The sequence below is a fragment of the Capricornis sumatraensis genome, chromosome 1 (assembly GCF_032405125.1).
Source record: "Capricornis sumatraensis isolate serow.1 chromosome 1, serow.2, whole genome shotgun sequence".
Classification (NCBI taxonomy): domain Eukaryota; kingdom Metazoa; phylum Chordata; class Mammalia; order Artiodactyla; family Bovidae; genus Capricornis; species Capricornis sumatraensis.
In genome coordinates, this window is record NC_091069.1 from 24,745,698 (window position 1) to 24,889,876 (window position 144,179).

The window sequence follows — 144,179 nt, forward strand, 5'->3', positions numbered from 1 at the left end:
CCTGATGCAAAGAGCCAACTCACTGGAAAAGACCCTGATGCTGGGAAAGAGTGAGGGTAGGAGGAGAAGGAGATGATAGAAGATGAGATGGTTGGCTGGCATCACTGACCCAATGGGCATAAATTTGAGCAAACTCTAGGAGATGGTGAAGGACAGGGAAGCCTGACATATTGCAGATCATGGGGTTGCAGAGTTTGACACGACTCAGCGACTGAACAACTGATAACTGATAACTCAAAGTACAAAATCAGGTATAGACTGGGTCTATTCACTAGGTTTCAGGAATGGATCAGCTGAGCTCTCCTTTACCATCCTTCTAGGAGAACTTTGATTAACAACCAAATTTCTGGTTGGTATGAAGCATGCGCAATTCCTTACCAGTTGTGTTCCTTTTGACAATCACACATATGCTTACTCATTTTTTTCATGTATTTTGACTCTCAGCATTTATTTAATTAGGGTCTCTCTCTCCATTTCTTCTCTCTCAAAGGCCCCTTTCTTTTTCCTTCTTTCCAGTTTTTGTCCATTATAACTTGTCTGTGTGTCAATTTACAGAAAAATTATTCTTATTCATTTCCCTTTGTGTTTTGTATATAGACTCATAGAAAGTCTCTCCTGGGGACTCTGACCCATTGAAAACACATACAATTAGGTCTTAGGTGATCAGCCTAAGAGGTTCAGGGATTAAAAGTAGTGCTCTAGAAAAGTTTCAGTGTTTAATCATTAGGAGAGTTGCTTTAGAGTTTAAATTGCCTGAAAAATGTGCTTTTATGGAATAGGTTGTTAATTTTGCCAAACACAGAAAGTGCTACTACACTGAAGAGAAAAAATAAAAGAGCAAATAAATGCTCTTTTACTTCTTAGCATCCTTGAATAAGTAGGTCTCATGCATCTCTAAATATGTCATGCATCTCTGTAGTTTATGCCTTTTTAAATAATGGGAGTCTTTGTTGAAGTGCATGGAGCTGTACCAAGAGGAGTTCATTTTGGATGTTTCAGACGTTGGGTATATGAAGAAATGGAGGCTTAGAGAGGTGAAGGCAATTGGTGTGGTTTCCTGATCCCCAGAGCAGACATTTAGCAAATATTTATGTGCAGCAAGCATCTAGAGCTTCCCTGGTGTCTCATATTGTAAAGAATCTACCTGCAATGCAGGAGACCTGGGTTTGCTACCCACTCCAGTATTCTTGCCTGGAGAATTCCATGGACAGAGGAGCCTGGTGGTCTATAGTCCATGGGTTGCAAAGAGTCAGCCACAACTGAGCGACTAACACTTAGCACAGCAAGTATTTATGACTGTGCTTATTACCCACTCAACCTTGAACATCATATGAAAGAAGTGTATTTTTAAATATATGTACCAAACTTTAATTTTCATTTCACACTCAAAACTTCTGTACAAAAAGAGGCAAAGCAGGCAAAAAAATTACAATGACTTCAGCAAACAACATACGACAATTTTTAAACAGCGTTGTGTATGCAACAGCCTTTATAGATGTAGTGGGAAAATTGGGCTCCAAAGTTTTTGTTTCTTTAAGACAAAATTCCAATGTTTATTATTAACATCTACAAAAATTTGTAGCTGTCTGGGATACAAGATTGAATGAGAAGTCTCTGATGTCTACTGCACAGTTAGATCCCAAGACTGAGTAAGCTTCATTTTTCTTTTGAAGAAGCATGAAATTATTGTTACTTAAATGTGATGATGTATTAAAAACCTCAGTTTACCATTAATATCTTGATACAATGGTGATGACTAGGAGCAAACACCGATGAAGCATGATATTAACTAATAGTTAAAGGATAGTATCCAGGAGTTTCTTTCTGGTTCTTAATTAAAACTCCAGCTCCAATGGGTCACCACAATTCAAAACATTGTCACTTTCTTTTTAAACTAATGCCTAGTGGCACATAAAATGTTTCCGAGAACACAATTATAATGCCAAAGTAGCAGTGCATCTAAGGAATGTAATTTTCACCTTGTCACTTGCCCAAAAATAAATATCTGAGTAATGGAGTACACTTTCATTTGAAAACTATGAGACCTCAAATATGAAATATAGCTAACATTGACATGGATACCGTGGCTAGCGCTTTCCCCTGAGCAGCTCGTGGGTCCTGGACACACGTGCATGCGGCACACAAAAATGTGATTGTTCAAGGACACCTGAAGGACAGTCTGTTAAAGGAATCTGTCTCCCACTACAGCTCTGGAGTGGACCCAAGGCCACCACCTGTTAGTGATCACAGACATTCAGTTAACCTGTCCCGCTGCTAACCAGAGGCAATAGTTCAGGCCCTGGGCTTTTGAGAATCCATGTACTGGTGAATCTTGGCTTTGAAACAAGGTGGCCTGGCTAAACTGGGGCAGGCCGCCAGCTCCTCCCCCCATATGTTTAGTCCCACTTGTGAGAAAGTCGAATTAAAAATTATAAATGTGCTCAACCATATACTCTGCAAGTCCTTTCTCTGATATGGGCGGAAAATAGACCCCATGACAATAAATGTTGAGTACTTCTACATTTCTAGTCTTGACAGTTGTTGCCCAAAGACAACATGTGGCTTCCAAGTATAAGAAGCTGAGTATCTAATGAATTTGTTCACCCAGTGTTATCCCAGCTTCTGGCTTCTTCTAGGGTTTTTAGAATCCCTAGGTTTGGAAAGGTCTTTGAAAGCCATTTAGTGCATTTCTGTTATTGTGACAGAACCCTCATCCAACCAGCTGTACTTGTTCAGCTTGAAAAGCTCCAAGGAAAAGGGCTTTTCCTCTCTTTGTTGACTGACCGTCATTTAGATATAGACCAGGGAATCCATTCTGCCACTGAATGGATTTGTTAAAAATAAAACCTAAGTATGTCTCTCCTATTCTTAGAGGACTCAAGGGACTGCCACCTGGCTACCAAAATCCAGAAAGTAATGGGTGTGACAGCTCATTCCTTGGGACAATGTCATCAAACCCTGATATACCCAAACCCAACTTCTGGAATTATCATTCCCTGGGCAACTCTCTGCTTCCATCAGAAGTAGGCAAGCAATTGTACAGGCCAGGTTGAAGGTTTATTTAAAAGTGTCCAATATCACCCTATAGTATGTATGCATAGGCCACGTGGTGAAAAGAAAAGGACATGGAATCAGGAATGAGGCATCCTGGGTTCTAGTCCTACACAGGGGTGATGCTGTTTGACTTCATCCTCACTGGAGACCAGAATAGAAGATTTCCAAGATTCCACTCTAAACTCTGATCTGCAGACAGAATAACCCTTGTCATATCGTTAATCATCAAGGCAAGGTGGGCTGATGCTTACCAGATTCTATTTACAAAGGAAGGATGTGAGAGTCAGTCTTCTTATTGGCTCATGGTCTTATAGGAGTATTGGAGGTTATCTATTTTATTTGCCCATTTTATAGATGGGGAAAGTGAGACACAGAGAATTTAAGTGAATTTTCCAAGTTCACTCTGAATCAACAAGTCTAGGATTTAATCCCAGTACTCAGGCCAGAGCTTATACATTGTAACAAGCTGACAGTTAGGTCCTGGAGGAGCTGTCTTTTAAATATCAGATAATCAGAAAATAAAAATCTCCCCTCTAAATTTCCCAAGCTTTCTGATAACTAGTTAAGTTCTAGCTAGATCTTTGCTGCCACATGAATGATCCCCAGAGGCCATGGCTCCTATTAGGAGGAGTTGTGTGCCCAGCACTCCACAGACAACTGGAATATTAGCAACTTCACCCACAATTTTAGCCAGAGCTCCACTTCCCTGATCCTGGAGACAGAGGGTTGAAGCAGAGAGATGACTGTCATTGTTGCTTGGATGTCCTTCTTCCCCACCTGTCCCCACTTCCACGACAGTCACCAGCCCAGCCACAAGAGCACGTCTTTCTATTCTCCGTTCTCCTCCACAAACTGATGCAAACATGCTGATTTTTTTCCTCTTGAAAAATGGAAAGGGAACGTTACAGGGTATAAATCAAAATAGGAAGAGAGAATGCTGATAAATAAAATAGGTGCAAACAGAAAAGTTGTGTGGGTGCTGGGCCTTCTGAGGAAAGAGGGTGGTATGCTGAATTCCAGACACTGGGGTTTGTATCTCTGCGGGCATTTTCTTTTCTGGGATTCCCCCTCACTCTCTCTCAGTATAACGGTTGTGTTTCTTGTAGCTGGGCTGACCCAGGAAACCAAACTCTTCATGTTTCTCTAACTATACTTCCCAGAGAGATCACACATCTAGAATTAAAACCTGACCACAAACTGTTGGGAAGTTCTGATTGTTACAGGTATAAGGAACTCCAGAAGCAAAGATCAACGTCTCCAAATTCTGCCTTTTGGAGAAGGGGTTTTTGTTTTAGACATTGAAGGTAAGGCTCTCCAGTCAATTTATGATCTCTGGGTTGAGTCAGTCAGGATACAAATTAAGGTCCATATATTTCAGTGACAAGAAGGAAACGGTTATGTAAATACACAAGTATTAACATCAATCTGTATTAAATTATGTAAACATATACATCTTCTGAGGTCAGTTCAAAGATCCTCTTCACTGAGCAAGGCTTTACTGAAGCATCGCTCGAATCTGTTTGGAAGTCGATTCATCATTCAAGTGCTTTGTAGTGAACCTGGATGGAGAGAAAATGACAGCAGTCAGTGTGCAAACAGTGTGCTCTGAGAAAGCTTTGATCAGAGTTGTCAGCTCATCTTTGGCTTGGGAGGCACAGCTGATATTTAGAAATCAAACTTGGGATCCGTTCTTTACACAAAGAGCCACACTTCAGTGCCCAGCTTAGTCTCAGATTTAATATTCGATCCTTCCTTCCAAAGAAGTTTATATTTTGGTTATTAAACAAATAGATCTTCTCCCTAATCAAATAATTACATGAAGGAGATACAAGCAATCTTGTTTTCCAGGGAGACAGATTTCACGTGCTTGAGTGCAGGCTCTTGGCCACCTAGGGCACACCTCCTGAGTTACCGATTGTACAAGGTTGGTTTGCATATAGCAACACTGTTTTTGTTTGGTTGCTAAGTCGTGTGTGACTCTTTTGCCACGCTATGGACTATAGCTCACAGGCTTCGCTGTCTATGGGATTCCACAGGCAAGGATACTGGAATGGGTTGCCATTTCCTCCACCAGGGATCGAACCCACAGCTCCTGCACTGGCAGGAGGATTCTTTACCACCCAGTCACCATGACAACATTATCCAACTCTCTAGTTGCTGTTTCCTCAGTTTGTGAGAGTGCTTATCCTCATTACCACCGCAAGGAGGCACTAAGGCAGACCCATATAGGAAAGAAGTGGTTTAAAGTGTATCCTCACATTTACTGGTCATGAAAAAGAAGGAAAGGAGAATTAACATGTAATAAAATCTTGACCATGTTCTAAGCAGTCTGTGGGAGTTTTTATTTCACTCACACTCACACTAACTCTTTGCAGGACAGGTTATTACTTCCATTTTACAGATAAGCAAACTGAGATTTACAGATGTTAAATGACCCATTCCAGATGACAAATACAACAATGCATGATTTATGAGCAATTTGTGGTTTCTGATGTGGATCCAGGTCTGGCTGCCTCAAAAGTCTGTACCCTCTGACTTCATCACAGTGCCCAGAGGAGACACAAAATGCCAAGAACCCAATGGAATTTGCAGTCTGCCACAGTGTCCTGGTCTCCAAGCCTTGCTTAACTGAATGACATTGGACTTCCCTGATGGTCCAGTGGTTAACCTTTCAATGCAAGGGGCGCAGGTTCAATCCCTGGTCGGGGAGCCAAGATTCCCACACACCTCGTGGCCAAAAAACCAAAACATAAAACGGAAGCAATACTGTCATGAATTTAACAAAAACTTAAAATGGTCAGCATCGAAAAAATCTTAAAAAAAAAAAAAATCAGAAGCCAAAAGTTTTCTTAGTGAGTGTGGAAAGTCTGCTTTCTATGAAATGGGAACCAATGGAGAAAAACCTTGGTTTACCCACAGAATTTGAAAGACTCTTAGGTTAATGCTACATCTGTTCTGAAGAATGGTGACTTAGCAGCTGCACCAAAAAGGATCAGCCTCAGTGTATAATTTATTCATGTCATGTGCATCTGAGTTTCTTCCTTTATTAGATGGGGATAATAGATCTTACCATTCTGACTTGTGATGATTAAATGAGAGCATGAAACATACATGTTGTACATCGTAGAGCATCATTGCTCCATTTCACTTGTTGAACATTCACTACATGAATGGTATTGAGAGGAACAGAGGGAAATCAACAAAGAGTAAGACAGCAGGGGCCATAAGCTTTTCCAGATGGCAATCCAATCGGCACGATGCAACAAACTATATAGATGTGTCACAGCTAAACAAATGAGAATCCTGCCCCTGCAGTGGATTAAGTGCACGTGTCCTTGGGAAGAGCAGGTGCTTCAGCATGGCTCGGGAGCAGTGAGGAGCTGTCAGGAGCACTGGCCAGATACAAGGGCATCCAGACAGGGGAGCAGGGTTCTCAGTGTTGGCAACTGCCCAGATGCCTCATGCAGGGACCTTCAGAACAAACCCACAAACCTAAAATGGATGCCTGAGCCCCTATCCTAGCGATTACAATTCCTCTGGTCTGGGTTGGACCCAAGCATCAGTGTTGGCAAAAGCTACCCACCTAATTCTCATATGCAGCCAGGTCTGGGGAGCAGGGGTGGAGGGGGAAGTGAGACCCAGGAGGCTTCTTCTCCTGACAGGTCCCCACCAACCACAGAGCAGTGTGGCCAGGATCTGGTCTTTGATCTGCAGGGTCACCCAGACCAGGGTTTAATCTTGGCTCAGCATCTGTTGTGAGAACTTTTGCCAAGTGAGTTGACTTCTCTAAATTTCAGTTTCTTCCATCTGTGAAAAGGGGATGATAAAAACGGGGCTGACCTCAACATGTGTTAACAGACGTAAGAGGTTAAGCTTGGTGTTTTTAGCCCTTGGACCCTAGCAGCATCTAAATTAGCAGTGGATCTGAAGGGTTGCTACCCCACAGGGCTGAAGCTCACCTGAGGGCATTCAGTAGCCCCTCCACACTGTCTGGGGCCTGTTCCTTCAAAACCTTTATGCAGCCTTTCATCTAGGAAGAGAAAGTACAAGATTTGGTTAATAGCTTAGCAATTCTGCCCATCATAGTATCTGTCCATAACAATATCTGCCTGTAATAATACCACATTGTTTGTGTTCATAGAAACCATACATTGAAATGACCAATAAACCTTCCTCCTCCATCGGGCCGGTGAGTTGCTTCTGTGGGTTTCTAGAAGCTTCTGTATCAGTTTTCATATTATACCACAATAGAATATCTTCTGTGTCTGGTGTTTGGGGACAAAGACTTGAGATTGATTTTCTTGTCTTGGACACCAGAGCCAAGAGCAGAGCTTCTCTAGTCTGTGCTCAGGGGAGGCCGACCAAATGAACTGCAAACCTGATCATTTTACACCACTCTTCTGCCCAGAATGCATTTCCTCCTTTAGTTGTTTGACTGGTAATCTCCTTAAAAAATTTTTAGGACTCAGCTGGAGCTCACCAACACCAGGAAGCCTCTTCTGATCTCATTACCTTCACCAGGTAGAAGTAACCACCACATATTTGTATCCCTGATAGTACACTGGCATTTCTCAGAGAACATTAGAGATTTTAGTGCTCAGGTTAATTTGTCTCCCTCCCTAGGCCAGGGGAGGTCCAGTAAAGGACAACAGTTAGGAATATGAAGCACATGGAGGCAGAATGCCTGGGTTTCATCCATCCTTCTTTATTTAGAATCTTTATAAACCTGGGTAAGTTTCCTAGCTTTTTGAGTCCTTGCAATGTAATTTATTCATCATTTGGGAAATACATGAAAGGTAAATCTACATCTTAATAGATCACATTATATTACTCATATATGGGAATTTTTTTGGCAAAGAATAAAAATTCTGGAAAGAATACAGTCATTTTAAACTCATAGATATTCATGTACTGACTGGGTAAACAATACTAAGGACCTCTCTTACAATGGTCACTTAGAAAGTGTTTTTGTAGGTTGAAAGCTTTTTCCCAAAGACTTGATAAAGCTTATTGGATTGATGGGGGCAGCCAGAAGCACAGGGCTGAGAATCATTTGCGGGTATGTTTAGCCCCATCCCAAAAGAATGTCGTGGTCAATCAGAGATGCCTGTCACAGGTGCAGGATGGGGGCAAGCACAGGATGAAGGGATTCAGTCCCTCTCCCAAGAGAGCTCAGAGCCCAGTGGGAGAAGAGAGACAAACAGCTCCTTGTCATCCTTTGATATGTGGTCTTGTAAAAAGCGCCCAGGGAGAAATGGGGACACAGATTAGAAAAGAGGCAGAAGTGTGGTGGATACTCTATGGGAATTTCTAGTTCGATCTCAGGCTGATAAAAGCCTGGGGTGTGAATAACAACACACAGAGATGCATTCGAGATCAGATTCAACGTGCGTTTAACAACATGTTCAGGACTTGAGGCCTTGACCTGTGGAATGTGGTTAATACTGAAAGGGATCTGAGGAAGCAGAGCTGGAGACGGGAGGGCCAGTGGGAGCCCCTGCGAGTGAGGGTGTGAGTGATGGTGTGAGGGAGGGCGTGCATGAGCGTGTGAGAGCGGCTGTAGGCACAGAGGGGCGAGATGAGCGGATGTGCTGAGGTCCAGGCCACAGGACTTGGTGGCTGAGGAGGTGTGAAGGTGAAGAGCAAAGAAGACTGGTCCTAGGTTCTGTGGAAAACCCCCAGGTTTGGCTTTGACCCCGAGTTGAAAGGAGGTGAAATACCTGAGACAGGAGCCCAAGAGGAGGAGCAGGTGTGTGTGAAAGTGAGAACCTTTGATCTGAGGCCGGCCATAGCTCAGGTGTCCAGAGGAGGTGGGGGTCTGGGATTCTGGGTGAGGTGTGAGCTGGGGACCGGGTTTAAAGAGTGATTCCGTATTGGATCGCTCCATGTAGTTTTAAGCAAATCAGTTGAAAATGCCACCTCACTCCAGCCTGCATCCCTCACACCCACGAACAGGATCTGTTCTCTCACTGATGAACATCCCTCTGGGCCGCCATGACTATGCTGGGATGAATCCTCTGCCCGGAGTACTCTTCCTTCTCTCCGTCCAGATCCACCTGAAACATCGCCCTGTTTCTCTGCCTCTCTACAGAAGGAATTTCTCCCTCATCTGCGTGTCTAGAGCTCAGAACTTCCATTTTGGGCTCCAGAACACGTTCTCTGTAAGGGCACATTCTCTGTAAGGGACAGAATCTAATTCATTATCTGCTTCTTCGTAGCTGATGCTGATACCCTGAGGGTTTATAAACCCCATGCCTGTAACTGCTGACTTCGAAGCAGGCTGGTATCTGGAAGGAGAGCCTTTATGTCACCAGAGAAGAATGGCTCACTATATAGTCTACATACTGTGCTCTATAAACCTGAAACTTTCTTAGAGACATGGGTGAGCTTCAATACAAGCAAGCCGTTCTTAGTGAGACCGATATGAACAGACTTCACCAGGAATGGGGAGGGTTAGAACTAACATCATATAATGTTTACAGCCTCCACAGAAAGAGTCAGTGAATGACAAGCAAGGACGAGCTTTTTTTTAAAGGTTAAGGCTACAAGACATAATGGTACGCAGTGTATTTTTAATTATTGACTCTCTGACAAGTTAACAAATGGCTGTGGTAAATGAGAACGTCCTATGAGTACTAGGTAATAAATTCAATCCATATTCAAATGATATTCATGGGTTATTAATAGAGCTATTTATGCTCAATCTATAGCATAAAAATGGTAAAGCCTCACGAAGAATACAGTAAAATATTTATTGGTATGGAAAAAACTCTGTAATATAGTTATGCAAATTAAATATGTTTTTAAATAACAATTATAGCAGGGTGCTAATCTGTTAAGTATTAATACATACACACAGACACCCAAACATCTATGTAAAATGAAGGGACAAACATATGTGACATAGTGATGATACATGACGTCCATGGTGAGGTTACCACAGACGTGTTTAATTTTCTGTATATTAATTTCCTTTATTTTTCCCAAATTTTTATATGAATATTTATTTTCTTGAGAAATAAAAAGAATTATATTAAAAATAAGGAAGACTCTATGGAGAACTTTGGCTAGCTATGCTAGGAAGCCAGAACCTCAAAATGAGTAAACTGAACTGCATTATGAACTGGTAAGTTTTCTTACACTCTTTAGACTCACGGCCCCTGTGGGCATCTGCACAGAATCAGAGCCTCAAAGATGCTGCTGTCTATGCATGAATGAGCCTAGATTGTGCATGCCCTTACTTAGCTGTGTCAGAATAAGTTAGTACCAAAAGGTCCTATTCTGTACTTAAAGGGTTTTAAATTAATACAGGGATATACTGCTGGGTGCTGCTGCAGGCAAACACTGGGCTGAGAGGAGTGTCTTTATCTCAAAATCAACAGGAAATCACTTGCACACCACCATCATTTGTTTTCCAATCCTATTCATTCACTCAGCAAAAATTTTAGGAGCACTATGCTCTATAGACCAAAGACACTGTTAGGCAATGGAGTGGGCATCAGGTGTATAGATCCTGGTCTCTGCTCTTCTCAACAAACTCAGAATCTGTGTTTGTTGTTTAGTCGCCAAGTCATGTCCAACTCTTTGTGACACCATGGGCTACAGCCCGCCAGGCTCCTCTGCCCATGGGATATCCCAGGCAAGAATACTGGAGTGGGTTGCCATTTCCATCTCCAGGGGATCTTCCCTACCCAGAGATCAATGTGTGTCTCCTGCACTGCAGGCAGATGCTTTATTGTGGAGCCACCAGGGAAGCCCCAGAGTCTGTGAGGGAGTCAGAAAATCCAAAATGGCGAGCGCTCTGGGGCCAGAGCAGAAGCAAGGCTCTGCTCCGTGCACGGTGCGGGAGACCTGCTCCACATAAGGGGACATGTGAGGAGTGTCTTAAAGGAATCCCCCTACCAGAGAAGAGAGTGGGCTCTCTGTGCAGGGCTCAAGCATAGTCCAAGGACAAGAAAAGCCATGAGAATCAGGTAGTGTTCTCTGCCGGGCAATGGGACAGGAAGTTGGAACGTTGTTTGGGATTTGACTATGGTGTCTTGTAATCCAGTTATCTCCTAATGCTTTTCACATTGAGACACACATATACAAATAAATATGTATATGGCACATGGATAAACTGAAGGGGCAGCTAGCAGCTAAGTGACTGTTCACCTCTCAGCCCCTCTGCAGGCTGAGGGGATCAGCGTCTCCACCTCTCCTTCTGTGCCTTTGAGGCTGGATGTGTTTGTTGTATGCCTGTGAACAGGACTGGCTTTTTGCTATGAGGAGAGATGCCCTGATGGATTTGAAACAGGGAGAGCTCACTCATGGGCAGTTGGTGGGGGGTGGATGGAGGGGAGGGAGAGAGAGAAGCAAGGTCTGTTTGGCGACATTCACGAGCCCCTTGGGAAATCACCTATCATAACTGTTCTTACATCGATCTTGGATGTCTTGCAGAAAGCTCCCACAGGGTGCACGTGGTCGTAGAGGATGATGACCCCCACCATGACCCTCATGCAGAACATCAGCGTTTCTTCACTGGTAAACCTACTCCTGTATTCCCTGGAAGAGAGGAGAAAGGGCAGAGGTGTCACTTCTGTGACAGAGTCCGTTTGTTTTTGGCTCCACAACTCGCTAGTTTAGCCTCCTCCAATCCTCTCTTGAGAACAATCCTAGACCTGCAAGAACCAGGTTAATAAGCTCTTAAAGAAACTGGCGATGATAATTCTCCTTGAATCTATCCAACCAATGTGAAAACAAGGTAAATTGGAGGGCAGTAAATTCTCTTCTCTTCTGCCCTCAGCGAGCCAGCTCATCACGTACATAACTCCCCCACCCATCAATCATGAATATTTTATAGCAGGTCTCTCTGGCTGCCCTAGATTATAGAGAATAATGGCTTCATTATGGAGAAAACGAATCAAGCTCATTTCTATAGAGCAGCTACTGCGTCGCCAGTCAGGGTAACTTCCTTTGTTAAGATACAGGCTGCAGATTGAATTAGATTGGCAAAGATACCTAAAAGAGATTACATACCGTCCTCTGGGTTGAGAGTATTTGTGGAGCTTGAATTCTGTTCCCTTACCTTGACAGGGTCATTGATGATTCAGATAATTCAGGTCAATTCTAGAGGCTTTCTTAATATCAACTTCATTCTGACTTGGCTCCACAATGATGATGATTACTATTTCCATCTTGGAATAAATATTAACTTAAATACAAATGAAATATCTGAAAGGAATGCCATCTTACATTTGAACAGAGCATCACATTTTAGAAGGCACTCTTGACGCCTTTGGCACTCCCAAACTTTCTGCCCTGTAGATGGCATTATGGGGATCTCATCAGGTGAGGAAACCAAGGTCAGACCACTTGTCAGTGGACACAGAAGGGGCTACAAAATAAACAGAATAAGGGGAAACCTGACACTGGAGTGAAGATTTCCTCATTACCATACTGCCTCACCTCAACAACTCAAGCATTTTTTAAGTCTAGCAACTAATTTAAGTACAAAGAAACTGCCACATGCCTGAGAGAGAGGTTTTCATTATCATTTTCACAATAGTCTTACCACTTCTACTCTTGGTTTTAAATATTCTCTCAAATCTTTTCTCCAGTATACTCATAACAATACCCATTTAACTCAATCCACCATTTGATGTGCATACCACTTCTCCTGCATCTTTGATTCAAGTTTTGATTCTGCCATCTAACAAACCATGCGATCTTTGGAGCGATGTCAGTTAACCAATTTCAGCCTTGTCTTCCTTAGCTTTAAGATGGGGATAACTACACCTATTGCCAGAGATCTTTATGAAATTAATTCAGGTAATATATAAGGAAATGTTGACGTGCTAACCCAAATGTTAGAAGCTGTCATCACCATCATCATCATTGTTAGAGATACGTGAATTCTTGACATGGATACACTTCTGATTTAACTTACGGAGTTTCCAGCATGACTTTACAAACACTTGTCATTGTACTGAGGCAGTCTGTGGTGTTCTCTATCGGCAGGGTTTTGTTCTAAATAGAAGACACAAAGGGCGTTAGCCTGTTAGCAGCTTTTACGGGCAACTGGGCAGAAGGCACTTTGTTGCTCAATATCACTTACTTCGGAGACAAAGTGCATAGTGGCATTGCTGAGGGTTTTCAGCATCGGTGTGGCTTCTGCATAGAACAGGGACATTCGATTGGCCATCTCATTGTTGACTTCATTCTCAATGTCTAGCTGATGAAAAGAAGATGAGAAGATGCGATTGATAAAGAGATGGTCAACATTTCAAATTGTGTCTTCTGGAAAATAAATCACAAAGGCTCTGTCTTCTCCCTGTGCCCCTCCTGATGCAGAATTTAAAAGAGATCTGGAACCTGGGGCTGTCGACCCAGGAGATCCAGGGACTCACATGCATGTTGTTGATGCGATTGCGACTGATGGTCCTTCTATAGTAGCTGAAGTCATTCTGAATAGCTGGGTTCCTCATCTGAAGTTCAGAAAAGAGGAAAGAAGGTCATTTCTCAGCATCAGAGGGGGGTTACGCACCCAAAGTCCAGGCACTATATTTTGCACAGATACCAGGACTTCTCTTTGTTACCCAAGAATCAAAACAACTTTGGGTTAAAAATAGACTCAGAGCTTCATTATTTAAGAATACGCCCTATTTTTACCCTAGGCTAGATTTTAGGGAAAGCATACTTCCAAAGAGGAACAGACACTTGAGATATTTTCTCTGGTTGCATTTGGCAGATTTTGAATTTCCACATACAAACCACCATCGTAAATCACTTTGACCACAAGGAGTGTGAATTCTTACCATATCACACGTCTCTTGAGGAAAGGAGCTACTTCCCTCATCTTTTTTCCCCACCCCACAGCCCTGCAAAGCACCTGGCCATGCAGGTGCTCAGTATGAATCTGTTAAATTGTCCAAGCACACATGGCCTAACCTTCAGCTCATCAAATCGAAGGGTGAAATGCAGAATTTCCGCAAATTCCTTGGCCAGGGCCTGCTCCCGCTCCAGGTGCTGGGTTGGTGTGTAGGGTGGACAGGTCAGAGATTCCAATAAACTCTGAAGAGCTTTTTCTAAAAGTCAAAGGGATACATACATATTTGAGGTGGATCACAGAGATTTTTCAAAAGCCCAATTTGCAGCCCCAGTTGACATTTTCAGAGATAACCTGTGTGAGCCTTTCCTCTCCACCTTCCCCCATCCCCCCGAACAGTGTGAAATGTGATGTATGTGGATAAGGAGGAAAAGGAACCCCCTGCCGTCCATGCCTGAGAAGGCTGCCTCTACTGCAGAACTGACCCGTGGTCCCAAAGCTCAGCTGGACCCTCCCATGTTCTGTTGTCCCAAATCCCAACACTGTAGAAAACCACAAATAGGATCATGTGCATGGACAGCCATCTATGACCCCAGGATGAGATGAGGCGGACCTGAATGCATGGGTTAAATTGCTTGCTTTGCAGGGAGAGACTTCTAGTCCACACCAGCCCTTCTCTGCAATGACACTATTAGCAAATCGCAGGAATATTTTTCTACAAACCTGCTGCCATATCTACCTCCCTTACTATCCTGAAAACAGTCTCATTACTCTCACTTGTCTGTTTCTAAACCTTCCTTCCTGCTTTTTCTTCATTATATTTTTCTTGGCATCAAGTCATTTTATCAATCCTCTAGAGAAGAGGTAGGCAAACTATGGTCCACAGGCTAAATCTGGTCCACAGTCACTTTTTTTTGCAAATAAAGTTTTATTAAAACACAGCCATGCTTCATTAATATTTTCATTCTGTACCACAATGGCAGGGCTGAGTGGCTGTAACAATGATAGGATAGCCCACAAGCCTAAAATGTTTATTATCTGGCTCTTTACAAGGGTTCGCTGGTGCTGACTTTATCATCCCTAGAGGCCTTTTACAGTCTCTTTCTGACGACATCTACTAGCATTTTCTATCTATAGAAACACACTGTCTTCTGAGGCATCCCACTTGACCTTGGTGGATCTTTTTCCATCTGCTGAGCTGACACTTGGCTCCTTATCATTTCAGTTCAAGGGGTCTAGACACAAACTTTGAGGAAACTGAGAAGTCAATTCCTCTTCAACCTGAGAGTCTTCAGGAGCTCTTCTTGAAAAACTGGTTTAGTTCATTGAACTATTCCCTTGGAGTCTCAGTTTCAAGTTCTCTCAACATCATAGCTATTATTCCCTCAGGGTACTTCACTTTCTCTGTTTAATTCTTAAAATGTGGCACTCACTTATGGCAGAAGTAGAATAAACATAACCACACACTTCCTAAAGGAAATCAACCCTGAATACTCATTGGAAGGACTGATGCTGAAGCTGAAGTTCCAATACTTTGGCCATCTGATGCAAAGAGCCGACTCTTTGGAAAATACCCTGATACTGGGAAAGGTTGAAGGCAGGAGGAGAAGGGGACGACAGAGGATGAGATAGGTGAATGGCATCACCAACTCAATGGACACGAGTTTGAGCAAACTGCAGGAGACAGTGAAGGACAGGGAAGCCTTGCGTGCTGCAGTCCATGGGGTCACAGAGACTCGGACATGACTGAGCGACTGAACAACAATAAAACCCCCTTCCTCATTCTAGACATTTCATATGTTTTAACCAGTGAAACCTCAGATAGCTTTACTGTTGGGGGAGGGGTTATATCATATTGGTGGTCACATGGAGCCTACTGTCAACCAGACTTGATTTTACTCTGACCTCTGCAAAGCCATCCTGCACCTGCACAGGGTTGTATTTTTTGTTCTTTTTTTAAGCTTAAGAACAGAACATTATATTTGTCTTTCTTGTATTTTGCTATATTATTAAGTTGGCCGAAAAGCTCGTTTGGGTTTTTCTGTGCTGTCATCTGGAAAATCCGAATTAACTTTTTCTGGCCAACCAAATAAATTTAACACATGATTCCAGCCAACCAACTTCTCTTTGGGTTAGCAGGTAACATGGATTTTCCAACTTCTCTGTCCTTTGGAAATGTGATCAGACAGGGTAATACTGTCAAGAATAGAACTTAGCTGAGAACAAAACCAAAGGGAGACCCATTAGTAAAGACACTCAAAACATGCCAATAAATGCAGGGGAAGAAACTCTGAGGCATGTTGTCAGAAATGGACATGACTGCTGTTTTTGTATCTGAGTGGCCTCTGATGATGCACAAGAGTGGATGTGGGGCAGTTTCCAATCTCTGAGCTTTTCCTGCTACTTTCTCAAACACCATCACAGAGTTTCACAAGAGGGACCTGAAAATCATGCATACATACTCACCTAGCCTGATGGAAAACTCATAAAATCTCTTCAGCCTCACGACCAAAGGACACACTGCATTCCAAGCTTTTTCCTGAAGCTGAATGTCATTGGGATTTTGGATGGCCTGCCAAAACATGATGGAATTGTCTGCTTAAAAAGAAGCGGTAGGCTCCACGTCAAAATGACTTAAGATTGAGAAAGAATTTGAGTTTTTTTTTAAATCCTTGCTGTCTTTTGCTATTGTGTACTGCCTCAATCAGTTCATGGAAGTGTTGTCCAAGATGCTCAATTAGGATGGTGATTTTAGCACTTGGACATAAGGCAAATGGCTCAACAATTAGACACCATGTCATTTGACTCGCTTCTCATATCTTCAGTGCAAAAAAAAAAAAAATGCATGTCTAATTGGAAGCAATTCAGATCTCCTCCATGACCATTTGATTCTTCTAAAGTAGAGCTACTGCTCATTATGAAGTACAGATTCTGTAGATGTTTTCCTTTCTCTATAATATGTATTACATTCCTGACAGTCTGAGATGGTACCTAAATTACCTAAATTAAATGGTGACACTTAAGTAGAAAAATAACCTCTTAATAGGCTGCTACTTTCTTTGAAACGCTGTTTTGCCTGGGTTTCAGCAGTTTGAGGATTATGATGCTAGCGGCATTTTATTGTTGTTGCTATGTCTTGGTTTTTTTTTTTTTTTTTTTCAGAAAATGGTGATGGCAATGTGTGTGTGTGCCGATACTTCCACAAAACTAATTATTTCAAACAAAAGGAGTGTGAAGTTTCTTGCCTTGAAGGCATGACAAACTCTCAAAAGCCACACTGCCAATTTTTTTTTTTGTTTTGGTCACTGTTTTCATTTTCCTGCACTTATTATTTTGATCTTACACGTCATTTCAGGATGACAGACGAGCAGGCTCCTTAAGGGAGGTTGTTTATGTCTCTTGATTGTGATAGTCATGAAACCTGCCAAAAATCATTACAAAATGCTGGAAAGTTCACATACACCCAGACCTCATGACTCCTATTTCAACTACCGTTCACAGATTTCATATGTATGTTTCTCTTATACGAAGCAACATATTGACAAATTATTGTTTAAATGTGAGTTCCACAATTTCAAACGTATGTCAGAGGAGAGAATGGCTTACACTTTACATGGTGCACAGCACTATGTGCTCAGATCAGTGGACTCGAATAAAAGGGACCATTCATACATTTTTAAGGACACATTACCCTCCTTGTTCTTCCCGGTATGCTAGGAAAAACTAGGGCTATTACTTAATCTTGCTGTGTGTGTGCGTGTGTGGGTTTCCCTTCTCCACCAAGGGCGTTGTCAGCTTAGTGTTATTATTGGCATACATCTCGGATCTCTGGCCCTGCGCCCTTGTACGCCTGCAGGTCTGCGAGGATGCTCTCGGAATCCTGGAGCACGGCGCTGATCTGGTTCCATACTTCCCTCTCTCCTTCTGTGGGCTGGGCATCTAGGCAGACAGGAAACCAAGAGACACAGAGGCTTGTGTTTATAAAAAGCCTGGGAAGAGGCTCGGCATTCAATTCTACCCGCTAGACAATACTATGTGACTCCTGCAGGCATGGTATTTCCTCTTTAACATAATAAGGTGCTAAGAAATGAAAACTAACAGAAGATCTGGCCACTACTCATTTCAAAATAGTTACAAATATTTCACTCACATCTAACAAAGCTTGTTGGAATCATTGTGCATGCGCTGTCGCTCAGCTGTATCTGATTCTTTGAGACCTCATGGACTGTAGCCCACCCGGCTCCTCTGTCCATTTGATTTCCCAGGCAAGCATACTGGAGTGGGTTGCCATTTCCTTCTCCAGGCGATCTTCCTGACCCAGAGATCAAGCCCATGTCTCCTGCAGTGCAGGCAGATTCTTTACCACTGAGCCACCTAAAAAGTCTATGGAATCATTGTAGGCACCCCTTTATTTGTATAGATCAGTTTTTTTTTTGCACATATACTATGTGTCACATGGTACACTGGGTGATAGGAAGAATAAGCATTACCTTTTGGGATCCAATTCTAATATTTAATAGAAGCTATTGTGACTGAAAGTCTGTGAATCTGAGTCTAGATGGGAAAGTAGTCCCTCTTATATTCCCATACTAAAAAACACCTAAGATTCTCTGTAATTAATCCTTCAGAGCTATGGCATAGATGTATCTTTGCAGAACACAATGATGTAGAAAGCAATGGAGTTCCTTTTTGAACATGAGCTCAAGAAGAGAGTTCATTTTAAAGACTCCTGTCCTGTTCATCTTCGGTCGTAACCATGAAACTTCTCCACAAAAATAAGTAATGCATTTAAACTTAAATACTGAAGAACAAATTCTAACAGTCACAGAGACATCCACTTAGTTCCTCAATGAATTCCAACTTGTTTACATTACTGGAGCCAATGTATGTTCTTGCCTGCAGGAATATTTTGTGAGGGCTGGTGGGTGGAAGTTGAATGGTGATAAAGATAGGGTCTTATTTATCTCACAATGCCTATAAAATGGGTTTCTTGCCCGGGCTAGTTAGGAAATTAATCTCCATCTAAAACAAAGGCATTGCTAATACAGGAAGAGGACAGATGTCATCTCCTAAAATCTGTTTTCAAAAATCCAAGTCCTAAGGGACTGACTTCTTCCAGCAGACTTCACTAATGAAAGGGTACCTGCATGTGTGCTCATCCCTTCAGTCGTGCCCTACTCTTTGCAACCCTATGGACTGTAGCCCGCCAGGCTCCTCTGTCTACAGGACTCTCCAGGCAAGAATCCTGGAGTGGGCTGCCATGCCCTCCTCCAGGGGAATCTTCCAAAGCAAGATTCAAACTCGCGTCTCCTGAATTACAGGCTCATTTTCTTCCATAATTGGTTAGGCTAATTGTAAGTCCTAGGCTTTGCTGCTTTTCTCTGTCAGGGAACAGAATCACCTTTTCTTCCAGCTATTAATTAAGCCCTAGGTGTTGACTGCACAGTCCCTGGCTTCTGGGCCAGGCTGCTGTAAGAGTCTAGAGGACTCAAATCACAAGTAGCATAAACTTCTGAGATAGAAAGTACCAGCTGGGAGAAGCCCTAATCTGTCTGTCTTGGTTTTCAAATGAGAAAAGGACCATGTAACCCTAAGTGACATGTGGTTTTGGCCCATATCCCTAAGTTCATAATTCACCCCACTTTGATCCCCTAGCTAAAAGAACAGATAGGACTAATAAGTGAGAATCTGATCCACAAGACTGTAAGATTCAGACCTTATTTGTCTCATTTGACACTGTATCTCCAGGATCTAACACAGTGCCTGGCACACAGTAATGGCAGTAGAAAAATGGGCTGAATAATTGAAACATAGTCAAAGCTACAACTTTTCCAGTAGTCATGTATGGATGTGAGAGTTGGACCGTAAAGCAGGTTGAGTGTCAAAGAATTGAGGCTTTCAAATTGTGGTGTGGAGAAGACTCTTGAGAGCCCCTGGACTGCAAGAAGACCAAATCAGTTAATCCTAAAGAAAAATCAAACCTAAATATTCATTGGAAGGACCGACACTAAAGCTGAAGCACCAATACTTCAGCTATTTGATGCAAAGATCCTGATGATGGGAAAGATTGAAGGCAAAAGAGAGGAGGTGACAGAGGATGAGATGGTTAGATAGCATCACTGACTCAGTGGACATGACTTTGAGCACATTCTGGAAGATAGTGAAGGACACGGAGGCCTGGCTTGCTGCAGTCCATGGAGTCGCAAAGAATCAGACACAACTTAGCAACTGAACAGCAATTCACATTGTTTTGTGATGGTTTTTCTGCTCGTCTTTGAATACCAAGCTATCTGAAGATAGGGCCTGGATGCTTGTCCTCAGGGCTCTCATATGCCCTGAGGAGAAACTTACTAAACGTGTCATGTCTGTCTCAATGGACAAATGATGAAATTGATCATGTGAAGAGAACGTGAGTGTTGAGAAGTGGTGAAAAAAATAAAGACCTTACTGCCTCCAGATCCTCTCCTCCGTCTTGTCTCCTGAAATGGCTTTACCACTGTTGCATGTCTCACTGTCGCCGTGAAGATAATATGCATTTACCTATAATCAGACTGACTATTCACACTTTAGTTAATGTGCTTTTAAATCCTCCATCATTTATCTATGGCCTCAATGTTTTCTCAGTGTGGTTAACACATTAGTAGAATATTGGATGAGTGCAAAACTGCATTACTGTTACTCTCCTAATTCTAAAGCTGTTATTTCACTTTCTGGAATAGTCCTTTGAGAGACTTTGGGGTCTACACTTTTGGCATTCTCCAAATTGAGATTCAGTTGGTCACCATGCTTTTAAAATGTATTGTGTCTTCAGATGTCAAGGAGAGACATCTTGAAAAAGACCCAGAAGAATTCATGATTGGAAAGGTTACTATTTAACCTATCAGCAACCTCCTAGAGCATTTGCTGAGTGAACAGGAACTCTGAATTAAGGCTTCTTTTTTCTATTTTTAACACAAAGATTGATCTTAAGTCAAAGGTATATACACACACTAATAATAATGATGATGATGGAAATGGGTCCCTGATTCCAGTTGTAGCCAGTGAATTATTTAGTGACGTTTCTTCTAAGAATCACATTCTAAATTCCTAATCATCACCAGTTATTTCATCGAAATTGAGCAGAATGGTTACAGAAAGCTGGACTGTTCCTGTCTAACAATGAAGCTGTTAAAAGTGCCTGTGATTTACACAGGCAATTTCAGAAACGAACACTTCTAGGAGCCCTGGAACAAGCCTCTCCAGGCCTTTCTCCAGGCAGTGATTTAAACCCCTATTCTAGCTGTTGTGGAAAGAATGAAAATGTATCATGTGCCCTGTGACCTTGAATACATACATTTATTGTCAAGAATTTGCTGAATTCCAAGTGCCTGGAATTTTTAATGGAAAAAGCACCATCTTATCAATTAAGAAAGTTCAACAGTATTCATTTTGTTTATAGGGGACCTATTTATCCTCCTTTGACTCAATTTCCCAGTGACAGTGGATATTAACTGTCAGCATTTTAGAGTCACAGGGGTCAGGGGGAGGTTTCGTGCTGAAGGACTGTGATATTTACTGAAAGCAGAATTCTTGGCATTCCACTGTGCCTGTGCCGATGCAAAGCAAGGTGGCCACCAGCTTTGTTTGTCAGAAAGGAACATCTTCGGTGAACATACCCCAGGGCACAGGCGGCAGGGCTCAACCCTGAGCAAGGCTGTCAAATCAAAGAGTTCTTATCTTTGTAAATCAGCCAAGGATGCACTCTTGTCTCCACAAGCCCCGGGAACACACACACCTACCCCTAAAGACCTATTCAAGACTGTGTGGAAAAGCTGACAGAGAATCAAACAAATTAACTGAAGAAAATGTGAATGGAAGACAATTTATTTGGAGATGTCTTTGGCTTTGAAGGAAGCCCTGGCATTTCATCAGTAGGATACATCCCTTTCTCTGCACCCACCAGCTGTTGTATAAGCACCAGAGAAAGGCAAACCATAAATTAAATCTATAGCTCTCCTTCTCCACCCACTTCCTCATTTCACCCTTCACCCCTTCAGGATAAACTAGGAAGCGTAATAACTATCTAATGTTAACATTATGTGTGTGTGTGTGTGTGTGTGTGTGTGTGTGTGTGTGTGTGTGTGTGTGTGTGTGTTTGTGTGTGTGTGAGTCTTTCAGTCAGGTCAATGCTTTAAGACCCCGTGGACTGTAACCCACCAGGCTCCTCTGTCCGTGGGATTCTCCAGGTAAGAACACTGATGTGATGTGGGTTGCCATTCCCTTCTCCAGGGGATTTTTCTGACCCAGGGATCAAACCTGGGCCTCCTGCATTGCAGGCAGATTCTTTACCATCTGAGCCACCAGGGAAGCCCTGATATGAACACTGGGGGATGTAAAAATGGAAACGATTTATAGCACGATACTAACTGCTTACAAAAAAACAACCTAAAATTGCAAAGGTCTGTCAGAAGGGGTAAGCGTGACGGGACTGACATATTTATTTATACAGGAACATCAGTCATCCTATGCCAGAGCCCTTTGCCAAGGGACAGTCAGATGAGGGACTGCAAAAAGCATGGAGGTTTAAGACACTTGAAGGCTTGTTTATTTCATTCACATGCTGAGGCATCCCTGTGATGTCATGGGGGGGAAGAGAGAGCTCCAGGGATGTAATTTTTGAAGAACCAGATCCTATCATAAGTTTTCACTCACTAAATATGAGACCTCAGGGCAAGCCAATTAATCTCTCTTGGTCTCAGATGAATTCTTGGTAGAGGGAGGGGAGCTAGCAAGAGCCTCGTCTCCTACCTATAAGGTCCTGTGGGGGTCTGTGACGTGTAGGACAATAAACAGGATGTTGACAGCTGAAAAGCACTTAAAAAGCGCAAGTGCTAGAAACTGAAAGAATCTCTGAATGAATCCCTGCCTTGGCATAAACAAATTGCTTCCCAGGTCTGTTTCGTTCCTTTGCTTTCTGTTTGTTTTGGTTTCATTTCTAAAGTGACCAAAAACATCTTTTATTTTCCTCCTTTCCCTTTCCAAGATTATCTAGCCTCCTATGCACAACCACAGCAGATGTGAGAGTACCAGAGAGCAGGAGATGAAAGAAGAGATCAGTAGCAGTAGGAAGTATTCTGCATCCCCCAAAGAAATTCCAGCCGATTGCATAAGCTGACATGCACCCACACCCTTGCTTTAAAGAGTAGGCAACTGTAGTTGTTTCAAGTCAAAATACGCAGAGCCTTTCTGGAAGTACCATGGCTTGGGAGCTTTAGAATTTCCCTCTTGACTAACCCCATCAACCACCATTATGGTTTTTGGCATTCCTATTATGCTCATAAAGGTGGATTTCTCTTGTAAGAAAATCACTTTTCGGTTACTATAGCCTAAGAAACGTATCTTCATCCCAGCCTAGAACCTGTACTTCTTTTGGCTAGTCCATCACTTTCTCTTTGTTCTAGCTAGTACAGATTTTTTCTCTGCTACCTGTACTATTGTCTCTTCGTTGTGCTTGCATCTGATCTCCCCAATGGTTACATACTCCTTGAAAAAGAGTCTGTGCTCTTCTAATGTTCCTGTTCTTATGTACCTTATGTCATTCCTCCTCATGACCTTCTGCTCCTCTAAGACCCGACCCCCACTTTTGCTGGTCCTGCCTGAAGCTAGGATACAGAAGACACTCTGCAGATAGTTACTGAATTAGCATCAGTGAAGAAGCCAAGGTTCCTAAGCTTATGCTTCGTGCCCAGGTCTATGTCAGATACTGAATAGGTCACACATGACATAAGCATAAGACGCCATCTAAATCTTTTCCACAGAGAAGTTCTTTAGGCTAAAGTGAAATAATACCAAAGAGACCTAGCTATATCAGAAGGAATGGAGAACACTGAAAAATATGTCAGTAAATATAAAAGATCTATTAAGATTACAAATATAAATACACAGAGACTATTTGAGAGCTTAAAGTTTAAAATAAAGACATTGCAATGAGTTTATAACATATGTACACAGAAGTGAAACAGTAACAGTAGCACAGAGTGAGTGGAAGGGTGGTGACTGGAAGTCTGTGACAAGTTTCTTAAATTCTTCATGAAGTAAACAATGCATTTTGACGGCAGATGGCAGTAAGTTAAAGATGTATATAATAATCTCTAAAGTAAGGACCAAGAAGCACAACTAAAAAGTCAGCAGAAAGGACACAAAAGAGTACTAAAAGTTTTTTGGTTTACTTAAAAGACAGAAAGACACTGAGAAACAAAGAGGAGAAAACGAATGGAAACAACACCAAGATACACAAATACAAACATTAATTAAATGCACATACAATAATGAAAAGTAAATGGACTAGACATACCAATTAAAGGTTGATATTTTCAGCTTGGATGAAAAAGCTTGAGGCAACTACATATCGTTTATAAGAAACACGCTATAAAGAAAGGCAGACAAAATAGGGAAATACATACTGCTTCAAATACTAAGGGTAAGAAAACTGTTACGGTCAAAATATGACATGATTAAAGGTAGATTTAACAAAAGATATGCCAGATTTCTATAAACTATAAAATATTTCTGAGTGAAATTAAAGAATATCTCAACAAACGGAAAGACTATATGCATAGGTAGGACAAATTAATATTGCCTAGAAGTCAATTACCTCCAAACTGATTTATTGATTTATATAATTACAATCAGTATCCAAGCAAGATTTTTTGTGGACATAAAAGCTAGTTTTGAAGGATACATAAACTTATATAGAAAAATAAAGGTGTTAGAATAGTCAGAACATCTTGAGAAAGAACAAAGTTGAAGCACTTGCTTTTCCTGACTTCATAACTTATTAGTTGCTATGTTTTGGCATTAATTGGTGAAATGGATCAAGAAGCAATGAAAGAGAATAAAAGGTCCCTAAGTAGCCCCACACATATTATAAATAGTTAACAAATTTATGATAAGGGCATTAAAGCAATGCTGCCTGTGTTAGAATAATTTTGTATCACATGAAAAAAGAAATAAATCCAATACCTCTTTCATAACATATGCAAAAACTTGCTAAGATTGATTATTGACTTAAATGTAAAGCTTAAAATTCTAAAGCATTCCTAGGGAAATGTAGTTGAATATGTTTATGACCATGGAGTAGGCATGATTTCTTAAAGAAAACAGAATGCACTTACTGAAAAAGGAAGAAAATGATGAATCACACTTCATCAAAATATAACATTTTTGTTCATGGAAGAAAATAGTCATGGGATGAAAAAACAATAAAAAGACGGTAAGTGACTGTGTAGAAATATGAGCATAGACTGTAGAACCCACTACAAAGGTCAATCAGATCTACACAACTGGAATACCTAAGGACAGATGTGTCTAATTTTGTGTTAAATTTTGACCCAGCTTAATTATATCCATTTGACCCAGTTCAATTATATTCCATCACTGACTTCAAAAAGAATATTCAACACTCAAAGCAGAGGTGCCACATGCATTTAAGCTATTGTTACACCCTGTTCAGCCTGTCTTCCTCCCTTTACTGCTGACTTCCTCCTTAACTCTCTGCAATCCAACCTCTGTATTTAAAGCAATAAATCCTGAATCTGTTAGGCAGCTAACTGCCAACTCATCATCCCCTTTTCAAGCCTTCTTGACTACTCTCAGAATCTGAATCTATTTTCATTCCCTCCTTCTTGAAAGTCTGTGTCTTCTGGCTGTGCTATCTGGCCTGTTCTATTCTGTTTCTTCACATGGCCAGCATCTGTCACTTGGGCTCATTCGGTCTCTTAGCTCAACACAAGCTGATGGCTGGGTCACCAAACTGGGTGGGGCCCAAGCCCTGCCATCAGGAATCTCAATTAAGTTGCCCTGCTTCTCCCTCAATGTAGCCTCTCTCCTACTCAAGCTCCCTTTAAACACAAGCATGCCTGAAATTCTCATCCACTCAGCTCTTATCTTCTGTAGTTTTCCTTCAGGGATTTCAACTATTCTTTTTGGAAAACTCTTCTGAAAGTGAAGGTGTTAGTCGCTCAGTTGTGTCTGATCTTTGCAACCCCATGGACTGTATGTAGCCCACCAGGCACCTCTGTCCATGGAACTCCCCAGGCAAGAATGCTGGCGTGGGTAGCCTTTCCCTTCTGCAGGGGACCTTCCCAATCCAGAGAATGAACCCAGGTCTTCTAGGTCTTTGGAAAAAAATACACATTGTTTTAAGTCCATTCCAAATTCCACCTTTGCAAGAAAACTTCTCTAATTCCTCCTGAGGTCATCCATTCCTTGAAACTAGAAGTTTCTCCCTCTATTCTCAGGCCGCACCATGCCTCTTCTAAGCCCCTTATTTTATTTTGTCTTTGAACCGTCTGCCTATATCGTCCTCCACACCAGCCTGGGGCTTCGTTAGGCAATAGCTGCTCTTGTTTAGTTCTGTCTCCCTGATGTCACCAGGCTTACACGGATGCTTATGACCATACTCAACATACTATTGCCATAATGAGCTGAAATCTACACACTCAAGGAAAAATCATGACCTCAGCCCATCTTCCCCACCCTTCCAGTCTGTCATCCTTCTTTCTTGAAAGCCAGCTTTAGGAAATAAGATTTGAAGAATCAAGAAATGAAAACAATTTTTTTTTCATGAGACATCTCATCTCCCTCTCTAATTAGGCAGAAGATGATGGCTGTATTACTTCCTGGAAGCTGCCTATGATGAGCACTTAAGGGAATCAAAGCAAAGGGAGGAAGAAGGCCAAAGACATCTGTACTCCCACCTCAGTTCCCCAGTCATTCCCTGTGTGACTTCAGCCCAGTGACTCATCTTCCCAGACTCAGTGAAATAATGTTAATCTTCTCTTTGGTAGTAAGGGGGATATAAACAGGATTTTATACATGTCTATAAATTTATAGTTTTATATTTTCCTTAAATACTCTAGTTCTAGTCCTAATAATAGGCCACCAGACATGGAAATCCAGTTTATACTTCCCCTTCCTGAAGAAATTAGAGCATATCTATAAATGGAGTTTTGATACTATAAGTCATTATCAAAATTGAAAATATTGAAATGTTTTCTTTGGCCACCATGATCTTTCTTTAAATAACATATTAAGAAAATGGCCAAACTACAAGACTGCGTAGGTCAGAGTCCTTGGGTTGTAGGAGAGAGGAAGAGAGGCCCCTTTGCAATGTTGCTGGGGAAGGGGATGCCCTGAGATCTTGCCTCAGAATTATGGTGCTTCAGAGAACACCAGCTGAAAACTAGTGCTTTAAATTCCTGTAGATTTTACTTTTATCACTTTAAAGGGTTTTCATATTAGACTTGACAAAGAACTCAATATTATTCTTTGTGGAAGCATGGGAAGGCCAAAGTTCAAGAACAGCTACATAAGCAAACAGGGCCACTGAATTCTGGGTGACACTGTGAGAAGCATGCACTCATGCATGTGGAGTTTAGATCTTCCAAAAAAGTGAAGCATGAAGCTCCCTTAGCTGTTTATATGCCCCTGAAGTTGTGAGTGAACGCTGTTTTACCACTGTTTTGGCCTTTGTGCTTGCTGAATGAAACGGTGTAAAATACACATGACAAGAAGTGGAAAGGACCAATCAAAGATGCAAGTAGTAAAATTGGGGTGTTGGAATAAGAGGTAGTTCATTCTACAACAATTTTAAAAATTATTAATAAATCTTCCTGTAATAACAAAGATAGGCATATTATAGAAGAGTAGCAAAAGTCACACCAGTTTAAAAAAAAAATTCTTTTTGAAGTATCATATCAATCTGGCTCTTGAGTTCCCAGGTGTCCTCCTTACTAAACTGAACCAACCCAGCATAGCCCAACCAAACCCAACCAAACCCAGCCAAAACCAACTAAATCCAACCAAATTCAACCAAGCTGAAACAAATCTAGCCAAACCAAATTAAGTCCAGCCAAACCCAATCAAATCCTAGCAAACCCAACCAAGCCTAACCAAACCCAATCAAACTCAGCCAAACCCAGACAAGCTCAGCCAAACACAACCAAACCCAGCCAAACTCAGCTAAACTCAACCAAAACCAACCACACCCAATCAAATCCAGCCAAACTTAGCAAAATAACCAGAAAAATAGCAAACTGAGTTAAATCACAAGTGAGATCTCTTTAATTGAATATAATTTGCATTAAAAATTTTTTTCAGAATGTATGAGTTTTGGGAATACTTTTCCTTTTTAAGTAGGTATTTAGGCATAACAAAGGTTTTAAAAAGATACCTCCAGAGAGCTTTCATAGTTTGGTTTGCTGTATCTTAGAAAGTTATTCAAGCATTTACTTAGAAAATCTCTGTTAGAAGGTTTAATATATATGCAAGGAAGTTTCAACTTATTTTTAATATGAATCAAATACTTGAAACTATAATTTAAAGTAGATTAAGGTTTGCAACAGATGATGGCTACTGGGACAAAGGACATTTAACTGTGCTTGGTATAGTGGAATTGCAATTCAAAAGGAGGAGAACACAAGAATAAGTATAGACACATGAGATCACTTGCTTAAAATGAATGTGTCACTCATTAATAAAAATATTCAAACAAGGAACAATATAAGAAAGAATCTCTGTATGTATTCAGTCATGATTCATAAGCCATTTTCCCTGAAGTTTTTGATTAAGAAAAATCTTTCAAATGAAAGCTGCATCTCAAAATTCTGAAACTGTTCTGTATTATCGAATAATATACAAAGAACAGACAGAGATTACTCAAAACTACAAAATCTCTAAGTCTCATTTCTGCTATCTATCACTTTTTCTTTTACATCTAGTGATATTTGTTTTATATTAATCTGTGTAAATTACTATGCATACTATTTTTCTTTGGATTATGACATAATAATTCATGAAAATTATTAGGAAAATATAAGATGATATTGATGTTAGGCTTACAATAACTGATTGCTTCTAAAATCAAAGAAAAGCATGAGCATATTAAAAAGATGGTTTTTGTGTTTTTTTTTTTAAATAATATAGGAGGAAATGGTCTTTGAAGACTCAGAGAAATGCAGAGAGACATTTGGATATGGTTTAAATATTACATAACAATCTTTATAACTCCCCTATCAACAAACTATAAAGAAAGTGAAGCTTTTTCATCATAATCTTTTAATTTTTGGAACTTACTTTCAAAATCCAGGAAAAAATGTGGGTAGTTTTCAATTTCCCTGGTAAGGACTTTGAGCAGGTTTCCCATCCCAGCAAGCCTAGGAGAGGGAACACAAAACCAAACACCATTAGCAGTATAAAAAACATCTTAAAAGGTTAAATGTTTTTGAATGATTTGCATAAATACCACTGAACCCCTATAACTACATCAGAAGACCTAATAGAAAGTATTTTTATGCCAGGTGACAAGTGATAACTTAGCAATTAGTTATTGTTCAAAGAATTGGGTAATGGTCATAGATAGAAGGCAGAGTTCAGGTGTTTTCTAGAACTGTTTTTTTCCCCTTTCCCTTTCACTAATCCCCAGAATCCTGACAGTTAATATTTCATCCTTGCTTGATTTCTGTTCCATTGGTGTGGGAACATACCATGTCAATGGACAAGCAGAACAGTGAGGGCATTATTAAATTACCTATCCAGAAAGGCAAATTTCTCAAAGTTCCCAAGGAAAAGAGTTTAGAAACAGATTTACACTCCCAGGAATCCCTTTTAGCCTGTACAATAGGTCCTGTTTCCCAGGTAAGTCAGAGGTTCCTGCGATTCGACATTTCAATAGTTATGAGATCAGTACTTTATAAAGTGTAAAAATGAAAAGGTATAACATCCAAAAAGTTATTCTCAATGAAACTGCAGCCTGAGGCATTGGCAACGGTGAATCCAACCTACAGAGAAATACAAATCTGTGACATATCTGCAACCCCAACCTGAAAGGATAGGGAAAATGTAGTTATTATTGATGACAGAGGATGAGAAGTTTGGACGGCATCATTGACTCAATGGACATGAGTTTGAGCAAACTCCGGGAGATGGTGAAGGACAGGGAAGCCTGGCATGCTGCAGTCCACGGGGTCTCAGTCAGACACAACTTAGCGACTGAACTGAACTGATTTAAATAAATAGCAACATGTCTACTCCTCTCAGCTCTAGACATTAAACCTTCTTCTTCTTCAGGAGGCCACTGTGCCTTCATTCATTCTACGCATATCTATGGAGCTGCGATCTGATGCTGAGTGCTGAAGGCATTCCTCTAACTCGTGACTCAGACACCTCAGCTTGTGAGGGATAATGGAGCTCAGAGCTGTAATTTTCTATGCACATGGCTCCTGATAGTGTTTATGTTGCTGTAGGAATTAACAACAACAACAACAACAAAAAAGCCACTGTAAGAAAATGTGGTGAGAGAAGAATAAACCAAAAGGATGCTATGCATAAAAATACATAACAAGCAGTTCCCTTGGGTGCAGCATAATCCTCCCTCTGAGAGAATACTCACATTCACTTACAGATATCACCCAAGGTCACCCATGTCACTCATGTGAAGCTAGAAGGACTCAGGAAGGACTGCTTGCAATCTGTCCTCTGTTTCCTGTTAGCTCTGTTTTCCAAGGCAAGGCACTGACTTTCTAAGCTTGTTTTCTCATCTATAAAAAGTTTTTCAAATGTATCTATTTCATCAATTCATGGATATTAATGAGGTTAAAGATATAAAATGCAAAGCACAGTGCTTCTAAGAAGTGCTCAAGAAACAATATGTAATAATGACCACTGCCATCATTATGATGATTATCCTAACGCCTTCAAATACTTACTCAGAATTCTCCTATGGAAGACAGATGAGAGAGGCGTCATGTGGCTCTAGGGAAGAGAACTAGAGCCAGTGAGGGAATAACGAGGAAGACTTTCATTCAATGTCGTGAAAACATTTCTCACCATTAGGGCTGTCAGACAATTGGGTGATCTGCCCTGTGAAATAGTGAGTTTCCTGTCACTGGTGGTGGTGTAGTAGAAATTTAAAATATTGTGAAAATGAGTTGGGCAGAAGATTGGGATATATACTTCTTCGACCTTGCTGATCTTGAAGTATATGAATATCTGGGCATGCGTGTGTGTGTGTGTGTGTGTGTGCTAAGTCGCTTCAGTTATGTCCGTCTCTGTGCGACCCTGTGGACTGTAGCCCGCCAGGCTCCTCTGTCCATCGGATTCTCCAGGCAAGAATACTGGAGTGGGTTGCCATGCCCTCCTTCAGGGGATCTTCCCAACCCAGGGATCAAACTTGTATCTCTTGCATTGACAGGCAGGTTCTTTATCACTAGAGTCACCTGGGCATGTGTGCACAAGTACACAGACACACAGTAGGAGGCAAACACCATGCTCCTCTTGCCCAAAAGAATCTTCCCTCTTTTATGTTCTTTCTGTCACTGTTTATTTTTTCCTCCCTTGTCTTGATTCGTGTTTCGTTTTAACATATTTTTGAGCAAAGCCCTGTGTGAGACAGGTTCTGCCAAATTAAAACTCACAACTAGTGTAGTCCATTCTTGCCACTGGGTAATATTCACAAACCCTCCTGGGTCTCTAGGAAACAATGTGTTTCCAATTTAATGAACAATTCCAATTCAGACCCCAAGGCAAATCTTGCAGGAAGATGATTCTACTGTTTAGTAGCAGACCCGACTTTCATATAAAAGGCCTTAATGGAAGTTAAATATTCTTAATTTCCCTAGTTTTGTGCTATTGACATGTCACAGAGACCTGAATGAGTTTAGCTTCCTCCTAAAAGTCTGCCTTGTGTAGGATTTTACTGTCAGAGTTCCTGGGTGGGAAATACGTTAAGCCTTTAAAATTAGTAACAGGCTGAAACACACATGGAAATGCATCCAAATATTAGCCGGCTATAGAGTGCTATCTGTTCAGAAGGTTACTTAGGCTGGTTGGCTAATGTGGTCAAATATCTTGAGATGTGATTCTAACAACAGCCAAGGTCAGTTAACTGGAACTATTCTAGATTTTTAGATGCTGACATCTCAAACAGGAACTGTCTGGAATGATAAAATTGTGGGAACTTATGTAGTGTTATGAAACCTAGAAGACATGCATTTCAATACAAGCTTCTTGAGCAGATACAGAAACAGTTCATCTCCTTCGTGGCAAAAAAAAAAAAAAAAAAAAGTTCCCCTCCAAGGGGACAAGAACACGTACATTTTATTGAATGCCCATGGTGTGCCTGGCTCTGTGCTTGGAGCTTTCACACTTAAATTCACTAAAACCTTACACCCACTCTTTGGGTAGCTACAACTGTCTTCATTTATTGGAAGAAAAAGAGGTTCAGACGGTTAAGTATATTTCTAAAGATGACAGGAGAATAAAAGATGGAGTCACATTTGAACTTGAGGGTCTGGGAACCCAATGTCCACATTCTTTTCCCCACAAGAAGGAACCTGGGGCTTCAGACCCCTAGCAGGTCCCTGGCTGAGAACGCTGAGAGTCCATGGTCTGCAGAAAGTATCTGCAGGATAATACAGTACTGTAGGTCTATGCTCCTTTTTCTGGGGACAGAGTCTACAGTTTCTGTTAAGATTCCAAAGCAGCCTGTTTCTCACTAGTCTTGCTCCACGTACAGGGAAAAACATACTTCTTGAGGAATTCATGCTTTCTGTAGGAAACCATGTCGGGGTGGAGTCTTCCAGAAAAGTTGGCTTCATAGAAGAAGTGAACTCCACCCAGGCATGAAGGACCCTGAGAATCTGTAATGGCAGAGAGGAGGCCCCCAGCGGGGGGATGAGGGGTGAGAAGGGAACAGCAGACACAAATTGGGTGACTTCCCCAAACAGAAGGCTTATTCCTCAAGGTTTATTTACTTAATACAATTTTGAAATGGATCCTTTCACTTTTTTTTTTTTTTTTTTTTTTGCAAATTGAAGGAGGGTGTCTCTCTAGTCCCGGTAGGAGTGTTAACAGTGTCTGTAAAGACAGCCCGCGTGTCTCTGCCAAGGGAGGCACTCATGTCTTAGTGGTGATGATTTGGGATGTATACTGGTGTTTTCTATGACTACTTTCTTGGCTCTCAGCTTAAAACCACTTCCATGGGAGTTGGCTCATAGGCTGCTCAGTAGAAAATGATGACTTTCCTAAAGAAGTCGTTTTCTGCTAACACTCCAGTTCCAAAAATGAGAAGAGAAGCAAAACACGCACACAGACACCACACACACACACACACACACACACACACACGCAATTATTTTTTGGTCCTAGTTATAACTCTGCTCTTGTTTGGAAGAAAAAAAATAAATAAACAATAGGATTAGCTGTATTTCCAGAGTGTAAAAGCAAACAAAATCAACCGGAGGTGATTTTTAACAAATGGGGCCATCTCTGGTGAAGAAATTTGTTTACTAGAAGTAAGACATAGCAAAACTCAAGTGCAGGGCATGGGCATTGCGAATTCTGACCTTTGCCTGTGCACACCAACATTTCAATGCCCGATTTTCATGATTAGAAAACAAGCACTCGGAAAATTTCTTTTGCAGCTACAACTATTGCAAAGGAGAATTTCTAAGCCAATACCACCTTTCATCAATACAGAACAGAAAGTGAGGAAAAACAGAAAAACAGCCCTACATGGTTTTATTTGCTAGTATTTTTCTTAAGGTCTAAGATGGTAAAGGCTCAATGTCCCTACTAGAGAGATGGGTTTTCTTAGCATTTTGAGTGAGCCAACACCTTCCAGCATCTACAAATTTTTTAGCATCCCTGGTACAAAAATTTAAGAAATTAAAGACTTAGATTCTTTTATCTATAACTCCATAGTTTGGAGATTAAGAAGTTCTGTTGAGGTTAATATTTTTCTGTAACATAGTTATTAACATAAAGTGAAAATGAGATTGTCAGTTGCTCAGTCATGTCTCTTTGCGACCCCATGACCTGTAGGCCACCATGTGCCTCAGTCCATGGGATTCTTCAGGTGAGAATATTGGAGTGAGTTGCCATGTCCTCCTTCAGGGGATCTTCCCAACCCGGGGATAGAACCCAAGTCTCCTGCATTATAGGCAGATTCTTTACCAGTCTGAACCACCATAAGCCCCAGACAAATCACGAACACACAATTACATATATTTATATAACATCATATCTTTGTCAAAGATGTTTCTGGACTCATTTATCCTCAACATGAGCATGTATCAAAGGCAGGGAAGGTGATATTGGACCCATTTTACAGATGAGAACTTGTGGATCAGGTACAATAAATGTCCTTTTCAAAGTCATCCCAATGGAAGTCCCAAATGTCATCAGAACACATTACACATTAGAACTGGAGCCATCTTTTTAAAGCTCTTGTTTTAAGAAACAGCACTTGCCCCAGGACATTAGTTCAAAGAAGGGTTCAGAAGAGAGGTGTCCTGACTGTCAATCTCTTGCTCTGTCCACTAATGCAAAAAGTAAATGGGACATCAAGTTCATTTTTTTAACGACATTAAAATATAAGGTGCAGCGTGTCGCTGCCCCTGGAGAGTTTCTGCTCCATGCCAGTAGGGTCTCCCCAGAACATGCTAAACAGCTACTAAACAAGGACATCCCCACTAATGATTCATTGCATTGGACACACTTCTCTCCTTCCTTGTTTAGATTATCCTAATTCAGACCCCAGCAGAGCTTGTCTGCACCCTACAGAGAGCCCCCAGACTGATCCTCCTAATTCCAGTCTTCAGTTCAGTTCAGTCGCTCAGTTGTATCCGACTCTTTGCGACCCCATGAATTGCAGCACGCCAGGCCTTCCTGTCCATCCCCATCTCCCGGAGTTCACTCAGACTCACGTCCATCGAGTCCGTGATGCCATCCAGGCATCTCATCCTCTGTCGTCCCCCTCTCCTCCTGCCCCAATCCCTCCCAGCATCAGAGTCTTTTCCAATGAGTCAACTCTTCGCATGAGGTGGCCAAAGTACTGGAGCTTCAGCTTTAGCATCATTCCTTCCAAAGAAATCCCAGGGCTGATCTCCTTCAGAATGGACTGGTTAGATCTCCTTGCAGTCCAAGGGACTCTCAACAGTCCTCTCCAACACCACAGTTCAAAAGCATCAATTCTTTGGTGCTCAGCCATCTTCACAGTCCAACTCTCACATCCATACATAACCACAGGAAAAACCACCGCCTTGACAAGACGGACCTTAGTCGGCAAAGTAATGTCTCTGCTTTTGAATATACTATCTAGGTTGGTCATAACTTTTCTTCCAAGGAGTAAGCGTCTTTTAATTTCATGGCTGCAGTCACCATCTGCAGTGATTTTGGAGCCCCCCAAAATAAAGTCTAACACTGTTTCCACTGTTTCCCCATCTATTTCCCATGAAGTGATGGGACCGGATGCCATGATCTTCGTTTTCTGAATGTTGAGCTTTAAGCCAACTTTTTCGCTCTCCTCCTCCAGTCTTATCTCTCACCCATTTATTTCCAGCTTTCTAAACACAAATCTGACAGTGTTCCTTCCTTGCTTAATATACTTCCAAGACTCTGCAGGACCCGCGGGATACAAGGCATGCGAATGGGTGCATTGGGTCCAGAAAATCTGGCCCGCAGCCTCTGCCGGTTCCTCTGTCTCCTCTCTTCCTCTGGGCCAGTGGGCCCAGCACTCGTTACACCCTGCACTTCTCAAAAGCAGCCTGCCTTTGTTGCCTCAGGGCCCTTGCCCACATTGCTCCTTCTGTTTACAATTAGAATGACAGCTAACATTTTAAAATGATCTGTAGGCCATAGCAATGAGAGCTTTTAGCAGTGAGAGCTTTTCATGTATTATCATATTTTAATTTTCACAACCACCATATGAGGAAGCAACTGTTACTATCCTGACTTTAGAGATACAGAAATAATCTTGGAGATTTAAAAAGTTTCTCAAGCCCCAAAGTCATAGAGCTGAGTCTGGACTCCAATTTCATCTGACCTCTAAGCACTGCCTCGACCACTGCCTCCCCGGAATTTCCTTTCAGTTATGAGTTTGGAAATAAGGGCCTTCAGAAGGAACTGCCTAAATCTTCCCTCCTCTTCGACTCCAGCTCAAAGAAAACAAAACCCACTCCCTTGGGTGAGCTCTGCTTCTCTTTGCTCACCTAACATGCTGTTTTTACTATGTCACACGGCCTCCAGTGTGGACGGTAATTACACACTTTCTCCCCAGCTCTGAATGTAAGGGCTTCTTGGACAGGGCTGGTTTTACGCCTCTTCGTATGCTCAGCACTTAGCACCAGGAATCAACACACGGTTATCACTGGCAAAGAAATCCTTAAGATTGTCCTGTCCAGTGATTCCAAAGCAAAATGAGGAAAAAAGGCTACAGCATGTATCTTGCAGAAAGCTGAAGTTATGCAAACAACTCTAGGCTACAGTGTTTTAATCTACTTTATAAAATGATAGAGATAGTTACATCCTAAATCCCCAAAGTTTATTTTGAAATTTTACAGGTTTATGAAATTCTAAAGACTAGAGGTCATTAACCTGGTCAATTACTTGGCCCAGCTGGGGAGCTGAGCTGCTGGTCTCTGCTCTGAGGCTGGTACCTCCAGGGGCATCCTAGGACCTGCCTTACTTAGTTTTACCAGAAGTCTGACCTAATTCCAATGGAGCCTCGAGATTTCCCCACCTGAGTGGTGGAAAGAAGTCCAGTTCTGGCTTTCAGAGTGTTTCTGGTGACTGGATGTGATTTTAGGAGGGCTATTAAGACAATCTGCTCTTCAACCTGATCAGTGAGGTTCACAGTTGGCGAAATCTTGACAGCAGCCAGGGTGCAGCTGATGCCAGTGACAGAGGAGGTCTGCAGCTCCCCACACCACCCCTCAACAGTGAGTGACCCCTCTGGCTTGTCTCCCATGAACCATCCAGGTTGCAATCTGGGAGGGGAGAGTACAACCCCGATACATCAACTATTCACACAACTCGGGGATACTTTCTTCTAGTGATCACACAACCCCATCATACACCAGGTATACTCCCTGACTGTTTAGAATGATAAGCAAAACTGGTTGACTATCAGCCTATAATATATCAGGTACAAAACAGGTGGCTTAAAAAACTACTTCTCAACCAAGGGAAAGGTACATTTCTTAAATGTTAGAAGCACCTGTTGTTCTGGGAGGGAAAAATGTACCAATGGAATGCATGGAAGTAGTTCAGCCTATAAATTCCAGGAGCCTGAATCTGCTAAACCAGGTTAGCGATTTTAGATAGCTGGGCTGGGCTGGAATTCCCCGCCCCAGCTGCCACTTCTGCAATGAATTCGTGACGTTCTCTGTTCCATTGCCGAGTGTGGTGCCAAGAATCCAACAGATGATTTCATTCCAAGACGAAGGAGGGAAACTAGAGTGAGTCTATTAAGCACTTTCATCTGACAATAAAAATGAGTTAATGGCTAAAACGTGTTTTTGAAACGTTTTAACACCACAAGTAATGGCACTCAAATGGGAAAATGCCTTGAATATTCTCATCCATCATTAATACCACGGTGTCCCTCAAAAGGGCTGGGCGTTCCCAGCGGAATATAAGCTGCTAGAGTCGAGTTGTAAGGCAATCCATGGGAATTCTCCAAAAAAATACCCAGAGACCATTACGGAGCAGAACGATTAAGCGCAGGTTTAAAATAGTCCTTTCAATATCTGAGTTCAGTTTTCTAAAATAGACTATTACCTCATCAGAGCTAATTTCCCCATAAACATCAATATTACAGCAGCAAAGTCTCCAAGAAATGAGGGCAAAATTAGATTCTTTTTTAGGGAATGAAAGTCAATGTGTTCCCCTCTGCCCCAATTTCCACTACTAGTGAATATGGAAACAATCAACCTGCTTCATTATGGACCGGCCCACCACTGGGGCATAGTTAGTGAATTTGTTCCCTTCCACTTGTGAAATCAAGAACCTGGTGATGGGGAGCCTGCTTAATGAGCTTTCCCTTTTCCTAGAAAGAAGGCTGACAGTCGTAGCCCACTCAGCAGTAGTAGTGTTAGTTGTTTGGTCGTGTGGGACTCTTTACAACCCCAAAGACTGTAGCCCATCAGGCTTCTCCGCCACTGAAATCTCCAGGCAAGAATACTGGAGTGGGTTGCCATTTCCTTCTCTAGGGGATCTTCCTGATCCAGGGATTGAACCTGGGTCTCCTGGACTGCAGGCAGATTCTTTACCGTCTGAATCACCAGGGAAGGCCACCCAGGTCACTTTCCAATTTCAAAGGGAGAGTGACCCCTGCAGCAGCCCAGGGCCCTGAGCGCTAGTCTTGGAAATGCCTTCCACGGACTCAGTGGTGTTGGGAAAGGTATGTATTCCCTTTCTCAGATGGCTTCGCTTCAGTTCTAGAATCCAAAAGGGAACTCGGGGAAGTAGCCCAAAGTTTGGGCTGCTCTAACGGGCAAATGATTTACATTAAACAGACTTGAGTTTCTCTTGGATTACAGATCTCCTTTTCCCAGAACTGCTTCTCGTGTACTTAAACCTACAGAAGCCAGGCTCCTGCTACTCAGAGCTGGGGCTGAGGACAAGTCTTGCCCTGCGCACTGCTGGCCAAGCCCTCCTCCCTGAGATGCTGGAGGACCTCCGTGCACCCCCTCATCTCTGAGTGGTCCGCCTTCAGTCTCCGCTTGCTCCATCTAACCTTTCAGTGTCTGTCTCCAATGATTGTCCTTTACACCTTTTCTCCTGCTCCTAGGTGAGACCCCCTGGACTATGATTTTCATTCATACGCAGAAGACTTCTCAACCTTTAGCCCTAAACTGGACCTGCCTCCTCAACTCCAGGCCAGTAACTCTAAGGGAATTTCCTGCAAGCATAACAATTTGGGAAGGGCCCTGATATCCTTAAGTTCTGCTCTTCCCAAATGTCCTCCTCCTTCCTTGTTCAAAGAAATACCTCATTGCCTAATGAATTATGAGCCAACAACCCGAGTGTCCCCAAGATTTCTGCATCTGCTGCCCGCCTTAAACCCAGTCTCTCACCAAACTCTATCCAGGTACTTTCCACAGTGACTCAAGCCCTGACACTTCTCTAAGCCCTTCTCCTGGTGCAATCTCTCTCCATCATCTTTGGTCACTATCTCAGGCTCTTTCTTGTCTTCTGCCAACCCAACACCAGATACCCCAAGCACCTCGGATTACACAGCAGACTCTGTGCCCATTCCAGGAAATGTCCTCTGTAAAATGCACACTGGTGAACTAAATTGCTTCTATTTCTGCAATCTCACAATCCAGCCTAAAAAAAAAAAAAAAAAAGGCTTTCCCCCAGTCCCAGTGCCTGTCTGGCTGGCTCTCATTCCATAGGCAGCTGGTCCACACATCTGTGCCTGAGGTCTCTTTGCCTCCATACTTCACTGCTAAGTCACTTCAGTCATGTCTGACTCTGTGCGACCCCACAGATGGCAGCCCACCAGGCTCCCCCGTCCCTGGGATTCTCCAGGCAAGAACACTGGAATGGGTTGCCATTTCCTTCTCCAATGCAGAGTGAAAAGTGAAAGTGAAGTCGCTCAGTCGTGTCCGACTCTTCATGACCCCATGGACTGCAGCCTACCAGGCTCCTCCATCCATGGGATTTTCCAGGCAAGAGCACTGGAGTGGGGTGCCATTGCCTTCTCCGCCATACTTCACTATCAGGGGGTAAAACATGACCTCTCAAATGAGGGCACCATCAGGCATGGGGCTCATAGATGGGGGTCTTTCTGGGAAGTGAAAGCCCCCTGAAGAGTCCCACCCCTCCCAGAGTCAGGGACTGACCTGATTCGTAAGTTTAGGGTTTCAGACCCTGAACTTTCTTAAACGGAGGTTGACCTGCACACCAAAGCAGACTTTGGAATTGACTCGAATGTCAAAGCATTAGGGGTATTACCTCCCAGTTCAAATTTATTGGGGGGGTTTATAGTTTATAGTGTTGCTGAGTCGTGTCCAACTCTTTGCCACCTTAGGGACTATAGCCCACCAGGCTCCTCTGTCCATGGGATTTTCCAGGCAAGAATATTAGGGTGGGTTGCCATTTCCTTCTCCAGGGGATCTCCCCAGAGACTGAACCTGGGTCTCCCGTGTTTCCTGCATTGCAGGCAGACTATTCACTGAGCCATCAGGGAAGCCCAGGGTTGTGGGGAGAGAATGTCAAAAATTACAGAAGTACCAACAAGTCAACAAAATCCACTTCATATACTGAAAACCTGAAGAATCGGAAGCCAAGGAAGGGCTGGTGGGATCCATCACATCTCAAGGTCATCCTAAGGGCCGAAACCTCCTTCAAAATCTCAGAGGCTGGAGGGGCTCTGCTTTGGTCTCCAGTTTCTGAAAGAAGCAGGTGCCTTGATTTCATAGTACCCTTCATTGCAAACCAAAGTAAAGTTTTAAAATAAAATCCTTCGTTTGAAACCCAAGCAAGGGGTGAAGACCATCACTGTAAGCTGGGACAGGAAAGGTGGGGTGGGGTAGGGGTGGGGTGTGCTGAGTTCCTGGAGACAGATCCTCCCCTACAGGGAGCTGCTTCTCAAGGTGACACCCTGGCCTGGAGGGACACTGGGTAGCCGGGTGAAAGGAGAAAAGCACTTTCAGTGTAAGCACTTCCCAAGTGGACTGTCAGAGTTAGATGGGTGCAGTTTTTCGCCTGGTATGGAAACCTGATCTGAATCGCTCTTCCAAGTTTCAGCTCCTCGGAACATCCTACTTTTGTCACATCAGAACACAGATGGTGCCCAGAGCTCTGGCCTTGTTTTTGCTTCTGTTTTTTTGGCTCACATTGCTTCCTCTGCTTGTTAAGTCTTCCCCTCCCCTCGGCCTGTGGAGGTCCTATCTTTCAAGGCCCAAATCAAACATTTCCTCCCAGAAACCTCCTCCCTGACCTCCTGGCCTTGCTGTGAATTCTTTCAAGGGCTATGTCTTCTTCATCTTCAGAATGTTACCCCACTCCTCCCAGTCCACTCCTCTCCCCCTTCACCCCTCCCCACCCAAACTCCAAGCAGGGGTCGGGCACACAGCCTCTGCACTGATGGCTACTGAAACAGAATGGGGGTTTCCGTAAGGAGTCACTGGATATCTACAACCATATGATTGTCAGCTGCACACAAGACCAACAGAGGAATTGTTGTTTAGTCGCTCAGCCATGTCTGACTCCTTGTGACCCCGCGGACTGCAGCAGCACGCCAGGCTTCCCCGTCCTTCAATTTCCTGGAGCTTGCTCAAACTCAGGCCCATTGAGTCGATGGTGCCATCCAACCATCTCGCCCTCTGTCATCCCCTTCTCAAACAGTAAAGAATCTGTCTACAGTGCAGGAGACCGGGGTCAGGAAGATCCCCTGGAGAAGGAAATGGCAACACACTCCAGTATTCTTGCCTGCAGAACCCCATGGACAGAGAAGCCTGGTAGGCTTCAGTCCATAAGGTTCATGGGGTTGCAAAGGGTCAGACACGACTAGGTGACTAACAGAGGAATAGGTGGAAGAAAATAAGCATTTCCCCAAACAGAGATATTGTGGGGGGCTCGACTCTGTTGTCTTACGATCACAGATGACTTGGAGAATCTGATGAAAAGCAGCCTTCTTAGAAAAAGGCACCTATGCTCAGACCTACATGTTTCTTCACATGATTCCAGGAAGTACAACACACATGCTGACACTCAAGAGTAGGAATCTCTCATTTATTTTAAAATCGCCGATTCCATCCTATGGGCGGCCAGGCCGGGAGACAGTTCCAAGTGCGTGGACAGTGGACGACGCTGAAAAAGAAAAGGAGTCCTTCAGTGGCAACCGCACAGACTGTGGAGACTTTGGGCAAGTCCTGTACTCTTCTGTTTTTGGGGAATCTCTTTTGTTTGCTTATTTTTAAAATATGTATTTATTTAGGCTGCACCAGGTCTTCAGTGCTGCATGAGGGCTCTAGTTCCCTGACCAAGGGATTGAACCTGGGCCCCCCTCCATTGGGAGTGCAGTCTTGGCCACTGGACCACCAAGGAAGTCCTAAGTTTTCGACTCTTTTGAATCTGAGCTTTTCTCATCTTTAAAATGCACATCATAATAGTTCCCAGTGTCGTTATTGAGTGAGATAATGTACAGAAAGCAACGAGGAAAGCATCCGGCATGCCGCTAGCCTCTAGCAACAAATGGTCGTTTTCTGCACCTCCTGTCTAGCATATGAAAAAAACTGCAACCACAATGCAAACAAGTCATTTCCCTTTTAGCCATAAATTCTGCACGGCTGCTTTGGAGCGAGGGAAGAAAGCGCCTGAGACCACCGCCTCGGCAAGGAGGTGAGGCGGGCGCTGCACGGCGGCTGCGGGCGCGCTCGCGTGGCGATTAATCATACAAGAGCCCATTTATGACAAACACAGGTCACTCCCTTTGCATGACAAGGCCTATGGGTCCACAGAGGCCCATTATCCAAAAAAAAAAAAAAACCAGAGCATTGTGGGCGACGCGGGCGAAGCCGAGTGCACACACACAAGCGGACATTGTGAGGCTGTTTGCACAACCCCGCGGTGCTCCTCGCGGATTTCCTGCCAAGGAGACATTTCCATCTCGCGGAGGCGGCTGCAGACGTTTGCTCATTCAATATGGCTTCAGGCCGCCGGCTGCGAGAGCCGAGGGCGTGGCGCCCTCTGCCGGCCCTCCTCGGAACGTCAGCCTGGGAGGGGCGGAGGATAACGCAAGCCATTCTCAGCATTCCATCCAGCCTCTTCTCTCCCTTCTGAAGGACAACGGTGGAACGGGGCATGAACCTTGGGGTCTGGAAAGCCTATAACATGCGCTGCCTGTAGGTTCTTGGACGAGCCCTGTCACCCCTCAGGTCTTACTTTCCTAGGTGGAAAATGCAGCTCTTATTTGGCTACGCGTGCTCAGCCACTCAGTCGTGTCTGCATCTCTGTGACTCCATGGACCGTAGCCCGCCAAGCTCCTCTGTCCATGGGATTTTCCAAGCAAGAATACTGGAGTGGGTTGCCCTTTCCTCCCCCAGGGAATCAAACCTGTGTCTTCTGCATCTCCTGCATTAGCAGGCGGATTCTTTACCACTAGGGACACCTGGGAAGCCCCATTTGGCTGTGGCAAGCTTGAAAGGCTATGACAGATACACTCAGCCAGTGTGAAAGAAATACCTGTATTCCCCTTCTCCACCTGTCTCCAGTAGGGTGGGCGCTGTCATCTGATCTCTGGAACTAGGAAAGGAAATCAAGGGTAACATCTTGGCTTAAACTGTGGCCAGTGTTCAGATGTGTTAAGAGCATGTGACTTATCTTCCTCATGTATCGTCTCTTTTTTCAAATTGTTCTCTTTTCCTTGCTTTACAGTGCATGTTCCATGTTGGCGAGGACAACCTAGACATGCAGTATTTTACCCAGCATCTGAAAGGCCCCATCTTCCGGACAAGTTCCTCAAAGGTGGGGGACAAGCTGACAGAAATACTGAGCTAAGTTGTCTTTCTCAAAGATAAAAGACTTATTAAACTGAGCTGTGATGTTGAGCATAGCAACAAAAATACGAACTTGAGTTTGAATCCCAGCTCAACTATTTATTGGCTGGGTGGTCTTAATCAATGTATTTAACAACATTGACTTACCCTCCCAGAATCGGAGCTTCAATATGAGTAAAACAGAGATGATTTCAACCTCTTCAAGGCTGGTTTTTAGAAATAATGACACGACATATATAAATGGCCAGATGCATTAATAGTAGTTGCCATAATTCCTCGGGTGGCTCAGTGCTAAAGATTGCACCTGCGATGCAGAAGCCATAGGAAACTCAGGTTTGATGCCTGGGTCGGGAAGATCCCCTGGAGAAGGAAATAGGAACCCACTCCAATATTCTTGCCTGAGAAATCCCATGTACAGAGGAGCCTGGTGGGCTACAGTCTATGGGGTCTCAAAGAGTCGGACACAACTGAAGCGACTGAGAGCATAATACTATTCAGTTCAGTTCTGTTCAGTCACTCAGTCGTGTCCGACTCTTCGCGACCCCATGAATCGCAGCACTCCAGGCCTCCCTGTCCATCACCAACTCCCGGAGTTCATTCAGATTCATGTGCATCAAGTCAGTGATGCCATCCAGTCATCTCATCCTCTGTCGTCCCCTTTTCCTCCTGCCCCCAATCCCTCCCAGCATCAGAGTCTTTTCCAATGATTCAACTCTTTGCATGAGGTGGCCAGAGTATTGGAGTTTCATCTTTAGCATCCTTCCTTCCAAAGATCACCCAGGGCTGATCTCCTTCAGAATGGACTGGTTGGATCTCCTTGCAGTCCAATTGACTCTCAAGAGTCTTCTCCAACACCACAGCTCAAAAGCAGCAATTCTTCAGCACTCAGCTTTCTTCACAGTCCAACTCTCACATCCATACATGACCACTGGAGAAACCACAGTCTTGATTAGATGGTTACTATCATTATTTTTCTTGTTTTAGTCACTGGTCTAAGTGCTGCCCTTCTGGCCATGAAGAATTTCCCTTTCTGACACAACTATTAATATCTGATGGCTTAAAATACCATGTTAGAAGATGTATGCTGATGACTTCCAAATTTATAACTGTCACCTTGACCTTGATCCCCTTGCCTGAACTCCAGACTCATTTATCTGATTAACTGCTTGACTTCTAACAGACACCTCACATGTCACACATCCAAAATTAAAGTTGTTATTTTTCTGCTAGGAATCTGCCCCCTCTCCAGTCCTTTTTCTCTCAGTAAATGGCATTTCTATGTCTTCAGACACTCATTCTAAAAACATCTGTGTCATCCTTGACTTTTCTTTCTCTTACACCCCGTATCTAAGCTAACAAATCCCATCAGCTTTCCTTTTAAGATACAGCTTGAATCTGAACATCTCTCGGACATAAGGGTGTTATCAGAGTCCTAGACCAGACCACAAGCCATCCCATCTCTTGCCAGGAGTATCATACTCACTTCTTAAAAGATTTCCCAGCTTCTAATCACTCATAAAATAGATAGCAAGTGGGAATTTGCTGTGTGATAAAGGGAGCTTTACCCAGTGGTCTGTAAAAACCTAGAGGGTGGGATGGGGTGGGAGGTGGGGGGTTTGCTAGGGGGGTTCAGGATGGAGGGGACAAATGTATACTTGTGGCTGAGTCATGTTGATGTACGACAAAGGCTAATACAATATTGTAAAGCAATTATCCTCCCATTAAAAAAATTGAAAATAATATATATATTTTTAAGTTTCATCATGTCATTCCTCTAAGTAAAGTCCCTTCACTTAGAATAAAATACACAATTCTCATCATAGTCACCAAGGCCTGAGGTGACATTTCCACAAGGTAGCTCATTGCCTGCAGTTCCTCATTCCATCGCTGGCTACTCACTGCGTCTGGCCTTTTCCCTTTTCACTCTTGAACTTATCACATGAGTTTCTGACACAGGAGCTTTGCTAATCTTTAGGCCTAGGATGCTTTCCCCCAATATGTCTGCATGGTTTTTCTTTAGGCCTCTGTTCAGGGCTTACTTTTCGGTGGAGCTCAATCTAACCAACCTCTCCAACATCATACTTCACCCGACTCGCCACTCACTGTTTTTATTTTTCTTTTTAGTCGCTATCGCCACTGATATATACCCTCCGGCTCCTAGACGAGGGCCTGACACACAATAGGAACTCCATACCTAGAGTGAATGAATGAAGTCGTCGGTTCAGAAACACAACTCCCATGACCCCTTGGAGCTTCTTCTCCCATAGAACATACGTTTCTTCTGCTAGACTCATGGAAGGAGAGGCTCTCAGGTCATCTGTTATTTCGGTCAGACAGTCTTTTCATTTGTTTGTTTTTTGAACTTTTTAGTTTGTGTTTGAACCCCAATTAGGGCTTCCCTGATAGCTCAGTTGGTAAAGAATCTGCCTGTAATGTAGAAGATCCTGGTTAGATTCCTGGGTCAGGAAGATCCGCTGGAGAAGGGAGAGGCTACCCACTCCTGTATTCTTCGGCTTTCCTTGTGGCTCAGCTGGTAAAGAATCCACCTGCAATGTGGGAGACCTGGGTTCAACCCCTGGGTTGGGAAGATCCCCTGGAGAAGGGGAAAGCTACCCAACTAACAGTGTTGTGATAGTCTCAACAGGTGAACGGCGAAGGGAGTCAGCCATACATATGCAGGTGTCCGTTCTCCCCCAAACTCCCTTCCCGTCCAGGCTGCCACACCTAACATTGAGCAGAGTTCCCTGTGCTGTGCAGTAAGCCCTTGTCGTTTTCCATTTTAACTACAGGAGTATGTACGTTAGGTCAGATACTCTTATTTGGATAACAGAAAGGGAGAAGTAGTCATTCCGGGGGATGGGAAAGTGCGTGGTCAGTGAGCCTGGTCCCAGTGAGGAACAGCATGAACCTCTAAAACAGAAACTGTGTTTTGGGGGAAAAGTAGAGGAAGAGACAGGAGAATCTGCTGAGGACTGATTACATAGGAACTCTGAATCCAGAAAGCAGAAGCAAGGACACTCCTGGGAAGAAATGCAGCTTGGTGCTTGAGTGGGTTAGACGGTCCCTGTGTAACCCAGGGCCTGAAGGTCATGGGAGCTACCGTGACTGTGAAAGTGAAAGGCACTCATTCATGTCCGATGCTCCGTGACCCCTTGAATTATACCGTCCATGGAATTCTCCAGGCCAGAATACTGGAGTGGGTAGCCCAGCCACTGGAGTGGTACAGGAAATCACTGCCTCTCATCCTAATCTCTTTTCAGCCACGTGTTCACCACGAGACCCTAGGGAGGGTCATCATCCCCTTCCCACTGCCCCCAACCCCCAGCTCTAGCTCTGAGTCTCATCCTCATGGTCTATAGCCCTCTAGGACTGGCTAGATGACCTGGAAAACTCCTTGCTCCAGCATCCTGAGGTTTTAATGCAATGAGAATGTCCAACTATTTCTAAAAATGTATTCAGGCAACCTAAAGTCACACCAGGAGCTAAGTTAATTAGAAACGGGATGAGACTTCCATTTAAGAAACAGAACTGTGTGCTGACTGTTCTTCCACAGAGCCTCCCTGGTCTTGGTCCATGGAGCCCTTTGGATTTCCAGCTATTTGGGAAGGATGGTGGGGACAGCTTCCCAACACTGGAGAATGCAACATGCTATCCGGAAATTGGCCACTGCTGCAGACAGAGAGTGCTTCTAGAGTTTACCTCTGAGAAAAAGCAGTAATTCAGAAATCAGGTAGAATGCCTAAATGACCCAAGAGAAATTATTCTCAAGTCTTTGTATATTTCTGAAGCATCAAACATCATGATGTATGCAAATGCACTAGCTACAACTAGGGCCTTCCCTAGTAGCTCAGTGGTAAAGAATTCGCCTGCCAATGCAGGAGATGCAAGTTTGATCCCTGGGTTGGGAAGATGCCCTGGAGAAGGAAATGGCAACCCACTCCAGTATCATTGCCTGGGAAATCACATGGACAGAGGAGTCTGCTGGGCTACAGTCCCTGGGGTCACAAAAGAGTCTTGTACATGACTTAGGGACTAAACAACAACTAATTTTCATACATAGATAAAATGGCTCCCAAAGTACCTAATAAGGTAATGTTTAGGCAGCTGGGTTTCACCTATCACGTGTATTCAAAGGTCTTATGTGATCTTTAATTCAAACTTTTTTCCTTTGGAATTCCAGAAGCAACTGACGACCTACCAGCCCTTGAAGCCCAAATCAGGTCTCACTGCAATGATGATAATAGTAAAATTGTAACATGAAGGGAGTAGGTAGGGGATAATTTGAAAACACCAAAGCTATGTCTGCTGACTTTCAAAAAAATTCCAAGAGATGGTGAAATGATGCTGTTAACTGCTGAGACTTTGGAAATCTACTTACTTTGCCCAGGAAATGGCAGTTGAAACAAGTAATGAATTCTTTCAACATGTCTAGAATTTACCAGTAACACTGAAGATTCTGGGTAGTTGGCAAAACTGTTGGTTCTGCTGAGTGACCTATCCACCTACTTTTCACTTCACATGTGACTTGATTCAGCCAATGCCCACCTCCGCCCAGTCCAACATCCCTCTTCTTCTTTGTCACAAGCTCCCAAGTTAGACCTGACCTCTTCCTTGTTCTGGTCCTAATATATACACTCTGTGTACCCTGTAAATATTTCTATCAAAATATAACATTCTTATGTGTCTCCTGAGCTTCCTGAAGGCAGGTATTAATCAGTGGTCCAGCCTCCATACCCAGCACAGCCCTTAACAGAGGACAGGAACGTGGGCGCATAGTCAGAGAAGTAAAGGCGCAAACATCTGCTCTTCTTAGAGACCAGAGCTACATGAGCCATGGCCCCTGCAGTGACCTGGCAGCAGAGAGAAGCCATGTTTAAACGTGGCTATCAAGGGCTTTCCCTGGCAGTCCAGGGGTTAAGAATTCACCTTCCGATGTGGGGGGTGCACGTTCAATCCCTGGTTGAGAAGCCAAGATCCCACATGCAGCAAGGCAGTTGGAGAGCCTGGGCATTCTGGAACCCGTGCTCCACAACAGGAGAAGCCCATGCGTGCAATGAAGACCCAGTGCAGCCAAATACAGAGAGGTGGCTACAAAGGCTGGAAGGTTCTAGTGATGACCGGTATCCGGAAAGAGGGTGGAAGAGGGGAGAGGACTCCTCTGGCTGGAAGGACCTGGGAGGGCTTCCTGCAGGAGGGGGCTGTGGAGTGGGAGGACAGTTGCTTACTCAATTGACAGTGGGGCTTTGGTGGCTGTGGAGATCTGGGGTTGGAAGGATGGGAAGCCCCAAGTCCCCCGTGGCTGAAATGACATTCTCCGTGGATAGAGAAGAGAGGCCTTTGGAGTGACAGCTGCACAGAGGCCTGGCTGTGAGACCTGTTGGCACATCCATCTTTGGGTTATGATGAAGTGGTGGGACCAGTCTTCCTAGGTGGCATTTAAAACTGCTACAAAGATGGTTCTCTGCCGGTGCCACTGCTGGTGCCAGCCTGGGGCTTGTCCGGGGCAGGGGCCTGCCCTCTGCTCCTCCGCCCCTCTGGGAGCCCTCTTCCAGCACCTTCCCTCAGTCTTGCCGTTCTTGTTCACCTGTCTGCCTCTCATCCTAAAGGATGAATCCATACAACACAGGGACCGGAACTGACTCACGTTTGAATACAAAATAGGCCGTTCAGGGAATGCATATTTCCGAATACATGGAAAAGTGAGTGGACAGAAGAATGTGTGGGTGCCAAAGTCTTTATCCAAGGACCTCTCACTGGAGTGCTGGGCATCACCTTAGAGCAAGAGGGAAGGAAAGAGGGAGGGCCAGTGGGAGAGGAGGAAAATGTGAGCGAGGAGGAGGAATGAATGAAAGGAAGAAAGGGAAGAAGGAAGAAAAGAAAGAAGGAAGGGGAGAGGGAAGGAAAATTGTACCCCCCACTTTCACATCTAGTCGAATAAAGATGTAACTGGATTCAGACTCCTAGGGGTCACATCTTAGGTCTGTCAATTAAAAGAAAGAAAACTTGAGTCATCAGAAGAGCAAAATACAGCCTCGGTGATGCCCAAATTAACTTCTGAAAAAGACATCTCCTCCCGCAGCTAGGAGGAGTTGGCCAGTGAGTCACTTTCACAAAAGGAGACTTGTGGAGCTGTCTCAGCATCACTGGGAAGCTGAGCTGGGAGAAGTCCAAGGTCAAGGACAGAGGTGGCAAAGGAATAGTGTCTCCTCACCCAGTGGGGGTGGAATTGCACTGTGGGATGCTCTGTGAAACAAAAGCTCTGGAAAGGCAAGAAGGCCTGCATTCTGAAGTGGTCCTCACTGCTCTTGGCCTTGGAGCAGGTGGGCTGGCAGTGGGTCTCGTCCCAGGTAAGCCCTGGCCACTACTCTTCATTCATCTTTCCTGGTAGGGACCAGTGTGGGCACAGAGGGCCCTGAAGACTCCCAAATGACGTCACTCAGCCCCCTGCTTCCCAAATCCTCATTCTCAGAGAAACGCGATTAATTAGCAGCTCCTGCTGCTGCTAAGTTGCTTCAGTCGTGTCCGACTCTGTGCCACCCCACAGACAGCAGCCCACCAGCCTCCCCCGTCCCTGGGATTCTCCAGGCAAGAACACTGGAGTGGGTTGCCATTTCCTTCTCCAATGCATGAAAGTGAAAAGTGAAAGGGAAGTCGCTCAGTCGTATCCAACTCTTCGTGACCCCATGGACTGCAGCCTACCAGGCTCCTCCGTCCATGGGGTTTTCCAGGCAAGAGTACTGGAGTGGGGTGCCATCGCCTTCTCCGAATTAGCAGCTGCTGACCCTCAGTCCTGCACTCAATGCCATTTTAAGCGCTGTCCACAAATAATCTCATTTAACTGTCACGATAACTTTCCAATGTAGATAAGCAGTTGGCTTTCAGGGACACAACCAAGAGCTTTTCTTTGGGCAAATGTAAGAGCTTGCAGTTAAGTACTTTCTCCACTAAGGGGAGTGCTCATCTCCTGTTAAAAGTGCGGGTCAGGCTTCCCTGGTGGTTCAGATGGTAAAGAATCTGCCTGCCAATGCAGGAGACATGAGACTCAGGTTCTATCCCTGGGTTTAGAAGATCCCCTAGAGAAGGGAATGGCTATCTACTCCAGTATTCTTGCCTGGAGAATTTTGTGGACAGAGGAGCCTGGCAGGCTACAGTCCATGGTGTCGCAGAGTCACTGCTGAGACTAACACTTTTCACAAAAGAAGTTTGTCCTTTTCACAAAAAAGACAAAGCAGAGGGATCACTTTCAACGCCCTGAATATATTCTAAACGTTGTTCCTCTTGGTAGTAAAACGGGCTCACACTCACAGTTGTGGCACCCAGTGCTCACTGAACACTTTAACTGACTTCATTCCTGTTCACGGTCATGTCAAAAGCACTGGTCTTGACTACTTTGCTGGAAATGGAGCTGTGACATTTGGTGGGAAAGAAAAATGAATAGATTCACCCGTTTGGCTTAGCAAGCATCCTCCTTCCCAGCCTCTTCCCCTAAATTTCTCAAATTACCTTTTCCACCCAGGGAAACATGTCTGGTGGCTGAATCAACTTGACTCCAGTTGCAAAGGGGAAAGAGAGAGAGAAAGAAGGGAAGAAAGGAAGGAAGGAAGGGCTGAAATCCTATCCAAGCTGATCAGAATGAATTCTGATGGCTCATTTTCATGCAACATCCGCTTAGAATTATATTGCGGATCTGGAAAAATCTCTGGAAGCGTAAACCAGGAGAGCAGGAGATCCTCCGTTAGCGATCGGTTACCCCACCCTGTACGGATAAACAGAGGCAGGAGGTGTGCAGAAGTAGAGTGTTGTTTTTACAAAGGATGCTCCGGCAGGAAACTCGACATACACAGAGGAGTTAGCAGAGGGACTGTGGAACTTCCCTGTTTGGGCTGATCCAGCAAGACCACAATTAAACCAAACAAACAAGCTCACCAAGTTTATCTCCAGATTTCTGTTTAAGCCCAGCCCTGCTCTTGATGACTCAACCATGCGCTATCCTGGTTTAAACTTGACCCTGCAGCCAGAGTTCCCAGGCTGGTGTCTGTGGCCACAAATGACTCAATTTAAAAGCTGTGCCCTGCATATGCTCCAGGGTTGCCAGCTCTCACAGGCAGATCAAGTATTGTTTAGGCTATTCCTAAATTCCACTTGAAGACAGCAAATTGTTAACTCAAGCACCAGGTCAGGGGCTGCTCTGCAGTTCCTAGCAGCTGAGAAGCCAGCTCAACAAAGTAATCCCAGGTCATTTGGTGGAGTGGAGGGCGGAATGTGGGAAACACACTGAAGAGACTGTGGAGACACTGGCTCCCCTTGTACTTACTAGCCTGTGGCCTTGGCCATGAATCTGACCCAGGTGGTAAAGAACCCATCTCCCAATGTAGGAGACATGAGAGACACAGCTTCAATCCCTAGGTCGAGAAGATCCCCTGGAGGAGGGCATGGCAAGCCACTCTAGTATTCTTGTCTGGGGAATCCCATGGACGGAGGCGCCTGGAGGGCTAGTCCATGGGGTCGCACAGAGTTGGACACAGCTGAAGGGACAGCACGCGTGCATGCACGCACTGGATTAAAGATGTGAAGTTCCAGTGTCAAATCTCCCTTTCATCCTGTACATCACAAGTAAACGGTTGTTTTGGGATTGACTGTCTGAAGATAAATGAAACCAGGGGTTCCCCTTGTACTAGTTTTATATTCACTTTGTTTTAAGGGTAAGTTTATTTATTGACAGCCCCCTTCCTGCCCCCACCACCCGCCGCCTGGCACAAATCACAGCACAAAAAGTAAGCAGGGATGGCATTCAGTAATCCCTCACCTCGGACCAGGTCTTAGGCTGAGGGCTTGTCACACAGGGTCTGCATCCTGGAGCCTGGGACAAGAAGGCTATGCAATCTTTACTGCTGCCACTTTCCACAATGCCTCCCATTCTCCTGGCCTCAGTTTACTCATCTGAAAAAAGGGTCAGACAGAAGCAAGATCGAGTGACCTCACAGAACTCTCTAAAGACAACTTTTATGAAATTTCCAAGGCAGAGCTCTTTCAATAAATCTTCGTTAAAATAACAAAGAGAAAACCAGGTGTTTAAATGCAACACTTACTTAAGATAAAACACACACACACACCAACAGAAAACAAGCAACCCACTGTATGCAGCAGTTAGTCAACGTGACTCACTAATATTTTGTCTGTCACTGACCAGGCCACTAGCATCTCTCAGAACCAACACCAGCAGCTCCTGTTCATCTCCAACTAGGCTGTCAGCAGCTCAGGGCCGTCCTTGCCAAGGTGTGACCCAAAAGATGCCCAGGGCGCACACGGCTGGCGCCCCCTTCCTACCCTCTGCCTGGGGAGCCGGTTGGCATGGTGACGCCTGAGACATTCTTCACTCCCTTCCCTTTCACTCTATTATCACTGTGTGAGATCTTGCCCCAGGAGAACAGAGAAATCCTGAGGGTGAGGTCTGATGTCAGGGGATAACAAGCGAGTCTTTGTCAGGCCATTCAAGGAGGAGGCCCAGCCCGGGCTCTCCAGCCGCACACAGAGGGGCTTGTGCTTCCTCTGCCCAGAGCCGGGGGGCCCTTCACTGGGGCATCCTGAGCCCTCTTCCTCGCCTGACATCGGAGCTGAGCATAGTAAATGGATTTCCACTTGGCGAGCAGGTATTTCACATCCAAAGGGCTTAAAGCAGAGCTTCCACCCATAGCCACACCAGAAAACTACCCATAAGAAATCCACCCTCTAAGCTGTTCCTGCCACTCAGCACGGTAGCCCCTTCCCTATTTATCCTTAGTCAGCTCCTCCATCCTTCTCTCCGCCTACTTTCCACTCCCCCAGCCCAGGCTCCCGCCTTCATCTCCTCCTTGCTACTCCCTCCTCTCCAGACTCCCAGCTCCTCTGAGAAGCCACTTGGTTCAAGGAACTCTCCAGCCTCTGGTCTCCTACGAGGCTTCACTTGTTCCATTAGACCGAAGGAGGTGTCGCACACTCATGACGTCTCACTGTGTTTATTGTGTTGCTGACTTAGCTTTGAAATGCCATCATCTAGGAAAAGTTCTGCTTGGGGGTGGAGGGGAGTGGATTTCTCCTGGTGGCTCAGACATTGCAAGAATCTGCCTGCAATGCAGGAGACCACAGTTAAATTCCTGGGTGGGGAAGATCCCTTGGAGAAGGGAATGACAACCCACTCCAGTATTCTTGCCTGGAGAATTCCATGGACAGAGGAGCCTGGCAGGCTATAGAATCCATGGGATCACAAAGAGTCGGACATGACTGAGTGACTTTCATTTTCACTTTTTCACAGGACAAGTTCTGCACGCAGGAGATGCCTAATAAACAGCCATTAAATTATTGAACCCACAGCTCATCCCAGAAACGGAATTGAATATTGAAGTGAGGTTTTAGCAAGGAGATCAAACCAGTCAGTCCTAAGGGAAATCAACCCTGAATATTCATTTGGAAGGACGGATGCTGAAGCTGAAGCTCCAATATTTTGGCCACCTGATGCGAAGAGCCGGCCACCTGATGTGAAGAGCCAATTCCCTGGAAAAGACCCTGATGCTAGGAAAGATTGAGGGCAGGAGGAGGAGGGGACGACAGAGGATGAGATGGTTGGATGGCATCATTGACTCAACGGACATGCATTTGAGCAAATTCCAGGAAATGGTGAAGCACAAGAAAGCCTGCGTGCTGCAATCCATGGGGTCGAAAAGAGTTGGATATGACTGAGCGACTGAATAGCAGCAGGGTCAGGGCAGAGAGAGCGGCCTGGCAGGAAGGGGAACCCGCAGGGCGCTGATGGCCAAAGCTGTGCCCACATGGACGACTCCGCAGGACCCCTCTGTCCACCAGTTTGCAGCCTGCTCCCGCCCCTGGCTTCCTTCCTGCTTTCCAGGTCAGTTGCAGACTCCCTCCTGGCACTTCTGGGCTGGCAGCTTACAAGTCCCCGGGGAAGAAAGGAAGCTTACCGTCAGGGCCAAGCCCAGCAACTTGAACTTCTCCGGGCTGGACGACTGAGCTGCAAGGAGGATGGGGGGATGGAACGGGGTACAGAACATGGGAGCAGCTACACTGAGGCTCCTGGCAGAAGGCTGGGATGATGGGGTGCAGCTGAGCCCTCTGTGTACTCCGTACTGGCTCAGCTGTTCTGGTTCCAGGGCTGGGGGAGCCCCTCGAAGAGGAAGTGGGGACTCTCGTTTCTCACCTTCTGAAGCTTTCTGGTGGTGATGATGCGAATTCGAGTCCTACACAGGGGTCCTATGGGACTACCGGGGAATTCAAGGACCCTGCTTGGGGACAAGTTCAGAAACAGGAGTTGGACAATCAAGCCCAATACCCTCCTAGTGATGATGGAGGAGGGCAGGGGTGTCCAGGGTCAAAGGTATGTCCATGCCAGGCCTGGACTAGAACCCAAGTTCACCCTGATGTCTTCCTTCATCCTATCCCTCCTTCCCTTCCTCCCTCCTCCTCCTCCTCCCTCCCTCCCTCCCTTCCTTCCTTCCCTCCTTCCTTCTTCCTCCCCCTGCACAGCAAGGTATAGTGTGTTGCCAGCACCAGAGGGATCTACAGAGGATTTCCGGGCACACGTATCTCTGACTCCACGATGAGTTTCTGCTGCAGTCTGAAGCCCTATTTATAGGCTTCCCCGGTGGCGCAGTGGTAAAGAACTCGCCTGCCAATGCAGGAGATGCAGGAGACGTGGGTTTGATCCCTGGGTTTCGAAGATCCAGGAAATGCCAAACCCCTCCAGTATTTCTTGCCTGGGAAATCCCACGGACAGAGGAGCCTGGTGGGCAACAGTCCACGGTGTCACAAAGAGTCGGACATGACTGAGCGCACGTGCACACTTTCCCCTATTCATAGACAGGGTGACACACAGCATGGGGCTGCAGGAGAGGCAGTCAGAAGAGGGCCTGAATCCTGACCAGCTGATAGTTGTGGGCCTCGGGCGAGATGCTTCCTGAGCTGCGGGCTCCTCTGCCGTGGCCAGCCAGGCTCCCTCCTGCTGTGCTTCTGAACGTACAATACTATGACCCTCAGGGACCTTGGCACATCGGGGATGTGTGCACGTCAGCAAGGTCAATTCTCACCCGCATCCATCTCCAGACAGCAAGCATGCCTGAAGGTCATGGGCACCAGGCTCTGTGTTCAGTTAAAACAAATTCTATATAATATGAATGTGTGCATACTTGTATGCTGGCTTCCCAGGTGGCATGGTGGTAAAGACTCTGCCTGCCAGTGTAGCACCCAAGAGATGCAGGTCTGAACCCTGGGCTGGGAAGATCCCCTGGAGTAGGAAATGGCAGCCCACTCCTGTGTTCTTACTGCAAAATTCCTTGGACAGAGGAGCTTGGCAGGCTACAGTTCATGGGGCTGCAGGGAGTTGGACACAACTGAGGGACTATGCATGCATACACATACACGTATATACATGCACTTTCATATATATCAGACCCACCTACACAGGAGAATGGGCATGTACATAACATCTATATCTAGATTTTTTTTTCGAAGAGGAACATAGGACAGATACAGTTTCAAAAACCTCCTGCCTCCTACTTTCTACTTCTTTTCTTGGTCCCCTTTATCCAATTCTGATCACTAACAATCTCCATGCAGTCAGAGAAGGGATGAACTCGAATTAGTCAATGGTTATTTTTAGTTTCTGTCGGGAATGAGGTGGGAGGATGAGGAGGTAGCCACTAATGCTTTTCTGCAAAGCAGAGCTGAGGCATTATCTGTGCTACTTCCTCCCCAGCGTCATCACGGAGGACTGAGTGCTCACCCTTATTTATAAGAGTGCTGCTCTGTACTTTCTCCCAGCCCCCAACTCCTACTCATCCTTCAAAACCTAGCTCACATGGCCCCTCTTGGAAGAATTCCCTGACTTGCCTGAGCAGAGGGCAGCCTCCCTCTCTGCACCCACATCACTTTGTTTATGCTGAGGCTCTTGCCCACCATCTGCTCCTGTTACTGCAGGTTCCTCTGTCTTTGTCACGAGCTATGAATTACTTGGGGGGCTGACCGGTCTTGATTTGTCTGCATGCTCCCAGGCCTAGCATGGTGCATCGTGAGGGTTCAGGTATTGTCTGTTTAATGCATGTGTACAATTCCATTCACCTGCTGGGCAAGACTGGAGGCAGGAGTCGATAGAGGATGAGATGGCTGGATGGTACCACTGATTCAATAAACATGAGTTTGAGCAAGTTCCGGGAATCGATGAAAGACAGGGAAGGCTGGCGTGCTGTAGTCCATGGGATCGGAAAGAGTCGGACAGAACTGAGCGATTGAACAACAATGACAACAATGATTCTAAAGAGAACTCTCTTATTTTAGTGCTCAACAGAGAGCGAGGGTTCAGAAATGGGTATCACCACTTGCTTACTGACTGGAAAAAACAGATTGAGACCTCAATTCCGTTATTTCTACTAGAACAGCATGGCCTGTTGCCAGCCACTCTCTCCCATCAGAGACAAGACTCGTGTTCTAGCCATTTCCCAGGAATCTGTGCACCAAGACGCAGGTGCAGAGCCATCAGCACTCACCATCCCCAAGGACCTCATGGTGGAAAGGCTGGGCACCCTCACAAGCATCTCACTCAGTTGATCTGTATGAATTTGTTTTACAGCTGAGGTATGATCATATACTATTACAAGGAATAGACGTAAAATCAGCACTTTACAGAACAGGGAGTCAAATAAAAGTTGACCCTTTGTTTTGTAAAACTTCCTCATCATGTCCATCCGTCTTCACTTAAGGTTCTGTTACCAGCTCTGAGCTGTCCTCAGGATTCACCCGACCCTCTCGGCCTGACATTCAAGGCCCCTGGTTAGTCCTCCCACCTTCTGTCTCTGAATGAGTCTTTCTCGCTCAGACTCACCTCACCTTCACAGCCACAGGTCCTCCAAGAGGCAGCCCTTGTATACGCCTCTCTTCTGCCTGGAAATGCCCAACCTTTCCCTGAAGTTTCTCACTCTCCCTGCTATTCACCTGGCAGACTACTCCTCTCACTTCCAGGACACAGTGGAGATAGTGTGTCCCTAGGAAGCTTCCTCAGCTATGCCCCTCATTCTGCTTACATTCTCCCAGGAACGGGGAGCTCACTACCTCAAATGCTCCATCTCTTGGCTCCCTCACACCCACTCTCATCTGATAAGTGGTGTGCTGTATAATTACTAGCAGGCTTCTCAGGAAAACCATAAACCACCCAAGGGCAGGGACTGGATCTCAGCATCTTTTCCCCAGGTGTCTAGCACTGGTACCAACACAGAATAGGCACTCACAGGTTTGCTGAATGGATTGGTCCTCCCTCAACCCAAAAGGCCAGGCTTGGCAACAGTCTAGGTGAATGAATTCCAAGAGAACTGGTACCAGCGACTTGCGGGAGGTACCAGCAGAAAATTCCTACTCTGGCAAATTGCTTCCAAAGTAACCAAATTTGGATAACTGCTCACTTGGACTGATTTATCCATGCATATTCTGCAAGCAGCCTTGAACAAGTGCCTGGCCACAGGCTCCTAGAACGGGGCCAAGTCTCATTTATCTCCAGAGTCTCACTATCGAGTGCCCAATGCAGGTTTGGGAATGAATGGTGAGTACTCTATTGAGCAAGAATATCCATCTTTATTTCTATTGCAGGATGTTTCAGGGATGAGGCCCTTGAGATATTCTGGGGAAGAAGGAGGAAGGGTAGAGGAGGCTCTGGAAAAGTCAACCAGAACATAAAAGCCCAAGTCTTCACAGTGGCTCACAAGGTCCGCTCTGCCTGCCCACGCCTCCTGTCCTCACCTCCCTCCTCTGTCCCTCGTTCCTTCTGCTCCAATCCTATTGGCCACTTGCAGTTCCCTGGAGCCCAAGCACATCCCTACTTCACAGCCTTTGTTCCCACTTTCCTTCAAGCCTCTGTCCCCAGCTTTGTTCAGATCCTGCTCCAGTGACACCTAGTCAGGGGGGCTTCCCTGGTATCCTGCTGAAAACAGGAGGCTGGGGGCTGCAGGCATACAGGCACTGCTATCACTCTGAATTGGCTTTATATGGTCATTATTTTTTGCTTTATTTTTCCCATAACACTTAATACTGCCTGGGATAATATACGCTTGTTTATTTACTGACACGCCCTTGATCCCATCAGAGTGCAAGCTCAAAGGGAACAGGAATTTTGCTTTGTTTTGTACAGATCTCTAACCCCAAGGATGCCCTTGCTGTGTAGACATGCCCCTTTCATATCTGTGGAATGCATGGATGGCTGGATAAATGAATGCCCCATAAGAGCTAACAGTTGAGGGAAAAAAACCAATGCTGTGGGCCTGGACAAACACGTGCTTCAAACCTAACTGTCTCGCTGAGGGGCCAGGAAATCTCCCCCAAATCAGCTGATCCCAGCTGTAAGGACCTTTGTCTGGATCTTGGAAGTACGCTGGTCTGAGGTGGGAAAGCTGCTGGTGGTGAATTAGTTTTCAGCTGCTATCTGATGGGACAAAGGATGTACTCAAGAGGCTGGGAGGGTGGTGAAATGTAACAGAGCAAACCTTCAAATGGTTGAACCGCAGAAGGTTTCAGTCAAAGCTAGGAGAGGGAAGGCTGCTACTGAAGAGGAACACTGAAATCGAGAGCTGTTAACAGTTCTCTTCTTTACTTGTGTGTGTAGACTAACCTGCCCCTAGGGTTTTGGCCACAGGAAAGGGAGCCCAATGGGGGCTCAAAGCTGTATTGAAATACCTCTGAATAAGGTTGACCAGGGAAAGTAGCTGACATTTTTTGGGGGTTTACCATCAGCAAGAACCCACGCCAATGCATTATCGTCTCCTTGGAGCCTAAGTACAAGCCTTCAACACAGCAGGGACTGTCCCCATCTTACAGTGGGGAAACAAGCTCAGGAATTTACGATGACCTAAGCAAAAATCACTCAACCAATAAATAGCAGAACTGAGATGTGAAATCAAGTCTGTCTAATTTCAAAAGCTCTTCTCCTTCCCCTGAATTATGCTACAATTCAGGGACCCCTCGGGGGAAAGAAATCATAAGAGGAAGAAAGGCAAGGAGCACAAGATAAATCAATTCCCCTAAGAATGAGAATCTGGTATAAGGAACGAGTCTAGGACAAAATAACCCCAGGACTTCAGAACCGGAAAATACCTGAGAAATCACCTGGCCTTACCTTCTGTACTGTCAAGCTTTACAAAATGCTTCTGATTTTGCTTTTCAGGGAAAAATCAAAATATGTAAGTGAAAAAGAGGAGATTTAGGAGAAGACAGCAGAAGGTAACAGCGGCAACCACGGGTGTGAGGTCATCACGGCGTATTGTCACCTCCTTCATGACTGCTGACCTTGGATGTGTGGGTGCCCTGGGCCAGCTTAAAGGAGACGCACTGATACCCCACAGTCCCAGCGGACAAAATCAGCAGATCTTAAGTCACCTGGGAAGAATGTCAGCTTGTGTCAGGCCCATGTTCAAAGAAGACGTTCAAGTAGGTGTGACCCTCTCCCCTTCCAGGTAAGAAGAAAAGTATCCAAAACTGTCTGGGAGGCGGTGGGAGAGAAAAAAACCACCGTGCTGGCAATGAGGGAAGAGTCAAGGGGACCAGTACTCTGTAGTGGTGCACAGCAGTGCCAAATTTACCTTGAAATTCAGGTAGTTTTACCTCCCGAAATGTTATACCAAGAGAGACACCAGCCGGGCCTCTGGCATGAGACTTAAATTCATGCCAGGTCAGCTACTTCTCTCCTTGCTGGTCTTACTCTGGATGGCCAGGATGGGCAGAAAGAAACCCTCAGATGGATTCTGTAGGGACAGAGAAACCTACAACAAGAGCTCCGAGCTGCTCCCTCTCCATGTTTCAAGCTCCTCTCTTTCTTGCCTAAACACTCAGAAGACTCATGTAGCAAATGCCCCCACTCAAAATGCAGTTATAGAACCTGGGGACAGTTCACCACTTCAGAATGACAGCTACTTTGAAATACACATCAGTTCTTCATTATATCCTTGTTTTTTTCTTTTTTCTCCTTGTACATGTATGTGATGTAAGGAAGCATGACTTCCAATCAGAGATGAGAAATCTGGCAGAAGGACCATCCTTGAGACTTCTGGGTATTCCGGAAGCCCGAATATCACAGATTCTCTACACTAAAAATGCTGGTCATCACCATGCTGTCGGCTAAAAGCAAAGACAATTGTTTCTTACCTGGAGATCTCTCCCGTGACTCGGAGTCACCAATCCAGGCTGACGGAACGAACCAGATGAGCAGGTGTTTGGCTAAGACAAGTCTGGCTCCCCAGATCAGGGCTGTGGCCCCTGAGAGTCCTGTGGTTTCTCTGTCCCTGGTGAGTGATAATCTGAAGAAAGGGAACACAAGTCATGTTACAAGGAGAGGCCATTCCCCTTCTACTCTGGCCATAACACATTCATTTATGCAGAGTGGAGAGAGCCCCAGAATCACCGATTACCAGGGATGGAAGAAACGCAACAACCTTGTCACATGTAGTTGGGGAAACTGAGGCTCAGAGAAGAAAAGAGCCTCCCTCTTTCCTTGCCACTTGGAGAAGACTCCAGATCAGAATGTGTCTCTGACTCTTTGGCCTCTGGAATTTTAAAACAAATTTTTAAAAAGCAGCCACATGACCCATCTGACTTCTCAAACAAGTGGTCATTGACCCTGAATGGAACTCTCTGTTTTTCTTTTTCTTTTTTAAAACAGATTTTCCAAAAGAGAGGTGGCACTTTTTCCAGAATGCTGTTTTTGTAGTTTTTTGTAGTATTACCCCCTGGGAGCGGAATAAGTAAAACAGTCCACCTCAGGCATGTGGTTGGGATGGTTCTCCATGTTTCCCATTAGAAAAATACTGTTATGGAAGAGAAGGACCCATGAGCACAGTGGTGGGTGGACTTGTTTTTTTAATGAGAGTCGTCTGTTTACCCAGCCCCTAGGCCTGCTGATCTGTCTCTGTCTCTCTCTTTTTGTCTATCTGTCACTACGTATTTCAGGAAAACACAGAAATACACATGGACTCTCCTCCCATGAATATCATCCATTATGTGATTTTCCCTTTTTTTTAAAATTAAACTGTAATTGATTTACAATATTGTGCTGGTTTCCGGTTCACAGCAAAGTTATTCAGTTATGGTGGTGGTTTAGTCACTCAGTTGTGTTCAACTCTTGCGACCCCATGGACTATGGCCTGCCAGGTTCCTCTGTCCATGGGATTTCCCAGACAAGAATACTGGAATGGGTGCCATTTCCTCCTCTAGGGGATTTTCCTGACCCAGGGATCAAACCCACATCTCCTGCATTGTAGGTAGATTCTTTACCAACTGAGCTACCAGAGAAGCTGATTCAGTTACACATATATACATATATGTGAGTGTATCCTTTATGGTTTATTACTGGATATTGAACATAGATCCCTGTGCTACACAGTTCACTTCAGTTCAGTTGCTCAGTCATGTCTGACTCTTTGTGACCCCAAGAACTGCAGCACACCAGGCCTCCCAGTCCATCACCAACTCCCGGAGCTTGCTCAAACTCATGTCCATCGAGTCGGTGATGCCATCTAACAATCTCATCCTCTGTCATCCCCTTCTCCTCCTGCCATCAATCTTTCCCAGCATCAGGGTCTTTTCCAATGAGTCAGCTCTCCTCATCAGGTGGCCAAAGTATTGGAGTTTCAGCTTCAACATCAGTCCTTCCAATGAATATTCAGGACTGACTTCCTTCAGGATGCACTGGTTGGATCTCCCTGCAGTCTAAGGCACTCTCAAGAGTCTTCTCCAACACCACAGTTCAAAAGCCTCAGTTCTTCGGTGCTCAGCTTTCTTTTTAGTCCAACTTTCATATCCATATATGACCACTGAAAAAACCATAGCTTTGACCAGACAGACTTTTGTCAGCAAAGTAATGTCTCTGCTACACAGTAGGACCTTGTTGTTTTATTATGTGATTTTTCTGAACACTGTACATTTGAACAGCCACTCCTCTATGCAAAACATCAAAACCAAAGAAGGGATCCCACATTTATGAAGCAAAGCATTCACATCATGTGACTCTTATAGATATAGTTTCCTAATTTATCCTCAAAAACTTCCCCTAAAGGTACCATGAGCTCCATTTCCCCAAAAGGTTAGACCTAGAGCTGAGTTGGAGAGAACTAGAATGCCCTACAGAGTCATAAGGAAAATTTGGTGCAGAATTAGGCACAGACCCATCTCTGACTCTGAAATCCGTATTTTGTTCATCTAAACTGGACTACAGTTATTAGGCCAAAAAACACTAGGAGCTGTCTTATTTTCCAGTGTGTTAGCCTGAAGGCAGGCAAAAGTTCTCCGGCAGCTGTTAATGCTGTCAGGACATGAAGGGTTATTCTCGTTAGATTCTCATGCAGACAAGAGGCTCGAAGGGCCCTGGCTTCCTGTGTGTTGCCAACCAAGGCTCACGTGCCCCAGAGACGCTGGGCTGGCCCTGGCCCCGAGCAGCCGGAGGGCCTGTCAGGAAATCATGATTATTAACGGCCAGCCTCTGTTCCTGGTCTTCGACAACAAGGGACAGGCTGGAGAGATGGTGGGGGTGGAGAAAGGGGAAGAAAAAACAGGAAGTGGTGGGGGAAGGGGAGGAAATGATAGAGAAAACACAGCAACTCCTGCCTGATCAGAAAAGGGTTTCTGAGCCCTGCATTTTGGGAAACCAGGTCATGGTGGTAGCGGGGTGGGGAGTGGGGGGATCGGGGACGGGCCGGGGAGAGAAGTTAGTTTCCTCCACATTTGGGGTCGTGCCCGTGAATTCCCAGCAGAGCACAGGCCAAGAAGAAGGGTGCCCGCCACGGGTGCTGTGTCCCGGGGCACCTGACTGTAGGCCTGGAGAAGGTGGCTTTCTAAAGAAGAATCCGGGGAGACCACCTCTCTCACCTCTTGGTTGTGGCTGAGGCCAGATGTGCCACAAAAGGACCTGGGAACTTTCGAGGCAATCAGTGTCAGGGGGTGTGATCCTGTCCCCACCCTGTCCTGCTCAAATGCTCTCAAAATTAGAACCATTTTCATATGTTTGATTAGGCCTCGATCTCCCCCAGTGGGGTCCGGCAAGAATCCCACTTTCTTCTATCACAATACTAAGAGAGTCAAGGCCAGCAGAATGCTGGGTCTCCTCCAGACCATGACTCTAAGTACTTCCAGAGTCTTTTCCTACCATTTTGTTCACTTTACTTAATTACAGACACAACTAAAGTCCTCCAACTCCCAATGGGCACCACTGAGGCTGGCAGTCACCTGGTAAGCTGAACAACCACACAAATAGAAAGCGAAACTAATAACCTGATCACTCTGTAATATCAATACTAATAATACTTTACAGGATCTGAATGGGTTCTAGAGAGCAGGCAGGGAACACAGAGGCCCCCCAAAGGAAAGTCCTAGATACCAGTCCAACCCACTCCAGTGGTTCCCCAAACCGGTTGTGCATCTAGAGAAGCTAAAAAAAAAAAATGTACAGCCCAACCTGGAGTAGGGGCCAAGCTTCTGGAGAGATCTATGTCATCACTGGCTCTGGCCCACAGACCAGCATTTAGCTAGCTTGGATCCTCACCCAGCCCTCACAGGGACCCACCTCCTTCCATCTTGTCCATTCCATCATGGAGACCCTCCCAAGGAGAAGCCTGCTCCAGGGTTCCGGCCTTGATTCTGTAAACTACTCCCCCACCATCCAAATAAACACAGAGCAATAAAAAGCAAGCGTATCTTTGAGAGGAGTCCAAGCTTTTTGAAGCGATGGCTGGTGGTTTCCTGTCTGAGTCACCCACAGGCCAGAGATCCGTCAGGGAGCACAGAGTCAAGTGAAGAAAGACACTGACAACTTCTGCCTCTGATCCCCACCAGCAGCCCAACCTCACACATCAGCACGGGTCTGCTCCTGTTGCCATGGTTACGAATGACCGGAGCCACAGCCACTGTCCCTTTGCCCCAGGGAGGAAACCAGCACCACCCGAGACCACCAGTAGACGGCGCTGTGGCAGCACCTGAGTGCTCCTGCTCAGTCGTGTCTGATTCTGCGACCCCATGACCTGTGGCCCACCAGGCTCCTCTATCCATGGGATTCTCCAGGCAAGAACACTGGAGTGGGTTGCCATGCCCTCCTCCAGGGGATCTTCCTGACCCAGGGATAAAACCCGTGTCTCCTGCATTGCAGGCAGCTTCTTTATCACCTGAGCCGCCAGGGAAGCCTCTCTTGTCAATATCTTGTCTTCTTTAGTCATTTTAACAGCTTTTTGACCAGAGACGTATTAATACATCTTTTGTTATCCAAACGTTATTGACCGGAGTGTTCCGATATCCACTTACATTACAAATCACTGGTCACAGGCGTCAGTTTCTGCAAAAAACTCCCGGATCAATAATGTGTTAAGAGAGGGACAAAGCATGGTGTTATTAGCCCATGTTAAAAATGGGGAAGCTAAAACCCAGAGACATAAAATGACTTCTCCAGGTTCACATGACAGAACCGAAATGAGAACGGGCATCTCCTCACCTTCTCCAGTCTAGTGACCTGGGACCTTTTCCCTGCCTCCTGTTCCCCCCGGCACCCTACCTCCCCCGTTCAGGGGAGGGGCTGATAAATAGCTTAGGATGTCTGTGTGTCTGCCATTGTTGAATGGTTCTGAAAGTGGAATCACTGGACAGAGAGAAGGTGATACCTACAGACGGTGAGGGAACTGGAGAGCCTGGAAGACCACCTGCCTGCCCTCCAAGCCGAGGGGACTCAGAATCCAGAGCAGGGCAGAAGCCTACTTGTTCCAGCCACAAGTTAAGCAGCGGCAGGGCCTACACCCTGAGTCAGGGAACCTCAGAACGCTCTCTCCCACAGCAGCAGGAGCCTCGGTCAGTGTGAAGAATGACAAACAGGTAAGCATGTAGATAATAGAGATGACTCCTGCTCATCAGGTTCCTACAGTGCATCAGGCGTCACTGAACACTGGAGACCTGGTGACTCCCTGACACACTGGACAGATAGGTGTTCTTCCAGCTGCTTTTACAGACGAGGAAACTGAGGACTTGTCCAAGGGACTTGGCTTCTGAGCGGTAGAGACAAGATCTGAATTCCTGCAGTCTGGCTCCATTCCTGCGCTTAACTACTATGTTGTTAATATTCCATCTCCCCGGGTGGCGCTAGTGGGAAAGAACCTGTCTGCCAATACAGGAGACTTAAGAGATGTGGGTTCGACCCCTGAGTCGGGAAGATCCCCTGGAGAAGGGCATGGCAGCCCACTCCAGTATTCTTGCCTGGAGAATCCCATGGACAGAGGAGTCTAGTGGGCTACAGTCCATAGGGTCTCAAAGAGTCCAACACAAATGAAGTGACTTAGCATGCACATACTCCATCTCCAAGCAGTTACATTTAAAAAAAAAAAGAAAGAAAAAGGGAAAGAAAGGGAGAGACACACAGAACAGTCACTTAGTGGAAAGAAACAGGGAACAAAGGAGGAGCACTAGAAGCAGACACCACCTTCATGCCAAAGGTGGAGGAGAGGGGGAAACTCTCCAGAGCGGGAAATAGTGATTGAAAGGTGCTGGGCAGGCAGGACCAGGATTCTGGTCCCCAGCCCTTCCTGGGTGGCAGCCCTGCCCCCACCCCCAGCACCAGTGAAGGACTTCCTGGCTTCAGTATGGACCCAGCACCACTCGTGGGAAGAGGGAGTGAGGTGGGCTGCGGAGGGTCTGAGGCAGGACCCAAGATGGGAGAGTCATCAGGGTGGACGGAAGGGATGGCGTTCTTGAGAACTCGGTGCCCATGTCACAGAGGGAGGGACCCACTGGGCAGCTGGCGAGCGAGACTCTGCCGAAAGTTCCCACCCAGAGCAGTGAGTGCACACACTACCAGGGAGCCTGGGTTCCAAGGGTGCTGGGTGAACTCAGACTCAGGAAAAAACGGGGAGCAGGGCAGGACAGAGAACATCCCTCATCATTTCACAGATGGGGAGACTAGAGCCAGAATAGCAACAGTCATGATGTCATCGTCATCATCATGGCAGCGACCATTTATTGACACCTGTCATTTATCAGAAACGAACTAGATGCTGTATACAGGTTACACGGTAATAACATAAACTCTAAGAAGGCTGTATGATTGTTCTTAATTTATAGTTGAGATGAGCTAAATCATATCCTAAAGGTCAAGTAGCTAGTTGGTTTGGAGCAAGGATCTGACATTTGATCCACGGTCTTACCTCTAAGCTACGTGTGTCATGAAATGGTGACAGGCTCCGCCCATGACTGATGGTGCTAACCCACAACCAACTTTTGAACTGTTAAAGCACAAAGGTACAGGTCTTTAAACTTAGACATATTATCCACACTTTATCCATACTATGTATCCACTTATGTCTCCATGCTACGTATCCACTTATGTCTCCATGCTACATATCCACCTATGTACCTATGTGGTTACGATTAAGGTAGTCAAGCAGCTTATGATCCAAACCTGGGTTCTTGCCAGAGTGAAAAGGGCCTATTAATAATGCTGCTGGGGAACTTCCCTGGTGGTCCAGCAGTTAAGACCCCACTCTTCTAACTCAGGGGGCGTGAGTTCGATCCCTGGTCAGGGAACTAAGATCCCACGTGCTGCATGGTGCAGCCAAAAGCATAAATAAGAAATAAACTGAGGGACTGCAACAGAAATCAATGAATCAGAAAACAGGAAAAAATTAAAATAATAATAGTGCCGCTGGGACAACAGGCATTAACCAGTCCTGCCCCAGGCACACAAAGACGTTTTTGGCACCCTGCTATAACCACAGTCCCTGGAGTGTGTTCTTTTAAGCCTCACTGATTCAGTGGAGAATGCTACTGCATGATCTCCTGCTTTCTAACTTACCCAAACACTCCTTTGCAACAATCCATTCTCCCTTTGCTCACCAGAAAGCCTTCTACACCTGTTGGCCTCATGGGCCTTACGTATAAAACAGGCAAGCTGATGATAAAGCGGATACCCTATGATCTGGGAAGCAAGGGTGTGACATGTTCAGCAATAGATTTTGAAAGAACTGCTGGGCGCCTGGTGCCCTCACATCCAGAACCTCAACGGGCAGGTGTTCTGATAACCAGCCAGTCCCCCAGACCTGAGGGCTCGGCGTCTCTCTCATCTCTGGCGGCCCAAGGCAACAGGACAGGAAGCACAGCGCAAACCGAAGCTGCTGCGTCCTGCTGGAGAAACCGGCACCCACCGACAGGACCCAAGGCCCTGCTTCCTTGGAAGGGGGTGCAAGGCTGGGACAGGCGCCCTGTCTCCATTGCTAGCAGGCACTGATCCCCCAGCCCCTGGAGGGTGTGCGGTTATACCCACCTATCCAGGGATCTCTCCTCGGACTCTATGAGCCTGGGGAGGAGGGAGGCAGCACTTAAAGCTTGTTTTTTGTTTCTTAAGCTTTTTGTTTCTTTTCTGCCTTCTTAAGAATCTCTGATCAAGAGGAAAAAAGAATCTGACGTTCTTTTGAAACCAGGAAATCAGTCTTAAATCAATCTCACACATCAATACAAGTGAAACCCTAACAAGAAAGGAACAGGCACTATTAGTTCTTTCTCTTAAGAGCCGTTTCCTGCAGTTATTTAATCAGGGGCATTCCAGTACCTCTGGTCCAGTGATTCTCTGACAGCTCAGGAAAGCTCAGTGGTGCTGGGGAACCGAGAGACCCCTGGAGGGACTGGTGAAGACACAGGCCGCAGGGCCCTGCAATAATACACACAGCCAGCCTGTTTTGCATAGAAGGGTCTGCCAGTGATGATTTTTGATTAAGAGGAAGACCTTTTTTTTTCCCAAGTTAGGTCACATTCATATGCCATTGGGGTTTAGGGCATGGACTTATCTTTTGTGTCCCACTGATCTTATTCAACTCTCTGGGATTCCCTGGTGGCCGGGGTTCCCTGCCTGCCAAAGCAGGAGACGCCGAGATGTGGGTTCAATTCCTGGGTGGGGAAGATACCCTGGAGTAGGAAATGGCAACCCACTCCATTATTCTTGGCTGTAAAATCTGACGAACAGAGGAGCCTGGCAGGCCACAGTCCACGGGGTTGCACAGAGTTGGACACGACTGAGAGACTACACCACAATTCAACCCACTACTGCTATCAGGTTACTGCTATTACTATTATTAATATTATTGGTTGTGCCATTTAGGGGATGCCTGAAACCTCAGGGAGGGAAGAGACTTAGTTAACAGCACCCAGCAAGTAGGTGGCAAAACCAAGACCAGAACACAGTTCTCCTGACTGACTCCTGATTCTTCTATCTCAGCATGTGACCCCTTGAGCTAGGGTCTAAGGGCAAGGAGCCCAGAGTGGAGCAGGAAAGAGCCCGTAGACAGACAGTGACAGAGCCTGGGCTCTGTCCATCCTAGACTGTCAGAGAGTAACGGGGGACAAAGGTGATACAACCATCACTCCTCTTCACTCGATGCTGGACATCGGGTGCACATCACATGACTGCCTCATGTGTGACAATCACGAGGTTGGTTCCATCAGGTCATCCCCTGGGGTCCGAGACTGGGAGACACCTTAGAGATCCAATGAGATCAGCCTCCTCTCCCTGACAAGCCTGAGCACCAGCACAGTCAAATCGCAGATCTCTGGGGCTCCTTCATGTTCCTGCCTCCCTTCCCAAGGCTACAACTCCAGGAACGTCCCTTTCTGGAAGGACGAGGGCACAATGTAACAGGCTTGCATGCGTGGCTATCAGTGGTGGTGCAAGCCTAGACACCTTGAATGCTTCGTGGTGGAGCCAGGAAACCTTGGTGTACCCTGAACTTGGGTCTTGCTTGGGCTCCATGACCTTTGGTCCCTCACTGCCTCTCTCTGATCTTCAGATGCAAAGTCCGCTCAGCGCAGCCTTACAGCCACATACACGAGCAAGCCTCTCCGGGCTACTCTGAAGATCAAATAAGCCTCAAAAGCACCACAGCTATTTATGTTCATACGCTCTCTCTGCCACTGATGGAAAGTGCCTTGAGAGGAGGGGCCCACGTCTTCCTGATTTTCACAAGCTATCACAATGAGCTCAAAGTCCTGCACAAATGACAAACACTGATGGTCGAGTTTGTAAAATCCAGCCTCCCTGGGGGCACTGAATGGCCCAGGGAGGCTAGAGAGGGAGAAAGAGGCAGCAGAGACACAGTGGAAAGAGGCTGGCTTCAGGCTGTGGAGGGGGCTACACCTGCCCATGCTTTCTGTGTGGCCAAGTGGTGAGCTTGTCTATCAGATGTTTTTGTGCTAGTGGGAGGATGGAGCTGTGGAAGGAGCCTGGGGTCTCGTGCCCAACAGTCATGAGCTGTAATTTTTGGACACCTGGACACCTGGCTGCCCTGTCTGTTCAATGGGAATGATCTCTCTCTTTTAGGATTCTGGGTGACCCAACATAAAAAGTGGCCAGTCCAAAAAGAAAAAAGAAAAAGTTGCCAGTGCAGTGCGTGTGTGCCCAGTCATGTTCAACTTCTTGTGACCCCACAGGCTGCAGCCCACCAGGCTCCTCTGTCCACGGGATTTCCCATGCAAGGATACTGGAGTGGGTTGCCATTTCCTTCTCCAGGGGATCTTCCCAACCCAGGAATCGAACCCAGATCTCCCGCATTGCAGGCAGATTCTTGACCATCTGAGCCACAAGGGAAGCCCTCAAATTCAGCAAATACAACTGCCCCCTAGATAAGTGGAGCAAAAACTGACCTGGGCTATTAGAGTCAATGACTGTTATGGAAGTTCGAAGTCAGTGCTGCCTGGAGGTAACTAAGAAATGGTACCACGGCCAGATTGGACTGAGCACAGCCTGAGAGCCAGTCTGGCTGGAAGCATTTGTTGTCCAAGTTCCCAACGACCCTGTTGCACTCCAGCACCTCGTGCAAAGCCTGGCCACACTCCTGCACCCAAAAGCAACAAGGGTCTCACAGGGCAAGTACCACCCAAGGACCACAAACCACCTGTGAACTCCCAGCAGCCCCTTTGAAGTGGTTTGGGTTGGGTGTTCTACAGAGGCCCTGCTTATGCCATGAGGCTAGGTAGGGTGGGGTTGGAGGTGGGGGGCGGCAAAGCACAGGGGGTTGGGAAGCGAGAGATCCGGGCTCCAGTTTCTGCTCTGACCCTAAATCTCTCTCAGAGCCCAAGCACATCATTCAGCACTATCTGCATCACGAATGGAGAGGTCTTTGGAACTTAGGGCTCTCAAGGTCTAAGACAGCCCTTCAGTAGAGTGTTTCTAAAAGAGCTTAGCCTGGGATATATATTATATACTGCCCTTGGAGAGAGTAGTTTTCTGACAAGCCAGGCCTCTGCTGAAAACACTGTGAAAGCGGAGGTCCTCCCGCAGACACCTCAGGCCAAATCCAACAGGTTCTAGTTCTCACCCCACTGACTCTTGCTGTGCAACCCTGGGTGAGTTGCTTTACCCCTCTGAGCCTCAGTTTTCCTCATGTGAGACTCAGCGGTAATGACATTCTGCTCATGTCATTTCCCAGCAAACTCTGTTTTCTAAAACTTCATAGAAAGTACAAATCTCCTCTCTCTCGGACATGACAAGGCTAGTCAGACTCCACCCTCCCAGACAGAGCCAGACACACCTTCACAAAGCAGGGATGGGAGAAATGAGGGGCCGTCCATTACACTCAGGAAGAGGAGAGGGTCCCCACCAACAGCGGCAACAGTGATGAGAACGGCCTGCAGTGACAGCTGGGAGCCGGCTTATCTGAGCTGATGACAAGATGCCGGTCACCCTGGCCCAGGCAGACAAATACTGGGGACCCTCAGACAATAGCACAGCTGCTCCAGTTCCTGGACCCCCCTCTGTTGCGAGGCAAATTAGGAATCGTTAAATCAGCATTCATTCTCAAGATGCACAGGGCTTCTGCCTTTCTCAATAGCACAGGGATGTAGGGGGCAAATGCACACACCTCCCCATCAGGGTCCCAGACACCCTACACCTGCCCCTGGGGAAGAGAGAAGGGGGAACCGTGGACATAAAAAATGCCTGGGATAAGATCAGACTGACTACAGAAAAATGCATCGCCCTTCTGAGACCCACTAATTTCTAACGAAACCCATATTCCTAAGACTAGTGTTCAAATCTCTACATGATCAGGTCCATATTTGAAAGAGAACCACCCTTATATAAGTTCTCACTTTAAGCCCAGTGTTCTTCCGCCCTGTTCTGCAGCCTAGACTTACCTCTCCAGACACCTCCCTCCTTTTTATCATCCATCCAGGCCAGCAGCAGTCTCACCTCCTCCAAGAAGTCTTCTCTGACACTTTTCTGATATCCAGTGCACCTGGACCTCTGTTTTGTCTGAACTCTCACAGCACGTTCAGCCTGCACCAGTCAGCATTTTTGCTTCATGGCTTTTTGACTGTTCTCTTATACCAGCCTCCCAACTGGTTTCATCCTGCCTGGACTCAGACTCATGTTCTGCAGAAAGAGCTTTCTAAAGCATATCAGATGATGTGTGTTCCCTGTTTAAAACTCTGCTAGTACTTCCTACCACTTCTAAGGTCAAACTCAAATACCACCGCATACTCCTGCCCCTCCCCTGAGGCTGCCCACGCTCCAGTGACACCAAAGCACTCCTGAGTTTATATATTGAGGTGGTACCAAGAGTGGGATAAGAACTCAGTTGAGGATTCCTCCCACAGTTTCAAGGTCCCCTCCGCAGGTCAAATGCTGGACCACAGAGATGATGGCTACGAGCAGATGGCATTGAACCGTGGCCAAGATAAAAAGAGTCAAGACCAACTAAGTGCTCAGTCATGTCTGACTCTTTGCAATCCCATACACTGTAGCCCACCAGGCTCTTGATCTTAATAAGTTTAACAGCATTATAGTCTTCAGCCAATCCATTGACCAACCAAGTGGGAGAGTAGGCATCTGAGACTGGGACATAAGACAATTCATCTGTTCTTTACAACCACAGTGATAAGGCAACGTTCACAGCCATGGAAACGGAGGCTTACAGAAGCTGAGCTCACGCCTGAACTAAAATTCCAGCCAAGATCCTACCTAGATATTCTGGAATGGTATATGGAACCCTGCAGCCCAGTGGCCATCACCACCTTGTACTTCTAACTGCCTCCCTTTCAACTTGTCTGATGCTGAGCAAAACACTTCATTCCTGCCTCAGAGTTCATTCTGTCCAGGAGACCCTCCCGATGAGCTCCTGTAACTCCTTAGATGGAAAGATTGTGAAACTGGATGTTCATCTAAAAGAAAAGGGAGAAAGTTCCTAACGGTCCTATAGTTATCCAGAGGTGATCAGAAACCCTGACTAGCCTAATCGTACCCCCAATCATACCTCACAATCATAAGGGTGTGTGTTTAAGGTAGAAAGCGTAGAAGAACAAGGTTCGGAAGGCAGAAAGACCACTGTGTGGACAGAAGCACACACAGCACCAGCCCACCAGAGCCAATTATACCTGTGTCTTCCCAACTTCACATTCAGTGAGGTCTTATAATTAGCAACCGGCCATGTGGGAATACTTACACTGTGGAAATTGGCAAACACTCCTAGTCAGGTTTGTTTATGTTTTTCCCTAGACTGTCAGTTATTAACCAGGCACCACTCAATGGATTCATCAGAAGTCACTGAGTTAGGATGATGGGAGATTTAAACTGTAGCTACAGCTGTGCCCCCAACTCACTGTTTGACCTGAGCACGTTTCTCTCCTTCTTGATCCTCAATGAGTTTAACTGTAGACTGGCAGCAAAGAATCCTTGCCTTCCTGACACACGACTGTGTAAGGTAGGACAGTGGACCTAAGTGCATCGAGTAAATGGAAAGATAGCTTGGTTGGTAAAGAATCCGCCTACAACGCTGGAGACCTCAGTTCGATTCCTGGGTTGGGAAGATCCCCTGAAGAAGGGAAAGGCTACCCACTCCAGTATTCTGGCCTGGAGAATTCCATGGCCTGGAGAAGTCATGGGGCTGCAAAGAGTCGGACACGACTGAGAGACTTTCACCTTCACTTTCAAAGTTGTGAGGATGTATTTGGCAATGTCTGCAGGCATTTCTGGTTGTCACAGCTGGAGTGTGTGCAGTGCTACTGGCATCTCAGGCCAGAGGCCACGAGATAGAGGCCAGAGTAGAAGCCAGAGATACTGCTAAACACCCTACAATGCCCAGGACATTTCCCACAACAAAGGCTTAATTTGCCCCAAATGTCAGTAGTGCCAAAGTTGAGAAGCCCTGAACTAAAGATACTTAAACATGTGGCCTGTTGAAGTTCCCTGAACACATCAGCATCCAAGAGGAAAATAAAGGCAACTCGGGCTAGTTCGAGCAACCCTGGAGGGTCAGTGGGTACAGAACCACAGCCCAAGGATACAACAGTTTCTGCACCAGCACAGTGCCTGGCATACAGTAGGTACTCAGTAATTATCTGTGGGAAAAGCAATGAGTCTAGCTGGGACCCACAGTGCAGTCTCTCTAGTAGACTCGCACTTGTGTGTGCACACCCTCCATCACAGGGGCACCAGCTAGAGGAAACTGACAAGAGGGATTTCACCTCCTCTGGGAGTGAGATGGGAGGAAACGGTGTGACAGCCCAGCCCCGGGGACTTGGCTTCGACAAATAATCGCCAGCCTGACAGTCACAGCAGCCAGCCGTGGTCAGAAAAGCAACCTTATTTAAGTCACTTTCTAATAGGAGTTGAAGCATCTTGAAAGGTGAGGTTTTTGAACCCTCTCTGGGGAGGTGATTGTTAAAAACACACAGCAGGCGGTCTTGCTTTCCACACATTCACAAACCACTTTTTTTTTTTTTTAAAGACAATCCTTTTATCCCTTGTACCACTTGGGACTGCAAATGCATTTAGCACAAACCACCCGAAGCAGAAATGGCATTGGTTAAGAAACCCTGCAAGCACAAGGGAAGTGGGCTGGCATGGCCCAGATGCTCATAAGAGAAAAGCGATGACATGCCACATACCAGCTGCCCAACTCCTCTGGGGCCTGAAGTCAGCAGGGCTGTGGGGAGAAGCTTTGCCACAAGTCTTTCCTGGAAGACCCCCGGCAAGCCTCTTGGTTCCCTGTCCCTGGGCTGGACTGGGAGAGGCGGCCCATTTCTCAGGGAGCAGATGACAGGACGGGACCCCCCTCGGCGTCTCCCTGACCATGAGCCATCTGACTCACAAAGCCCTTTAATTAAAATCCCAAGGGTTCAGAGCTAGTTCTAGATGTAGCTGGACCCAGCGGCTTCTCAGGCACCAGAGCTGCCAGCAGAATGACGAGGGTCAGTTGGTGTCTCCTGGTCTACCGATGACAGCTCACTCAGCGGCCAATTCGGCTCGCAGGATGCCAGGGCTGGAAGCCGCCTGAGTACCTCCTCCCCTCCCCCACTCCCCTTTGAGAATGAGGGGCCCCTGGCCCAGGGGAGGGGTGCACTGCCCCAGGCCTGCTGTGGGGTTTTCTATTGACTCTTAGGTGAGGGCACGTTTGTGACTGATCAGTGAGTCTTTTTGTTCAGGTCTCTGAACTCTAAACTGTGAATCCTACTTGGAACATTCAGTTCAGTTCAGTCGCTCAGTCATGTCCAACTCTTTACAACCCCATGGACAGCACACACAGCACGCCAGGCTTCCCTGTCCATCACCAACGCCCGGAGCTTACTCAAACTCATGTCTATCGCGTCGGTGATGACATCCAACAATCTCATCCTCTGTCATCCCCTTCTCCTCCCACCGTCAATCTTCCCCAGCATCAGGGTCTTTTCCAATGAGTCAGATCTTCTTCACATCAGGTGGCCAAAGTACTGGAGTTTCAGCTTCAGCATCAGTCCTTCCAATGAATATTCAGGACTGATTTCCTTTAGGATGGACTGGTTGGATCTCCTTGCAGTCCAAGAGATTCTCAAGAGTCTTCTTGGAGCATAGGCATAAGCTAATTGTGGTCCAGGTAGGACTTGGGGCCACAGGATGGAAGCAGGGAGGTTTCAGGGAAAGAAATTTACAAAGTAACCACCACTTGGTGAAAACTTGGCTCCATCCTTGGCTGAACTTGGCCCCTTCCATCCTCATCTCTCATTCATTTCTCATGTCCATGACCCAGAAACAGGTCATGACTCAGGCTAAGTGAAGTAAAGAAAGGCACTAAAGCCCAAAGGAAGGCACTGAAACTAGTGAATCCCTTTGATTTGATGCTCTTGCCTTAAACAAATTATTTTCTTTTTCATTTAGAGTCCTAATATTGAAAGAAACAGTGCAATAATGTCTTCAGTAATGCCTGAATTTTATTTTACAAAATAAAAAAATCATTTTGCTTCATTATTAATAATCTTCAGAATGACCTGACGGCAAGCTTGACTTTTTTTCCTACTAAAAAATTCCTACAAAAATGGTCAATATTTCTAGACGTGGTCCCAAGGGCCTGAGTGAGTGGAGGGAATAAATAAGATGCCTCTTGGGACCTCATCTTGGAATCTGAAAGCAGCTATGCAACTGAATGACACAGGAGACAGTATAAAACCCTGCCTAGTGGGCTGAACCCTTGAATGGGGATGCATCCAGAGGTATAGCAATAAGGAGGAGGAATCCCACTGAGGTCTGCCCTGCAACCTGGTCCCTAGCTTCCTGTGTTTCTTCCATTTGGGGATAAAGATTCTGAGAACAAAGTATGGCCCCCTCACCTGTGTTTACTGGGAACTCAGGAGTTACCAGGAAAGATAAAGACAAGAAACAAGAATTAAAATACAGTTTGGTGATTGCTGTAAGGGAAAGCAGAGGCTGGGGTGGGAGCCCTAATGGGGGGCCCTGACTCCATCCATGTTGAGGGAATCCAATCAGTCAAGGATTCGTGGAGGGGTCAGTGTCTGAGCTAAGTCTGGAATCCACACAGGACTTAGCCAGGCTAAGGGGGTTTGAGAAAGAGAAGGGGGGAAAGAGGACAGAGGTCTCAAGGCAATAAAAATGAATGGAGGTGATGAAGCTCCTGATGTGAGACACTATGTGAGTTGGATATGGCTGGTTCAGTTCTGTTCAGTCACTCAGTCCTGCCTAGTCTTTGCAGTCCCATGGACTGCAGCACGCCAGACCTCCCTGTCCATCACCAACTTCCAGAGCCTACTCCAACCCATGTCCATCATGTCGGTGATGCCATCCAACCATCTCATCCTCTGTCGTATGGCTGGACTATGAGACAATAATAGGTCAGGTAGAAGGGAAACCTGGGCTGAAATGGAAGCCAGACCACAGGGGCCAGCAGAGCCTTGTAACCAGATCTACCCTTCACATGGGAGCTGCATCCTACTGTTCACCTTTCACGGTTTGTCAGGGACAGGGTGACGTGGTCAGGTTTATATTTTACATCATGCCTCTGTGTGTGTGTGTGTGTGTGTGTGTGTGTGTGTGTGTGTGTGTGTGCGCGCGCGTGTGCGCACATGAGCACATATGAGTGTACACACTTTTCCATCCTGGCTGTCAATTATTTCATCTCTAAAATGAGGGGAACACATTGTGTACTTCATATCCCCAATGTGCTACAGGGATGAAATGAGATATTTAATAAAAGGTTTATTAAAGATTTAAAAAATGAGAAGCCTCTATGAAGAATGACCCCTAGCTTATCTCAAGGCTATCAAATATGAAAACACACTCCCCAGAAGAATGAACGGAGAGTAGGTCATGGCGCTCAGAGCAGAGGAGACCACAACCCGCAGCCCCAGGCCTTCTTGTCCGGAAGGCCCTCTGGGATTCTGCACCCAGGGAGCATCTTGCCCAGGGCACCTGTGTTCAGGACTCACAGGTCAGCAATAAGGAGGCAAAAAAAATCAAATACCACACACCCAGCTTTTTTGTTTACCCAGTTAATGTCCCCAGTTTCAGATAAAATAATTATCTTCACAAACCTCAGCTTGAATCTTACAGAACACACAAGTGGGTAAAACATACTTGCTGAAATGGCAAGTCTTGCCAGAAGAGGTGGGCAGAGAGACCTACCAGTGATCTGTTTCTCCTCTCCACCAGTCCTGCCTCTGGGAATGGCTCTTGTATTAGTCACTCAGTCGTGTCTAACTTCTTGGGACACCATGGACTGTAGCCCGCCAAGCTCCTTTGTCCTTGGGATTCTCCAGGCAAAAATACTGGAGTGGGTTGCCATTTCCTTCTCCAGGGCATATTCCCAGACCCAGGGATCAAACCCAGGTCTCCTACATTGCAGGCAGATTCTTTACCGTCTGAGCCACCAGGGAAACCCTGGGGATGTCTGACTCCTGCTGAAATCAGGACAGACAAAAGCCGTGGCAGGCTGCTCACCCGAGTACCTGGAGCACAGGGCTTAAAGCTGCCTTCACAGGGGAGTGTTTCCAAGCCTTGAACAATTACCTTTATTAGCGTAACGCTTTGTCCTGCCTTTTGTAAAACACTTTCTATTTCCATCTCAGGAAGAATGCAGCAGAAGAAAATGCTGCTACTGTGGGGGAGGTGAGGTAGTCTATGAAATTTAAACCATGGGGCATTCGTTCAAGACTCCTGGGTAAGGATGTCTCTTGATACATAATTCATGACAGCCTTAAAGCTTGGCCTGCTTCTGACAGAGGGATCATATATTTTGGAGAAGTCAGGTGGAAGGCGGGGAGAAGGAGAAAAATCACTTTGGAATGGTTCTGTTGTGCTCCGTCTTGTGGGTAAAGCCTGACCATATTTTGGACCACTCTTTTCTACCAGAAGGGCTTCCCTTAAAGGCATTTTAAAAAGTGTTTTTCCTCTTAAATTGAAAAGGCAGCATATCACCCGATTTCAGTCTTATCTTCTGTAACACTAGATAAAGATGAGGCTGAATCCATCTGTTAACACACATAGGCTGCAAACTGTATGAAAGCGTGCACACTTATACACACACACACGCACATGCGCACACTTGCGCACATACACACTCATTGCAAAAAGGGAGAAAAATCCACACTTTTAAAAAATGTATCATCCAGAAATGCTACCCAATGCAGATGAGATAGCAGCACTTTTATCCTTTTATGGCAGATTCAGGAGGAAGCCAGCCTCGCCCCAAAGGCTGCTCCCTCAACGTTGCTGCCACTTGCATTGGGATCCTGGGACTGGCTGCAGGCCAGGCCCTTCCCCCCACAGCCTGGGGTTCCATCCTTGCAGCCGAACTCAGTAATAATCCCCTGGGCATCATTACCTGCCGTGTCTCAGCCCACTCTAGCTGATGCTGAAAGAATCACTGGGCAGAGAGGGGGTTCTTATCCTCTGGTACAAAGGCTACACTCTTGAGGCTGGATTTTCAGGGGGAGAATAAACAGGCAGGCTGCCTGGGCCCCATCTGGGTCACTTGGCATTTCCTAGGGTACTGCTGGTGGGGGTGGCACTGCAGATTACCCTCTTGAGGCTTTGAGAACTGCTTTTGCTCAACTATTCCTAAAAACGCTGTATGCAACTGATCAGATCAGATGAAACAGTTCAGAGACTGGAGGTGGGAGGTGACCTAGAGGAGCCCTTGCCAGAACGCACATTGCTCACATCTCCACAATTACCTCTTTTGAGTGGGCACCATGCAGGTGGGGAGTCCTAAAATGCACAGTGTTAATTTGTTTCTTAAATGCAGAGACCATGGGCATCACAGAGTTCCAAAAATAAGCCAGCGTCATTTCATTAATGAGGTGAAGGTTGAGCACCCACAGTTTGGAAGAGGATGGGGGTGGAGGTGACAAGCAAGAGCGGCTGCCAAGGCCACCTGGCACTTGAAGAAGGGGGCTTCCTAGGTGTCGCTAATGTGAAGAATCGCCTGCTGATGCAGGGAACATAAGAGACACGAGTTTAATCCCAGGGTCAGGAAGATCTCCTGGAGGAGGGCACGGCAACCCACTCCAGTATGCTTGCCTGGAGAATCCCATGGAGAGAGAAGCCTGGTGGGCTGCAGTCTATAGGGACACGACTGAAGCGACTCAGCAAGCACACAGGCATGCATGTGGTCTTTAGGGAGGGCCCAGAGCCCCAGCTACAATCCAGGCAACCCACACTCTCCAACGCCAGGTCCTGGGGATTCCGCTTCTGTGGATTCTCACATGGCCCCTCCCCCTCCTCCCACTGCAGCTGCCCTAATTTAGGTCTTTATTATCTTTCTCCTGGACGGTTTTGCACAGGCAGCCAGATGACTCTTCCTGAAGCAGCAGAGCTATGATTACGCCACTCCACGGCTCAAAGACCTTTAATGATTTCTCCATGGGCTAAAAAATAAAATCCCAGCTTCTAATTTTTAAGGTCCTCTTCACCAAGTCCCAGCCAAAATTCTAGCCTCACCTTGTTTTCTTTCTTTCCTGTACCCTGCCATCTGGCTCAGTGTCACCTTTCCAGCTGTCCCACCTGCATGGCCTTGCTCTTATATTTCCCTCTATCTAAAACAGTCTTCTCTCTACTCCATCTCCTGAAATCCAAATCCTATTCGTGGCCTTCAAGATCAAACTCAAAAGCTACTTCCACATGGTTTCGACACTGACCCCCAGGGAAAATCTCTCTGTCCTCCGAGCTCCCGTAATTTTACTGTATCAATCACATTCTTTTGTGATAGATTCTGTATAAGTCTTGCTGTACTCCTTAGGCTAGAAGAAGAGGGCAGAGGAAAACACGATTGACTTAGCAGCTTTATTCTATCTCGATCAGTCCTGCACACAGTAGGTGCTCATTTACGTTACATAAGTGAATCACCCATGTGAAGATGTCTGCAAGACTGCAGACATGCAGGTATTTTGTGCAGGCACAGCTATTTAAAGAGATCAAATGAGTACGGCCTAGAGGCGCATCATGAAAGGACCGTGTGGTAGGCAGAGGAAGTAAGCTGGGTGGGCTGGGGTCAGAGGTGGATGACGCTAATGACCTCCTTGATGATAAATCCAATGGTCAGTTCTCAGCCTGCATCTTTACTAGACCATCAGCAATTCTGCACGATTGAGTCATCATTCCATCTAGAAAGTCTTAGGAGATCACAGTCTCTTATTTTTCCTCTTAGTTAATCTCTGTCTCTCCCTGTCTCCCTGGTTGGTTCCCTTTCTCTTTTTCTAGAACTCTTGACATTGGCATTCCCCAGGACTCAGACCTTTAGTCCCTCTCTTCCTTATCAGGACTCATGCCTTTAGTGACCTCACCCGGCTTCACGGCTTTCAAGTTGTCTATATTTTGATAAATCTCAAATGTGTATTTCCATCTTTGACCTCTTCCTTTCTTGCACTAACCACAGTCTGCTCAAACTCCACACCTGGATGCTGAACTCAAACTTAATGTGGCCCCACAATGAACTCTTCACTTGTCCCTGCTCCCTAGCCTATTTCATCCAGTCTTTCTCATGTCAGCTAATGACATTTCCATCCATCCAGTTTCATAGCACAAAACATTGAGTCATCTTAGCCTCCTCTTTATTTCACATCCCACAGCCAACCTTCCAGGAAGTTCTTTTTGGCTTTACCTTTAAAGTACATCCAGCACAGATCCAAATGTATCCCCTTACTCCACATTGTCCCATGCTCTTTTGACCTTCTAATAAGCTAGAAGGCAATAAACATTATTTTATTACCTTTGCCTGAGTGATACTAACTTTATTATCTACTTTTTCTCACTAATGTCTCATAGGCCCAGTACATGGAACTCTGCATGGCACAAAGTAGGCATTCAATTAATGTTTATCAAATGCATGAATGAATGGTTTCAGCTGATCATCTCTGAACTGTAGCTTAAACAATAAATAGCATTTAGCCCAGAGAAAGGCAGCCACAGCTAAAAGGCATCTGTAGGCAGGGGGAACAAAAGAGCCAGGGCCTAGAGACAGAACCTTCACCAACATCATAGCATTTGACAGTGTCGCAAGCCTGCCTGCATGATACAAAACCATGCAAGAAGCAGACTTGAGCAGTTTCCAGCTTATCCAGACCAGCCAAGGATGTTTTCAAGGGACTTCAAAGGACAGCATGCTTCTTTTGTTAAAAAGACATATAATCAAAATGAAATGAGACATACAAAAGTTGGTAAATAATTGTGTAGAAACATCCCCTGTACAATTTTATTTACAGTACACATCTTTTTCCCTACAAAGACTTTATCCCTAGTTCTGTTCATGTTATGCTACGAGCTTAGTCACTCAGTCATGTTCAACTCTTTGCGACCCTATGGACTGTAGCCCACCAAGCTCTTCTATCCATGGACTTCTCCAGGCAAGAATACTGGAGTGGGTTGCCATTCCCTTCTCCAGGGGATCTTCCCAATCCAGGGATCAAACCTGGGTCTCTTGTATCTCCTGTACCGCAGGCAGGTTCTTTACCTTCTGAGCCACCAGGGAAACCCAGTTCTCTCCCATATTCACCCAGAATTAGACATTCCGTAAGTGCATGTTCAGAACTTAGCCCATGTCAGCCCTGCTCCCTGTCATACCTTTGGGGCCCACCCAGGCATGGTGTTTTTAAATGATTTGTTCAATGAATGAGGAAATGAATGAATGCCTTCTGATCATCTGCCGCCAGGACCAGTTCCCTGATGTAAGAATATACTCTAAGAAAGAATGCTCCTTGAGACGTGTCTTCAAGGCAGAATATACATCACCCTTCATTTCCGCCCAGTACCTTACACTGGAAAGATCTGGTGTCTAGAGTCAAATTCATCTACGTGCAGACCTGGAAGCAGGCAAGGGCACAAGGGCACATCCATCTTCGTGACCCTCTGCCAGCATCTCAGCATCTCTACTCTGTTGCTGGGATTTGATCCAAGGTAGAGTTGGTGTGAACCTCTTAGTCGTGGTGTCCACCCTGCCATAAAAGGGGGTTAGGACTGGACCCAGAAAGACTCTACTCTACAGTCAGTCCTTGTAGTGGAAGGGTTGAGTCAGAGACGCCTCGGTGTATGCATCTCTAAAATGAGAATTATCACACCAGGGAGCCACAAGAGGACTGGTAACCCCGTGGAAAACTAGCCTCACTGAGTTCTAGCCATGGAGGACCATTTCTCCTCTGGGCACGCTCTGTCATGTTCTCCAGGGAGATGGGGCTTATCCTGCTATTCAAGATGCATCTGTCCAGCAGGTGCTGTGGCTTAACCACTGTCATCTGGCAGAAGATTCCTCTTGGCATGTTTTCCTCACAGATGGTCATGAAGACACTTGCCATCACCAAACTCAGAAGCTTGAATAGGGGCTTTGGGGCTCTGATTAGAGTCAGGAATTAACGGGGCTGGGGAAATGACTTCCTTGGAGGCCACACTTAGATAATCACATGGAAGATGAATCCAGCATCACTGTGCATGTTTTCTGCTACTTTGGGGGTGTGGTCTTTAACTTGGAATGGGGTCAGTGATTGCCATGGGAAATAAGGGGAAAGTAGAGCAGAAAAATAAAGCGGGATTTTCATAGCTCTGCTGCACACATAAACACACACACACACAAAGACACAAGCATTAAGTCTCCTGGAGATCAGCAGCTGATTAGATTTACCTCATCTATCAAGGAAACTGATTCTCAAGGAATCCAGTTAACAGCAAAACAAAAAGGTATAAGTTCCCATTGTTTTCATTGCAGGGGAGAAAGACTTGGGTCAGTTAGAACATTCTTTCATCTGAAAGTCATATTTCATCTGAACTTGCAGATGTTCTGGGGACAACTGGCAGGCAAGCAGAACACATTCACAAGAACCAACATTCTTTTCATTTTTTCCCCAACACGAGGGTACTCTTCCGGCCACTGACAAAAATCGCACAAGCCTTATGCCCGGCCTTTATCAGCCTCTAAACTAATGAAGTCTGGTCTTCTTGGCTTGTATTTCTGCTCAGCAAACATTCGTTGTGAGCAAGGACGAGGAGCTAAGGGTGTGGAATTTGGAGTGCAGGGTCCTGGCTTCAACTTAAACAGCCTTAAATAGGCACTTTCTCTCTTGCAGTCTCAGTTTCCTTACAGTATTAAATGAAGCTAATATACGCCACCCATCTCACATGGCTGCCAAAATTTAAGTGAGCTCCCATATTACAGCCCTGGTGCAGCGTCTGATGGAGGCTTGCAAAAACACTGAATCAGAATTGAATGCCTGATAAGTAAATGCCATTCTGTTACGTGACCCACACGTAACAGAACCTGATTTCAAAGTGGTCGTATTACTGGAAAAGGAGATGGAATACATTCACCGACGAGTCTAACATAAGATAAAAACTAGTAAATGCTTTAAGATGTCAGCAAGAAAATGTGCTGGAGGGTGAGACAAGGCAGAGATTATTTACAGCCAGGGGCATTTGGGAATGTGTTCCGGAAGAAGAGACACTTGACGTAGGAGGATGCCACAGTTTATTTTAAAGGAAAAGGATGGATGATAGTTTATTTATACTTTAATACATAGAAAAGTCCAAGCCATTATGCTTGGCATTTTTTGGGGGGGGGGGGCGGGTAGTAAGAAAAGAAAGAGAATATGACCGAGACTTTGTCTGTAGATAATGTATAACCCAATTGGGAAGAGATCATGTGAATATACATATACACACAGTCAAGTCAGCTGTCCCTGACAATTTGTAACAAATGGCTGATGAATAATTCAGAAATTTGGAGTGACTAAAATGTTAAGGCAAGCCATGGAATGTAATCGCAAGTGCCACCAGGTAGCTCTAGCGTTTCCCTCCCCAGGTGTCAGTATTACCATCTGAAAAACAGACCCAACTGTGTGTGGCAAAGATGTCCTTAGTCTAGGAAGATAGCTGATGAGGTCAGGGTGGCTAGGCCACTCTTATGACCACAAGCAGCTTCACCACAAGCACACCATTTCCTCTGTATGGTGTACACACATTACTGTTTCCCAAGTGGCTGTGACATCGAACATTGAAAATCCCTGGTCTAGCTGATCTCAAAGAATCCTGCCTGTTTGGTCAACCTATCAAGCAGAGGTCGAGTGTGGCCCTGAAAATGGAGAGGTCTTGAATTGTCTAAAAGCAGAGTCTCAGAAATCCAGAGAAGCTGGTCCATGCATAGGGAGCTAGGGTTCTGGGCACAGCCCTGGCCAGTGAGCTCAAGTCTCACGTGGCTGCTCCATTTAGCAGCTACCACAACCTGGGTCAAATGTTCCTATGAGCCCCAGAGCCTTAGTTTCCTATTCTATAAAATGGGCATAAGTCATAAAGCGTGATGTCCAGGATTGTTGGGAAGAGGAAGGAAGACCATGCAGGTGGGAATCCTGAAAATCTGTGTCCTTGAACTTGAATGCTACATCAGAGCCACATACAGAATGTCTTCCCCCACTAGCCAACAGGTCGGCAAGTGATAAAGATGTAAATAAGGCCTGTATTTTCCCAGCTATTAATAAAACACAGCATTCTAAATGAGCTGCTGTGTCTTGCAAAAACCTGTTAGTGCTAGTGACAAAAGGCTTAGATGCTAAAGTGGATTTTGAAATTCCTGGATGCTCAGGATGAAATTATTTAAATTAAAGGTGTTAGAGAAAAGGTAACCCTCAATTACAGAATAAAAAGCAAAACAATGTTTCATAATTTGCAGGTTAAAAATGCAATTTACGCTGGCCTCTTAGAAGTTGTCTACTCAAGGTCTGATGGGGAAATAGAGGGTGATGTTTATTTACAAGGACCCCCAGAGGGTTGCAGGGCACTCACCTGCCTTTGAACCAGCCCCCGGGGGTCTCCTGAGCCTTCCTGCCTGAGGTTGGTTCTGAGCGTGTTTCTTGAGCCCCATTTCACACTTAGAGGCCTCATGCCTTGGACAAGCTGGTCGGACACAGCCCGACCTGGGCTGTCATCAAGACACGATCAGGGGCCCAGAACAAGCATCCTTGTGAACATCCCTCGTGCCTGCTATGCAGGACTTCTAGTCAGTTCCGGTTGGGGGCCTCCAATAGGAACTGACTAGAAGTCCTGCCCAAACAGGAAGCCCAGTGGGCCCCAAGACCCCTGAGGCACAGGTTCAGCCCAGGTGAGGACCTGGAGGAATCTTCCAGTTTCTGCACCACATCAGGGGGCTGTTCAGACAGGATTGTGACCTCATCCCTTCCTTCCTCTACCATTCATGGAGTCCCACATCCCAGCCTCAATCAAACACCTCATTACTAGACCAGTCACATGGAAGACCAGACCGCTACTCTGCCTACCACTCTCTCTCCTGTGCCCGGAGCAAACACCTAAAATGGATCATGAGTATGCTGAGCACCGGCTCTGTGCCAAGCACAGCCCCACTAAATCATCACAGCACCCCCAGGAGGAAGACACAGGGGTTAACACACATATCTTGCAGGTGTGAACAATGAGGCACAGAGAGGCCAAGTCATTAGCCCAAGGTCACACAGCTGGGGAGGGAAGGATTGGTGTCCACACCTCCTGCTTGGCCTTTGGCCCCGCCCTCACACCGTTGGCCCTTGGTTTTTATTTCTTTAAATTTAAGAGGCTACCATTGCTTCCAGCAAGACAGAGACAGCACAAGAAGATATGAAGAATAATAGTGTTTTGGAAAGCCCCAAAGAGAGACACAACAACGGTCAAAAGTGTGGTTGTTACTGTCCCTCACAAGGACACTGATCATGAACAATGCTGAGGACCTTGGGTTATGTTTGCACTCTGAACCTTCTTTGATGTCATGATAGGAGTTACAGTGTAAGGGGCAACAAGGCTTCAGAAATGTGATTATATTTGAATTGAGGAACTAAATTGATAAACCTGTTGATCTGGCATAGAGTTAAAATTCATGCGTTGCCAAATGTTCTCATCTTAAATGGGCTGGAAACCTTAATCTTACTTGATTCTTTGGCTCCAGAGTACTTGAGTAGCTGTGACTCTGTGGAATTATTCAGAGCAGCTAGTCTGTATTCAGTGCTTACTATTTGCCAGGCACACTGCTAGGCTTTACCCCTAGCAGATGGGAGTAAATAACCTCAAATTTCTTCTCCTGGAGAGACTACATTTGAATGTCCTGGCACAGTCCAGTCCAGCTGACATAAATATCAACACCAGATATGAGCTCAGTTCCTACCATGCCATCAATTATTATTTTACTAAGAACATAACATTCACATCTGGTTTAATAGGTTTACAGTGTCTGGGGTTGTAGAAAGAATATACAGCCTTTCTGGTTGCCATATGGCTTCATGTATTAACACCACCTTCCCTCCCATGGCAGGGGGACAGCGTCAATACAGGACATGGCCACTTGCCCTTTTTAGGAAAAGGAATGTGAGGAGCAGAAGCTTCAAGAAGCATCTCAGCTCTCTGCCACCTTGCTCCCTCTCTTCCCTGTCAAGGAGGACACTTTCCAAGAAGCAGCTGCCCAGTCAGACACCATCTCAGAATGAGAACTGTGGGTCAGTGCTGCGAAAGCCAAACAGCAGCCCCCTGATGCATGACATAAGTGAAAGCCTTGTTGCTACCAGCCACTGAAACTTGGGGGTTATTTCTTACTGCAGCAAAACTGACTAATATACCACCTGATGGCATATTAAGTTATTTCGTATTCACAGGTATTATGTTGAGGTCAGCAAAGAAGGAATCGGGTCCACTCTATGACTGAGGTCCCAAAGACTTAAGAGTGATTAAGTGATGGCCCAGAATTAAGCAGCAAAGAGATGTAGGTCATGGGAACAAAACTATATGTTTTATCACTGCTGCATATGATTAAAAACAAGACGGGCTCACCTTTAGTGTAAAAATCTCTTTTGCAAACTGCAGATCAATTCAAACACTAGCCAATCATAAAGATCTGACTGGTCTCTGGGTCAGTTCCTGGTATCAGGGATGATGTAGTCAAAGAACAAAATACATACAATAAAAGAAATGCAGAACCGAGTGACAAGGCTTCCATCTTTATTGAACTGAACTGGCAAGCCTCAGACCTTCTGCCCATGGCTGAGAGATTGTTCTCTGGCTAAGTGAAGGCTTCCTGGACTGGACAGTGTAGCCCTGCAGTGGCTTACATGACAAATATCCCCAGAATGCCCATCACAGACCCTGGACCAGCCCCGGGAATAGTGTGTTATTTCACCAGGAAATTCAAACATCAGGAGACCCTGACCTTAAAACCTTCACAGGGTGGTAGTCATTCAGAACAGAGGCTCACAGGGTCTGACACGAGTGACTAATTTAATTTTCTTTTTCCTATTGTTTAAAACTCGAATCCTATTGTTCTTTGCCTCTGCTTTATGCTCTTCTTTCCCTCTTACTTTCCCTTTTCCAAAAAGCTCTTTTCAATGGGGAATGAGTGAGTCACCTTAATCATTTATTTAGACACATTTCAGGCTGGCTCAATGCTCTGTCCCAGCTCTCTGACATATAAGGCAAGCATTCTAGATTCTGCAGCAACTGATCTTTTCACCAGAAAGCTCTATTTTAAACAGCTATTTTTGGGGGGATCTGACAGAGCTGGCATCCTACATGCTTTTACAAGATAATAATTCACACTGTTGGTTTCTTACCCTGACCGGAGCAAGGTTGACTTCTGACACCTCCCACCCCCTACTTATCCACTGGTGCTGTTTTCACACAAAACCCAAGTCCTTTCATATTCTGAGCAACAATCCTGACCTTTTTCTTCCATTTGTATAATATTGGTCAAAAAAACAATCGGCCCCACAGTGTTCAGGTAAATACATACATGCGTACACTTCTAAAGCATTGCACTGAATTGCAAAAACCAGACGCTAATAAAAAGTCAGGAAAAGCAGTTCTGAAAGCTGGAAGAAAGCCCAAACAGGCAGTCAGAGACATAGAAGGAGCAGCAAAGTTTAGAAAAATTAAGTTGCGAACGAATATTAGACTTGATCCAAACCTCTCACCAGGTGCCTCATTGCTAACAAAGGTCTCTCACAGCCCTGTGAGTAACACCTTGCAATTTGTACAGAACTTTTCATTTGTTGGCAAAGCTTGTTATGTTTCTAATATCCCTGGGAGGGAAAGCTGAAGATCAAGTCCACCAGTGGGTGAGGAGATGAAGGCTCTGAAAGGCTGTCACTCACTTTACACAGATCATCGGCAGGTACAGAAGTAAACCCCCAGCCCTTTAATATCGGATACAGTGACTTTTCATTTCCCCACCTTTATACCTCTGCAACATGCATTTGAAGCCAGGTCACGCAAAGGGTCTTATCCCATGTGTTTTGAAGTATGGTTTCTCTAGCAAGGCTCATAAGGAATGTGTTGAAATGCTGTGTCTACATGAGCACCTGGTTTGATGCTGAGCATAGCCCAATGTCCAAAAAGAGTTGCTGAATAACAACAAGACATCCAAATAACAAGAAAAATCTTTGCTTTTTCTTTTTTAAAATTTTTAAACCAACCCATCCTGAGACACACCAGTGGGGGAAAAAATCACTCCCCCCAGCATCCCTCGTGAATGAACACTCAATCATTTCCAACTATGGCATACACACCTGGACACACACACACATCTGGCTGGAAACCCTCTTTCATCACTGCCCTAACAGCTTCCAAATGATTTCAGAACATCCTCCAGCCTCAATATCCACGAATTGCAACCCTCTCCCCCAAGGATCCAATCCTAGTGAGTGACTTGGACCAACTGCTCTGAGTTAGGACAACTTTGTCCTACAAGGATCCTGAGGATGCAGGATTTGAATTGGGAGCAGATATGAAGGTGGGAGGGCTTCCCAGGTGGTGCTAGTGGTAAAGAACCCACCTGCCAATGCAGGAGATCTAAGAGATGCGAGTTCAATCCTTGTGTCGGGAAGATCCTCTGGAGGGGGCATGACCACCCATCCCAGTATTCTTGCCTGGAGAATCCCATGGACAGAGGAGCCTGGCGGGCTACAGTCCATAGGGTCGCTAAGAGCTAGACACAACTGAAGTGACTTAGCACGCACACACGCATGAAGGAGCTGCCAGCAGAGGGGAGATCCCTGACCTTGACATGCCATGGGAGACCCAAGGCTTCTGCTCAGCCCTCTTCTCACCTGTGTTTTAGCTGATTTCCTAGGTGTTCTTTCTCTGCCTCAGAAGCAGCCCAGGTCCCTCAGAGACCAGCATGGAGCTCTGCAAGGGAAACTCCCTACCAGGGAGAATGCTCTTTTCTTTCCTGAAAGGTCTCCAGAGACAGGCCTTCCAGGTCCCTCTGAGTCAGCAAAGTGGTGAGTGGAAAGTCCTGGCTGGACTCCCGACACGCTCTGAGGGTTTCACTCTGAGGCTTTCTCAAGAGCTCCTTGCTCAGCCTGCGGTCACTCTCTGTAAACACTGGTCCCCAGCAGAGATCCGGGCAGCCCCGCTAATCCCGGGACTTTCTGGTGAAGCCCTCCCGTTAACACTCTCCTCGCCACAGTTTCCACTTTCAGCTTTTTCCTGCCCTTTCTTTCTTTCCCTGGCAACTCTCTGATGGTTGTCCAAAAAGGAACCCACTAATTGGGAGTTCAGAAGTGGCATGCATTCAAAATTCCCATGTTACCCAAAGAATCGCAAATAAACTTTTCATTAGCATTCTTGGCTTTTAGAAAAAGGAAAGGAATATATAAAAAATAATGCATATATATGTATGGTTGAATCACTTTGCTGTACAGCAGAAAGTAATACAACGTTGTATGTCAACTATGTGTCAATAAAAAAGTTAAAACTGAAAAAAAAAGACAAAGAGAAAAAAATGAGCAGTTATCATCAATGCTGCAGTCTCCTTCCAGCTCAGGCCTGGGGCTAGGTGCCTTCCCTCCAGGGTGCACAGGCCAGGGTGGGGACAGACCCGCGGAAAAGCAGGCTGTAAAAAGACAGCAAAGGTTCTCAGTTGGAAGGAGAAGCCCTGAAGTTGCCGGCCAGCCCTTGGCTGTCTCCCCAACCTCCCCACCTGCCTCTCGTCCACTCAGCCACAGCCCTGGCCTCTGCGCTGTTCCATTGCCAAGCCGGCATCACCCACTCCAGGTTTTAAAGTCCTGCACTTGCCCCGTGTTCTGAGGTTTTGACTCTCCGCCTGGAACATGTTTCTCCAAGTGAGCTGTGTGTACACCGTCTCATTCTCTGCAGGTCTTCCCTGCAGCATCCCCCTCTCTGAGATGTTCCTTGACCATCCAACTTAAAATAGCAACTCTTTTCCCTCAAACTCTCCCCACCAACCCCTCACTGTGTACACCTATCTCTGCTTCATGTTCCTTCATCAACTTGCAACCATCTAACATCGTCTCAGTTTTACTTGCTTATATTATTTATGGTCCGTTTTTCTCCAGTTGATTGTAAGCTCCATGAAGCAGGGGGTTTGGCTGTTTGGTTCACTGTTGACTCTCCAGATACTGACCCAAAGGAGTACCTGACTCATTGTGGGTACTCAATAAGTTTTTGTTGAATAAGTGGATGGATGATGGATGGGTGGACGAATTTGTTGGGTAGTTGGGGAGGTTTTTAGGTGAATGAAACACCGGAAGTGAATCTCAGAGAATCTGTTCAGGAAAGGAAAGAGCATATGTAACTCATGTGCAATCTTGGGTAAACATATCACCATGATCCCTTCCATAATATGAAGCTAATGCATAATACTGGCAAGTCGGTGATGAGCCATGAAACTAGAACAGGAGTTGGGGCCAGTTCAAATGGCCAAGGATGGTGCAGGCTGATGCAAGATGGGGAAAGACAAGAGGAACCAGGTCTTTCTTCACAACCACAAGACGGGGTTCTGACCGCAGCAGACAGAGACAATGAGGCTGAGAGATGGGTGGGTCAGTTGGGGCTCCATTTCATGATTCAACATGGGGTACTTCAGCCCTCAGCCAGAGGAAAAATCCCAAGCCCCCTACAGAGCCATACTCCAAAATGTTAACTCACAAAGCAATCCATAGAATAAATAATAAAATAAATAACTGCCTCTCTCTGAAACTTAGTTTTGACCTCTGTAAAATAAAGTCACAACATCTTCTCCCATTAAATGACACAGGAAAGTTTCTAGAACTTAACACATGCATGGCAAAAGTTTGTTATATGGAAATATATTATTTGCATGAAGTTTACATTAAGGTAGGGAGCACCGTGGGACTCCACTGGAAGGAGACAAAGAACTCCAGCTATGGTTGCATTTTCTGAGGCTTAAGTAGAACCATGTCAGGAAAAATAAAAAGATTTGATTTTCCTAAGAAAAAAAATAAAATTGTGGCCTGGAAGCAGTATGAAGTATGTGGTGTGGGAAAGAGTAGGACTCTGAGAGCCAGACAGTCTCGAATCCAAATCCTGGTGCCCCACTTTCAATCCTATGTCTTAAAGCAAGTTTATAAAACTGTCTTAGTTTCAGTCTTTATCTGTAAGAGACAGAAATATATCTACCTTGCAAGGTTGTCTGTAGGGTGAGGAATGTATACAGACAGACTAGCGAAATAGAACTGATGGGTATTAAAGGCATGCTAAAGATCACAACTCACTGTTACAAATATAACTTAAAATGTGGTAGACTTTGAAACATTAGGGCCATGTCGGTATAGGGTAACCTGTAAATAACTATGTACAAAGAATTACTCATGCATATATACGATGAAATAGCAATCTCACTGCTGCTATTTTAGCTGATATGAGGTATTCAAATCATTTCCTGAATTTGAGGTGGAACAGATATATTCGCACAGCCCACAGCCTTACTAGCGGGTTACAGAGTGGACAGAGGGAAAGGGGCCTTCAGACAGGTGCTTTAAAGGGAGGGAAAATGGAGGAGATGCACAGAGCATCTCATCTCCACCCACAGGTGCTGACACCCTCGCCCCCAGTCCCATGGGAGCAAGCCTGCAATTTGCACCCATGGATAAGAATGTTCTCAGCAGCTGCAGGCTGAGGAACCGAGGGACAGCGAGAGACAGATAGTTACAGAAGGTTATCTGGGTCAGTGGGAGACCTTGGCCCCTAGGGGACTCCCTGGATAGGGCACTCTCTGTCACCCCAGATGTCTTCCTGATCCTCAGAAGCGTAGAAGCAAACTCTGCAAAGGATCCTCTACCCACTTCTCCCCGTGTTCCTTCCCCCACCTTCGCCTCCAGCCTCCTGACTCTCTCAGCTCAGCCTGGGTTTGGCCCAGAAGAGTCTGGACCAGGAGACAGGCCCACCGTCCATCACCAGGCACAGGCAGCTCAGTTTCTCTTCCATTTCTCTTTCTGCTTCTCTTCCTTTTCACTTTCATAATCTTTTCCTACCTTCCCCCAACCGATTGCTAAATAACACTGGATGTATTGCTTTCTATTTTCTCTAGTCCTTCATTTTCAAAACCTGTATCAGGCTTTTCTCTTATTTTTAAAGTTGCATCCTCAAATAATGTGCGTCTTTTCAAACATGTATAAAATCAGCTTTGACAGTGCTCTGGGTTTCCAAAGCTGAAATATTAGATATTTCTCCCTAAGAAAACATAATTTAGTTGCTTCCTGCCAGTTAAGCTCTGAATTGCTTTTGTTGGTGGTCATTAGTCCCTGAAATATCAGAGGTCCCTCAGCCCCAGGGACCCTCTGGGAGGTCAGTTCCATTCGCGAGCTACACAAAGGCCAGGAATCAGACTGAGGGGGAGCCTTGTCCAAAGGACCTAGACCCAGGTCTTGGCAGCATCTCCCAGGATCCGAAAGGACCTCCAAATCCATGCACTCACACCCGTTCACACTGACACACACACATCTACACACATTCACATACACACTACATACCATGCACACAATGACATACCATGTACCCTCACACACCCACATACCAGGCATACACTCACACTCATACATGCTCACCCACAGGAGCCCAGGCCTTGTTAATTTACGAAGACCAGCCACTCCAGAGCTGCCCTCCTCTCAGTATGCCTTGGTGTCAATGATGTTTACAACTGCCCAGTGGCTCCCACAGTTTGTGTGAACTGAAGGACTTCAGGATCCCCAAAGTCAAGATCACTTCTCCATTGGGGAAAGTCCCCTGTGCAAGGTCAAGGCCCTAGTTCCTAATATGAGTTACTGCCAAGTGAGAATCTCCTGGCTGAACAGGGTGGGGCCTCTGGGAGACAGAAACACCAAGTTTTTAAACCATGTCAGACTCTGCAGGAAACTTTCAACCTGGCAAAAGTCAGAATGATGGTACTTTAAGTGAAAACTCCAAAAAGAGAAAAAGTGAGAAAGAAGGAAGAGAAGGCAGGAAGGAAGAAAGAAAGGGAGAAAGGAGACAAGGACAGGGAATTAGACGGGTCCTCAGCATCCTTTACCTAAATGCTCTACATTTCAACCCCTTGCCCACACAGGCCATGGCAGGGACCTACTCCATCTCCCTGTCTTCCTGGGCAGATCTTGCACTGGTCCTGGGCTCTGCAACAGGGAACTCCCTCTCTCCTTCCTTACACCCCCTCAACCGTGCCCGGCATGGCCTCAACCGTAGCCCAGTGATACAGAGCAAGGCCCGGCCATCACCAGCAGGGCAGCGTCACCTGCACGGCTGGGTTAAACATCCTGTGAGCCCTCCCTAGGCAGCAAGGGAGGTGCAGGGGTCAAGACGAGTCCCACACAAGCCAGGCCACAGCATCAAAGGATCGTGTTGTGAGAGAAGCGGAGAGAACGGGCCCAGAGGAGACCAAAGCAGAGCCTTTCGCCTCCTCCGATCCACCTTAGGCCAGATGGAAGCTGGGAGGATGCGGTCGAGGAGGCAGGTCAACGCTTTTCACTCTCTTTGGGGGCCCCATCTTCAACTCCTAGACTCTCAGAAAGAGAGAAAGAATTAGTTGACTTTGAAATGGAGTTCCGAGGGCCCAGAGAAGGGAGGCAAGGAGCCCAAATCCCTCAACAAATCAAGAGCGAAACCAAGATAAGAATGGAGACCTTCTCACGCCTACTTGGGCCTTTTGACTTCCTCCTGCTCATTCTCCAAGGCCTGCTTCCTCCTCACAAGGCTAAAAGGATGATTAGGATTGAAAAATTCCCTCGTACCTTCCCCCAAGGACAATGACGAAACAATTATAAGCCACTCTAGACCAAAAATTCCCAGCTTAATTTTAGTTCTATGGAATTAAAAAAAAAAAATACTTGGTCCCCATGAAACTTTGGAACCCGTGCTTTAAAAGGTTTTGTTACTGTTTTTTTAATTTTGTTACTGTTTTTTAATTTTGTTTTGTTTTTGTGCCAGGGCCTGGTCATTTAATTTATATCCTCTTATTTAAATTGAGGAAATAGAAAACTGGCCACAAAGGCTTTTGATGAGCACATGACAAACCATGTCACTACAGCATCTGGAATCAAGCAGACATTGGAGGACCCCTCTGGTGTCTCCCCAACACCAAGGGTCCTGTGAGTTCCTCCGGGCTTTCAGAAAGAGATTCATAAAGGCTTCTTTGAAACTTTTTGCTCAGATGTGCTGTCAAATTCAGAATTTTTCAGATTTTAGAAAGGTAATAGAGTACAGATACCATGTTACACGCACCCCCAGCAGGGTCTGGAGCATTCATTCTTCTGATGAAAAACATATTCATCCCGAGTGGGATAAATACAAACTAAAAATAGTCTCACGTACCGTCAGGCCAGCTTTTGCACCCACGTGAGTTATGAAAAAAGAAATAAAAACTTTGCATTTTCAGAGCATTTTGGATTTTTGACTTGCAAATAAGGGAATGTAAGAAAACAGCTTACAGCTCCATTGATTATTTCTGAAGGTGCTCAAGGGCATAGATTTGAAGCCTCAACACTTTAAGGAAAAAATACATATGCATTTACAAAATCAAGGAAGGCAGGAGGCAAAACTGATCATATAGTAGGCGTAATGCTGGATGTCAACTGGGAGTCTTATCCTTGTTACACTCCAGTAAGGAACATGGTCAGGTTCATTTAAAGTATGAAACAATGGCTTATGAGCTAGAAACACAGGTCCAGCAGAGTGGACTTGAGTGGCTTTGCCAAGGCAATTCAGGAACGCATCTTTTAGAGAAAGAAGTTCCCTGCTGTTTCCAACCAAAAACAACAAATAAAAAGGAGCCAAGGAGGTAGATGAACTTTTCAAACACACTTTTCTTAGAAGATCAGGCAAAATGAAGACTGACATGTTTATTTATGGCATGCTTCCCTGGTGGCTCAGAGGTTAAAGTGTCTGCCTCCAACGCGGGAAACCCAGGTTCGATCCCTGGGTCGGGAAGATCCCCTGGAGAAGGAAATAGCAACCCACTCCAGTATTCTTGCCTGGAGAATCCTATGGATGGAGGAGCTTGGTAGGCTACAGTCCACAGGGTCGCAAAGAGTCGGACACGACTGAGTGACTTCACTTTTACTTTCACTTTTTCAGAGATACTGTGGGTTTGGTTTCAGACCACCTCAGAAAGTAAGTCACCTGAAATTTTTGAGTTCCCAGTGCATACAAATGCTATATTTACACTAAACTATAGACTATTAAGTGTGCAAAAGTACTATATCTAAAAAATATACATATCTTAGTTGGCAAAATTTAAATTTTATTGCTAAAAAACGCTAACCATCATCTGAGCTTTCAGTCAATTGAAGCTGTCAGATCAAAGATCACTGATCACAGAGGACCAGAACAAATTCAATAATAATGAAAAAGCTTGAAATATTGCCATAATTGCCAAGATATAACAGGGACACAGGAAGGGAGCAAATGCTGCTGGAAAAACAGCACAGACTTGATTAACTGAGGGTTGCCACAAAGTTTCAATCTGTCAAAAAAAAAAAAAAGCAATATCTGGGAAGTGCAGTAAAACAAGGTGTGCCTATATTCTTTGCAATATTTCTGGGCCACAAATATTATTAACTTCAGTTCAAAACTTGGAAAACTCAATAAGCTTAAGGCATCGGCCCAAGGGAAAAGGAGGATTCCACCCAGGTCTGTGGATTTCAGACACACTCACGCTACAGCCCTGGGATGCTCCCACGTAATTTCCATGCGCCCATTTCACCTCTCTGGATCTCAAAGTGTTGGCATCATCTCATTTCTAGGGTGAAAGGTAGAGACAGGCCACACTTTGAAAGCACACAGACATGGTTTCAGGTACCAGCTATGCAATCTTCCTAATGAATGATGTGACATTATGCAAGTTTCCTAACACCTGTGGCCCTCAGTTTTCCCATCCATAGAATGGGTATATCTGCTCTTAAAGCTCTTTGTGGAAGTGTGGAAGTGTCAGTCGCTCAGTCGTGTGACCCCATGGACCGTCGTCTTTGTGAGTCCATGGACCATAGCCCACCAGGATCCTCTGTCCGTGGGCTTCTCCAGAAGAATACTGGAGTGGGTTGCCATTCCCTTCTCCAGGAGATCTTCTTGACTCAAAGATTGAACTCAGGTCTCCTGCATTGCAGGCAGATTCTTTACTATTTGAGCCACCAGGAAAGTCCTCTAAAGCTCTTTAGAGGACTACTAAAAATGGATATTAAATGCTCATTATTCAGAAGGTACTGCTGCTGTCTGTGTTTTACTGGGAAAACACGAGACTCAAGAGAGATGGAATAACTTGCCAAAGCCCAGGCAGCTCTGAGTGGGTCTTCTCTGCTTCTTTGCTCCAGGAGAAGGGGATCTGGCCTCATCACTGCAACTGGAAGACCCTGAGTTTGGATGACACTGGGGATGAGAGAATTTGACACTGTGTTGAGGCAGTTGTGTGCTTGTCACTGTTTCTGAGGTCCCACAGTGATTATGCATTTTAATGCATTCCAAAATCCAGAAATCATCAGACTAAATGATTTTAAAACGGATATTAACTTAAAACAGAGAGCATTCTGCAGGAACCAAAGCATTCTCTACCGACTGGAATACGGAGGACAGACCACATTCAATGTGGTCACGATGTGGAGGTCAACCCTCCACATTCCAGTTGGTGGACACTCTGGAACGTGTGAGCTGGTAAGGGTCCTTCCCACCTCTGCTGAGCTCCTGGGGCCCTTCTGTCTTTTGTCATCAGCCTTGACCTTCAACTATGTATCAGGATGTTCAATCAGACTTGGCCCCCTTTCTACGAGGGAGAGCAAGATTTCTGTGTTCTTTGAAAACACCCGGGGTTCTCTCCACTCCAGCTGTTTTTGAAACCTTACTGACTAAGGCTGCCAGGCTTTGCTTTTTCACCTATCACTTTGGGACAGAAGCTCAAATCATTGGCTAGATGTGGAAGCTCCCTTCTAAGTCACCAAATCAGCCTTCCTGTTTTACTAACAGAAAGTACAGTGGTCTCCTTTATCCTCAGGGGATCCATCTGTTCCAAGCCTGCCAGTGGAAACCACAAATAGTACTGAACACTATATATACCATGATTTTTCCAATACACATGTGCCAATGATAAAGTTTATAAATTAGTCACAGACAGGGATGAACACCAATAACGAATAAAAAAGCAGATCCATTATAACAATATGATGTAATAAAAGTTATGGAAATGTGGCCTCTCTCTGAAAGTACCTTATTGTACAAACTCAATGCCTTTTCCATCTTAACTAAACACTTTTCATGTAGCTGTGACTTTTGCAGCTTGAGGTGTAACAGCAAAACTAGCATGAATTTCTTACTCTAGATCTTACCAACCTCAGCAAAGATTTTTTTTTTTCTTTCTTTATTAAGTTGAGAATTTTCACCTTTTCACTGAAAGGAAACACTTTACAGCTTCCTTTTTTGGCACATCCAAATTGCCAGCATCACTACTCATGCACATTAGTTCCATTATTAAGTAAAATAAGACTTTCTTGAACAACAGTAATGCGATACCACCAGAGTCTATCCAGTAACTGAGATGGGTACTAAGTGATTAATACGAGGAATACGTTGGACAAAGGGATGCTTCTCATTGCAGGTAGGACTGAGCGGGAAGGGGCTAGATTTCACCACACTCCTCAGAATGGTGCACAACATAAAATTTATGAATTGCTTAGTTTGGGAATTTTCCATTTAATATTTTCAGACTGAGGTTGAGAATGGGTAACTGAAACTATGGCTGTGTGCCTGCCTGCACAGTCACTCTGTCGCGTCTGACTCTCTGAGACTCCAAGGACTGCAGCCTGAGTCTGCCAGGCTCCTCCGACCATGCGACTCTCCAGGCAAGAATACTGGAGTGGTTTGCCATTTCCTTCTCCAAGGGATCTTCCTGACCCAGGATCGAACCCACATCTCCTGAGGCTTCTGCATTGGCAGGGGGGTTCTTTACCACTGAGTCACCTGGGAAGCCGGAAACTGTAGCTATGGGGGGAGTCTAGGAATAGAGCTGAGTCGTTCATCATCCAGGCTTTACCTTTTCTCTTCCAGGCTTCTTCTCCCTGCAGTGTCAAGCGTGATAGAGGTGTACCACAGACAACGCCCATGGGGAGCAAAATGGACTGTGTTGCAATAAGAGCTGTGTTGTCATTGTTGAAACAATGACACTTCCCCACTCCCCACCCCCTTGCACTGCTCTGCTTTATGACATTCTCCAAGCCCCATTTCAGGTGTGTGTTTCCTCCCCTGCCTCTCCTGGAGCAAGCACTACCTGTGGACAGGGACAAACCATCCTGATCCTTGTGTTCTGTCTAGCAGAGCACCAGGCAAGAACCAGTCTCATACACATTTGCTAAGTGAATGAGTGAATGATCCCATTTTTTATGCTTGATCCCTCATAAAAGTGCAATTCAACTCTTCGGGGGCATCCCATTTCCCCAGTTTCATTTTAAAGATCTAATTATCTATGCCATATAGAATTTTTATTAGAAAGTGAAGTCATTAAACAAGCAGACACCAGACTCAGGCCTTGAGATAATTGCAAATAGAAACGGATCTGTCAGCAGAGCTAAGCTGGACCAGGAAACATGTTGCCGGCAAACATGGAACCGTTTTCAGAACAATGGGGTCCTTGGACCAGAGAAATTCGATTTCTAAATCACCCAGGAAAGAAATGCTGGGAGGGGGCCATTCTGTAATCACTTTCCTACCTCTGTCTCCCAGCCATGAGTTATACCGATAGACTGAATCCCAACCACCCCTGTATTTGTTGGGCCGCTGACTCAGGTTTTCTGACCTTCTTGCTTCTGTCCCCTTATTCCTGTCATGCTTTCCATTCATACGTTCAGCCCGAAAATCAGTTCAATTTATGTCAATCGGTAACCCATTCTTAGGCAAAGGAAGCTATTTCAAGCATCATCAAAATTTTCTCTGAACTTGTACATGCCAAACTCCTCTCCTCTTCACCACTTCTAGGAATGACACCTCAGCCAACTGCCAAAAACCTTGATAATGCTGTGATGAGAGCAAAACCCCAATAAAGTCTCTAAATATTTACTATGAGCCTGGGTCCAAATTACAGCCCTGACCGGTCCCACCCCTGTTAAAATCTGCTCCCGTGCTCCAAACACAATTATTTTAGGTTACTGACACACCAGCCAAGGAGATGACAATGCTGTGTACCTTGGCACCAAGAGCAAGTAGGACCCAGTTTAAAATTCTGGCCCTGCCACTTACTAGTTGTTGGACTCTGCGCCAGAGACCGTTGCCAATTTCCTTCACTGTCCAAAGGGCACAATAAATACTAATATCACAGAGTTGCAGTGATGATTTGAGAAAATGTTTTTCCATAGGTAGCGTAACTTAAGAAAATAAAAGGAAACTAAACAGGCCCAGAATAAAAATGTGAAGCACTCATTTCAAAGTGTTGTCTGACAGAGGAGCCAGGCTATACAATGGAGAAAGGACAGTCTCTTCAATAAATCGTGCTGGGAAAACGACAGCCACATGCAAAAGAACCAAACTGGACCACTATCTTACACTGCACACAAAAAGTAACTCAAAAAATAGACTGAATGTAAGACCTAAAACCATAAAACTTCTAGAAGAAAACATATGTGGTAATCTCCTCAATGGCAATGATTTTTTTTTTTTTTTTGGACTTGACACCAAAAAGTAATAAGTGGAACTACATCAAATTATTCTCATAGTGACACGTTTCTTAAACATAGGGTGTTTGTTGCCGTTTCAAATTTGTTCCCTCTTGAGGACATCAAACACCACGTTGCTCAGCACAGTTTATCTGTTGAGAGAGAACTCAAAGATTAACCAGCAGTGCTTAGAACAGGAGTGTGGCCGATTTTTAGCTTTCCCCGATAATGAATCTCTGAAGGCCAGAATTAGATCAAAAAGCTCCCCACCACAGCTTGAAGAGGACCCAGAGGGCCGGTAACTGAGAACTCCTTTCTAATCAATATAACTAAATAACAGTAAGCGTGAGGTGGGCACCAGGCCAGAGCCTATAAATGCATAAGATCATCCACCTCCTAGAGGGCAAGTCTCATTATTACCATTTTACAGGTGCGACAGCCAAGGCTCAGGGAGGTCAGATGCTCCTCAGGAGCCCACCCCTAGGACAGAACAGTAGGAGAGTTTGAATTCATGGCTGACTCCAAAAGTCCATTTTCTTTCCAGTCACCATGCTGCCTTGTCAGGTAATTCCTGCAGCCTTGGAGAAAGGATTTTGACCAAGATGAACTCGGAGCCAGAGGCTACGGTGAGTGGATGAGTCAAAAGTCAGGAAGGAAGGCAGGACTGGCCCCTGCCACAGACCTGACACTGTTCATAGAGCTGAATGAAGGGCTCAGCAACCATCCCCTCTGGCTGGGAGGGCCGGACTGAGGGCTTGCCATGTGGGCAGAGGTAAGAGAATTGTGTTTCAGTCACAAAGCACAGGATGAATGATTCAACCCTAACATGGGGGCCAAGTCAACTCACCATCTCTGGGTCCCCATCACCCCACCTTCTCCTTGATCACCCACTTGTCCTACGGATTGCAAGGCTCTCCTTTCACATCTGTCTTTACCCCCAGACTGCATTCTTTGAAAACAGAAACAGTGTTCACTTTTTAAAATCCCCAGTTCCCCAAACTACATTTGGTACAGAGTAGATGCTCAGTTAACAGAAGCTGCATAACTAAAGAAACAGATTGATCCAACATCGAGTCTGGACCTGCAGACCGGAGAACACCTCTGATACTAAGATTTCACAGCTTAATTATTCTTAAATCAATTCTTCATCTCTGAGCAGTGGTTTGGGGGTGTCTTTAACATGGAGACCTCCCAACAGGAAGAGGACATGATGGGCCCTTCAGGCTTTCAATTTTGCAAAAAAAAAGTACTCCCTGTAAGCTACTGCATTCCACCCCACAAAAACAAGCCAACTGTGGCTAGGAGGAGAGATGCTATCAACCCCATTTTAAAGGTTAAAACTGAGGTCCACATGAGTGACTGCCCCAGGGCTGGAATTTGACAATGGGCTGCTGACTCCCTGTTTTTTTCCTGCCACCATGACGCTTTTCCAGCTCATTACTAACAGGCCAAGAGCACCCGCAAAGTAAAGGGTGGGGAGGGGCAGGGTGGAGAAGAAAAGAGTGTGTGGTGAAGGGAAAAATAAAAGGGGGGACAGCTTCTCTGGGAGTGTGTCACTGACAGCTGACAGTCGGTGACCCATGGCCTGGACAGCTCTGAGCTCCTCGCCCAGGGCTGGCTTGGGAAGATCTCCTGAGCTCTCCATGTCCCCAACTCACCCGGCTCTGAGAGTAAAAGCAAGCCGAATGCTTCTGGGTGCTGAGTAAAAACAGGAAGTCCCAAGTAGCTTGACTCTCCTCCCAACTTCAGCTCCCCCAACCTGAAGAGTCAAGGGTACACAAAGGACCTGACAGGTCGCTCTCTGGCAGGGTCTGGAGGGGTCTACCAGAGAAACTAGGGAACACCCTTCCCACTTGAATCTCCCAGCATGAAGGTTTAGGGAGCGCTGTTATCCCTCTCCTGGGACCAGTACCTGGGAGCCTGAGAGGTGGCCAGGGAGCGAGCTGGGTGTTTGCCCATCAGCTCCATCACTTTTCCATCCATTCAACAAAACCTCAGTGCCCACTGTCTGCTGAAAGCAGAGTGACCTGAGGGAAATAGCTCACTCTGAGCTTAGTCTTGTCATCTGCAAGGTAGAGACAGACCCTACACCACAGAACTGCCTTGAAGATGAAAGGAAATAATATTCCCGGGCTTCTGCATCACGCTTGGGTCTATTATTAGCCCTGGGGCCCCGGTGCTATCCACTGTGAGCCCCAGGCTGTGATGCCACAGCCCCCATGCCAGAGCCGGGGGCAGGAGATGGTGTGGCCAGGTCTGTCTCTACCTCTCTCCTCTACCCTCCCCTCACTGGAGCGTGGGGGCCAGGAGGAGGTGAGATTCTGCCAGTCCCCTGGCCTGGGGCCCAGGTTTATGACTGTTTATTTCAGAGCAAATAGAAAGGAGAAATTAGAGCCATAAAAGACAGGACAACAGACCAATAAAAACCAGCTCCCAGAAGAGTCAGAAGAAGGAAGAGAGGCAAAACTGTCACCATAGCAACAAAAGACAGTCAGAAGCACGCAGGAAAAACAGCCCCTGTTCTGCCTTCTCTCTCTACAGCAAAGCAAGCTCTTGGACCTCCTTCAGGGCTCAGGGAAAGCCAATGGCCCACCCTAAACCTTGCCGGTTCCCCTCAACCCCAACCCCCGGGGCCCAGATGCCCAGCCTGACCTGGCTATCAGCCACCCTCCTCGCACTGGCCCAGCACACGTCCCAGCCCACAGTCCCAGCCCAGCTTTCAGTGCCCTGGGGACACGGTGCTGTGCAGATGGCCCCAGGCCCAACCAGAGTGATGGTGCCTGGAAAGAAGGGGAAAGTTTCTGACAGGGAAGGGAAGGAGGGCCAAAGGGCTGGTGGGGAGACTGAGGCCCTGCATACAGGCTCCAGGACTCTGCCCTGGGTTCCCTGGGGGGAGCGGAGGGGGAAACAGGGGCACCGGAGGGGGGGCCAGGGCCAGTACTGTTGCCCATCAGTGCTGGACCCTACAGGGGAGGGGAATTCTCGAGAACTCAGGGTGGGGTCGGCAAATGACAAAAGCTCGTGGCCCCAGTCTCTGGGAACGCTGGTCACAAAATCAGGGCAGCCTAGAGAAGGACCCAGGGACCTTCTGGCCTGGTATAACAGAGGCTCTTCGGTCCTTCGGCTAGCAGGCATGACAGGTGTTGCCCCCAAACAGCCTAGCTGGCTTGGGACCAGTCTTTCGGGAAGTGGGTCAAATTGTTCCCAAAGCTAAGGATCCGGTGAAGTCCCTTTCTTCAGACTGGGGGATTCTAAGCGGGGGAGGGGGAGGGTGATGGCAAGGCGGTCTGGGTCCCCGCACAGCTGCGGGCCGTCTGGCTGGCAAATAATCTCCCTGGCAGGTGGCAGCACAAACGTCCAGGTGTGCAGGCCCCAGGGAGCGGGGGTCGTCCCTGCCTCTGGGGGCGGTAGGGAGTGGTGGGGATCCGGGTCTCTGGTGGTGGGAACGGAGAAGCAGAGTTGGGGGTCTTCCGGAAGAATTGGCTTTGGAGCCCAAGCTACATGGCGCTGGGGTTGAAGGGGAAAGATGTCGAGCGGCTGAGCGACGAGAGAGATGATCTGGGGCACAATCACGAGGCTGTGCTCCGCAGAAGGGAAAAGGGGCTCCAAGCCGGACATCTGGACGGCGATCGCCGGAGACGGGCTAAAAGGACTGGGTCCTCAGCTCGCCCTCCCGCCAGCCCTTCCCCGAAGGCTGCGTCGGGAGCTGGGGAAGGACGGCAGGGTTCTCCGGACGCCTCCGGAGTCCGCGCCCCTGAAGGCCCCCGGCCGCGAACCCCGCCGCACCCGCGCCGCGCTCACCCCGAGTCTCCGCCGCCCTGCTCCGCCGCCGGTCCGCCGCTGCCCCAGCCGCCGCCGCTGTGGACGCCTCTCCCGCGGCCGCCGCAGCCTGCGAGCCGGCCCCGAGCCCCGCCCCAGCCCCGCCCCAGCCCCGCCCCAGCCCCGCCCCCAGCCCCGCCCCCAGCCCCGCCCGCTGTGGCCGCCCCGCCCCGGCCCCCAGGGAGCCCCACCCCCGCCGTCATCCGGCCCGGTCCCCTTCCCAGACCCATAGTGCTGACCACCTCCGCACACGGTCATTCCTGCTCTTTTTTTCGGCCTTGGCCTCTGGCTTTGCCCTCCAAGGGGAAGCCTGCATCTGCCCCTGCTACTTCTACTCACGGAATTCCTCCATACCCACTATTTCTCTTAAAAAAATAAAAAAGAAAAAGGACGGGGAACCGGTCTTTTGATTAATCCCTAGCCGCACTTCCAAATGTGTGCCCATGCACCCAGCCAGACCATCCCAGCCTCAACCACCCCCTTCCAAATTACCCTCGATTTTGAATCCAGTTCTCCTCCCTGCCCCTCCCGGCACAAACTGTTAACAGAGTCCCAGCCCTGGGGGCTGCCGTTATCTGAAGGGACCCTCAAAAGTCTTTGCAAATGCTTAGTCCAAAAAATGTTATTACCCTTCAGAGCAAGTCTGCAAAAACACTTGGAAAAAAAACCCTATGATGCAAGGGAAAGTAGGGGATTACAGTGTCATTGTCACGATCATTGTTTTAAAACATCTGCCATCAAGAGAGAGAGATTCAGGAAGCCAAAGAGGGCTGCTCATTGCCAAACAGGTTGTGAGTCAGAGCTCCTGTTGGGGGGGCCTCCTGCAGGCACAGGCCTCTCCCGCTTCCTTTCCCAGTCAATCAGCCAGAGCATCGGTGAAACTTTATTAAACCCCTACAAGGGGCCGGGCCACGAACGTGCTGGAGGCTGCAGCTGTTGCTCCAGGAATGTGTGGTTTGGGCGCATCAGGCCGTCCTGGTTCTGGAGTTAGAAAGCTTCAGGAGACCTCCGTCCAGTTCTTCTTCTTGAGGGAGCTCCTGCTCTGAGTTTTGGCAAGAATTCAGATCAGAATGCACAGGTCTCCATTTTTTATTTCTGCCAGTCAAGTTGCCTGTACTTGAACCAGACCATGTTGTCAATCCCTGCAAAGACCTGTTTTATCTTTGGGTGGCTTTACTGGAAAATCCTTCTTGCTCCACCTGTGTACATGTACACAGCAAAGTTTCTGACTTATTCTATCCACCATGAACCTGGTCAGGGTCTGAGGAGGGCAAGGAGAAGCCAGCCACAGACACCATTCACCCCACGCGACACCGTCATTTCAGATCACGGGAGGACTCCTTACTTTACACTCGTCTGTCTCTAATAACACAGCTGAAGTTAGTGAGAAGAGACTATTTGATGTATGAAATTTCACTTCCACACACTTAAAGAGGGCTTCTGTTTCAGTAATTGAGGGCTACCTGCGTGGTGTTGCCTAGCCCATTGTGAAATAATAGGGTTTCTAATTATTAGTGTGGAATTTAATAATTATGTGTTTCCTAAGACACAATAATCAGATGAAATGGTCTTTCAACTTTGTCAGTAATACTAATAACAAGTTTAGAGGTTACTATAATAAAGATTACAGTGAAATTAAGCTGTCAGTGAGGGGGCAGGTAGGTTGAGATGAAATTTCAGTGGTCTTTCTTCAAAATATACATTTTCTAAAATGAACCTTAATTAAATTAAATTTAAACCAGACTGCTCTAATTTCAAGGACATCCTTGTCATGTATGTATTTTTTTAAAGAGATACCTTGAGCTTTGACAAAGGGCCAGGAACTGTGCTAAACCAAATGATGGTAATGTAACATGTGCCCCTGGCGTGAGAAGTAGACAGACTGATTGCCAGCCCAGTTTACGACAAGGCAGAAGAGAAAATAGGCTAAAACAGAGGTATTTTCATGCGGGCTCAGGACAAGGAGTTCATTGTGATTGGGGAAAATTGGGTTCAGATTCTTTTAAGCTGAACCTTGAAGGATGACTAGACTTCAGGAGGCAGGAAATGAGGTCAAGGACCCTCCAGGTAGAGGGACAAAGAGGTCTGCTGTGGTTGCAATGTCAGGGGCTGGACAAAGTGCGGCTGAGAATGGAGACCCTGAACATCAACCTGAGAAGGCTACACTTGATTCTGGGAACTCCCATGCACTGGGCAGCCTTGACTGGAACCTCAAATAAGGAGACTGACTGCAATTTGGAGGAAGAAAAGGTGACAGTGATGAGAAAGACCAGGAGAGAAGTGCCATCATCATCCAGGGGCTCTGCATTGCCTTCCATGGACCAGTTCTGCTCTCTGACATTTGGAAACACATTCTCTGAAGCATCCCCAGTGCTGAGAGCAATACTTGGCACAAACTGGTCTCCAATAATATTTGTTGAGTGAGCAATAAGGCTGAAAGTGATGGGTGCAAGTGATCCCCTGTGGAAACCAAACAACAAGAGCTGATCCCACCCAGGGCTCCTCTCCATCCATTGAGATTCATCCTAGGGCAGGTGGAACATTCCTTCTAAATCCCTGGACACATAAGATTTCCCCTTCTCAGCATGGGCTTCCCTCATAGCTCAGTTGGTAAAGAATCCGCCTGCAACACAGGATACCCCGGTTTGATTCCTGGGTCGGGAAGATCCCCTGGAGAAGGGAAAGGCTACCTACTCCAGTATTTTGGCCTGGAGAATTCCATGGACTAAGTCCATGGGGTCGTAATGAATCAGACATGACTGAGCGAATTTCACTTTACTTCACTTCTCAGCATAGCTCCCCTTGGTGCTTCCAAAGACATTTCTGCTCTGATCCTTTGATTGTGTGTATAAACATATATATACCTCCAATGACTTACTCCCCCATCTCCAGCTGTCAAAGACCACTGGTTCCAAGGCTAATGATGCCTTCAGGACAATGGTGGACTATAGGCTCACACTTCCTTCTTCTAAATTCCTGTGAAGTTGACAATCTGAGCCACTCACTCTTTGCTTCATCACATATGCAAGTTTCTTGAGGACAAGGATCTTATCTGAGACACAGAGAAAACCTTCACTTTATTTGGAGTCAAAGCTGAGCATACATGCTGATTCTGTCACTCACTGGCTGTATGAACCTATGTGACTTAATCCTTTGGAGTTTCAGTTTTCTCATCTCTAAAATTAGAATAATAAAACTTAGCAGATAGATGGGAGAGCTGATTTCAGCTCTGAAACTGTGGAAGAAAGAATAGTTTTGTGTGTGTATGCGTGTTTTTCCTCCTAGTGCATTGACTAACTGGGCATTCAGTAAGTGCTCATTTCAGACTTGGTGTTCGGTGCGTTGATTCATAGATTAGAACTTGGAATGGAGGCTGAAGCCCTGCAGCGCTCTCTGCTTGCTACTTCACAGGGAGAAATCTTTATTTTGCCCTCCCACTTCACTTAGTTCCACAGGAATTATATCACGCCTTCCCTCTAGTATGACGATACTGGCTTCCAAGGGTGGTGGGGTTTCTTGCCCATTACAGGCCAGGGTTCTTTTATGTAACTGAGTGTTTCTACGGAAACATGGCCCTGGCTTCAGAGGGAGCATAATAGATTTGATTATGAATATTGAACCAATTTTCACAGCTGACATGCTGCACACTTCCTTGTTGCAGAAAAAAAAAAAAAAAGAAAGAAAAGAAAAATCACAGCCCAAACTATGTACAGAAACGTGGTAATGGCTGAAAATCATTGCCTGTGGCTGAATTGGAGCCTATGACTTAAGACGGCTGAAATCATCATGTTTTAATTCACAGCGTGTCAGGCTCCCCTTCTTTGCACATGGCTCTCTCCCTTAAATGACCTTCCAGCCTGCTCCATTTATTGAGTTTCTATTCATTTTAAGCATCCTGGTTCAAAAACAACCCATCTGAAAAGCTTTCTTCAACTCTCCAGGGCCAAGTCAAATGTTCGTTCTCATGGGCTTTCATAGTATTACATTCATACCTTTATCATATCACTCAGAAAGTTGTGTGAATCTGATAAATTTATATGTAGTTGATTTTTGTTATTCCCAGTAACTGTGTTCTATGAAATCACCACAAACGTTGACCTAACACATATTGAACCACTGCTCCTAGGAAAAATTCAAGATTCAGTTCCTGTGAGCTTCTGGTGATAACATTTTCATCCTTCACTAACTCACATAGTTTGCTCAAATTCATGTCCATTGAGTCGGTGATGCTATCTAACCATCTCATCCTAGGCCTCCACCTTCTCCTTTTGCCTTGAATCTTTCCCACCTTCAGGGTCCTTTCCAATGAGTTGGCTCTCCTTATCGATGGCCAAAGTATTGGAGCTTCCGCTTCAGCATTAGTCTTTCCAATGAATATTCAGGGTTGGTTTCCCTTAGGATTGACTGTTTCAATCTACTTATGGTCCAATGAGCTCTCAAGAGTCTTATCAAGCACCAGGATTTGAAAGCATCAATTGTTTGGTGTTCAGCCTTCCTTATGGTCCAACCTCACATCCATACATGATTACTGGAAAAACCATAGCTTTGACTAGACAGACCTTTGTCAGCAAAAGTGATGTCTCTGCTTTTTAATTCTCTGTCTAGGGTTGTCATAGCTTTCCTTCCAAGACACAGCTTTTAATTTCATGGCTGCAGTCACCATCTGCAGTGATTTTGGAGTCCAAAATCTGCTTAAAAATACTGATTTAATATATACTATTGATTCATAACCCAGGCATTTTCTTCTTAAGGCACAGCACCACCTTCTTGCACTTAGGAACACCAGATAACACTTCATCGCAATGTTTGAGGACCCTTTTAAACAGTGAAATCATCAACAAAAAAAAATACAAAAATGTGAAAACATGGTACTATCGATATATAGACAACAAAACATGGCACTTGTCTACAGTGTGCCATGAATCAAGAAGGTAGAGCTTTCTCTCAATTGACCTCAACTAGAAACATGCTCATTGGTGGCTCAAGTTTTTGTTGCTTGGTGCATGTTGACAAATGACACAAAAGCACAGAGAGTAGTAGTGATTTTGATGTCAGTGAGTAGGCAAATTCGCAAATACAGAATCCATGAATGATGGATGTAAACTGATTGCGCCTCCAGATGAGCCTATGAACTCTGCCTCCAGGAGCTCTGTCTTATAGGTCTTTGTATCTTTTCAGAATCTCAAAGAACTCCTGATACATGAGAAAAAGTGATGCTCAATAAATGACAATTGAATGAGTGAAGCATTCAATCCAGTCTTGTATTTCTTTAGAGATTGCTCCCAACCATTTATAAACTTCTGTTAATCAAACAGCAAAATGTCTCAGATCTTCTCCCATTGAATGAGGATCTCATTAGGTTTCTGTCAGTTACTAAGAAGAGCCCTGCTTTTGAATGTAAAGAACATTCCAAATGAAGTAGATCCCTCTTGTGTGGCAAGTGTGGGCGATACAGATATTGACTTCCAAGATGGGTAAAAGGTTAGAAACAGCACCATCCATCCGCCCCCTACCCCAGAAAAGAAGAAAGAACAATAAATTCTCAGGATCTGGAGAAATAGTGTCAAACGATGGTCAAGAATGGAGAAAATTTACCTAGTTCAGAAATAGAAAGGCAGCACCAGCGATGAAGCACGGAGTGGTAATAGGGAAGGAAAGTGGCATCTGGAGGCAGGGAGACCTGGGGGCCTTGTAGGAGTTTTGCAGAGGTCAGGTTTAAATCTGGGCTCTTCTGCACTTATGGCACCATGACTTTGGGCAGAACTTCCCTCTCCTGTGTCTCTCCCTTGTATACAAAATGAGAACAATAGGACTTACCATAAAGTCGTTCATGCAACTGACATTTACCAGCTGTCTACTGTGTATCCAGACTGGTTCCAAATAGGAAAAGGAGTATGTCAAGGTTGTATATGTAGAAGGAAATGACAGCTCACTCCAGTACTCTTGCCTGGGGAGTCCTGTGGACGGAGGAGCCTGGTGGGGTGCCGTCTGTGGGGTCGCACAGAGTCAGACAGGAATGAAGTGACTTAGCATGCATGCGTGCATTGGAGAAGGAACTGGCGGGAAAGAGTGGAAACAGTGACTGACTTTATTTTGGGGGGCTCCAAAATCACTGCAGATGGTGATTGCAGCCATGAAATTAAAAGACGCTTACTCCTTGGAAGGAAAGTTATGACCAACCTAGACAGCATATTAAAAAGCAGAGACATTACTTTGGCAACAAAGTTCTGTCTAGTCAAAGCTATGGTTTTTCCAGTAGTCATGTATGGATGTGAGCGTTGGACTGTAAAGAAAGCTGAGCACCGAAGAACTGAGGCTTTTGAACTGTGGTGTTGGAGAAGACTCTTGAGAGTCCCTTGGACTGCAAGGTGATCCAACCAGTCCATCCTAAAGGAGATCAATTCTGGGTGTTCATTGGAAGGACTGATGTTGAAGCGGGAACTCCAATAATCTGGCCATCTGATGCGGAGAGCTGACTCATTTGAAATGACCCTGATGCTGGGAAAGATTGAGGGTGGGAAGAGAAGGGGTTGACAGAGGATGAGATGGTTGGATGGCATCACCGACTCAAGGGACATGAGTTTGGATAGACTCTGGGAGCTGGTGATGGACAGGGAGGCCTGGTGTGCTGCAGTCCATGGGGTCGCAAAGAGTTGGATATGACTGAGTGACTAAACTGAACTAAACTGAACTACGTATCAGTTGGAAGCATGAATGAGATATTAAACATGAAGCTACAGTGCATAGTTAGGCAAATTTTAAAAGCGATTTTAGTTATTTGCATTATAACCTTATTTCTGCTTTTGATTCTTACTTCTTTCTCTGATTTGCAAGAATATATGACTTGAACCTTTCTCTTTGAACCATTCTCATCGAACTAGTCCCTTCTAACCATTCTCTCCTAACCATTCTCTCCTAAACCCTTTAATACTCTTTCATAGGTCAGTTGATCTCAGTCTTTGATGGACCAGGTAAGTCCAGGTTTTGCTGATTCCATCATCTTTTGGCACCTTTGACCAAATGAGTCAGCCCCTCTAGTGGACTCAACCTCACCACCCACAAAGCTCACACCGACTCCACAATCACTGTCAACAAAGTAATGACACATGTAAGAGGGCCTTTGAGAAAAGGCTGAGAGCATTTTATAGGCATAGCCCAGTCATCTAGGCAGCATCACAAACAGTTAAGTAGGGATCACTTCTGACTATACCCACTTTATAGCCAGGGAAATTAAAGCTTGATGTAACTTGTTCAAGTCATCAACTGAGTCCTAACCATAGTCACGAAAATAAAACAGGTGTCATGGATCACAGTTTAAGACCAAGCCTTGAATTCCTTGTACTACCAGATCTTCCTTTTCTTGGCAAATAATTTCTTTTCTTTATCAGTGAGCAAGCAGACAGGTTGATTCAGACATAGACCAGGACTCTCTCTTGTTATCACAGATTGTGTTCAATGTAGGGAGGTGAAAATACCACTGGACACTAGGGTGATGTGAAACTTCTCACCAAACAGAATGGTTGACTCTGCAGAGTTTCTTTACAAGCCCTGAGAGCAGTATATGAATGTTTTATATTTAAATGCGCATAGCTACTATATATAATAATTACAAAAAATTGCCTTTTTAAATGGTTTTCACCCTATTGTGTTTGCCTTTTGACTCTTTAATCACTTGAGAAATACCTTAGAATAGTGATACTAGCAGGAACTTTGATATATTTAGGTCTCATATTTATCTTCTTTTTTTATCCTCCCTTGAACTACTGCCCAGATCAACCCCTTATCAGCTCTTGCCCGAGTTATTTTGACAGCATTATGACTGGTCTCTCTGTCTTCATATTCAGATCGTCTAATACACTGTCCAGTGATCTTTCTAAGGGATACATATGATCGTGGCAGCCCCTTTATTCACACCCCCAGTGGTTCTCCATCAGCCCAGGACAGTCAGACATTCTTTGGAGAACTCATATGGTCACACCGTATGACTCATGTGGTCATTTGTAATCTGGCTCTGGTTGCTCCTTCCGCTGCATTTCTTTCTTCTCTTAAAGTATTATATCACTCCTCTCTTCCTTTGTCCCTGCAGTTTCTTCTTCCTGAAAGGCCCCATTCTCCCTTGTTAAATGGATGAAGTCCAAGATATCCTTTCAGGTGGGAGAAATATCAACAGCACTTTGTAGTGAAGTCTTTTCAGAACTCTGATCCTCAACATTCCCAGATCCTGTAACTCACTTTATCTCAGAGTATTTTAATTCTCCCATCACTTCCTGAGCCCTTGGAATTTATGAATTATACATATTTATGAGCTATCTCATTTAATATATGTTATATGCAATATATATGATATATATCACATATTAAATGAGATAGCTCATAAATTACATACATAATAAAATATCTGTGTTCTCAGTGCTTGAAATTTAATGTACACTTAGTTGTAAGTATCTCTTGAGTTAATCTCAAATGGAATCCCTCAAGATCTGGAGATTAGAAAAACTGCTTTTTCAAGTTATTTCTGAAAAAGTATAAAAATATAATCAAGCTCAGAAGAGGTTTAGCCATACAGGAACTTTTTAATAGAAAAGTCAGTTGCAGGATGGTTTTTTATGCATAAAACAAAACTCCTGCAATCTGTTTTTTTTTAGCTGAATGATCTTAAAATAAAATACACATTAGTGATTATTAATCAAATCCAACAAATATTTCTCAGCTTCTGATGTTCAAATGTTTCATTTCCTCATATGCTTGCACCTCTATATTTTCTTTGTTTTAATTATGCTAAGCATCTTTTTGTTCTTCCCCAGACATTTGCCTGGGAGGCTGGGGCAAGCTATAAATAATAGTCATCATCATCATAAGCCTTATTATTTACACAGCCTATTTTTAGAGCTGAGGACTAACTCACAAATATGCCCACTATGACCCTGATAGAGATGCAGCGATTTCTTGGTGGGGAGTCTTGGACTCTTGAGTATTTCACCGGTCTCATTAGTGTCACTCATGTGATGTGACTGCTCAGATGGCAGCTGCTTCATCCAATAAACTCCATCAAACTGCTTCCCATCTGTTAATGGGAGAGGAAAAGGAAGCATTTTTAAAATATGGTGATTTTTATGTTGCTATACATAAAGGCAATTGGTTTTCTGATTTCCACATTTCATCTACACCTAGGTAATCCTGAATCTATTTAATATTTTTTAGAATTAAAGGAACATAACCTTTTATAACATATATTTTAGACATTTTAGGATCTTCAAAGAATGTCAGAGCAGAAGAGCCTTAGAGAAACAGAGATCCAGGAAGGAAAGGTGATTTCCCAAGGTCATATGGGAAATGAATGGAAGAGATATGATTGAAAATACAGTGTGCTAGCTCCAGGCTGGTTTCTCTCCCTGAAACTGAACAAATCTTCACCCAAATGCTGATTTAAACACTGAAGTTTTCACTCTGTCATACATCTAGGATGCTGGCCTCCTGTACATAGATGATCCAGTTTCTCATAAATCCCAAAACTATTTTCCTGGCCTGCATTGGATCTTGTCCCCAGGAGGGCTGAATCTGTCTGGGGAATGTGAAAGTGTTAGTCGCTCAGTCCTGTCCAACTCCTTGCAACTGCATGGATTGTAGCCCATAAGGCTCCTCTGTCCATGGGATTTTCCAGGCAAGAATACTATAGTGTGTTGCCATTCCCTTCTCCAGAGGATCTTCTTGACCCAGAGATCGAACCTGGGTCTCCTGCATTGCAGGTGGATTCTTTACCATCTGAGCCACTGGGGAAGCCCTTTAGGAGTGTATAAATGACTGTGTGTATATGCTTAGTCATTTCAGTCATGTCTGACTTCATGAGACCATGGGATTTTCCAGACAAGAACACTGTAGTGGATTGCCATGCCCTCCTCCAGGGGATCTTTCCAACCCAGGGATTGAACCCAGATCTTCCACATTGCAGGTAGATTCTTTACCATCTGAGCTACCAGGGAATCCCAATAATACTGAGGTGAGTAGCCTATCCCTTCTCCAGGGGATCTTCCTGACCCAGGAATCAAACCAGGGTCTCCTGCATTGCAGGCAGATTCTTTACCAGCTAAACTACCCTGGAAGCCCTGTCTGGGGAAAGACCCAAGTCAATTCTGGAGACAAGACTCTGAAACTGCCATTGTAACCAGACAGTGTGATCTAGTGGGAAGAGCTTGTTGTCCTAAATTCTAGGTTCTAAAAATAGTTCTGCTTTATATGTTGTATGATTTAGGACAGGTGAGTAGACTTGTTTCAATGTTTTATTTTGTTCATCATGGAAAATAAACACTTGGTCTGCCTACCGGAGAGGAATTTTGAGAGAATCCAATAAAATGACAGATGTGAAAAGATTATGAGAAAAGTTAAATGAAACATCATTATCTCATGTAGCAACAGAAAGCAGGGTAGAATATTTTGCTTTTGTTAATTGCCGAAGTGGCACGCATGGTGATTTGATGCTGATTTCCTGCAGGTGGTCAAGTTCTCTTTGGCCTTTGCTTTTTCTCCTATCACGGATCACTGACGTTTGGTACAAATTTTACATTTTCACACATTTAAGGATTTATTTAGCACTACATACTAGACATTTTGATAGGTGCCAATGATACAAGGATACTCTTGTGAACTCACTGCCCTTAGAGGAAGCAGACATGAAAAACCCCTAAGAAGTTGCCTCTTAATATGAGAAAGATGTTTAGGAGCTTAGGGTCTAACATTTAACCTAGCCTGTGAGAAGGGCTTTCAGTAAAAATTGTATTTTTTCCTGAACAGTACTGATCCAGGGAAGAAGAGGGAAAGTTAGTAATAACAAATGCATGGCAGGACTTTGCTATCCAGTGCTCACGGTTCGATCCCTGCTTGGGAAGCTAAGATCCTATATGACTTTTGATCAGAAAACCAAAACATAAAACAGAAACAACGCTGTGATGAATTCAATTGAGGGCAGGAGGAGAAAGGGGTGGCAGAGGATGAGATGGCTGGATGGCATCAACATTATGAATACTTTGGTTTGACAGTAGATTGGGAAACGAGACTAGATTTCTATGGTAGTCATTACAGAGAGATTTTCTGATATTCTAAGGAGCTTATACCAGTTGTTGAAAGTGAACAGGAAATTTTCATTTAAGCTTGCTTTTACCATGCATCCATTTCTTCTTTCCTATCTTTTATCCTGATCCAAAGCACTGATACTCTATCAGGGGTCCCCAACCTCCAGGGTCTAATGTCTAATGATCAGAAGTGGAGGTGATGAAATAATAATAGAAATAAAGTGCACAATAAATGCAATGTGGTTGAATCATCCTGAAACCACCCTCTCCCTGTCAGTGGAAAAATTGTCTTCCATGAAACCCGTCTCTACTGCCAAAAATGCTGGGCACCGCTTCATCAGAGTCATGATGGAGACATGCTTACTCCATTCTGGAGAATATGTACACAAAGGATAATGTCACAAATAGCTATGTTACCATCACCCAGAATATTAGCATTTTGTAATCAGCACTTTAATTTTTTTAAACAGTAGGATATTAATGATCAACTGGAAATTCTTACGTTCCCATGGGTGAAAGAAACTTTTAATGCTAAATCACTTCTGGTTCTCTCCTTCTGGCCATCAGGAGGATAACATTTCTCTGCTCCCTCCTGTAGCGCCATATCACCAGTTCTGGCCAATGGTTTGTAGGCAGACATGTCACTTCTTGATTGGAACATTTAACACAGCGTGAGGCCTTTCAACAACTTGTATACTCTTGTTGCAAAATACAATGTTCATTATCCTGAGTCCTAGAATAAGAATGACATTGAGAAGCTACCCTGCCATCACCAACAACGCATGGCAGACATACAGTGTGAGTTGTAAATACATCCTTGTTGTTTATGCTACTGAGATTTTAAAGTTTTGCTTTTATTATCATTATTTTTAATCACAGCATAGTCAGTTTTTAGAAACAGTTCTTATGTAACTAAAGTGAATGCAGAGAAGCCATGTTTGGAGTGTCATGAGTTTTTCATTGACTTATATTTCTAGAATTTATTCTTCTTCTTTTCTCATATTCACTTTTTCTTTACAGTGTAATTTTTATTTACTTCTCTATTTCTACAAAGAGTCTTAAAAGTTGCCTCTTTATATCTAGGATTATTGTTCTTCTTGTCTCCTCTTCCGGGTCATTCATCTTTTCATATGGTTTACGATTTTGGCTATGATCTTGCTGTCCGTGAGGATATTTTACATAGGCAAACCTTGTGACTTGCTTCTGGTGACAGTTTCTCATTTGCATTTTGCTGGGACTTTATGGATTTGAGTGAACTGATCTAATGTCTACACTGACTTATTCCTTTTGGGTCCTGAACTACTTAGTTGGCTTAAATTTGGACCCTGTCCTGTATCCTGATTACTTGCAGGTGTGTCTGTTTCCATCCATTGGCCTAGGTGGGTAGGGAGCTTTATTACCTCTTTCTTGGCTTAGGTGGGCAGTGAGTTTCTTACAAACAGCAATGTTAAGGGCTGCAGAATCAATTCAGGCCACTGAGTTCCAGCTGCCCACCCACATGGGGTTCCTGGATGAATTTTCCTCTCTGTGTGGGCATTAATCCCTAGTCCCAGCTGTTAAGGCATGCAAGGAGTTCCAAGTTCCCTATAACACTTTTCAGTTTTAACTGCCACTTACCCATTTGGGGATTCCTTTCTTAATTTCTTTTTCAGTTCGGAAATTTTTCTCTTCTGGTGCCAGGCTATGAATTTACAATTACTAGGTAATTTATTTTTCCATCTTAACACCAACATTTCTATCGTATTTTAAGAAAGGGAGTTTCTCTCTCTTCAGCTCAGCCTGCCTTCTTGTCAGCGCATGGGGGACATATATCCTCTGAAAGGAATACACCACATCTCTGAGCAGATCCTTGAGGAAGGCTCTTCTGGGAGCAGCTGGACCACCTGTAGGTCCACTGGAAACTCTGGTCTGAAGTTGGCTTATTCTTGACTCTCAAATCATTTACCTAAGAGTCAGCCCTGGTGGCTCAGTGGTAAAGAACCCACTTGCCCATGCAGGAGACGCAGGTTCGATCCATAGGTCAGAAATATCACTGGGGAAGGAAATGTTAAACCACTCCAGTATTCTTGCTTGGGAAATCCCAGGGATAGAGGAGCCCAAAATGTTGTGGTCCATAGGGTCGCAAAGAGTCAGACATAGCTTAACAATTAAACAACAACTTCCTTGTTGATGCTACAGCCAAGACTTCCATGCAGTTTTCTTTCGGCTTCTGAATTCACTGAAGACCATGTCTGGCTCTCCAGGATGCATTCACCAAATGCCTGCTCTGTGTGGTACCCTATTTGATTCCAAGGACATAACTCCTCCTGCTGTGTGAAGCCCTGGCTGTCCCCACAGGAGGACGCGATGCCTCCCCTTTGAGCTGCAGCCACAGCTGTCCCAGACGTTTATGCCTTTAGAACACATGTCCTATTTTTTCCTCAATCTGGGTCAGTCCCTGGACTTAATGATGTGAGTTACAATATGTGATGGAAGCTAAAGATATCTGAAGATAAATAAGACTTTTTCTGTCCTCAAATTCATAAACTTCAAAAGGAAAAAGTTATCACTCTAGTGTGATGTCTGATGTCTTCAACTAAAAAAATGTACCTTTTAGTTCACATTTAAAAATTTTGTTTAAAGAAAATCATCTATTCCCTAAGGCTGCAGAGGAATGAAAAGACCACCATGTGAGTTTATTAGTCTCTAATATGATTTTTCTCCTTTTATTTCTCAGAAAGGAAAGATTCTCCAAATGACGTATTTCAGAGGCTGAGGAGAAGGAATTATGATTAGTTTCATTATGGCTATGATCAACTGTAAGAGAAAAATGCTGCGAGTTTGCAATTTTCAAAGAAATGGAGAGATTACTTTGTTAATGTCTATTCAGTTCATTTCTATTTGGGGAACTGAAAATTTTAGTGTGGTTTCAGGGAACTGAGTGCAGAAAGCTTAAATTGCAATATTAGGGGCATTGCTCCAACTATAGACCGCCTTTGAAGTTGCTTATAGTATATATGGGAAAGTGACTAAGAACTCTAGCCTTGTTCTCAATTTGCCCACTTATCCTAAATGAAGACTTTGGTAAAAATCACTGTTTCCATCAAAAAGACAGTTATTAAGTGGCCATATATGCAGAGTTCTTCACAAAGTCTGGAATTAAACAAAGGCTCAATTAGCAATGATATATGAACTTGTCATTATTAAAAGGAGATGATCATGTTACTCAGAAATTGTACAGAAACCTTAACAGGTAAATCATTTACATGAAGACCTGATGTGTTGAAATTCTGTATAGATCAGGGGATGTCTTTAAAAAATACTGGAATGACAGTCAGGAGAACTGGGTGTTAATCTGCTTTGATGTCACTCAGCCAAGAGAACTGGGAATTACCCAGCCTCTCTGGGCTTCACCTCTTTCACATGAAGTTGGACAAAATTCAGAAGTTAGACAACAATTACCAATGAAAAAGTCATACCTGGCTTCTTTACACATAGGCAATACCCCCATGAGTCCTTGCCTCTAAGAATATCTGTGTATTCAAGAAAAACAAAAACCAGAAGTGACACCGTCAAGACAATGACAACACTAGAAGGATTTCTGTCTGATGTCACTGAACAGCCATAGAATTAAGTAGGAAGTGGAGAAGTTACCAGGCTGGGCTTCCAGATCGAGGTCCTGGGAACTGTATCTGAAAAGAAGGACAGCCTATGAACTAGTAAAAAGAAGAACCCAGGTTGGGTGAAGGCATGAATACGAGCCTGGGTGGGGCTGTTGTCAGCTTAGGGATCAACCACAGGGCACTGAGCCTGGGAAAGAGAAGGCGGCGCCAGGAACCCATGACAATAATTTCCATTAAGAACAGTTGTGCAAGGTCTGTCAGGGAGGGAAGGAAGCTGGGCTTGCTGTGGCCCAGAGGACAGCAACATGGCTAGGTGACATTAGAGGCAGGCTGATCTTGGCAGACTTGAGGGTTCCACTTGGGGCTTGGAAAGCAGCATAGCTGTTCCAGCCCTGAAGTTTCACTGACTGGCTGAGTGACCGGGCAGCTCCTTGTAGCTTTCTGGCCCCATGTCATGCATGTACCGCAATAGATGTGTGTTCCAAGAACTTTTCAAGGTCCTTTTTACTTCTCTTTTGATTCTGAGGAAGAACTTTCTGCTAGAGCAGCACAAATTGGAGGGGAATAACTAGTGTGGGAGGAATTTCACTTTCACTGGAGACATTCAGGCAGGGCTGCTTGGCCACCTGGCAAGGCTGCTGGGGTTGGGTTGGGGGAGGCGGTTGTGTAGGTTCTACACTGGGTCAGTTCCTTCTGCCATTGAGGTTCTCTGGGTTCTCAAAAGCATTAGAGAGTGGGGAGAGCTGGTAGGGAGAAGATTTGGGTCACCTTGAACTTGAACACAGGTCTGGAAACGCACTGTTGGCAGCAACATGAGGATCCAAGGGGCCAAAGTTTTCTGAGAGAAGGCTGCAGTGGCCTGGGCTAGCAGGGATGAGGAATGGAGGAAGGTGGATGCTGATGAGGCTCTGATGGAAGGCCAGAGCCAGCTGGCTGAACACTCACTGTAAAGGGGAAGGGAGAAGAAGACATTCCCAGAATGGGAAGAGAGACTCCACATGGGCAAACACGACCCAGGCAAGACGAACAAACGTTTCTGTTCCTGCCAAGTTCACTGGGCTGTAGGATGGAACCTCTGCATCTTTGCAGAGGCCTGAGAAAGCCATTCAGGGCATCACTGGGAGGGCGTAGACACCACCCACCCAGTTGTGACACATACAGCTCAGTCCTCTAAGGAGAGATGGCCCATGTACTCAGAACTGGCACAGAGGCAATCAAGGAACAGGCCCAAACTGAAGATGGAAGCAGGATATGTTGAGCATCTGCTACAACATTTCTGTAGACCTGGAGGCCTTAAAATCTGTGCCTCGATCCCAATGCTAACCCTCAGATTTTCCCTGGAGGCTCAACAATAGGTAGTCATCTGGGAGACATGAAACTGGGTGATTGGATGAAAATATTCTGCTATTACTTGGTAAGGAAAACAATTTAAATGTCGATAGTTTTCAAAATAGCTGTGTTAAAGCAACCACACTGATAATCAGGAGTCTCAAGAACTACCTTGTCATCCTCATGACAAAATAGCACAGACACAGGAGAGGAATGGATGGGGGAATGGGGTTCTGTAGGCGCGCAGAGGAGAGAAACAGAGGGGGTGGTTTGAGCAAGGCATTAGCCCAGATAGGCTCACCTATCTGGTTCTGGAGAAGATTCTTGAGAGTTCCTTGGACTGAAAGAAGATCAAACCAGTCAATCCTAAAGGAAATCAACCCTGAATATTCATGGAAGAACTGATGCTTAAGCTGAATCTCCTGATGTGAAGAGCAGTCTCATTGGAAAAGACCCTGATGCTGGGAATGATTGAAGGCAAGAGGAGAAGGGGGAGACAGAGGGTGAAATGATTGGATGGCATCACTGACTCAGTGGACATGAGTCTGAACAAACTCTAGGAGATGGTGAAGGACAGGGAAGGCTGCAGTCCATGGGGTCACAAAGAGTCAAACACAGCTTAGTGACTGAGCAACAACAACAATAAATAATAATTCAGAAGAGAGTTCAGGAAAACTTGTCTCTGGTTAGGAATTTTCTGTTCACACAGTGGTACCAATGTCATTGCCAGTTTATTCTGATCTGTGCCTGTCAGTGTACTCCAGCCCCACCACACACAATCCCACTGGCAAAGATGACTTCCAGCCAACTCTCCCAGCACACACAGTGCCGGACACACAACAGCCAACACTCAATGCAGATTTAGAAGTTTCTAAAATTGTTTTCAGGAAGAAATTTGCTTCATAACCAGATATTTTCTTCTCTCTGTTGCTGAGTGCCCCAGCCCATATGAGCCTGGAGCCTGACACCTTTGGACAGAGAAAGTTGACCAGCAAACAAGGCCAGAGGCCATTGGTGGAATGTTCTGGAATTCCTGAAAATAGCCCGCAGGGGGCTATTTCCTCAGCCCCAGGTAATGACGGTTCTACACAAAGGCCATTGTGTGCCGCTTGTGTTGAGACCCTTGCTTTTTCTGCCTGCTGGTTCTTATCTGATCTCCTGTCTCTGACAGGCAGATGTTCCAGTTTGTACTCATCTCCACTTCCAGTTCCCATTCTCTGTGCGCACTGAGGCTCAGCCCTCAATACTCTGGGTCTAAGAACTCTGAACAAAGAGGGGAAGACAAACGGGCTGAGAAGAGGCTTTAGGACAGATGGGAGGAGGAGGAGGTCCCTGTTTCCAATAAAAGAGCTATTTCCTGGTTAGGAAGCTGTATTGCATGTTGTGAGAGACTAATTTTGAAAGAACAAAATACCCTTGGAAAAGGATTGGGTCAATTAAAGGAAGACAGGAGAAAATACTTGAAGGAAGTTGGGATATCAGTGTGTATCTTTTCTCAGTCAAGTCCAGCTCTTTGTGACACTGTGGCCGGTAGCCCACCAGACTCCTTTGTCCATGGGATTTTCCAGGCAAGAACTACTGGAGTGGATTGCCATTTTCTTATCCAGGGGACCTTCCTAATTCAGGGAAGCCCGAGTCTCCTGCAGATTCTTTACCACTGAGCCACCTGGGAAGCCCTGGGACAGATCAGGAAGTTAGCTAAATTTCAGGTTAAGTCATTTCCCAGGATTTTACCCCAGTTTCCTCCTCTTCCTACTCATCTTTCTCTTCAGTACAATTTATTTTGAGAGGCTACTATAGGAGGGAGGCACAAGCAACTTGGATTTGCAGAGAAAAATGTATTTTTTTAAACAAATTTGCATGTTACTAAACAGCTTTGCTGCCCAATCTCTACATGCTGGCTAGTTAGAAAAAAGCAAGCCACACCCACTCACATGCCAAATACATGCCTTATACGCAAACCTTGTAGAACAAAACAAAAGCTATCTAGACTTAAATTTCAGTCTAGTATAAAGCTTTGTCTGATCGTAAAACTTATATTATTCTTGAGGCATTATTCAATCTCTTTGATAAAAACTGTTCAATTATTTGGGGAACTCCCCCTTCCTCCCCTTCCCCCAGCTCATTCCATCCACCCTCCCACCCCCCGCCCGTGGGCATAAATTAACGTGGCCTCTGGCATTGGGAGGGCTGGGGAACCCTAGTATTATTCTGTTCCTTGGAGTTGCACATGGTCCTACCTAAGAAACCACTGCTCTTTAAGCAGTTGGCAGCGGAAATGTCGAAGAGATAGTTCACATCTTACTCCCTAGAAGTTAAAGGAGGACAGAATTTTCAAATCTAAGGACCCAAAAGGTGCTGCTTGGGATGAATTTTAAAACATATAAATAAATAATGATGGACATTCAGAGCCATGCTGGTAAAATCTCAGACTAAAAAGAAAAGAGAAATTCTTCTAAGATTCCAAAGACAGGAAAAAAGAAGTTATCAGGACATTTCAGTAGCTTGAAAATTATTATCACCTAACTTCTTGTCAACGTTGGATGCAGAAAATTACACAACACAGTGTTTCAAAGCTATGGGACTAATTTTGTTGAAACTGGAATTCTAGGACTGATTCAAACTAAAATTCGAATGAGAGAACAGAGGAAGGATGTTTGGGGCGATGCAAGGATTCAAAAAATTTACCACTCAGCAAAACTTCCAGCATGGATCCTGGCAACATATGTAATAAATTCAGGAAAGAAGAAGATACAGGTTTCTAAAAAGTTGGCCTTGCAACAAACAAATAAATAACCTAAACAAACAAAATGATACCACACAAACACCAGCAACCAATGAAGCTTACAGTTGAAGGGATTATTTTTTCATATTTTAAAAATATTTAAGCACCAATCTGGATCTTATGCTAGAAAGAAGTTAAGGTTAGAGAAGAGGAGAGTGAAACTCTACTGGGGTTTTTAATCTTTGAGGTAAAGTATATGGACACCAGCAAGCTCAGAGATTGATATATAAGGCAATAATTTAAGAGTTTTCACTCTCAAAAGGTAAATAGGAAGTACAAATATTAAAATATGAGGGAAACAAAACAAATGAACAAATATAACAAAACTGAAGCAGACTCATAGATGCCAAGAATTAATTCATGGTCAGCAATGAGGGGGAAGAGTTAGGGAAATGGTGAAATGGGTAGAGGGAAATAAGAGGTATAAATTAGGAGGAATAAAGAGGGAATTAAGAGTTATAGGATACTCAAAAGGAATATAATGAACATTTTATAATAACTTTGTAAGTGTGTATTTCTGTACACTATGTTGTATATCTTAAACCCAAATAATTTTTAAAGTTTAAAGTTCAGTCACTCAGTCGTGTCCGACCCTTTGTGACCCCATGAACCACAGCAGGCCAGGCCTCCCTGTCCATCACCAACTCCTGGAGTTCACCCAAACTCATGTGCATTGAGTCGGCGATGCTGTCCAACCATCTTATCTTCTGTCATCCCCTTTTCCGCCTGCTCTCCATCTTTCCCAGCATTAGGGTTTTTTCCAGTGAGTCAGCTCTCTGCATCAGGTGGTCAAAGTATTGGAGTTTCAGCTTCAACATCAGTCCTTCTAATGAACACCTAGGACTGATCTCCTTTAGGATGAACTGGTTGGATCTCCTTGTAGTCCAAGGGACTCTCAAGAGTCTTCTCCATTTAAAGTTTGTGTTTCTTTGTTAATTTTGTGTTTAGTTGGCCTATCCATAGACGTGAGTAGGGTATTAAAGTCTCCCACTATTATTGTGTTATTGTTAATTTTGCCTTTCATACTTGTTAGCATTTGTCTTACATATTGTGGTGCTCCTATGTTGGGTGCATATATATTTATAATTGTTATATCTTCTTCTTGGATTGATCCTTTGATCATTATGTAGTGTCCTTCTTTGTCTCTTTTCACAGGCTTTGTTTTAAAGTCTATTTTATCTGATATGAGTATTGCTACTCCTGCTTTCTTTTGGTCTCTATTTGCATGTAATATCTTTTTCCAGCCCTTCACTTTCAGTCTGTATGTGTCCCTTGTTTTGAGGTGGGTCTCTTGTAGACAACATATATAGGGGTCTTGTTTTTTTATCCATTCAGCCAGTCTTTGTCTTTTGGTTGGGGCATTCATTCCATTTACGTTTACAGTAATTATTGATAAGTATGATCCCCTTGCCATTTACTTTATTGTTTTGGGTTCAAGTTTATACACCTTTTTTGTCTTTCCTGTCTAGAGAATATCCTTTAGCATTTGTTGGAGAGCTGGTTTGGTGGTGCTGAATTGTCTCAGCTTTTGCTTGTCTGTAAAGCTTTGATTTCTCCTTCATATTTGAATGAGACCCTTGCTGGTTACAGTAATCTGGGCTGTAGGTTATTTTCTTTCATCACTTTAAGTATGTCCTGCCATTCCCTCATGGCCTGAAGAGTTTCTACTGAAAGATCAGCTGTTATCCTTATGGGAATCTCCTTGTGTGTTATTTGGGTTTTTTTCCCTTGCTGCTTTTAATATTTGTTCTTTGTGTTTGATCTTTGTTAATTTGATTAATATGTGTCTTGGGGTGTTTTGCCTTGGGTTTATCTTGTTTGGGACTCTCTGGGTTTCTTGGACTTGGGTGATTATTTCCTTCCCCATTTTAGGGAAGTTTTCAACTATTATTTCCTCAAGTATTATCTCATCTTCTTTCTTTTTTGTCTTCTTCTGGGACTCCTATGATTTGAATGTTGGAGCATTTAACATTGTCCTGGAGGTCTCTGAGATTGTCCTCATTTCTTTTAATTCGTTTTTCTTTTTTCCTCTCTGATTCATTTATTTCTACCATTCTATCTTCTACTTCACTAATCCTATCTTCTGCCTCCGTTATTCTACTATTTGTTGCCTCCAGAGTGTTTCTGATCTCATTTATTGTAGAACTGCCTTATGACCTAGAAATCCCACTGCTGGGCATACACACCAACGAAACCAGAATGGAAAGAGACACATGTACCCCAATGTTCATCGAAGCACTGTTTATAATAGCCAGGACATGGAAGCAACCTAGATATCCATCAGCAGATGAATGGATAAGAAAGCTGTGGTACATATACACAATGGAATATTACTCAGCCATTAAAAAGAATACATTTGAATCAGTTCTAATGAGGTGGATGAAACTGGAGCCAATTATACAGAGTGAAGTAAGCCATAAAGAAAAACACCAATACAGTATACTAACACATATATATGGAATTTAGAAAGATGGTAATGATAACCCTGTATGTAAGACAGCAAAAGAGACACAGATGTATAGAACAGTCTTTTGGACTCTGTGGGAGAGGGAGAGGGTGGGATGATTTGGGAGAATGGCATTGAAACATATATAATATCATATCAGAAATGAATTGCCAGTCTAGGTTCAATGCAGGATACAGGATGCTTGGGGCTGGTGCACTGGGATGACCCAGAGGGATGGTATGGGGAGGGAGGTGGGAGAGGGGTTCAGGATTGGGAGCACGTGTACACCCATAGCGGATTCTTGTTGATGTATGGCAAAACCAATACAATATTGTAAAGTAATTAGCCTCCAATTAAAATTTAAAAAAAAGAGTCTTCTCCAACACCACAGTTCAAAAGCATCAATTCTTTGGTGCTCAGCTTTCTTTATAGTCCAACTCTCATATCCATACATGACCACTGGAAAAACCATAGCCTTGACTAGACAGACCTTTGTTGACAAAGTAATGTCTCTGCATGTAATATTGTAAGTCAAATATACTTCAATTAATAGACATACTAGAGAACAAAATGAAAAAAGAAAGCTCAGTTGATTAAAATAAGAACAGGACAAAAAATAAAAAAGAAATATTGAATAGAAAATATGTGTGCAAAAATAATTCCAGCAGATATAATCTCAAAGAATATGAATATGAAGAGATCCTTAGATAGGATGCCAGCTCTGAACTGCTTGCACACAGCACACCTGAAATGGAAAGAAACAAACCACACAATTTAAAGCAACTCTTTTATCTATAACAGGCACATGGTTGTGATACAAATGCTAAAATAGAAATGTTAATTTTAGGCAAGAGAGAATTTAAAGTGAAGATTTCAAAGCAAGACAACAGAGAGATGAAATATTTAATAAAAATCATAATCCTTAAGTAGTTAATGAACCAAGGATTTTTAGCCCTCTAACAATCTTGCTTCAAAATATGTGAAGAAAAACTGACAAATGATAAAGGAAATTTACATTCCTGTAGGACATTTTAATACCCATCGTTCTGAAATTAGCAGATGAAGAAACCATAAAAAGGGATTGAAAGCCAGCTTTCCAGCCCTCCCCACAGCGTGGGCCACAGATGGGTCACTCAAGGGCTAGGATATTGATTTCTGCAGCATGGAGGGCCTGGTGGGACCTAAGACAGTCACAGCCTCCACTCAGTCACCTCTGATTTCAGTCAGCTTTGTTCATTTTCCCAAGGTGCCATCTGAGCAAATTTCTGTGTGAGTGGTGCTCTGGTCTGAATCAATTTGGGAATGACAGCATAATTAACTAGAATTTGATGCATGATACAGCGAGACGTGTGTATATCTTACATATATTTGCATTCTATGTATTTACATGTAACTTCTGTGAAACTATATCAATAAAGAGGAAAGTGAAAGTATTAGTTGCTCAGTTGTGTCGGACTCTTTTGTGACCCTGCGGACTGTAGCCTGCCAGGTTCCTCTCTTCATGGGATTCTCCAGGCAAGAATATTGGTAGCATTCACGTCTCCAGAGTATCTTTCCGGCCCAGGAATCGAGCCCACGATTCCTGCATTACAGTCTGAGCCACCAGGGAAGCCCAATAAAGAGGAAGGACACATTCTTTTATTATTTTTTTTTTTCCAAAAAACATAAAAACAAAAATTGACAATGTGTTACATCTCGAAGAAAATCTTAATAAAATATATAAAAATGAAATACCCATTTAGGCCTTATTCTCTGGCTATAATGTAATAAAATTAGGAAACAAAAGGTTGGCATATGCTAAAAATACATTTCAATTTAAAAATACAGTTTCAAATTTTAAAAAAATTTATATACCGCCCTGATACTTGTTGTGTACTTTTTCATGTGAATGTTATGTTTTAATAAAAAGCTACTTAAAATTTTTAAATGTTTTGAATTAAAGAGAAAATAAAAATATCTGTTTTGTAATTTGAGTGTATTACATTTTAAAACAGTAGAATATTGATTTAGGCAATGGCACCCCACTCCAGTACTCTTGCCTGGAAAATCCCATGGGCGGAGGAACCTAGTAGCCTGCAGTCTATGGGGTCGCTAAGAGTCAAACACGACTGAACGATTTCACTTTCAATTTTCACTTTCATGCATTGGAGAAGGAAATGGCAACCCACTCCAGTGTTCTTGCCTGGAGAATCCCAGGGACGGGGGACCCTGGTGGGCTGCCATCTATGGGGTCACACAGAGTTGGACACGACTGAAGCGACTTAGTAGTAGTAGTAGTAGTAGTATTCATCGGAAAATATATAATATTATTTTCATATAAAAGAAAAAAGAAATATTTAGAAAAATGTAGCAAGCATACAGCTAAGCAAGAGAAAAACATCAAAATAAATAAAAATAAAACAGAGCACTTTAATAAACATAAAAACAAAAATACAGAAATTAGAAAAAAGTGACCCAAAAGACAAATTAAATGAAGTGATGCTTCTTTGAAAACATCAATAAAATAGAAAGTCTCTGGGAAATTAATCCAAAAAACAACCAAAAAAAAGGAGCAAATGAAAAAGAACAAATGTGGATATTAGAAAATGAAAATGATCAAAATTATAGAATAATACTAATTTGCTTTGAGGGAAGCTGAAAAACATGGGTAATTTTTCTAATAGAATGTGATTTAGAAAAATAGAATCAATAGAAGTTTGCACACCTGTCTATTAATATGAGAGAAATAGGAAAATGTAGTCAAGCTCTCACCCTATAAGAGTCCTTCTTGCCTAGGTTGCTTTTACAACTGAGTTAAGTCCTGTGTTGTATAAACTACTTTGGAACACAGAAAAGAGTGGATACTTCAAAGCCAGTTTAATGATATACTGATACAAAAGCCTGAACGAGGTTAGCACTCACACACACTTGCACATACATACACACACACATTCACCTATCTTGGCCAATCTCAAAAATACATGCAAAACTCAGACGTAGAGCACTTATAAAATTGAATGTTTGCAGTGAATTAAAAGAATCCTGCATTCTGATAACTAAGGTTTCTCCCTCACTATCCTTGCTGTATAATAGTTTTTGCCCCTCAGGAAAACAATGAAATTCACTGTTTAGCACACAGAAGGACAAGAGCCACAGGGATTATCTTTATAATAGAGTCCAGAGACATTTGAAATCACACACACACACACACACACACAATCTGCTCAGTAAGCTAACAATAGAAGGAAACATCCTCACTCCCATAAAATAAATCTACATAGTTGCACAATTCACTCAATGAAATAAGAATGAGAGGAATAAATATTAGACAGCAAAAATACATATTTGTGTGTTCTTAATTTAGATGGTAAAACTACCATACAAAAATAGTAAATTTTGTTAGGTGGCTGAACTCAAAACTAACATAAAAACTTCAATAAATTACAGTAATAGTAGCTATTACTTGGAAATCATAAGGGAAAATGAATTAAAATGAATGAATTACAAATACAGAATGACTTTAAAATACCTGGGGAAAATTCTAACAAAAATTTGCACAGCGCATGTGAAGTAAATTAGAAAAGTATTGAAGGATATGAAAAGAACAGCTGAATAGAATAGATCTAATATTATTTTTAAAAATCACTTTGCCACAGGTAATTTACAAACTAAATGAAGCCCTGTTTAGAATCCCAACAAGAGTTTTTTTAATAGTACGTAACAAGTAGAGTCAAATATTTATATGGAATTGAAAACAAATATGACCTTACTGCACAGTTTTGTTTTTAAATCATGAAATATAGGCTTTGGTTTGCTAGTATGTAATTTATTGAGATACACACTTGTTTTCAAATTTACTAGGTCTATGGTTTTATTTTCAGTACATTTATAACATTTTGATGTTTGCATTCAGCAGTAAAAATTATCAGGAAATGCTCCTTATCTTTCTGTGCTCTAAAAATGTGATAACATAAAATTATTTAATCTTTAAAGGTCTATTTTAAAAAATATTTTACACTAGTGCCATCCTATGGGACCAGTTTTAAGTGTTTTTCAGTTATTGGTCCTTTCAAATTTTGGTTTTCATTAAAATCAAGGAGACTTTAAAGTTCTTTAACATCTGCCATACATAGAGTTGTCTTATAGTTTTGAAATATCCTTTAAGGTCTGCTTTTAGTGGCTTTTTAATTCTGCTCTCTCTTTTTTTCTCTGATATAATTTACTAGAAAATTGTCATTTTATTGGTTTCTTCCATTAATTCTGCTTTGAAAACTTTCTAAACATAATAATTTTTGTTGTTTTCTAACTCATAATATATTGTTTTTATTTTTATGAATTTATCTCTAGTTTTTGTTTTCCTTCATTTAACTTTTTGAGCTTGACACCTATTTTATTTATTCTCAGTCTTTCTTACTTAATAATGAAAGACCTTTAAAATGAGGGATCTCCTTCACCTATATAAGTTATAGATTTTGCAATGCTATGTTTTTATTGTCATCAGTTATGAATTTATTAATAATTTTAATTTCAAATTTGATTTTCTCTTAGAAACAAGCTATTTAAAACAGTGATTTTTCAATTAAAAAAAAAAAAACTGCTGTTTTTTGCCAGTAATTTCCTGTTTTGTCGTAGCATGGTTAGTGACCATGGCCTATAAATCTCTATTTAGGAAACTCTTTTTTTGCTGAGTTTTAAATAATCAGTGACCTCCCTGGCGGCTCAGATGGTGAAGTGTCTGCCTACAGTGTGGGAGTCCTGGGTTCAATCCCTGGGTCATAACCTGGTAGGCTACAGTTCATGGGGTTGCAAAGAATTGGACGCGACTGAGCGACTTCACTTTCTTCTTTCTTTCTGTTTTCTTAAATAATCAGTGGGCTTCCCTGGTGGCTTAGTCAGTAAAGAATGTGCCTGCTATGCAGGAGACAGCCTGCAATGAGAGAGGTCTGGGTTTGATCCCTGGGTTGGGAAGATCCCCTGTAGAAGGAAGTGGCAACCCACTCCAATACTCTTATCTGGGAAAGCCCATGGGCAGAGGAGCCTGGCAAGCTACAGTCCATGGGGTTGCAAAGAGCTGGACATGACTGAGTGACTAAATCAACATCACCACATAATCAATATTTTGTGTACAGTATAAAAACTGTGCAATTAAACTCAATTTATGATGTACACTTTATCTTATGTTATTGTTTATGATCTCCTTGTCACAGCAAATTCTGAGGGACTGTTGTTAAAATTCTTTCTAAGGGTTCATAAGTTCAGCATCATTGTGGAGTATGTATTTCAGTATTTTGTAATGACCCAACTTTCTGCCTTTTACCTTGAGTTCCACTTTATTATTATAATGTGGCCACTATAACTTGCATTTTGCTTACATTTTCCTGGTATAATCTAATCTGCTGTTTTATTTTAAGCTTTTGATAGTTTTGTTTTCATACTCCATTCACACTTACTATGGATAATGGATGCAATGACTTCATTCTTGCTGTGTTATTTTAAGCTTTATTGATTGAACTTTTTAAATAAAATGTTGTGATTTTACAATATTGAGTTAGTTTTCGGTGTACAATAAAATGATTTGGTCATATGTATGGATGTCTTGTTTTTCAGATTCTTTTCCCTTATAGGTTATTACAAATACCAAATGTAGTTCCTCGTGCTACACAGCAGGTCTTCTGCTTTGTTTCAGTATGCTTATGCTGCCTTAGACTCTGGCCTATAAATCTCTATTTAGGAACCTTTTTTTTTTTTGCTGAGTTTTATATTTATATGCTGTTTTATATGTTGGTTATATATATAGTAGTATATGTATGCTAAGTCGCGTCAGTCATGTCTGACTCTGTGTGACCCCAGAGACGGCAGCCCACCAGGCTCCCCCGTCCCTGGGATTCTCCAGGCAAGAACGCTGGAATGGGTTGCCGTTTCCTTCTCCATGTATATGTATGTTAATACCAAACTCCTAATTTATCTCTCCACCAGTTCTCTCCCTTCGTAACCCGCTTTGTTTGTTTTTTATGTCTGTGGTTTTATTTCTGTTTTGTGTATAAGTTCACTGTATTATATTTTTTAGATTCTGATATAAGTGATGTAATATTTGTCTCTGACCACCTGGCTTACCTCATTTAACGTGATAATCTCCAGGCCTATCCATGTTGCTACAAGTGGCATTATTTCATTCTGTTTTATGGCTGAATAGTATTCCATTTATGTACATACCACATCTCCTTTATCCATTCATTCGTTCGTTTTAGAGAAGGAACAGCAACCCACTCCAGTTTTCTTGCCTGGAAAATGCCATGGACAGGGAAACCTGGTGGGCTACAGTCCATGGGTCGCAGAGCGTCAGACACGATTGAATGACTAAGCACAGCACAGCACAGCACAGCATTATCTCTTTTCTGGCTTTTGTATTGTTTTGGAAGTGATTACTCTTATTTTGCTGGTAGCTCAGCTGGTAGAGAAACTACCTGCAATGTGGGAGACCTGGGTTTGATTCCTGGATTGGGAAGATCCACCGGAGAAGGGATAGCCTACTCACTTCAGTATTCTTGGGCTTCCCTGATGGCTCAACTGATAAAGAATCCACCTATAATGTGGGAGTCCTGGGTTCGATTCCTGGGTTAGGAAGATCCCCTGGAGAATGGAAAGGCTACCCACTCCAGTATTGGCCTGGAGAGTTCCACAAACTGTATAGTCCTTGGGGTTGCAAAGAGTAGGACATGACTGAGAAACTTTCACTTTCACTAATCCTATTTCAAGCCTTCTTATGATTGTTTTATTTTAAAAAGCAAACCTGTATTTCTCCACCAATGTCAAGAATGAAGCAGTATGTGTATATTTACCACCTTCAACCCAAGCAAGATAAGAACATGAGCCTTCAGAACACAAGGAAGGGTTGTGTTTTTTGGTTCTGTTTTTGAAGTGTGTTCTTTTTCCTCTCAGAGATTCTGTCTCCCTGTGTCCCCTTTGTGGGACACAAACTGAGTGCTCAGTTTGGTTACTTGTATTAACTGCCTGAAAGTTGTCATACATAGTGATATTTCTCTATTTTATCAGCTTCATAGAAGTTAGATACTGACAATGTTAGATGTTCAAGTGTGTTAGATGTTGATAATGAAGGTGATCCCCATAGAGACTGTGGAAGGAATCTTGTAATTCCTTCCATGAAGAGATTCTTCTTCATGTCTATCCTGTCAATCAAAGCCCTGCTGTGTCCCTGGTTGTATGTGAGAGAAGACCCTTGTCCTGGTGAGTTTTGCTACATGACTTTGTTCCTCTTCTCTCTTTGTTTCCCAGCCTGGAAAATTATCCACAAGACACTGGGATCCTGGTGAAAAGCTAGGAGGGATGGGTGTGGAATTGGCTCCATGTCCTTCCTGCTTAGGAGGACGTGACCTTGCTTGTGGCAAATGGCTGCTCTCTTTCACTCCCATCTGTAGTTTCAGTCCTGTGGTGTGAATCTCCACTATTTTCCATTGCTACTACATATTTTTTTATCTTATTCCCCAGCTGACTCACATCAGTGGAAAACTGGAAAGAGAAATGGGGATGTGGAAGGATGTGGAATATCCAGGCCATCAAGACTCTGGAATCCTACTTGATACTTTATGTTGTAATGATCTGTGTTCCTGTCCTGTGTTCATCACTACCCTCAAAGTTCCTTGAGGGGATATTGAGTCAGCACTACTCTGTATAATGCAGAGCCCAGAGCTTTCACTTAATAGGTGCCCATGACTATCAATGGACTGAATATGAGTTGACCCTATTGTGCTTATATCAATTTCTGTACATGTGTAAACTTCTGTCAGAAACTTTCCTAGGCTGAGTTCCCCAGAAGCAAACTGTGAGAGGAAAATGTATGCAAACAATTCATGCAGAATATGTTACCAAGAAAAACCAGTAAGGGAGTGACAGAAACGGAACAGGGAAAAGGAAGGAGGAAGAACCCAAGCAAGATGATATTTACAAGTCAAACTCCAGCCTCAGCCTGATTCCACAGAGGGGATCTTGGGTATAAATGCTGTGTTGTAGTTGATCTCCTGTTAGTTTCTTGGCCTCTCATACTCTTATACCAGTCACTTGGCTCCAGGCTTCAGGGAGTTGGTAGTGAAGATGGGTGAGGAGTCCCCCTCTCTCCAGGTCACCACCATAAACCCTAAAGTCCTTTGACTTGTATACCTTCAGGCAAAGCAGCTCCAGAAAACCAAGGAAGAGTCTCAGGTGAGACCTTATAAAGCAAAGAAAGCGGGATAAAGGGGCACCCCAAAACAGTTCAAGGACCTAAGGGGATCGATGAGAAGAATCATTAATGTCTGCCACAGAAACTTTATTTTGATTTTATTTCCTGAACTCATTGTTCTCTTGGGCATCCTTTGTTTTGTCAACATGTCCCCTTCATGACTACAAGCCCTCTCTCTTTTCTATAAACAGAGGCAAGTGCGGTCATTTTAGAAAAGGGGCAAAACTCACCTTTCTGTGGCTGATGGATGCTGGATCCAGTGCAGAAAATGCTCACCCTGGGTCTTTCCTTCTGGAAGATCATTTGGGGATTTCAGATAGCCACATACCACGATCACTTTCTCATGGATGATTCTGTTGTTGTTTAGTCACTTAGTTATGTCGGACTCTTTGTAATCCCATGAACTGTAGCCTGCCCAGGCTCCTCTGATCATGGGATTTCCCAGGCAAGAATATTGGAGTGGGTTGCTATTTCCTTCTCCACGTGATCTTCTCGACCCAAGGATGGAACCCGAGTCTCCTGCATTGACAGGTGGTTCTTTACCACTGAGCCACCTAAGGAGCCCTGGAGACTTCTGGGTGTTGCAAAAAGTGACAGCTTTACTAAAGATGGAGCACTGCATCCACAGTTCCCCTTTGATGTAGGCTTTGCATGGACTTTCACCCGACAAACTCACTTTTGAAAATGCCTGGCAGTTCTATTTTTAATTATTTGAGGATATTCCACGTTTTCCCCATTTACATTCCCACACTCCTTTTCTCCATATTTATCTCATCTTTTTGAAAATAGCTATTTAAGCATGTGTGAGGTGATAAGTCATTGTGGTTTTCATTTGCACTTTCCTGATGATTAGTGAGGTTGAGAATCCTTTCATTTAGTCGTTGGCCATTTGTGTCTTCTTTGGAAAAAATGTCTATTCAAGTACTTTGCTCATTTTTTAAAATTGGGTTGTTTGTATTTTTTCTATTGAGTTGTATGAATTTCTTGTGTATTTTGAATATTAACCCTTTATCATATAGATGGTTTGCAAATATTTTCCTATTCCCTAGGTAGCATTTGCAATGGCAACCCACTCCAGTGTTCTTGCCTAGAGAATCCCAGGGATGGGGGAGCCTGGTGGGCTGCTGTCTATAGGGTCCCACAGAGTCGGACATGACTGAAGCAACTTAGTAGCAGCAGCAGCAGCAGGTAATATTTTAATTTTGCCAATTGCTGCTTTTTCTGTGCAAAAAGGTTTAGTTTAAATGTAGTCTCACTTATTTATTTTTGATTTTTTGATTGAGTTTCTGCTGTTCTATCCAAGAGAATTATTGCCAAGACTAATGTCAAGGAGGTTTTTCCCTATGTTTTCTTATAGGGGTTTTTAAAAAATTCCATTTCTAGTAATTTTTTTGTAAGTAGTGTGAGATAGGAGTACAACTTCTTTCTTCACATGTGGATATCCAGTTTTGTCTACACGATCTATCACTGAGTATTCTTGTTTCCCTTGTAAGATATTAGTCGACTGTAAATGCACGAGTTTATATCTAGATTCTCACTTCTGTTTCAGTGGTCTATGTATATGTTTTTATGCAAGTAACATGCTGCTCTTATTACTATAGTTTTGTGATATGGTTTGACATTGAAAAGTATGATGTCTGCAGCTTTGTTTCTCTTTCTCAAGATTGCTTTGACTATTTGGGGTCTTTTGTGGTTCCATATATTTTTAGAACCCAACTATCCACTTCTGAGTATATACAAGGAAATAAAATCACTATTTCGAATAGATATCTGCACTGTTATGTTCATGCTCAGTCACTGAGTTGTGTCCGACTCTTTGCCACCACATGTATTGTAGCCCACCAGGCCCCTCTGTCCATGAGATTTTTCCAGGCAAGAACGCTGGAATGGGTTGCCAGTTCCTCCTCCAGGGGAATCTTCCTGACCCAGGGATCGAACCCATGTCTCTTCTGTCTCCTACATTGGCAGGCAGATTCTTTACTGCTGAGCCATCTGGGAAGCCCACTCATGTGTTATTCACAATCACCAGGACATGGAAACAACCCAAGAGTCCATGGATGGACGAATGGAGAAAATGGTGTATACATACACTCAATGTAATATTTTCAGCCACCGAAAGAAGGAAATCCTGCTATTTGTGGCAATATGGATGGACTTGGAGGAAATTATGCTAAGTTCAATGTCAGGTAATGAAAAAGACAAATGCTATAAAATCTCATTTATATGTGGAATCTGAAAAAGCCAAATTCACAGAAATTGAGAGTAGCAGTCAGGGGCTGGGGGTTGAGGGAATTAGGGAGGTGATGTTTAAAGGATACAAACTTCCAGTTATAAGATGAATAAGTGGTGGGGATAATGCAGAGCAAGGTGACCACAGTCAACAATATTGTGTCATATACTTAAAAGTTGCTAAGAGGGTAGAACTCAAATATTCTCACCAAACACTCAAAAGTCATAATTATGTGAAGTGATGAATGTGTTAACTAATCTTACTGTGATCATTCTTTCACAAAAAATTATGCATCAGAAATTATCATATTGTTCACTTTAATAATGTTATACATCAATTACATATCTATAAAGCTGGAAATTGTTTAAAAATAAATAATTAAAATTTATATGTAAAACAGTATGGGGAGGAAGAATAGGAGCACGTGTATGTAGATGAAGCAAGATTGGCCATGTGTTGATTAATGTTGAAGCTGGATAATGGATTTGTAAGTGTTAAATATACTATTGTGTCTGCCTCTGTAAATGTCTGAAAGTTTTTATAATAAAAAAAGAATTTAAAAAGAAAAGGAAAATGCCTGGGACTTAATGGAAGTCAACCTCCACACAACCTGGTAATCAGATTTGTCTTCAAAGAGCCCCAGGCCTGGAGCTTTATCTAATCAACATCTTCCTGTTTCTTCTCTTAGGAAAAAACAAAATGTGTACAGGATGAAATACATTGCATGGTGTAATTAATAAAATATCTGATAATATTATTCAGTTGTGTTTAATTCCAAGGGGCAATGGGAATAAAATAGTTGAAAAGACATGCCTATTTAACTTGTGGGATTTTGAAGTTGATGGGGGCTGGGCTGAGGGGGGTTTGTGTAGAAGGAATGGGAAGAGGTCACTCTGTAGAAGGCAGTGCTTCTTCAACCTGAATGGACATCAGATTATCTAGGGTGATTAAAAGAAGACAGCCAGAAACTAGTGAGATGAATGCTGAAAGTATTTTAAGAATTTATGAAGCTCTTATAATCCTGTCTGGTTAAAAAGAAAACCTCACAGAGATAATACCAAGAGAGGAAATCTATTTCTCTTTTAAGTTATAGGTTTAAATTCCCAACAGTAAGGCAAAATCAATAGCATATTTAAAAGTGCTCAATGATCTTGACAATATTCTTACTGAGTCTGCTTTTTATCACTTATATTTTTCTAAAAAGTTTTTCATTTATATGCATTCAAACGTAGTGGCACATAGTTCTTCATGCTCTCCTATAATTAAAAGTTTCTACAATATTTCCAATATGTCTGTGCTAATTCTAATAGGATCTTTAGTCTTCAATTTTACTTTTTGCTTGATGCATTTTTCATATTTCATTAGGCTTTTGGAGAAAAAAACGTTTGAAAAGAATTCTCATTCCTAATATTTTGTTTACTTGATTTCTATTACTATTTTATTTGTTCACTTATTTAAGGTTCTTTTCACTTTGATTTTTTTGCGATGTTATTTTGTCCTTCCTCATTTGTTTTCAATTTTTTTGTTTTCCAATTAGCATATTTGGTTTCATATTTCTAAGCACCTCTGACTGTATCTCTCAATTTTAAGGTATGGTATGCTCTGTTCATTTCTAAATATTTAAATAATTCCCATTTTAATTTTGTTCTTAATAATGAATTAGTCAAAAATATGTTAATACTACTCAATTTCATATACATTTTATCTTTAGTTTAAGTTTTACTATTTATGATCAATAAAATCTAGACTTACTAAAGTATTTTTTATCAACTCCTTAACTCTTGTGACATTAATCTGATTGTTGTATGAAATAGATGTTTCAAAGCAAGGGTAAAGATTTATAATTTCCAATATGAAAATCAATTTGAACTAGAAAAAAAGACTGTCCTTTTCCCATGACTTTGCAGAGCCACTTTAAGATAAATACATTTTTCACATATGTGTGAATTTGTTCCTGAGTCTTCTATTATGCTCCACTAATTTTTTGGTCTATCTCAAAGCCAATTCTGTACACACTTAATTATGCAACTTTCTAATAAGTCTTGGTATTGAGCAGTGCAGTTTCTCTAATTGTGTTTTATTCTTCATGATTATTATGGCTTTTCTTGGTCCTTTGCATTTCCACTTTACTTTTAGTATCAGTTCATCAGTTTTCTCCAAAAAATACAACGAAAGGAATCCAAAAATTGCTTCTGGTATTATGATTTTGTCTACAATAAATTTTAATATCAAATTGGGGATAGTTGACATTTTTATAATATTTTGTCTTCCAGTTGGTGATATGTTATATCCTATATTAATATCCGTACATGACTACTGAAAAAACCATAGTTTTGACTAGGCGGACTTTTGCTGGCAAAGTCATGTCTCTGCTTTTTAATATGCTATCTAGTTTTGTCATAGCTTTTCTTATGCAATAGTGTTCTTTACAGCGTTGGACTTTACTTCTATCATCAGTCACATCCACAATTGGGAGTTGTTTTCACGTTGGCTCTGTCTCTTCATTCTTTCTGGAGTTTTTTCTCCACTCTTCCCCAGTAGCATATTGGGCACCTACTGACCTGGGGAGTTCATCATTCAGTGTCCCATCTTTTTGCCTTTTCATACTGTTTATGGGGTTCTCAAGGCAAGAACACTGAAGTGGTTTGCCATTCCGTTCTCCAGTGGACCAGGTTTTGTCAGAACTCTCCACTATGACCCGTCCATCTTGGGTGGCCCTACACGGCATGGCTGATAATTTCACTGAGTTAGACAAGGCTGTGGTCCATGTGATCAGTTTGATTAGTTTTCTTTGATTGTGGTTTTCAGTCTGTCTGCCCTCTGATGGATAAAGGTAAGAGGTTTGTGGAAGCTTCCTGATGGGAGAGACTGACTGTGGGGGAAACTGAGTCTCGTTCTGATGGGCAAGGCCATGCTCAGTAGTATTGTGGATAGTGAAGAGGAGAACGAAGAAAAGGTTAAGGACTTCCTGGTATGTCCAGGTCACGGTGGGCAGGAAACTTGGGGTGTGTTTAGTGGGCTAAGTAAATACATATTTTGAAGTAGCACTTTGTTTACATAAATCTTTTAACAGTGATAGAAGCCATATTCTCACATTTTTTTCCTTTTTGTCTTGTATACAAAATCAAGGAAATAATCTCTACCATTACCCTACCTCCCATCTCCCCATCAGATCTTCTTCCTGACAATATATTTTGAGGGGAGCAGCTTAGGTATTTTGGTGGAATCTCTGCCTGAGATACAGTCTTTAAATAAGTTCTGTCTTTGAGTAGGGCTTCCTTGGTGGCTCAGCAGTAAAGAATTCTCCTGGAATGTAGGAGATTCAGGTTCGATCCCTGGGTTGGGAAGATCCCCTGAAGAAGGAAATATCAATCCACTCCAGTATTCTTGCCTGGGAAATCTTATGGACAGAGGAGCCTGTTAGGCTACAGTCCATGGGGTCGCAAAAGTGTTGGACACAGCTTAGTGACTAAAAAACAAGGGTGAATCAGAGTTTGAATGTATAAAATGAAAAAAACCCAGAAATAAACAATTTGTAAGTTTTTAAATGCATGCCTGTCTGAGTAGCATGATTAAATCTCATGCCCTTCTTCTCTGTCCCACCTCTTACTCACTTAGTAGCTGTCTTGATTATCAAATAGACTGGCATTCTATCTCATTGCTTATGTTCAAGGAACCCTTAGTTTACTTAATGGCCCCAAAGTGCAAATGTAGTGATGCTGCCAATTGAGATACACCAGAGAGAAGCTGTAAAGTTCTTCCTTTATGTGCAAATATGAAAGATTTGTTTAGTAAAGAAAGGAAACAATTTTATTCTGAGTTTGCTAAGATCTGATAACAACATCTCAGATCTTTGAAATTGTAAAGAAGGAAAAATTCACACTAGTTTTGCTGTCACTCCTCCAACTGTAAAATTAAGACCACAGTGCGTGATAAGTACTAGTTAAGATGAAGAAGGTATTACATTTGTACCATAAAAAGATTTGAGATAGTTTATTCACATTTTTATTATAGTATATTGTTATATTATTATTATTTGTTATGTTGTTAATCTCTTACTGTGATGAAATTATAAGTTAAACTTTATCATAGGTATGTATGTATAGAAAAAAAATACAGTGTTTTTTTTTCTATATGTTTCTATAAAAAACATCATATAGTGACTTCAGTATTATCCTCAATTTCTGGTATCCTCTGGGGACATATTCCCTATGGATAAAGTAGATTTACTTATATCCTTGGATATAAAATTTAATATTTTTTCATATTCTTATAATGGATTTCATTTCTTAATTCAGTTGTAAATCTTTTGTTGTTAGCACATAAAAATACAATTTTTGTTTATTGAGTTATCCAGAGACCTACCTAGCTAAAACAGTTTACTAATTTTATTAGTTTGTATGTAGCTTCTTTTGACTCTTTTTTATCTGTATATTCTCATAAGCTGCAAATAATAAAAAAAAAATTATTTTCTCAAACTTGTCATTATTTATCTATTTCCCTTGCTTAGAAGTATTGGCCAGGAACTCCAACAATGTTATGATAAATAAATTGACAATAGTAGGCATTCTTGTCTCATTCCCACTCTTTAGTGAAATTGTTCTATATTTCTATATTAAATATGTTGCTTGCTAATGTATTTTAGTTGAATACCTTTATCAGACTAAGGGACTTCCTTGGAGGTTCAGATGGCAAAGAAGCTGCCTGCAATGCAGGAGACAGGGGTTTGATGCCTGGGTTGGGAAGATCTCCTGGAGAAGGGAATGGCTATCCACTCCAGCGTTCTTGCCTGGGAAATTCCATGCATAGAGAAGTGAATTACTCCCTTTGCAAAATATCATTAATGAGTATTCAGTTTTATCAAATGCACATTAAAATGTATTAATTTTATGCCAATAACCAAAATATATAGTTTTTAAAGCAAAATTTAAGAAAGAAAATTGACTCAAGAAGAAAAATAGGGATTAAAAGGTATAAACTTACAATATAAAATAAGTAAGTCTTGGGAATAAAATGTACAACACGATCAGTTCAATTCAGTCGCTCAGTTGTGTCCGACTCTTTGCAACCCCAGGGACTGCAGCACACCAGGCTTCCCTGTCCATCACCAACTCCCGGAACTTACTGAAACTCATGTCCACCGAGTTGGTGATGCCATTTAACCATCTCATCCTCTTGTTATCTCCTCCATCTCCTGCCATACAGTTAATAACGCTGCATTGTGTATTTGAAAGATGCTAAGAGATTTTGCAAGTTTTCATCAAAAGAAAAAAATCTTGTGACTATGTACCATGATGGGTGTCAACTAATCTTACTGCAGTGATCATTTCACAATACATTTGGCTCTCTATACGTATGGATTTAACCAACTGTGGGTTGAAATATTTTAAAAAATTGAAATTTCCAAAGAGCAAAACTTGAATTTGCTGCAAGTCAGCAACTATTTACATAACATTTACATTGTATTAGGTATTATAAGCAATCTGGAGATGAAAAAGTATAAGGAAGGATATGTGTCTTGTATGCAAATACTATACTATTTTACATAAGGGACTTGAGCATCCTTGGATTTTGGTATTTTGCAAGGGTTCCTGGAACCAATCCCCCAAGGATGCTGATGTACATCTGTATATGTAAACTTTGATTCATTGTGTATTGAATCTAATACATTGTAGGCTAATTATATTTTTTTAAAAAAACCATCAAGCAAAGAAGAAATGAAAGCTTTATAAAATTATCATCAAATAACTTTAATTTATAGGTGAAGTGCCCAACCACCTACAATTTTCTATGCCCATTTGGCTAAAAATAGACAATTTATCAACTATCAAGGAACAAGGAACAAATAAACCGTAATTTATAGAAAATATTCCAGAGACTAGAAAAAGTAAAACTGACCAACACATTTTATGAAGCTGCTACAACCTTGAAACCAAAATTGGTTTCAGCTTGTTCCAGACAGTAAATATGGGCAATTCTATGAACACCTGCCCTATGCATATTGGAATTTTATATTCTAGCTTCCATTATTTTTAGATTCTTTTACCTATTTCCATTTCTCTTTTGCATTCTAGAGATTTTCTTTCTTGGCTTTGGTTACTCAACCATTGAGCCAGTTCATTAAGTTTCCTTCCCCCTCTGATTTTAAAACCTTTATTTTTTTGAAATCTGCCAATTATATTTTCATTCCATCCTACTCTTGGTTTGTATTTTCTTTCCCTCAGTTTGTCTCTAAGGACATTTTAAACAGTCTTTAGTAAATTCTCCTCTTTAATACATTCTCTTTTTGCTGCAATCGCTGATTACATCACAGGACAGTTTCTTCATACGGTTTCTCATACTCAGCGGGGGTCCTTTTGGGGGGCTCCTGGTGTGGATTGATTGTGGGGGAAGTCATGCAGAGTTCTGTGGGACTAACCAGAATCAGATTACTTCTCACAAGTTTCCCAACTCAGGACATTTTGCATCTTCTTAAAAGTGTTTCTTAGGGCCTCATGATAATATCCTTTGTAGCTAGGAGTTTTAATTTCCCCATGGCAACTCTGCTTCTGTCTCCTCCTTGATTAAGTCATCCTGCTTCCTGTCCGCTGTTAGAATACTTTCAGCCTCAATCCACAGGCAGGATAGTTTGTATGACTCTGGGCTTTATGAGACCAGATCTCCTGCAAATATATAGCCATACTTTTTCAGTTTCTCCAAAAGTTATTCAAATCTTACTTTCTGAATCATATGTCTAATACAAATATTCATAGAAATTTAGTTTGGCTTATACTCTTAACTTGGGCCTCCCAGGTAGCACTAGTGGTAAAGAACCTGTCTGCCAGTGCAGACAACATAAGAGACACAGATTAGAACCCTGGGTCTGGAAGGTCCCCTGGAGGAGGGCATGGCAACCCACTCCAGTACTCTTGACTGGAGAATCCCATGGGCAGAGGAGCCTAGCGGCTACAGTCCATAAGGTCATAAAGAGTTGGACATAACTAAAGCGATTTAGCATGCACACACATACTCTTACTTGTGGGCTTCTCAGATGGCTCAATGGCAAAGAATCCACCTGGCAATGCAGGAGACACTGTTTAGAACGCAGAGTTGGGAAGATCCCCTGGAGAAGGGAATGGCGACCCACTCCAGCATTCTTGCTTGGGAAATCACAAGGATAGAGGATCCAGGGGGTTGCAAAGAGTTGGACACAACTGAGCAATTGAACATGCATGCATGCATCCTCTTACAACTGTGAAAACCTGAATTCTTTCTTTTTTCTTTCTTGTGTTGGGAAAAGCATAAAAGTATGATGGGGCTGATTATATTGCCTGAATGTAAGGAGTATGAATTAATAAATGTTATTTTTAAAACATATTTATCCCATTTGTAAAATAAGTTTATTATTTATTTTGAAATTGGTGAGTGAACTAATGGATAGTGTAGTCCCTGAAAAGATAATGAAATTGTTCTCACTTCAATTTATAGCTTATTAGGTACTTAGTACATTTAGCACATCAGATGCACAGTATTAAAAGGAATAAAAACAAACTCACACTCAGCAATGTTTTTCTAAGTCCCATTAGAGCTCATAGAAAAGACCTCTGAAGAGAAAATTAATGGTGATTCTGTATGGATCTTGATATTTAAAATTAAATGCTCCAAGGAAAATCCCTTAAATTGAAGGAATAAAAAGAGTTTTCTTCACTTAGCATCCACTTCTGCAATGTATTTTGCACCTGTATGGGTTACAAATCCTGGGACCAAGGTTTTTTTCCCTATGTAATATTCTTGTGCTTCTTGCATTATTTAGGATGAAGAGCCTGCCTTACAAGTAAGTGAGTCTAATCAGGGTCTGGGTAGCCATCTGGAAGGCACCCAGGAAGAGCTGCCTGGACTCTGAAGTATCACTGTAGACAAACCAGAGTCAATAAGCTGGACTTTTCCTTTCTCATATGTATATGTGTGTTGTATGTGTATGTGTGTGTGTCCACAGGCACAGCAATTATGTACCATTGAGAGAAACAGCATCTGCAATAACATTAGAACTGCTTGGTCCAACTGGACTCTCATTCCAGTTAATACTCTGATGCACTCAAGGCTTCAGTTCAGTTCAGTTCAGTCGCTCAGTCGTGTCCGACTCTTTGAGACCCCATGAATCACAGCACGCCAGGCCTCCCTGTTCATCACCAACTCCCGGAGTTCACTCAGACTCACGTCCATCAAGTTGGTGATGCCATCCAGCCATCTCATCCTCTGTCATCCCCTTCTCCTCCTGCCCCCAATCCCTCCCAGCATGAGAGTCTTTTCCAATGAGTCAATTCTTCGCATGAGGTAGCCAAAGTACTGGAGTTTCAGCTTTAGCATCATTCCTTCCAAAGAAATCCCAGGGCGGATCTCTTTCAGAATGGACTGGTTGGATCTCCTTGCAGTTCAAGGGACTCTCAAGCATCTTCTCCAACACCACAGTTTAAAAGCATCAATTCTTTGGCGCTCAGCTTTCTTCACGGTCCAACTCTCACATCCATACATGACCACAGGAAAAACCACAGCCTTGACTAGACAGACCTTTGTTGGCAAAGTAATGTCTCTGCTTTTGAATATGCTGTCTAGGCTTAGTCTGTCTCAAAAGGCTCTAGCTGAACGTCATGGGCTCTTCCAACTAGAAATGACCCAAAAGATTAATGTATTTATCAATTGTATCATGTAGATGGGGAACCTGAGGGAAAAGAGACAAAAAGAATTACAGGTCCCAGAGGATCAACATCTAAATGTGGTCGGTCTGAAAGAGAACAACCCGGAGGTCTCACTTTGGAAACGTGATAAGGAAAATGG

At 44.0% G+C, this 144,179-nt stretch overlaps 1 protein-coding gene across 1 annotated transcript; it reads right to left on the reverse strand.

Moving 5' to 3' along the window:
* Positions 1-1,518: 1,518 nt before the first annotated feature.
* Positions 1,519-103,742, reverse strand: CYRIA (CYFIP related Rac1 interactor A). Its single transcript, XM_068970537.1, has 12 exons — positions 103,675-103,742; positions 60,358-60,509; positions 28,976-29,055; positions 17,679-17,800; positions 16,328-16,433; positions 13,984-14,120; positions 13,443-13,520; positions 13,151-13,267; positions 12,983-13,062; positions 11,472-11,598; positions 7,014-7,084; positions 1,519-4,613 (listed from the first exon to the last, which is right to left on the reverse strand). Exons 3-12 carry the CDS (start codon positions 29,043-29,045, stop codon positions 4,550-4,552), a joined length of 972 nt encoding a protein of 323 aa, XP_068826638.1. The 5' UTR covers positions 29,046-29,055; positions 60,358-60,509; positions 103,675-103,742; the 3' UTR covers positions 1,519-4,549.
* Between the last annotated feature and the right edge of the window lie 40,437 nt (positions 103,743-144,179).

Excerpts from the sequence above, each read along its gene's own strand:
- CYRIA (XM_068970537.1), bottom strand. The coding sequence starts at position 29,045 with ATGGGAAACCTGCTCAAAGTCCTTACCAGGGAAATTGAAAACTACCCA. Across the intron at positions 16,434-17,678 it reads CAGGGCCAGAGATCCGAGAT|GCCATCCAAAATCCCAATGA; the intron begins GTATGCCAATAA and ends ATGTTTTGGCAG. Across the intron at positions 4,614-7,013 it reads GGGCTACTGAATGCCCTCAG|GTTCACTACAAAGCACTTGA; the intron begins GTGAGCTTCAGC and ends CTCTCCATCCAG.